The 144,179-nt window shown below is 47.4% G+C and overlaps 1 protein-coding gene across 6 annotated transcripts; it reads left to right on the top strand.

The window, feature by feature from the left end:
* Positions 1-40,532: 40,532 nt before the first annotated feature.
* znf608 (zinc finger protein 608) lies at positions 40,533-130,746 on the top strand. 6 transcript variants are annotated; one of them, XM_078214577.1, is made up of 10 exons: positions 40,533-40,778; positions 43,173-44,286; positions 67,748-68,000; positions 113,350-113,437; positions 116,173-118,669; positions 123,509-123,926; positions 125,349-125,521; positions 126,262-126,421; positions 128,193-128,274; positions 129,815-130,746. In XM_078214577.1, exons 2-10 carry the CDS (start codon positions 43,363-43,365, stop codon positions 129,819-129,821), a joined length of 4,602 nt encoding a protein of 1,533 aa, XP_078070703.1. In that variant the 5' UTR covers positions 40,533-40,778; positions 43,173-43,362; the 3' UTR covers positions 129,822-130,746. The 6 variants fall into 6 exon arrangements, with proteins under 6 accessions (XP_078070703.1, XP_078070704.1, XP_078070702.1 ...); XM_078214578.1 differs by having other exon boundaries at positions 40,533-40,855; XM_078214576.1 differs by lacking the exon at positions 40,533-40,778 and adding an exon at positions 41,169-41,609.
* Positions 130,747-144,179: the final 13,433 nt, after the last annotated feature.

Raw genomic sequence — 144,179 nt, 5'->3', positions numbered from 1 at the left:
CACCCACCCACAGTAATCAGACCCTCGCCCACACACAGTAATCAGCCTCTCCCCCCACACACAGGAATCCTCCCCGCCCCCACACAGAGTAATCAGCCACTCCCTCACACACAGTAATCAGCCCATCCCCCACACACAGTAATCAGCCCCTCCCCCACACACAGTAATCAGCCCCTTCCCCACACACAGTAATCAGCCCCTCCCCCACACACAGTAATTAACCCCTCCCCCACAGACAGTAATCAGCCCCTCCCCCACACACAGTAATCAGACCCTCCCCCACACACAGTAATCAGCCCCTCCCCCACACACAGTAATCAGCCCCTCCCCCACACATAGTAATCAGCCCCTCCCCCACACACAGTAATCAACCCCTCCCCCACAGACAGTAATCAGCCCCTCCCCCACACACAGTAATCAGCCCCTCCCCCACACACAGTAATCAACCCCTCCCCCACAGACAGTAATCAGCCCCTCCCCGACACACAGTAATCAGCCCCTCCCCCTCACACAGAAATCAGCCCCCCCACACACACAGTAATCAGCCTCTCTCCCACACACAGTAATCAGCCCCTCCCCCACACACAGAAATCAGATCCCCCCCCTCACACAGTAATCAGCCCCTCTCCGACACACAGTAATCAGCCCCTCCCCCACACACAGAATTAATCCCCTCCCCCACACACAGTAATCAGCCCCTCTCCGACACACAGTAATCAGCCCCTCCCCCACACACAGTTATCAGCCCCTCCCCCACACACAGTAATCAGCCCCTCCCCCACATACAGTAATCAGCCTCTCCCCCACACACAGTAATCAGCCCCTCCCCCACACACAATAATCAGCCCCTCCCCCACACACAATAATCAGCCCCTCCCCCACACACAGTAATCAGTCCCTCCCCCACACACAGTAATCAGCCCCTCCCCCACACACAGAAATCAGCCCCTCCCCCACACACAGAAATCAGCCCCCCCACACACAGTAATCAGCCCCTCCCCGACACACAGTAATCAGCCCCTCCCCCACACACAGTAATCAGCCCCTCCACCACACACAGTAATCAGCCCCTCCCCCACACACAGTAATCATCCCCTCCCCCGCACACACTAATCAGCCCCTCCCCCACACACAGTAATCAGCCTCTCCCCCGCACACAGTATTCAGCCCCTCCCGACACACACAGTAATCATCCCCTCCCCCACTCACAGAAATCACCCACTCCCCCGCACACAGTAACCCGCCCCTCCCCCACACACAGTAACCAGCCCCTCCCCCCCCACACACAGTAATCAGCCCCTCCCCACACACAGTAATCAGCCCCTCCCACACACACAGTAAGCAGCCCCTCCCCCACACAGTGAGTAGCCCCTCCCCCACACACAGTAATCAGCCCCTCCCCCACACACAGTAATCAGCCCCTCCCCCACACACAGTAATCAGCCCCTCCCCCACACACAGTAATCATCCCCTCCCCCACACACAGTAATCAGGCCCTCCCCCACAGACAGTAAACAGCCCCTCCCCCACACACAGTAATCAGCCCCTTCCCCACACACAGTAATCAGCCCCCTCCCCCACACACAGTAATCAGCCCCTCTCCCACACACATTGATCAACCCCTCCCCCACACACAGTAATCATCCCCTCCCCCACACACAGTAATCAGGCCCTCCCCCACAGACAGTAAACAGCCCCTCCCCCACACACAGTAATCAGCCCCTTCCCCACACACAGTAATCAGCCCCTCCCCCACACACAGTAATCATCCCCTCCCCCACACACAGTAATCAGGCCCTCCCCCACAGACAGTAAACAGCCCCTCCCCCACACACAGTAATCAGCCCCTTCCCCACACACAGTAATCAGCCCCTTCCTCACACACAGTAATCAGCCCCTCTCCCACACACATTGATCAACCCCTCCCCCACAAACAGTGATCAACCCCTCCCCCACACACAGTAATCTGCCCCTCCCCCACACACAGTAATCTGCCCCCTCCCCCACACACAGTAATCAGCCCCTCCCCCACACACAGTAATCATCCCCTCCCCCACACACAGTGATCAACCCCTCCCCCACACACAGTGATCATCCCCTCTCCGACACACAGTAATCAGCTCCTCTCCCACACACAGTAATCAGCCCCTCCCCCACACACAGTAATCAGCCCCTCCCCCACACACAGTAATCAGCCCCTCCCCCACACACAGTGATCAGCCCCTCCCCCACACACACACACACTTCAGCCCCTCCCCCACACACAGTAATCAGCCTCTCCCCCACACACAGAAATGAGCGCCTCCCCCACACACAGTAATCAACCCCTCCCCCACACACAGTAATCATCCCCTCCCCCACACACAGAAATCAGCCCCTCCCGCACACACAGTAATCAGCCCCTCCCCCACACACAATAATCAGCCCCTCCCCCACACACAATAATCAGCCCCTCCCCCACACACAGTAATCAGCCCCTCCCCCACACACAGTAATCAGCCCCTACCTCACACACAGTAATCATCCCCTCCCCTGCACACACTAATCAGCCCCTCCCCCACACACAGTAATCATCCCCTCCCCCACACACAGTAATCAGTCCCTCCCCCACACACAGTCATCATCCCCTCCCCCACACACATTGATCATCCACTCCCCCACACACAGTGATCATCCCCTCCCCCACACACAGTAATCTGCCCTCTCCCCCACACACAGTCATCAGCCCCTCCCCGATACACAGTAATCAGCCCCTCCCCCACACACAGTAATCAGCCCTCCCCCACACACAGTAATCAGCCCCTCCCCCACACACAGTAATCAGACCCTCCCCCACACACAGTAATCAGCCCCTCCCACAAACACTTTAATCAGCCCTTCCCCCACAGACAGGAATCATCCCCTCCCCCACACACAGTAATCAGCCCCTCCCCCACACACAGTAATCAGCCCCTCCCCCACACACAGTAATCATCCCCTCCCCCACACACAGTAATCAGCCCCTCCCCCACACACAGTAATCAGACCCTCCCCACACACAGCAATCAGCCCCTCCCCTGCACACAGTAATCAGCCACTCCCCCGCACACAGTAATCAGCCCCTCCCCCACAAACAGTAATCAGCCCTTACCCATTCAGTAATCAGCCCCTCCCCACACACAGTAATCAGCCCCTCCCTCACACACAGTAATCAGCCCCTCCCCCATACACAGTAATCAGCCCCTCCCCCACACACAGTAATCAGCCCTTCTCCCACACACAGTAATAAGCCCCTCCCCAACACAAAGTATTCAGCCCCTCCCCCACAGACAGTAATCATCCCCTCACCCACACACAGTGATCATCCCCTCCCCCCACACACAGTGATCAACCCCTCCCCCACACACAGTGATCATCCCCTCCCCCACAAACAGTAATCTGCCCCCTCCCCCACACACAGTAATCTGCCCCCTCCCCCACACACGGTAATCAGCCCCTCCCCCACACACAGTAATCAGCCCCTCCCCGACACACAGTAATCAGCCCCTCCCCCACACACAGTAATCAGCCCCTCCCCGACACACAGTAATCAGCCCCTCCCCCACACACAGTAATCAGTCCCTCCCCAACACACAGTAATCAGCCCCTCCCCCACACACAGTAATCAGCCCCTCCCCCACACACAGTAATCAGCCCCTCCCCCACACACAGTAATCAGACACTCCCCCACACACAGTAATCAGCCCCTCCCCCCACAGACAGGAGTCATCCCCTCCCCCACACACAGTAATCAGACACTCCCCCACACACAGTAATCAGCCCCTCCCCCCACAGACAGGAGTCATCCCCTCCCCCACACACAGTAATCAGCCCCTCCCCCACACACAGTAATCAGCCCCTCCCCCACACACAGTAATCAGACACTCCCCCACACACAGCAGTCAGCCCCTCCCCCACACACAGTTATAATCCCCCCCAACACACAGTAATCAGCCCCTCCCCCACACACAGTAATCAGCCCCTCCCCCACACACAGTAATCAGCCCCTCCCCCACACACAGTAATCAACCCCTCCGCCACAGACAGTAATTAGCCCCTCCCCCACACACAGTAATCAGACCCTCCCCCACACACAGTAATCAGCCCCTCCCCCGCACGCAGAAATCAGCCCCCCCCCACACACAGTAATCAGCCTCTCTCCCACACACAGTAATCAGCCCCTCCCCCACACACAGTAATCAGCCCCTCTCCGACACACAGTAATCAGCCCCTCCCCCACACACAGTAATCAGCCCCCCCCCCACACACAGTAATCAGCCCCCCCCCCACACACAGTAATCAGCCCCTCTCCGACACACAGTAATCAGCCCCTCCCCCACACACAGAATTCATCCCCTCCCCCACACACTGTAATCAGCCCCTCTCCCACACACAGTAATCAGCCCCTCCCCCACACACAGTAATCAGCCCCTCCCCCACACACAGTAATCAGCCCCTCCCCCGCACAGTAATCAGCCTCTCCCCCACACACAGAAATGAGCCCCTCCCCCACACACAGTAATCAAACCCTCCCCCACACACAGGAATCAACCCCTCCCCCACACACCGTAATCAACCCCTCCCCCACACACAGTAATCAGCCCCTCCCCAACACACAGTATTCAGCCCCTCCCCCACACACAGTAATCAGCCCCTCCCCCACACACAGACTTCAGCCCCTCCCCCAAACAAAGTAATCAGCCTCTCCCCCACACACAGTATTCAACCCCTCCCCCACACACAGAAATCAGCCCCTCCCGCACACACAGTAATCAGCACCTCCCCCACACACAATAATCAGCCCCTCCCCCACACACAATAATCAGCCCCACCCCCACACACACTAATCAGCCCCTCCCCCACACACAGTAATCAGCCCCTCCCCCGCACACAGTAATCATCCCCTCCCCTGCACACAGTAATCAGCCCCTCCCCCACAAACAGTAATCAGCCCATCCCCCGCACACAGTATTCAGCCCCTCCCCCACACACAGTAATCAGCCCCTCCCCCACACACAGTAATCAGCCCCTCCCCCACACACAATAATCAGCCCCTCCCCCACACACAATAATCAGCCCCTCCCCCACACACAGTAATCAGCCCCTCCCCGACACACAGTAATCAGCCCCTCCCCCACACACAGTAATCAGCCCCTCCACCACACACAGTAATCAGCCCCTCCCCCACACACACTAATCAGCCTCTCCCCCACACACAGTAATCATCCCCTCCCCCACTCACAGAAATCACCCACTCCCCCGCACACAGTAACCCGCCCCTCCCCCACACACAGTAACCAGCCCCTCCCCCCCCACACACAGTAATCAGCCCCTCCCCCACACACAGTAATCAGCCCCTCCCCCACACACAGTAAGCAGCCCCTCCCCCACACACAGTGAGTAGCCCCTCCCCCACACACAGTAATCAGCCCCTCCCCCACACACAGTAATCAGCCCCTCCCCCACACACAGTAATCAGCCCCTCCCCCACACACAGTAATCATCCCCTCCCCCACACACAGTAATCAGGCCCTCCCCCACAGACAGTAAACAGCCCCTCCCCCACACACAGTAATCAGCCCCTCTCCCACACACATTGATCAACCCCTCCCCCACAAACAGTGATCAACCCCTCCCCCACACACAGTAATCTGCCCCTCCCCCACACACAGTAATCTGCCCCCTCCCCCACACACAGTAATCAGCCCCTCCCCCACACACAGTAATCATCCCCTCCCCCACACACAGTGATCATCCCCTCTCCGACACACAGTAATCAGCTCCTCTCCCACACACAGTAATCAGCCCCTCCCCCACACACAGTAATCAGCCCCTCCCCCACACACACACTTCAGCCCCTCCCCCACACACAGTAATCAGCCTCTCCCCCACACACAGAAATGAGCGCCTCCCCCACACACAGTAATCAACCCCTCCCCCACACACAGTAATCAGCCCCTCCCGCACACACAGTAATCAGCCCCTCCCCCACACACAATAATCAGCCCCTCCCCCACACACAATAATCAGCCCCTCCCCCACACACAGTAATCAGCCCCTCCCCCACACACAGTAATCAGCCCCTCCCGCACACACAGTAATCAGCCCCTCCCCCACACACAATAATCAGCCCCTCCCCCACACACAATAATCAGCCCCTCCCCCACACACAGTAATCAGCCCCTCCCCCACACCCAGTAATCAGGTCCCTCCCCCACACACAGTAATCAGCCCCTCCCCGACACACAGTAATCAGCCCTTCCCCCACAGACAGGAATCATCCCCTCCCCCACACACAGTAATCAGACACTCCCCCACACACAGTAATCAGCCCCTCCCCCCACAGAGAGGAATCAGCCCCTCCCTCACACACAGTAATCAGCCCATCCCCCACACACAGTAGTCAGCCCCTCCCCCACACACAGTAATAATCCCCCCAACACACAGTAATCAGCCCCTCCCCCACACACAGTAATCAGCCGCTCCCCCACACACAGTAATCAGCCCCTCCCCCACACACAGTAATCAACCCTTCCCCCACAGACAGTAATCAGCCCCTCCCCCACACACAGTAATCAGACCCTCCCCACACACAGTGATCAACCCCTCCCCCACACACAGTGATCATCCCCTCCCCCACACACAGTAATCTACCCCCTCCCCCACACACAGTAATCTGCCCCCTCCCCCACACACAATAATCAGCCCCTCCCCCACACACAGTAATCAGCCCCTCCCCCACACACAGTAATCAGCCCCTCCCCCACACACAGTAATCAGCCCCTCCCCCACACACAGTAATCAGCCCCTCCCACAAACACTTTAAACAGCCCCTCCCCCACACACAGTAATCAGACCCTCCCCCACACACAGTGATCATCCCCTCCCCCACACACAGTAATCTGCCCCCTCCCCCACACACAGTGATCTGCCCCCTCCCCCACACACAGTAATCAGCCCCTCCCCCACACACAGTAATCAGCCCTTCCCCCACACACAGTAATCAGCCCCTCCCCCACACACAGTAATCAGCCCCTCCCCCACACACAGTAATCAGCCCCTCCCACAAACACTTTAATCAGCCCCTCCCCCACACACAGTAATCAGACCCTCCCCCACACACAGAAATCAGCCTCTCCCCCCACACACAGGAATCCTCCCCGCCCCCACACAGAGTAATCAGCCACTCCCTCACACACAGTAATCAGCCCCTCCCCCACACACAGTAATCAGCCCCTCCCCCACACACAGTAATCAGCCCCTCCCCCACACACAGTAATCAACCCCTCCCCCACAGACAGTAATCAGCCCCTCCCCCACACACAGTAATCAGATCCTCCCCCACACACAGTAATCAGCCCCTCCCCCACACACAGTAATCAGCCCCTCCCCCACACACAGTAATCAGCCCCTCCCCCTCACACAGAAATCAGCCCCTCCCCCACACACAGTAATCAGCCCCTCCCCACACACACAGTAATCAGCCCCTCCCCACACACACAGTAATCAGCCTCTCTCCCACACACAGTAATCAGCCCCTCCCCCACACACAGAAATCAGACCCCCCCACCCCACACACAGTAATCAGCCCCTCCCCCACACACAGTAATCAGCCCCTCCCCCACACACAGTAATCAGCCCCTCCCCCACACACAGTAATCAGCCCCTCCACCACACACAGTAATCAGCCCCTCCCCCACACACAGTAATCATCCCCTCCCCCGCACACAGTAATCAGCCTCTCCCCCACACAGTAATCAGCCCCTCCCCCACACACAGTAATCATCCCCTCCCCCGCACACACTAATCAGCCCCTCCCCCACACACAGTAATCAGCCCCTCCCCCGCACACAGTATTCAGCCCCTCCCGACACACACAGTAATCATCCCCTCCCCCACTCACAGTAATCACCCACTTCCCCGCACACAGTAATCCGCCCCTCCCCCACACACACTAACCAGCCCCTCCACCCCACACACAGTAATCAGCCCCTCCCCCACACACAGTAATCAGCCCCTCCCCCACACACAGTAATCAGCCCCTCCCCCACAAACAGTAAGCAGCCCCTCCCCCACACACAGTGAGTAGCCCCTCCCCCACACACAGTTATCAGCCCCTCCCCCACACACAGTAATCAGCCCCTCCCCCACACACAGTAATCAGCCCCTCCCCCACACACAGTAATCATCCCCTCCCCCACACACAGTAATCAGCCCCTCCCCCACACACAGTGATCATCCCCTAACCCACACACAGTAATCTGCCCCTCCCCCACACACAGTAATCTGCCCCCTCCCCCACACACAGTAATCTGCCCCCTCCCCGACACACAGTAATCTGCCCCCTCCCCCACACACAGTAATCTGCCCCCTCCCCGACACACAGTAATCAGCCCCTCCCCCACACACAGTAATCATCCCCTCCCCCACACACAGTGATCAACCCCTCCCCCACACACATTGATCATCCCCTCCCCCACACACAGTGATCATCCCCTCTCCGACACATAGTAATCAGCTCCTCTCCCACACACAGTAATCAGCCCCTCCCCCACACACAGAAATCAGACCCCCCCCACACACAGTAATCAGCCCCTCCCCCACACACAGAAATCAGACCCCCCCACACACAGTAATCAGCCCCTCTCCGACACACAGTAATCAGCCCCTCCCCCACACACAGAATTTATCCCCTCCCCCACACAGTAATCAGCCCCTCTCCGACACACAGTAATCAGACCCTCCCCCACACACAGTGATCATCCCCTCCCCCACACACAGTAATCTGCCCCCTCCCCCACACACAGTAATCAGCCCCCCCCCACACACAGTAATCAGCCCCACCCCCACACACGTTAATCATCCCCTCCCCCACACACAGGAATCAGCCCCTCCCCCACACACAGTGATCATCCCCTCCCCCACACACAGTAATCAGCCCCTCCCCACACACAGTAATCAGCCCCTCCCCCACACACAGTAATCAGCCCCTCCCCACACACAGTAATCAGCCCCTCCCCCACACACAGTAATCAGCCCCCCCCCGACACACAGTAATCAGCCCCTCCCCCACACACAGTAACCAGACCCTCCCCACACACAATATTCAGCCCCTCCCCCACGCAGTTTAATCAGCCCCTCCCCCACACACAGTAATCAGCCCCTCCCCCACACACAGTAATCAGCCCCTCCCCCACACACAGTAATCAGCCTCACCCCCACACACAGTTATCAACCCCTCCCCATACGCAGTAATCAGCCCCTCCCCCACACACAGTAATCTGCACCATCCCCCACACACATTAATCAGCCCCTCTCCCACACACAGCAATCAGCCCAACCGCCACACACAGTAATCTGCACCCTCCCCCACACACAGTAATCAGCCCCTCCCCCGCACACAGTAATCAGCCCCGCCCCCACACACAGTAATCAGCCCCACCCCCACACACAGTAATCAGCCCCTCCCCCACACACAGTAATCAGCCCCTCCCCCACACACAGTAATCAGCCCCTCCCCCACACACAGTAATCAGCCCCTCCCCCGCACACAGTAATCAGACCCGCCCCCACACACAGTAATCAGCCCCACCCCCACACACAGTAATCAGCCCCTCCCCCACACACAGTAATCAGCCCCTCCCCCACACACAGTAATCAGCCTCTCCCCCACACACATTATTCAGCCCCTCCCTCACACACAGTAATCAACCCCTCCCCCACGCACAGTAATCAGCCGCTCCCCCACTCACAGTGATCAACCCCTCCCCCACACACAGTAATCAGCCCCACCCCCACACACGTTAATCATCCCCTCCCCCACACACAGTAATCAGCCCCTCCCCCACACACAGTGATCATCCCCTCCCCCACACACAGTAATCAGCCCCCTCCCCCACACACAGTAACCAGACCCTCCCCACACCCAGTAATCAGCCCCTCCCCCATACACGGAAATCAGCCCCTCCCCCACACACAGTAATCAGTCCCTCCCCCCACACAATATTCAGCCGCTCCCCCACGCATATTAATCAGCCCCTCCCCCACACACAGTAATCAGCCCCTCCCCCACACACAGTAATCAGCCACTCCCCCACACACAGTAATCAGCCTCACCCCCACACACAGTTATCAACCCCTCCCCATACGCAGTAATCAGCCCCTCGCCCACACACAGTAATCAGCCACTCCCCCACACACAGTAATCAGCCCCTCCCCCACACACAGTAATCAGCCCCTCCCCCGCACACAGTAATCAGCCATTCCCCCACACACAGAAATAAGCCATTCCCCCACACACAGTAATCAACCCCTCCCCCACACACAGTAATCAGCCCCTCCCCCACACACAGTAATCAGCCACTCCCCCACACACAGTAATCAGCCCCTCCCCCACACACAGTAGTCAGCCCTTCCCCCACAGACAGTAATCAGCCCCTCCCCCACACACAGTAATCAGCCATTCCCCCACACACAGAAATAAGCCATTCCCCCACACACAGTAATCAACCCCTCCCCCACACACAGTAATCAGCCCCTCCCCCACACACAGTAATCAGCCACTCCCCCACACACAGTAATCAGTCCCTCCCCCACACACAGTAGTCAGCCCTTCCCCCACAGACAGTAATCAGCCCCTCCCCCACACACAGTAATGAGCCCCACCCCCACACACAGTAATCAGCCACTACCCCACACACAGTAATCAGCCCCTCCCCACACACAGTAATCAGCCCCTCCCCCACACACAGTGATCATCCCCTACCCCCACACACGGTAATCATCCCCTCCCCCCACACACAGTGATCATCCCCTCCCCCCACACACAGTAATCAGCCCCTCCCCCACACACAGTGATCATCCCCTCCCCCACACACATAATCAGCCCCTCCCCCACACACAGTAATCTGCCCCCTCCCCCACACACAGTAATCATCCCCTCCCCCACACACAGTAATCAGCCCCACCCCGACACAGAGTAATCAGCCACTCCACCGCACACAGTAATCAGCCCCTCCCCCACACACAGTAATCAGACCGTCCCCCACACACAGTAATCAGCCCCTCTCCCACACACAGTAATGAGCCCCTCCCCCACACACAGTAATCAGCCCCTCTCCCAAACACAGTAATCAGCCATTCCCCCACGCACAGAAATCAGCCCCTCCCCCACACACAGTAATCAGCTCCTCCCCCACACACAGTAATCAGCCCCTCCCACACACACAGTAATCAGCCCCTCCCCCATATGCAGTAATCAGCCCCTCCCGCACACACAGTAATCAGCCCCTCCCCCACACGTAGAAATCAGCCCCTCCCCCACAATCAGAAATCAGCCCCTCCCCCCCACACGGTAATCAGCCCCTCCCCCACACACGGTAATCAGCCACTCCCCCACACACAGTAATCAGCCCCTCCCCCACACACAGTAATCAGCCACTCCCCCACACACAGTAATCAGCCTCACGCCCACACACAGTTATCAACCCCTCCCCATACGCGGTAATCAGCCCCTCCCCCACACACAGTAATCAGCCCCTCCCCCACACACAGTAATCAGCCCCTCCCCCACACACAGTAATCAGCCCCTTCCCCGCACACAGTAATCAGGCCCTCCCCCACACACAGAAATCAGCCCCTCCCCCACACACATAAATCAGCCCTTCCCCCACACACAGTAATTAGCCCCTCCCCCACACACAGTAATCAGTCCCCTCCCCGACACACAGTAATCAGCCCCTCCCTCACACACAGTGATCATCCCCTCCCCCCACACACAGTAATCAGCCCCTCTCCCACACACAGTGATCATCCCCTCCCCCACACACAGTAATCTGCCCCCTCCCCCACACACAGTAATCATCCCCTCCCCCACACACAGTAATCAGCCCCTCCCCCACACACAGCAATCAGCCCATCCCCCACACACAGTAATCTGCACCCTCCCCCACACACAGTAATCAGCCCCTCCGCCACACACAGTAATCAGCACTTCCCCCACACACAGTAATCAGCCCCTCCCCCACACACAGTAATCAGCCCCTCCCCCACACACAGTAATCAGCCCCTCCCACACACACAGTAATCAGCCCCTCGCCCACACACGGTAATCAGCCCCTCTCCCACACACAGTAATCAGCCCCTCCCCCACACACAGTAATCAACCCCTCCCCCACACACAGTAATCAGCCCCTCCCCCACACACATTAATCAGCCCCTCCCCCACACACAGTAATCAGCCTCACCCCCACACACAGTAATCAAACCCTCGCCCATACGCAGTAATCAGCCCCTCCCTCACACACAGTAATCAGCCCCTCCCCCACACACAGTAATCAGCCTCACACCCACACACAGTAATCAAACCCTCGCCCATACGCAGTAATCAGCCACTCCCTCACATACAGTAATCAGCCCCTCCCCCACACACAGTAATCAGCCCCTCCCCCACACACAGTAATCAGCCCCTCCCACACACACAGTAATCAGCCCCTCGCCCACACACAGTAATCAGCCCCTCTCCCACACACAGTAATCAGCCCCTCCCCCACACACAGTAATCAACCCCTCCCCCACACACAGTAATCAGCCCCTCCCCCACACACATTAATCAGCCCCTCCCCCACACACAGTAATCAGCCTCACCCCCACACACAGTAATCAAACCCTCGCCCATACGCAGTAATCAGCCCCTCCCTCACACACAGTAATCAGCCCCTCCCCCACACACAGTAATCAGCCTCACACCCACACACAGTAATCAAACCCTCGCCCATACGCAGTAATCAGCCACTCCCTCACATACAGTAATCAGCCCCTCCTCCGCACACAGTAATCAGCCCCTCCCCCACACACAGTAAACAGCCCCTCCCCCACACACAGTAATCAGCCCCTCCCCCACACACAGTAAACAGCCCCTCCCCCACACACAGTAAACAGCCCCTCCCCCACACTCAGAAATCAGCCCCTCCCCCACACACAGTAATCAGCCCCTCCCCCACACACAGTAATCAGCCCCTCCCCCACACACAGTAATCAGCCCCTCCCCCACACATAGAAATCAGCCCCTCCCCCACACTCAGAAATAAGCCCCTCCCCCCACACGGTAATCAGCCCCTCCCCCACACACAGTAATCAGCCCCTCCCTCACACACAGTAATCAGCCCCTCCCCCACACACAGTAATCAGCCCCTCCCCCACAAACAGTGATCATCCCCTACCCCCACACACGGTAATCATCCCCTCCCCCCACACACACTGATCATCCCCTCCCCTACACACAGTAATCAGCCCCTCCCCCACACAGTGATCATCCCCTCCCCCACACACAGTAATCTGCCCCCTCCCCCACACACAGTAATCATCCCCTCCCCCACACACAGTAATCAGCCCCTCCCCCACACACAGCAATCAGCCCCTCCCCCACACACAGCAATCAGCCCCTCCCCCACACACAGTAATCTGCACCCTCCCCCACACACAGTAATCAGCCCCTCCCCCACACACAGTAATCAGCCCTTCCCCCACTCACAGTGATCAGCCCCACCCCCACACACAGCAATCAGCCCATCCCCCACACACAGTAATCTGCACCCTCCCCCACACACAGTAATCAGCCCATCCCCCACACACAGTAATCAGCCCTTCCCCCACAGACAGTAATCAGCCCCTCCCCCACACACAGGAATCAGCCGCACCCCCACACAAAGTAATCAGCCACTCCACCGCACACAGTAATCAGCCCCTCCCCCACACACAGTAATCAGACCCTCCCCCACACACAGTAATCAGCCCCTCTCCCACACACAGTAATCAGCCCCTCCCCCACACACAGTAATCAGCCCCTCACCCACACACACAGTAATCAGCCCCTCTCCCAAACACAGTAATCAGCCATTCCCCCACACACAGTAATCAGCCCCTCCCCCACACACAGTAATCAACCCCTCCCCCACACACAGTAATCAGCCCCTCCCCCACACACAGTAATCAGCCCCTCCCCCACACACAGTAATCAACCCCTCCCCCACACACAGTAATCAACCCCTCCCCCACACACAGTAATCAGCCCCTCCCACACACACAGTAATCAACCCCTCCCCCATATGCAGTAATCAGCCCCTCCCCCACACACAGTAATCAGCCCCTCCCCCACACACAGTAATCAGCCCCTCCCCCACACACAGTAATCAACCCCTCCCCCACACACAGTAATCAGCCCCTCCCCCACACACAGTAATCAGCCCCTCCCACACACACAGTAATCAACCCCTCCCCCATATGCAGTAATCAGCCCCTCCCCCACACACAGTAATCAGCCCCTCCCCCACACATAGAAATCAGCCCCTCCCCCACAATCAGAAATCAGCCCCTCCCCCCACACGGTAATCAGCCCCTCCCCCACACACAGTAATCAGCCCCTCCCCCACACACAGTAATCAGCCACTCCCCCACACACATTAATCAGCCTCACCCCCACACACAGTTATCAACCCCTCCTCATACGCAGTAATCAGCCCCTCCCCCACACACAGTGATCAGCCCCTCCCCCACACACAGAAGTCAGCCCCTCCCCCACACACATAAATCAGCCCTTCCCCCACACACAGTAATTAGCCCCTCCCCCACACACAATAATCAGCCCCTCCCCCACACACAGTGATCATCCCCTCCCCCCACACACAGTAATCAGCCCCTCTCCCACACACAGTGATCATCCCCTCCCCCACACACAGTAATCTGCCCCCTCCCCCACACACAGTAATCATCCCCTCCCCCACACACAGTAATCAGCCCCTCCCCCACACACAGCAATCAGCCCATCCCCCACACAGAGTAATCTGCACCCTCCCCCACACACAGTAATCAGCCCCTCCGCCACACACAGTAATCAGCACTTCCCCCACACACAGTAATCAGCCCCTCCCCCACACACAGTAATCAGCCCCTCCCCCACACACAGTAATCAGCCCCTCCCCCACACACAGTAATCAGCCCCTCGCCCACACACAGTAATCAGCCCCTCTCCCACACACAGTAATCAGCCCCTCCCCCACACACAGTAATCAACCCCTCCCCCACACACAGTAATCAGCCCCTCCCCCACACACATTAATCAGCCCCTCCCCCACACACAGTAATCAGCCTCACCCCCACACACAGTAATCAAACCCTCGCCCATACGCAGTAATCAGCCCCTCCCTCACACACAGTAATCAGCCCCTCCCCCACACACAGTAATCAGCCTCACCCCCACACACTGTAATCAAACCCTCGCCCATACGCGGTAATCAGCCCCTCCCTCACATACAGTAATCAGCCCCTCCTCCGCACACAGTAATCAGCCCCTCCCCCACACACAGTGATCATCCCCTCCCCCACACACAGTAATCAGCCCCTCCCCCACACAGTGATCATCCCCTCCCCCACACACAGTAATCTGCCCCCTCCCCCAAACACAGTAATCATCCCCTCCCCCACACACAGTAATCAGCCCCTCCCCCACACACAGCAATCAGCCCATCCCCCACACACAGTAATCTGCACCCTCCCCCACACACAGTAATCAGCCCCTCCCCCACACACAGTAATCAGCCCTTCCCCCACAGACAGTAATCAGCCCCTCCCCCACACACAGTAATCAGCCCCACCCACACACACAGTAATCAGCCACTCCCCCACACACAGTAATCAGCCCCTCCCCACACACAGTAATCAGCCCCTCCCCCACACACAGTGATCATCCCCTACCCCCACACACGGTAATCATCCCCTCCCCCCACACACAGTAATCAGCCCCTCCCCCACACACAGTGATCATCCCCTCCCCCACACACAGTAATCAGCCCCTCCCCCACACACAGTAATCTGCCCCCTCCCCCACACACACTAATCATCCCCTCCCCCACACACAGTAATCAGCCCCTCCCCCACACACAGCAATCTGCCCATCCCCCACACACAGTAATCTGCACCCTCCCCCACACACAGTAATCAGCCCCTCCCCCACACACAGTAATCAGCCCTTCCCCCACAGACAGTAATCAGCCCCTCCCCCACACACAGTAATCAGCCCCACCCCCACACACAGTAATCAGCCACTCCACCGCACACAGTAATCAGCCCCTCCCCCACACACAGTAATCAGACCCTCCCCCACACACAGTAATCAGCCCCTCTCCCACACACAGTAATCAGCCCCTCCCCCACACACAGCAATCAGCCCCTCTCCCAAACACAGTAATCAGCCATTCCCCACACACAGTAATTAGCCCCTCCCCCACACACAGTAATCAACACCTCCCCCACACACAGTAATCAGCCCCTCCCTCACACACAGTAATCAACCCCTCCCCCACACACAGTAATCAACCCCTCCCCCACACACAGTAATCAGCACCTCCCACACACACAGTAATCAACCCCTCCCCCATATGCAGTAATCAGCCCCTCCCCCACACACAGTAATCAGCCCCTCCCCCACACACAGTAATCAGCCCCCCCCACACACAGTAATCAGCCCCTCCCTCACACACAGTAATCAGCCCCTCCCCCACACACAGTAATCAACCCCTCCCCCACACACAGTAATCAGCCCCTCCCCCACACACAGTAATCAGCCCCTCCCACACACACAGTAATCAACCCCTCCCCCATATGCAGTAATCAGCCCCTCCCCCACACACAGTAATCAGCCCCTCCCCCACACGTAGAAATCAGCCCCTCCCCCACAATCAGAAATCAGCCCCTCCCCCCACACGGTAATCAGCCCCTCCCGCACACACAGTAATCAGCCCCTCCCCCACACACAGTAATCAGCCACTCCCCCACACACAGTAATCAGCCCCTCCCCCACACACAGTAATCAGCCCCAAACCCACACACAGTAATCAGCCCCTCACCCGCACACAGTAATCAGGCCCTCCCCCACACACAGTAATCAGGCCCTCCCCCACACACAGTAATCAGCCCCTCCCCCACACACAGTAATCAGCCCCTCCCCCACACACAGTAATCAGCCCCTCCCCCACACACAGTAATCAGCCCCTCCCCACACACAGTAATCAGCCCCTCCCCCGCACACAGTAATCAGCCCCTCTCCCACACACAGTAATCAGCCCCTCCCCCACACACAGTAATCAACCTCTCCCCCACACACAGTAATCAGCCCCTCCCCCACACACATTAATCAGCCCCTCCCCCACACACAGTAATCAGCCCCTCCCCCACACACAGTAATCAGCCCCTCCCCACACACAGTAATCAGCCCCTCGCCCACACACAGTAATCAGCCCCTCTCCCACACACAGTAATCAGCCCCTCCCCCACACACAGTAATCAACCTCTCCCCCACACACAGTAATCAGCCCCTCCCCCACACACATTAATCAGCCCCTCCCCCACACACAGTAATCAGCCTCACCCCCACACACAGTAATCAAACCCTCGCCCATACGCAGTAATCAGCCCCTCCCTCACACACAGCAATCAGCCCCTCCCCCACACACAGTAATCAGCCTCACCCCCACACACAGTAATCAAACCCTCGCCCATACGCAGTAATCAGCCCCTCCCTCACATACAGTAATCAGCCCCTCCCCCACACACAGTAAACAGCCCCTCCCCCACACACAGTAATCAGCCCCTCCCCCACACACAGTAAACAGCCCCTCCCCCACACACAGTAAACAGCCCCTCCCCCACACTCAGAAATCAGCCCCTCCCCCACATACAGTAATCAGCCCCTCCCCCACACACAGTAATCAGCCCCTTCCCCACACACAGTAATCAGCCCCTCCCCCACACATAGAAATCAGCCCCTCCCCCACACTCAGAAATAAGCCCCTCCCCCCCACACGGTAATCAGCCCCTCCCCCACACACAGTAATCAGCCCCTCCCTCACACACAGTAATCAGCCCCTCCCCCACACACAGTAATCAGCCCCTCCCCCACACATAGAAATCAGCCCCTCCCCCACACTCAGAAATAAGCCCCTCCCCCCCACACGGTAATCAGCCCCTCCCCCACACACAGTAATCAGCCCCTCCCTCACACACAGTAATCAGCCCCTCCCCCCCACACAGTAATCAGCCCCTCCCCCACACACAGTGATCATCCCCTACCCCCACACACGGTAATCATCCCCTCCCCCCACACACAGTGATCATCCCCTCCCCCCACACACAGTAATCAGCCCCTCCCCCACACACAGTGATCATCCCCTCCCCCACACACAGTAATCTGCCCCCTCCCCCACACACAGTAATCATCCCCTCCCCCACACACAGTAATCAGCCCCTCCCCCACACACAGCAATCAGCCCCTCCCCCACACACAGTAATCTGCACCCTCCCCCACACACAGTAATCAGCCCCTCCCCCACACACAGCAATCAGCCCCTCCCCCACACACAGTAATCTGCACCCTCCCCCACACACAGTAATCAGCCCCACCCCCACACACAGTAATCAGCCACTCCACCGCACACAGTAATCAGCCCCTCCCCCACACACAGTAATCAGACCCTCCCCCACACACAGTAATCAGCCACTCCACCGCACACAGTAATCAGCCCCTCCCCCACACACAGTAATCAGCCCCTCCCCCACACACAGTAATCTGCCCCTCCCCCACACACAGTAATCAGCCCCTCTCCCAAACACAGTAATCAGCCATTCCCCACACACAGTAATTAGCCCCTCCCCCACACACAGTAATCAACACCTCCCCCACACACAGTAATCAGCCCCTCCCTCACACACAGTAATCAACCCCTCCCCCACACACAGTAATCAGCACCTCCCACACACACAGTAATCAACCCCTCCCCCATATGCAGTAATCAGCCCCTCCCCCACACACAGTAATCAGCCCCTCCCCCACACACAGTAATCAGCCCCCCCCCACACACAGTATTCAGCCCCTCCCTCACACACAGTAATCAGCCCCTCCCCCACACACAGTAATCAACCCCTCCCCCACACACAGTAATCAGCCCCTCCCCCACACACAGTAATCAGCCCCTCCCACACACACAGTAATCAACCCCTCCCCCATATGCAGTAATCAGCCCCTCCCCCACACACAGTAATCAGCCCCTCCCCCACACGTAGAAATCAGCCCCTCCCCCACAATCAGAAATCAGCCCCTCCCCCCACACGGTAATCAGCCCCTCCCGCACACACAGTAATCAGCCCCTCCCCCACACACAGTAATCAGCCACTCCCCCACACACAGTAATCAGCCCCTCCCCCACACACAGTAATCAGCCCCAAACCCACACACAGTAATCAGCCCCTCCCCCGCACACAGTAATCAGGCCCTCCCCCACACACAGTAATCAGGCCCTCCCCCACACACAGTAATCAGCCCCTCCCCCACACACAGTAATCAGCCCCTCCCCCACACACAGTAATCAGACCCTCCCCCACACACAGTAATCAGCCCCTCCCCACACACAGTAATCAGCCCCTCCCCCGCACACAGTAATCAGCCCCTCTCCCACACACAGTAATCAGCCCCTCCCCCACACACAGTAATCAACCTCTCCCCCACACACAGTAATCAACCCCTCCCCCACACACATTAATCAGCCCCTCCCCCACACACAGTAATCAGCCCCTCCCCCACACACAGTAATCAGCCCCTCCCCACACACAGTAATCAGCCCCTCGCCCACACACAGTAATCAGCCCCTCTCCCACACACAGTAATCAGCCCCTCCCCCACACACAGTAATCAACCTCTCCCCCACACACAGTAATCAGCCCCTCCCCCACACACATTAATCAGCCCCTCCCCCACACACAGTAATCAAACCCTCGCCCATACGCAGTAATCAGCCCCTCCCTCACACACAGCAATCAGCCCCTCCCCCACACACAGTAATCAGCCTCACCCCCACACACACAGTAATCAAACCCTCGCCCATACGCAGTAATCAGCCCCTCCCTCACATACAGTAATCAGCCCCTCCCCCACACACAGTAAACAGCCCCTCCCCCACACACAGTAATCAGCCCCTCCCCCACACTCAGTAAACAGCCCCTCCCCCACACACAGTAAACAGCCCCTCCCCCACACTCAGAAATCAGCCCCTCCCCCACATACAGTAATCAGCCCCTCCCCCACACACAGTAATCAGCCCCTTCCCCACACACAGTAATCAGCCCCTCCCCCACACTCAGAAATAAGCCCCTCCCCCCCACACGGTAATCAGCCCCTCCCCCACACACAGTAATCAGCCCCTCCCTCACACACAGTAATCAGCCCCTCCCCCACACACAGTAATCAGCCCCTCCCCCACACACAGTGATCATCCCCTACCCCCACACACGGTAATCATCCCCTCCCCCCACACACAGTGATCATCCCCTCCCCCCACACACAGTAATCAGCCCCTCCCCCACACACAGTGATCATCCCCTCCCCCACACACAGTAATCTGCCCCCTCCCCCACACACAGTAATCATCCCCTCCCCCACACACAGTAATCAGCCCCTCCCCCACACACAGCAATCAGCCCCTCCCCCACACACAGTAATCTGCACCCTCCCCCACACACAGTAATCAGCCCCTCCCCCACACACAGTAATCAGCCCTTCCCCCACAGACAGTAATCAGCCCCTCCCCCACACACAGTAATCAGCCCCACCCCCACACACAGTAATCAGTCCCCTCCCCCACACACAGTAATCAGCCACTTCACCGCACACAGTAATCAGCCCCTCCCCCACACACAGTAATCAGCCCCTCTCCCACACACAGAAATCAGCCCCTCCCCCACACACAGTAATCAACCCCTCCCCCACACACAGTAATCAGCCCCTCCCCCACACACAGTAATCAGCCCCTCCCACACACACAGTAATCAACCCCTCCCCCTATGCAGTAATCAGCCCCTCCCCCACACACAGTAATCAGCCCCTCCCCCACACGTAGAAATCAGCCCCTCCCCCACACTCAGAAATCAGCCCCTCCCCTCCGCACGGTAATCTGCCCCTCCCCCACACACAGTAATCAGCCCCTCCCCCACACACAGTAATCAGCCCCTCCCACACACACAGTAATCAGCCCCTCCCCCACACATTGAAATCAGCCCCTCCCCCACACACAGTAATCAGCCCCTCCCCCCCACACAGTAATCATCCTCTCCCCAACACACAGTAATCAGCGCCTCCCCCACACACAGTAATCAGCCCCTCCCCCACACACAGTAATCATCCTCTCCCCAACACACAGTAATCAGCCCCTCCCCCACACACAGTAATCAGCCCCTCCCCCACACACAGTAATCAGCCCCTCCCCCACACACAGTAATCAACCTCTCCCCCACACATAGTAATCAGACCCTCCCCCACACACAGTAATCAGCCCCTCCCCCACACACAGCAATCAGCCCCTCCCCCACACACAGTAATCTGCACCCTCCCCCACACACAGTAATCAGCCCCTCCCCCACACACAGTAATCAGCCCCACCCCCACACACAGTAATCAGTCCCCTCCCCCACACACAGTAATCAGCCACTTCACCGCACACAGTAATCAGCCCCTCCCCCACACACAGTAATCAGCCCCTCTCCCACACACAGAAATCAGCCCCTCCCCCACACACAGTAATCAACCCCTCCCCCACACACAGTAATCAGCCCCTCCCCCACACACAGTAATCAGCCCCTCCCACACACACAGTAATCAACCCCTCCCCCTATGCAGTAATCAGCCCCTCCCCCACACACAGTAATCAGCCCCTCCCCCACACGTAGAAATCAGCCCCTCCCCCACACTCAGAAATCAGCCCCTCCCCTCCGCACGGTAATCTGCCCCTCCCCCACACACAGTAATCAGCCCCTCCCCCACACACAGTAATCAGCCCCTCCCCCACACACAGTAATCAACCTCTCCCCCACACATAGTAATCAGACCCTCCCCCACACACAGTAATCAGCCCCTCCCCCGCACACAGTAATCAGCCCCTCCCCCGCACACAGTAATCAGCCCCTCCCCCGCACACAGTAATCAGCCCCTCCCCCGCACACAGTAATCAGCCCCTCCCCCGCACACAGTAATCAGCCCCTCCCCCACACACAGTAATCAGCCCCTCCCCCACACACAGTAATCATCCTCTCCCCAACACACAGTAATCAGCCCCTCCCCCACACACAGTAATCAGCCCCTCCCCCACACACAGTAATCAGCCCCTCCCCCACACACAGTATTTAGCCCCTCCCCCACACACAGTAATCAGCCCTTCCCCCACAGACAGTAATCAGCCCCTCCCCCACACACAGTAATCAGCCCCTCCCCCACACACAGTAATCAGCCCCTCCCACACACACAGTAATCAACCCCTCCCCCTATGCAGTAATCAGCCCCTCCCCCACACACAGTAATCAGCCCCTCCCCCACACGTAGAAATCAGCCCCTCCCCCACACTCAGAAATCAGCCCCTCCCCTCCGCACGGTAATCTGCCCCTCCCCCACACACAGTAATCAGCCCCTCCCCCACACACAGTAATCAGCCCCTCCCACACACACAGTAATCAGCCCCTCCCACACACACAGTAATCAACCCCTCCCCCTATGCAGTAATCAGCCCCTCCCCCACACACAGTAATCAGCCCCTCCCCCACACGTAGAAATCAGCCCCTCCCCCACACTCAGAAATCAGCCCCTCCCCTCCGCACGGTAATCTGCCCCTCCCCCACACACAGTAATCAGCCCCTCCCCCACACACAGTAATCAGCCCCTCCCACACACACAGTAATCAGCCCCTCCCCCATACATTGAAATCAGCCCCTCCCCCACACACAGTAATCAGCCCCTCCCCCACACACAGTAATCAGCCCCAAACCCACACACAGTAATCAGCCCCTCCCCCGCACACAGTAATCAGGCCCTCCCCCACACACAGTAATCAGGCCCTCCCCCACACACAGTAATCAGCCCCTCCCCCACACACAGTAATCAGCCCCTCCCCCACACACAGTAATCAGACCCTCCCCCACACACAGTAATCAGCCCCTCCCCACACACAGTAATCAGCCCCTCCCCCGCACACAGTAATCAGCCCCTCTCCCACACACAGTAATCAGCCCCTCCCCCACACACAGTAATCAACCTCTCCCCCACACACAGTAATCAACCCCTCCCCCACACACATTAATCAGCCCCTCCCCCACACACAGTAATCAGCCCCTCCCCCACACACAGTAATCAGCCCCTCCCCACACACAGTAATCAGCCCCTCGCCCACACACAGTAATCAGCCCCTCTCCCACACACAGTAATCAGCCCCTCCCCCACACACAGTAATCAACCTCTCCCCCACACACAGTAATCAGCCCCTCCCCCACACACATTAATCAGCCCCTCCCCCACACACAGTAATCAGCCCCTCCCCCACACACAGTAATCAAACCCTCGCCCATACGCAGTAATCAGCCCCTCCCTCACACACAGCAATCAGCCCCTCCCCCACACACAGTAATCAGCCTCACCCCCACACACACAGTAATCAAACCCTCGCCCATACGCAGTAATCAGCCCCTCCCTCACATACAGTAATCAGCCCCTCCCCCACACACAGTAAACAGCCCCTCCCCCACACACAGTAATCAGCCCCTCCCCCACACTCAGTAAACAGCCCCTCCCCCACACACAGTAAACAGCCCCTCCCCCACACTCAGAAATCAGCCCCTCCCCCACATACAGTAATCAGCCCCTCCCCCACACACAGTAATCAGCCCCTTCCCCACACACAGTAATCAGCCCCTCCCCCACACTCAGAAATAAGCCCCTCCCCCCCACACGGTAATCAGCCCCTCCCCCACACACAGTAATCAGCCCCTCCCTCACACACAGTAATCAGCCCCTCCCCCACACACAGTAATCAGCCCCTCCCCCACACACAGTGATCATCCCCTACCCCCACACACGGTAATCATCCCCTCCCCCCACACACAGTGATCATCCCCTCCCCCCACACACAGTAATCAGCCCCTCCCCCACACACAGTGATCATCCCCTCCCCCACACACAGTAATCTGCCCCCTCCCCCACACACAGTAATCATCCCCTCCCCCACACACAGTAATCAGCCCCTCCCCCACACACAGCAATCAGCCCCTCCCCCACACACAGTAATCTGCACCCTCCCCCACACACAGTAATCAGCCCCTCCCCCACACACAGTAATCAGCCCTTCCCCCACAGACAGTAATCAGCCCCTCCCCCACACACAGTAATCAGCCCCACCCCCACACACAGTAATCAGTCCCCTCCCCCACACACAGTAATCAGCCACTTCACCGCACACAGTAATCAGCCCCTCCCCCACACACAGTAATCAGCCCCTCTCCCACACACAGAAATCAGCCCCTCCCCCACACACAGTAATCAACCCCTCCCCCACACACAGTAATCAGCCCCTCCCCCACACACAGTAATCAGCCCCTCCCACACACACAGTAATCAACCCCTCCCCCTATGCAGTAATCAGCCCCTCCCCCACACACAGTAATCAGCCCCTCCCCCACACGTAGAAATCAGCCCCTCCCCCACACTCAGAAATCAGCCCCTCCCCTCCGCACGGTAATCTGCCCCTCCCCCACACACAGTAATCAGCCCCTCCCCCACACACAGTAATCAGCCCCTCCCACACACACAGTAATCAGCCCCTCCCCCACACATTGAAATCAGCCCCTCCCCCACACACAGTAATCAGCCCCTCCCCCCCACACAGTAATCATCCTCTCCCCAACACACAGTAATCAGCGCCTCCCCCACACACAGTAATCAGCCCCTCCCCCACACACAGTAATCATCCTCTCCCCAACACACAGTAATCAGCCCCTCCCCCACACACAGTAATCAGCCCCTCCCCCACACACAGTAATCAGCCCCTCCCCCACACACAGTAATCAACCTCTCCCCCACACATAGTAATCAGACCCTCCCCCACACACAGTAATCAGCCCCTCCCCCACACACAGCAATCAGCCCCTCCCCCACACACAGTAATCTGCACCCTCCCCCACACACAGTAATCAGCCCCTCCCCCACACACAGTAATCAGCCCCACCCCCACACACAGTAATCAGTCCCCTCCCCCACACACAGTAATCAGCCACTTCACCGCACACAGTAATCAGCCCCTCCCCCACACACAGTAATCAGCCCCTCTCCCACACACAGAAATCAGCCCCTCCCCCACACACAGTAATCAACCCCTCCCCCACACACAGTAATCAGCCCCTCCCCCACACACAGTAATCAGCCCCTCCCACACACACAGTAATCAACCCCTCCCCCTATGCAGTAATCAGCCCCTCCCCCACACACAGTAATCAGCCCCTCCCCCACACGTAGAAATCAGCCCCTCCCCCACACTCAGAAATCAGCCCCTCCCCTCCGCACGGTAATCTGCCCCTCCCCCACACACAGTAATCAGCCCCTCCCCCACACACAGTAATCAGCCCCTCCCCCACACACAGTAATCAACCTCTCCCCCACACATAGTAATCAGACCCTCCCCCACACACAGTAATCAGCCCCTCCCCCGCACACAGTAATCAGCCCCTCCCCCGCACACAGTAATCAGCCCCTCCCCCGCACACAGTAATCAGCCCCTCCCCCGCACACAGTAATCAGCCCCTCCCCCGCACACAGTAATCAGCCCCTCCCCCACACACAGTAATCAGCCCCTCCCCCACACACAGTAATCATCCTCTCCCCAACACACAGTAATCAGCCCCTCCCCCACACACAGTAATCAGCCCCTCCCCCACACACAGTAATCAGCCCCTCCCCCACACACAGTATTTAGCCCCTCCCCCACACACAGTAATCAGCCCTTCCCCCACAGACAGTAATCAGCCCCTCCCCCACACACAGTAATCAGCCCCTCCCCCACACACAGTAATCAGCCCCTCCCACACACACAGTAATCAACCCCTCCCCCTATGCAGTAATCAGCCCCTCCCCCACACACAGTAATCAGCCCCTCCCCCACACGTAGAAATCAGCCCCTCCCCCACACTCAGAAATCAGCCCCTCCCCTCCGCACGGTAATCTGCCCCTCCCCCACACACAGTAATCAGCCCCTCCCCCACACACAGTAATCAGCCCCTCCCACACACACAGTAATCAGCCCCTCCCCCACACATTGAAATCAGCCCCTCCCCCACACACAGTAATCAGCCCCTCCCCCCCACACAGTAATCATCCTCTCCCCAACACACAGTAATCAGCGCCTCCCCCACACACAGTAATCAGCCCCTCCCCCACACACAGTAATCATCCTCTCCCCAACACACAGTAATCAGCCCCTCCCCCACACACAGTAATCAGCCCCTCCCCCACACACAATAATCAGCCCCACCCCCACACACAGTAATCAACCTCTCCCCCACACATAGTAATCAGACCCTCCCCCACACACAGTAATCATCCCCTCCCCCACACACAGTAATCAGCCCCTCCCCCACACACAGCAATCAGCCCCTCCCCCACACACAGTAATCTGCACCCTCCCCCACACACAGTAATCAGCCCCTCCCCCACACACAGTAATCAGCCCCACCCCCACACACAGTAATCAGTCCCCTCCCCCACACACAGTAATCAGCCACTTCACCGCACACAGTAATCAGCCCCTCCCCCACACACAGTAATCAGCCCCTCTCCCACACACAGAAATCAGCCCCTCCCCCACACACAGTAATCAACCCCTCCCCCACACACAGTAATCAGCCCCTCCCCCACACACAGTAATCAGCCCCTCCCACACACACAGTAATCAACCCCTCCCCCTATGCAGTAATCAGCCCCTCCCCCACACACAGTAATCAGCCCCTCCCCCACACGTAGAAATCAGCCCCTCCCCCACACTCAGAAATCAGCCCCTCCCCTCCGCACGGTAATCTGCCCCTCCCCCACACACAGTAATCAGCCCCTCCCCCACACACAGTAATCAGCCCCTCCCACACACACAGTAATCAGCCCCTCCCCCACACATTGAAATCAGCCCCTCCCCCACACACAGTAATCAGCCCCTCCCCCCCACACAGTAATCATCCTCTCCCCAACACACAGTAATCAGCGCCTCCCCCACACACAGTAATCAGCCCCTCCCCCACACACAGTAATCATCCTCTCCCCAACACACAGTAATCAGCCCCTCCCCCACACACAGTAATCAGCCCCTCCCCCACACACAGTAATCAGCCCCTCCCCCACACACAGTAATCAACCTCTCCCCCACACATAGTAATCAGACCCTCCCCCACACACAGTAATCAGCCCCTCCCCCGCACACAGTAATCAGCCCCTCCCCCGCGCACAGTAATCAGCCCCTCCCCCGCACACAGTAATCAGCCCCTCCCCCGCACACAGTAATCAGCCCCTCCCCCGCACACAGTAATCAGCCCCTCCCCCACACACAGTAATCAGCCCCTCCCCCACACACAGTAATCATCCTCTCCCCAACACACAGTAATCAGCCCCTCCCCCACACACAGTAATCAGCCCCTCCCCCACACACAGTAATCAGCCCCTCCCCCACACACAGTAATCAGACCCTCCCCCGCACACAGTAATCAGCCCCTCCCCCGCACACAGTAATCAGCCCCTCCCCCGCACACAGTAATCAGCCCCTCCCCCGCACACAGTAATCAGCCCCTCCCCCGCACACAGTAATCAGCCCCTCCCCCACACACAGTAATCAACCCGTCACCCAAACAGGCTGGAGACTGCCCCTTCCCACAGTCACACACATAATGTTCTCCACCCCCACACAGCAATCAGCGTCTCCAATCCCGGTCAACTTGAGTTCTCATTTTCAGGCATCCTCATATCACATGTGTGGGTGATATTTTGTCCTCTTGCTCAGAGCCCGCTGATCATTGGACGTGTCTTTGGGGATGTTGCCGTCATCCATTCAGCGCATATAACCTATCCAACTGAGTTGCCAATCACTCAAGAGGGCAATCATGCCAGGCCATCCCCGCACGTTCGTGTACATTCATAATCGGCACTCTGTCCTTCAGGAAATACCCAGTATTCATAGAATCATAGAATACTACAGTGCAGAAAGAGAACATTCGGCCCATTGAGCCTGCAGCAACAACAATCCCACTCAGACCCTCGCCCCGTAACCCAACATACTTACCCTGCTAATCTCCCTGACACGAAGGGGCAATTGAGCATGGCTAATCAACCTAACCTGCACATCTTTGGACTGTGGGAGGAAACCAAACCACCCGGAGGAAACTCACGCAGACATGGGGAGAGTGTGCAAAGTCCACACAGCTATCCAAGGTCAGAATTGAACCTGGGTCCCTGGCGCTGTGAGCATCAGTGCTAACTACTGTGCCACTATACCACCCAAATTCATTAGAGCTATCGGAGGTGGCAGCTGCTCAGCTGCTTTTCTGGCTTGCCTAAGTAGTCATGATGTGTGGCTTGTGTGGCTTTTGCTACCAAATAAACCTGTTGGACTTTAACCTGGTGTTGTACAACCTCTTATTGCCTAAGTAGTCCATGCCTCGCTACTGTAAAGAACGGTGCTGAAAACACAAACCTGGTACACACAGAACTTTGCATTTTCAGCACTCAAATTTGGCATGTCAGCTATGACTCTCATCAACTTTTACAGATGCACCATAGAAAGCATTCTTTCTGGTTGTATCACAGCTTGGAATGGCTCCTGCTCTGCCCAACACTGTAGGGAACTACAAAAGGTCGTGAATGTAGCCCAATCCACCACGCAAACCAGCCTCCCATCCATTGACTCTGTCTACACTTCCCGCTGCCTCGGCAAAGCAGCCAGCATAATTAAGGACCCCACACACCCCAGTCATTCTCTCTTCCACCTTCTTCCTTTGGGAAAAAGATACAAAAGTCTGAGGTCACGTAGCAACCGACTCAAGAACAGCTTCTTCCCTGCTGCTGTCAGACTTTTGAATGGACTTACCTTGCATTAAGTTGATCTTTCTCTACACCCTAGCTATGACTGTAACACTACATTCTGCACTCTCTCATTTCCTTCTCTATGAACGGTATGTTTTGTCTGTATAGCGCGCAAGAAGCAATACTTTTCACTGTATGTTAATACACGTGACAATAATAGATCAAATCAACCTCTCAACTTTGACATGACAGTTGCAGCCATTGTAATCCTGGTGCTGATTTCAGCATCAGGGGACAGGTTGCTGGTAATTGTTGATTCAAGAGATGAGAAGTTGTCACTGACCTTCAGAAGAAGGAACAATTCATGCTTCAGCTTAAAAGAAGTATTGAATAGTTGCAAAAAAGGGGTGCATTACTGATTCACTTGCAGCAGGGGCATGTCAGGACTCTCATTCAGTTTCCTAATGCACTGTTAATGTCACTTTTGAAAGAAATCAAGCACAAGACTGTTACCTTATTTAACGCTCAGGGAATCTATTCAAAAGAGAAAAGCCCACAATGCCTTGGAGAATGTGGCATGACAATGCTGCGCCTTTGCCTGGATTCATAGGGGAATACCTGTGCAGACTTGACAAGATATATATTTTAAGGCTTTTCTTCTTCCTCTTTGGCGATCACTCGCTAACGAGTATGATTGTCCACCCAAGGAACTCTGTGTTACTGGTCCTGACTTCTGTGGGTCCCTGTGTAGCTGATGAGGCCGAACTGAGAGCCGCATCTTCGATCCATACATTTGGCAGGTGTTCCCAGGAGGTGGGTTCAATCCTTGGTCTCCAGATCGCTGGTATTCTTTTCTCAGGCTCTTTTCCCGGTCCTCCTCTTCCCATCAGGTGTCCTCGAAGAATTGTGTCGCTTCAGCCAGGAGGTTCTTCCAAGTAGGTCCCTTCTGAGCAAGGATCTCCCAGGCGTTGATGCCTGTGTTGCCTTTCTTGAGATCAGCCTTCAGGGTGTCCTTGAAACGCTTCCTTTGTCTTCCTCTTAGATGGTCAAAAATATTTGTGATACAAAGTCTTTCCTCAATGGCTTGCCAAGCCATTTCAGATGGCATTTAAGAGACAACCACATTGCTGCGGATCCGGAGTCACATGTAGGCCAGACCAGGTAAGGATGGCAGATTTCCTTCTCTAAAGGACATTAGAGTTCCTAATACTTCCAGTAATTCAGTATTGCTTCTCTGTTTTGTGTTGAAAATGGCATAGGACAGAAAAGAACAGATTTGTATGTCGAAGGCTTCTGTGACCTCAAGATAGTGTTTAACACGCTCGACTCAAACTAATTGTCTCAGAGTACATAGAAGTGGGGAAAAGTGAAACTGAAAGCTTTATGTAAGGTCAGATTTAAAACCATTTTGTCCTGTTTTTCTTCTCCTTCTATTCAACATACGTACATCAACATCCAAACACCACACCATTTAATGCTATACCCTCTCTTGATTCTTTTCCCGTGCCCCATGGCGCATGAGGCAGATGAAGGACATGTTTACATCTGTTTCCGATGCCTATCTTTTCCTGAAGTGGGAAGCTACAACTTGAGGGGTGCCACTCCATATCAAACATGGCTTACCAGGAATCTCTCCCACTTTTGCCGTTTGCCATCTGCATATTGGAAGGTTTGTTATTTTCAACCTCTTTGATTGTTCTACAAGCGCACTTTCCATGGCCATGGAACTTCCGGCTCAGAGGCTACCCACGGTGCTACAGGATCTCCCATTATGCTATATTGCTGTGTAAATAATATTTGAAAGCTGTGATGCATGTCCAGTAAAAACTGGCTGCCTGCCTATGGGCTGGGGATATGTTCTCCTATTTGGACACTCCTTTGGCCTACAGAGCACCATGCTGGAGGCAAGGTCCTGCCTCTTGCCTGTGGGAAGACCTCCTTGCTCTCCACACTGACCCCCCCCCCCCCCCCCCACACCCTTCACCACCCCACTCACCTCTCCTCGGGTGTAGCCATCACTATTTGTCAACCTATGCCTACAGCAATGGCATCAAAGGCCATCTTTTCCAATGACGCTGATGTGTCTGAAGAGCTGCCATTCTCTCATTGGTTAGCGGTTCTTGGGAGGGGGAATTCTCATTCAGAAGGCCCCCAGGAACTCTAAAGGCAGGCAGTTAAGTGTTTGATTGAGATTGAACCATCAAGGCTCCTGGAAAAGGCCTCATGGGGTAGCCATGGGCTCTCTGGTCGGCGGTGGATGGGGCCACCACCACAGCCATTAAGTTCAGCCTATCATTTGTATTAACCCCATGTATTGTACAGGTTAGAAAAAATACTTCCAGTCAAAGGAGAAGTAATTTTCAAATTCTGTTCTCACCAGTCAACATCGAAGTAATACTTTTACTTAACTGCTGACATTTGTGCTGTGTTCTCACGTAAGTAATTCTTTCTAGGTGGGGCAGTTCTATTTACTGCTGATATTGCTATTCAAAGGTGAGATGGGTGAGAGTTACTATAGCTCCACATATTTTAGAGAATGTTATGATCAAGGTCTGTAGTGCTCTACAATTCAACCGCAATAAAGTTTCTGTGGAGTTTAGCACACACTGCAGAAGGTTTCCCTGGCTATATTTTCTTTCCCCAATTCAGTTTCCTATTGTAATTGTACTTGAGCCAATAACTGGCTTATTAGTACATGGCATTCTAAATCCAAATGATATTATGTGACATCAATCTTCTTATCGAGACTGATGTGCAGCTGCTTAATCCCCATGCATTTCACATCTTGTACAATTCCCCTGTGCATAGCATTTTTTACTTTAAAGGCGCTAAATAAAACAACAAGTGTTTATATTGTGCTTTTAATGTGATAAAACACCCCTAAGCACTTCACAGGACCATTATAAGACAAAACCTGACCCCAAGCCACATAAGGCAATAATAGGGCAGATAGCCAAAACATCAGTAAAGGTAACAGGTTTTAAGGAGTGTCTTAAAGTAGGAAAGAGAGGTAGAGAAGCACAGAGATTTATAGAGGAAATTCCAGAGTTTAGGGCCAAGGTAGCTGAAGGCACGGCCACCAGTGGTGTAGTGATTAAAATTGGGGATGCTCAAGAAGTCAGCGTTAGAGGAGCGCAGATATCATTTACGGCTGTAGGCTAGAAGAGGTAAGAGGGATTTGAAACAGGGATGAGAATTTTAAAATCGAGGCACTGCTTAACCAGGAGCCAATGTAGGTCAGCAAGCACATGGGCGATGACTAAACGGGGCTTGGTATGAGTAAAGATGTGGTCAACAGAGTTTTGGATGACCTCATGTTTATAGAGGATTGAGTGTGAGTGGCCTGCCAGGAATGTATTAGAGTAGTCAAGTCTTGATGTAGCAAAAGGATGGATGAGGGTATCATGAGCTGAATCATAGAATCATAGAATCTATGGCATGGAGACAGGCCCTTCAGCCCAAACTGGTCCATGCCGACCAAAATGCCCATCTAAGCTAATCCCATTTGCGTGCATTTGGCCCATATTCCTCATAAACCTTTCCTATCCATGTATCTGTCCAGATGCCTTTTAAATGTTGTCAATATCCCTGCCTCAACCACTTCCTCCGGCAACTCATTCACACGTACGTACCACCCTCTGTGTAAAAACGTTGCTCCTCAGGTTCCCATTAATTCTTTCCGCTCTTAACTTAAACCTATGCCCTCTAGTTCTCAATTCCCCAATGCTGGGAAAAATACTGAGTGCATTCACCCTATCCATGCCTCTCACGATCTTATATCTTATATAGTGGGGGACGGCCTCACCAACATCCTGTACAGCTGCAACATAACTTTCCAACTTCTATACTCAATGCCCTGACTGATGAAGGCCAGCATGCCAAAAGCTTTGTTCACTGCCCTATCTACCTGTGACTCCATCTTTAGAGAACTATGCATCTGAACTCCAAGGTCCCTCTGTTCCACGATACTCCCTAAGGTCCTACCATTCACCGTGAAGGTCCTACCTTGATTTGACCTTCCAAAATGCAACACCACACACTTTTCTGTATTGAACTCCATTTGCCATTTCTCGGCCCACTTCCCCAGCTGATCAAGATCCTGCTGCAATTTTTGATAACCTTCCTCACTGTCTACAATACCACCTATTTTAATGTCATCTGCAAACTTACTGATCATGCCTTGTACATTCTCATCCAAATTGTTGATATAGAGAACAAACAGCAATGGGCCCAGCACTGACCCCCGAGGCACACCACTAGTCACAGACCTCCAATCCTATAATCATCCTTCCACCATTACCCTCTGCTTCCTACCATCAAGTCAATTGTATATCCAATTTGCCAGCTCTCCTTGGATTCCATGTGATCTAACCTTCCAGAGCAGGAACTTTATCAAAGCTGAAACAGGAACAGAATTGGGTAAGTTACAAAGGTGGAAATAAGTGATCATGATGGTACGAATATGTGATCCGTAACCAAATATGGCATTATGGTTGCAAATATATAGATGTGCAGAGTATGAAAAGAATGGAGGTTATCACACTCCATAGTTTCCGGCTCCTCAAATGGATTTGAGGGGGAAATTTTAATATGGGTCTGATTGGGGTCAAATGACCGGAAAATGGCTCCAACCAGCCAACTTCCAACTTTTATTCCGGCAGGCGACAAGCAATCAACCTGCTCCCAGGAGGAGACATTTTAATTACGTAAATTAGGCCAGTAGCCTTGAATTTAATCAGCTTTTCAGTTTTAACTGTGGCCAGTTGGGATTCCCAGGCTTTGGAAGCAATGCAAGGACAGCATCCAGAAACTTCCTCCTGTCCCCAGGAACCCACAACCATTAAACCTCTCCTCATTATAATCAGGCTTAACCTGGGTCTAGGATCAGACTCCACGTCACCTGAGGGTCTGAAACCCTCCCTGGGGTGAGGAAGTGGACTGCCCCTCTCCGGGGTCAGGGATCTGAACTCCCTCTTTGGAGGGATCAGGAATCAGACAATTGGGGAATGCGTGGCCAGGAATTTGACCCATCTGGGATTGGGCTTTCCTCCCCTCCGCCCTCCACTGGGCTGGGGATCATCCCCATTTTGTATTGTATCCCCTGTCCACCAATCCTTGCCTATCATTAGATCAGGCATTGCAGTTATCTGGTCCTGCTGTCTCTTCTCCAATGTCACCCCACTTGACCGGGAGCAAAGCCTGTCAACTGGGTTGACTTCTGGTGGGGGCAGGGCTTGTAAGTAGTGTACAGCACAAGTTGTGGAGTTAAAACTCCAAGTTTGTCATGGCTCCCTAGTGAGTCAAGTTCAGCAAGTATAAAGTGCAAGATGTGCAATGCATGGAGATGGAAAAGCTTGAAATAAATCTGATTGGAAGATTCATGTCAGATGACATTGTTTGGTATTGGATACTTACTGCTTAACATTTAGTTACCGCATGGCAACTAGCTATCTCACCCATCAAGTCAAAAAGTAAAGTAAAATAATTAGGACAATAATGGGAGAAAAATGATAATTTTCTCCAGTTTAACATTGACTAAGTAGAAGCAACCATGTTTGGCTCTGTCATTCATCCCCTTTCTCTTTTCTGATCGCTTTGCAGGCTGAACGTGTTGATGAATAACCTTGATTCCTCGGTTTGATCATAAGCAGAGCTTAAAACTACACATCTGGATACCATTAAGACAGTAGTATTGTATCTGCAAAGTACCATCTGCCTTCATTCTCTTTGCATACTCATCTCTAAATGTTCATTCATGTTTTCATCATTCCAAAACTTAATTTCCCTCACTGGCTTTCCAAATTCTGCCGTAGTTAATCTTCAACTCATCCAGAACACTGATGCCCATTTTGTCCTCCACCAAATCCAGCTCACCTACCCTTGAATTCCCTCTCCCAATGATATTGTTTTTAAAAGCCCTGTCATAATTGCAAATCTTATAGCAATCTAGATCCAACCAATGTTTGCATTCCTCTTTGTCTCTGTTCTGCTCTTTTCTCACTCTTCGCTTGGCACCACCCCTCTGCATATTGGAACTCTTCTTCCAAAACTTCCCCAGCTCAAAGCCGCCTCAAAACCTACCTCGGCATCCGTATGAATTATAGAATCCCTACAGTGCAGAAGAGGCCATTCGGCCCATCAAGTCTGCACCGACTCTCTGACAGACTATCTTTACCAGGCAGACCTCTGCCTTGCCCTATCCCCGTAACTCCACACGTTTAGCATTTAACCTACACATCTTGGGACAGTAAGGGACAATTTAGCATGGCCAATTCGCCTAACCTGCACATCTTTGGATTGTGGGAATATAGGCTGTCATCTCTCAATGTTCTCTCCCATTTCCTACTTTGTGTCCCGTGGTCTCCTGCAAAATGCCTTGGAATGTTTGTTAAATGAAAGGTTCTATATCAGTGTGTAAATTATTGTTCTTCCTCTAGCTTTACAAAGGAATAGAGATTAAGTGATAGATGGGGTTAGCATGATGTCTTTCCATCTCTGCAATCTATATTTAAATAAAGCTCAGATTAATGGGATAACAATCTCTGTTATCCAGGAGCAAAAGTACTATGGGCAAAGAGCTTGGTCACTCTCAAGTTGGTTTCTCACGAGTACAATGCTACAATACAAGCTGGTCACAATTCAAGACAAGTTGTTATTGAAGTGCCAATCTTACCCAGAGAAATCATAAAATATGAGTGATATGAAAAATCAAGAAATTCACAGGGGTAAAACAGAGGATGATTTTCTATGATTGGGCCAAAGCATTATTGGGACAAAGTAAAGTCAGCTCTATTGTGTAATCATTTGCATTAGAGTGTAAGTGGACTTGTTGAATGCTGATCCTTGGAACAAAAATAATCAAAATGGAAAATTTAGGTAAAACAATATCTGGTTTATTGCGTCATGTGACATCTCACTGGGTTCAGACAGCACTTGTGGACAATATGCATTTTCAATTTAATATGTGGTTGGAGTTGTACAGATGCAGAATTCAAATAGCATTTACAATGCATTGCTTCAAATCAAACTGCATTAGCGCCAGTAAGAGCAGCTTTGAGTTGTGCAAGACCTTCCTCAAAACTGAATTTTGAATAAGCCTACTGCCACTTCTTCCAGTATCCATTGTGATCCAAAAAAGGATGACTATAAAATAAAACATTAATTTTTAAAAGAATTAAAAGATACACTAACCAATAGATAGAAAATGCACCAAGAACCAAGATAACAAAAACCTCAAAGGGAAATAATATTTCTCTCATATTTTCTGAATGATTACACTATTCTAGAATGATGCATTTAAAGCTAATATGAAAAATAGTATTCTTGAAAATAAACAAGTTATATTTTTACTCACAGGTTCAGAAGACAGTGCTGTGTAATCAATATCTCTGGTAATGTTAGTCAACAGTAGTTTATGAGTACTGAGTGGAATTTTTATTTCAATTACATTGAACCAATTGACTAAGCTGGCAAGAAATTAATTGTTTCCCAAGGTGCATTCAATTGAATGTTACTGGGGACATTAGATTACTGAGTCACCCCTCTGGTGCATAAACCTGGTTGTTGAACTCGATCCAGTGCATTAACTTAGAAATTCAACCATAGTAAGAAGAAAAGGACAGATGTGCAATTCAGTATTTGGGCATGAATCAGAAAATAAATAACATTTGGGCCTAAAGCCAGTTTGTGTTAGTTTGGACACTTTGGTTCATAGGCTAAAGCCCCAGAGCAACTTTGCTAGTACAATGAATTCACCCTCATAGGAAGGGGCAGGGAGCCAGAATCTTAGGGCTTGTTTCTGTAGGTGTTATGGAGCTCACTCAACTCCAAAAGACAGTCAAATGGGAGTTGATAATGTGATGAACTACAGGGAAGATTAGAAACTAAATTCTTTGCACAGTGGGTGGTTAGAATGTGGAATTGTCTGGCACAAACTATTGTGGAAACAATATTCACAAATTAAGCTGCTTGAGAAAGGAAATAATATTAAATTAAGTAGGGAATAAGCAAATCAGAATTGAGATTAGACTTGGTGACTCAGAGTAAAATACTGGTGTGAATTTGATGGATGGAATGGTTCTATGATTCTATCATTTCATAATATTGGAATACAGCATATTTCATATATATACATACAGTTACAGAAGGAAAACCTCAAAAAACATTTATGCTGCATAAATTACCCTGCAAAGACATTAAGTAAAGGTCAAATGGGAAACGACTATATTTCAAGAATACAATTAAGACCGTGAAGTTAAACAAAAAAACAGTCATATGTTTCTAATAGTGTACTTTGTTGTATAAAATTGAATTATTTTTAAAGATATATATAGACATATTTGAAAATTATTGTAATGGTTGTTAGGCAAATATCAGAGTAATAAAATAACACATAAACCACATCTGTTTTTATTTCGGAAAGAAAATGAAACTGTGCTGATAAGAATGTTACAAATTCTGATTTATTGTTTTATTTTTGTATTGCAAAGCAGTTCAAAGAAAGGGATTTGTGTCTAATTAAACCATGAACCCTAGCCTCTCCCTGACATTGTTTTTGTCTGTTTATGATCTGATACAAAAGAAAGATTTACTACGTGTGATAACGTGCCTCCTCAGCTTGCTCACGATGTACATCATAGATTGCTATTCATTGGCTAGGCAAATATTAAACTTTCATTTTTATTATTTTTAAAGGGCGAAACCTCCTGAACGGATTTTGTTGTGGCAAGCAGGACACATAAATGAATCAATGCAAACAACAGTGATTCATTAACAGAAGGCCGCAGTGGCCCAGTGTTAAAACATATTTTGGATGTGGCTTTTCCAGATGCCTGTGAGGAGGTTATTGTGAGAGCTACCCCCTCCCCCACGCACAGTCGCCTTTGTAGAAACACTCAGTGGAAGGATGGGGAAATGATCGCTGCTTAATGCATTGCCACGGGCTCAAAATAAAACACGCTCAACATGTCCAAACAGAAACATTGTTATCAACCACACACACACAACGAAAAGAAGCTATTGCGAAACAACGACTACGACCTCTGCAGAATGTGTTTATAGTACAATGTGAGTGAAGCATGGAAGTTGCACATCAGCTAAACTGGCGTTCGGCTGCAAACATTCAGGGTGATCGCTTGGAATACATCATATTTTAACATGCTGCCTGTATAGGGGGAGAGGGGGCATTGATTGTCGGGCATTCGCATTGAGCTTACTGCATGTTCTGTACTCAAGCAAACGTTTGCTCTGCAAATATTGTCTCTGATGTGTTATCTAACAAATCGAGTGGGGGGAGGGCGCGCTAAGGGCAAGGGCAAATAGCAAAGAGGAATGAATACACAAGCCGTCCTCAGAGAAACACCATTCGCCATATGGTTCACTTGCCACACAAACATGCACATAGCACACCGGCGATTGCTACACTGCAGAGCAGGCACACCTAGAATGGCTCGGCGGATCAGGGATGTGAGTTGTCCAGCCTTACAAACCAGGATCATTCCAGATTTGATCCCCACTTTTTGGCGGAATTCAGTCAGATTTGGCCTTTGGAGCAAAAAAAAAACGCTTAGGCGTGATATTGAAAGGCGACGGCGGGTGAACGTGGATGGCAGAGATAAAGGGCAAAAAATATATTTTAAAAAGAAAACGTGAAACAGATTCACATGCATCAATGGACGTATTCACAACACATACGCATGTGGAGACGCGCGCAAACACCACAGAGCAATGCAAACGCGTCTCAGTCACATTGCAGAGAAAACGCACATAAACCATGCAAGTTACCCACCGCAGAGCAACAGCAGATATTTTACACTCAAGCCACACACCACAGAGCAGACATGCACCAAGACAGTAATAAGACATAATAATAAAATACATATACACAACAGACTCGCATATAAACGCTGCAAGCACAAGAATAAGCACGTAGCTCGTATACAGAATTCTGAGACAGTCATTCTCTGGAATATACAAATGGAAAAGGGACATATACACCACCAATGTAAACAGGCTGTCTATACATACTTTGGTCACATTATAAATACTGGCATACAAGAAGAGATGGGACATTACAAAGTGATGGGGAAAACTTTATTTTAAGAAGTGCGATGAATCGTTTCTAACATTTTTTCCCACTCAACACTGCAGAATATCCATCTCGCTTGGCCTGAGGTAATGAACCCCGCCAGTCCGTGTACCTTAAACATGGCAATGCTTTTAACCTTAGTTTTTAATTCAATGTCACTGCACTCTGGAAGTGTTAGCTAAAAGGGCACAGATCAAGAAGCATACGCCCTCCCCCGAGTTCCCTTGTAATTGTTACCACCTCCTATTGGAACAATGAATATACATGGGAAGAGTAAACATTCTTGCATATCTAATTTAGGGACCAACGCATGCATATAGGACCATATGACATCAGAGCAGAATGAGGCCACTCGGCCCATCGAGTCTGCTCCGCCATTCAATCATGGCTGGTACATTTCTCATCATGTGGAGATGCCGGCGTTGGACTGGGGTAAACACAGTAAGAAGTTTAACAACACCAGGTTAAAGTCCAACAGGTTTATTTGGTAGCAAAAGCCACACAAGCTTTCGAGGCTCTGAGCCCCTTCTTCAGGTGAGTGTTCACTCACCTGAAGAAGGGGCTCAGAGCCTCGAAAGCTTGTGTGGCTTTTGCTACCAAATAAACCTGTTGGACTTTAACCTGGTGTTGTTACATTTCTCATCCCCATTCTCCTGCCTTTTCCCCATAACCCCTTATTAATCAAGAGGGAAATTACAGGATAAAATGAATGTTTCTGGCTATCATGCATTCAAAAACGTTCTGGATAACGACATATTTTCCAAATGTGTTCAGTTATTTACATGGAATAGTAACGCCCACCCCCCTCCGATTTTAACGTGCATCGTTTAAAATCACAATCAGCTTCAGTATGTGGGGTATATTGGCTGAGGTGTTAAACAGAAGGACAAGCTAAATCTAAATATTGCCTGCAATCTGTATTTTCTGGATGCACAGGGAAGTAATTGCTGGGGGAAGAACAGGTTGCCTTCACTGTAAACAGGCGCGATATAAATGATCTGGATGGTGGATGCACTTTATTATAAATCCAAGTCCCGTGACCTAAGCGTTCTGGATGAGGGTCTGAACAAAATCTAAATGTGTGCGCTTCCCGGAGTCAAATGTTCTGGATGAGTAGAAAGTCAATGTAACCATTTGTTTTAAGGCGCCCGGGAGCGAAATGCTTGGAGCTGGCTCAGATAGCTGGGTGCTTGTTTTGGACTGTGACGGAACAAGGGGGTGAAAGTAGCTGAATTCGCTGGCTAGGCTCGCTAAACGCTCCACTGCTGGGAGTTGAATGCTCCAGTGCTGGCTCTGCTGGAAGCTCCTTTGACACACAGGGACTGACTTGACTCTTGGGCTGGAAAACTCAGCTCCTCTCTCTCTCTCTCACACACACACACAGATGGGAAAACGTGCAGCCAATGGCTGGGCTGAGTTTCATAAAAGCTGTGTTCTGAGTGGCTGCAGGGCGAATGGTTGTGAAACAAAGGACAGGGAGCTGGGTCTGGGAGCAGGGAATCAGAGAGAGAGAGGCACACACACACACACACAGAAATGTGCACCCAGCAAAACACACACACAGCCAAGACAAGCCAACACAACCACTAAAACACATCGACACTCAGGACAAACCAATGCACACCCAGCAAGACACACAGGCAGAGAGGTAAAGGACAGGTAGCCACGCTAGCACATTTGATTTGAAAACAAAACAAACCAAAAAAAAAAATGCCTTTCATATCACACGAAGACCAGGGCAAAACCGAGCCAGTACTGATCGTAAGTATATTGTGAAATAATCTGAGTGTAAACTTTTTATCAATCACACCAGAGATCGTATCTTTTTGGCAAGAGAAGTGAGTTCTTTTCAAAGTTCCTTTTTTAAAAAAAATTAAAAAAAACTTTACTCCCCGATCCGAGTTTGGGATAAAATCGGGCTATAATTAAATGTGATATAGTTTTGACCCTTCTTGTTGATTTGACAATTGTATCCGGTGCCGCTTCCTTATTTATTTTACCTTCCACGATTTTGTTCTTAAAGGAGGAAACACATTTGGCTATTAGTCCCTCGTGACACTTACCGTGCTAACTTGAGCTTGTAAATAGCTACAAGTTTTTTTTTGTTGAAGTTGACTTTAATAAGCATTTACAACTGTCGATCTGGAATGCTGCTCTCCCCACTCCCCTCCCCTCCCCTGCTTTTATTGCTGATATGAAAGGAACATGCAGTGTGTTCCAAAGATTTGTGCTTAATCTCAACCAAGCGACAGAGAGCTGCTCCCGATGAGATTCCCCACACCACCACCAACACCCCCCACATTAAAATTGCAAGATTTCAAGTTTTCCCCTTATTTTTTTTTGTTTAAACCACTGAGGCAGGATCAGTTTTCTGCCACGCTTGTCACCGATTTTTGTTCTCACGTCAAGCTACAGGGGATCTTGGATTCACGTGATTGAAGCTCGAACTGTAACAAAATAGCTGCTTTTAGGTGGTTGGTTGTTGCAACCTCCCCCTTCAAATCCATCAACAATTCATTACAGCTTTTAGCTCTAAACGCCAGCTAATTAAACTGTGTAGCTCCTAATCCGAGTACAAGATGACAGAAAATGGTAAGCAGACAATCGTCAACGTTTGCAACAAATCGCTCCTGCTTGTATAAGATATTTTCTTTTCGCTCTCCACATTCCCCCCCCCCCCACCCCTTCCTTCCAACCTTCCTTCTCCCCTCCCCACCCCAGCCCCACCTCCTCCCCCCATGTCCTTGTCTTGTTGTATTTGAAACTGTCGATTATGAAATTACCACATGATTGACTGGCGTCGTTTCCTCGCTTAATTTGTATGTTTGACACTGTTTTGAGAGACGATGGTGCCACGTCCGGACAGAATGTGTAATCCAGTCCAGGTTTCTGCTGCTATTTTTCCACCACCACCACCTCCCCTCCACCCTTCACTAATTTATCCCAGGGTTAGCACATTCTGTCTTCGTTCAACCGGACGCTTGTAGTTTATCTTTCTTCTTCTCTGTCCCCCCCCCCCCCACCCCCAAACCACCACCAACCCCCCCCCCCCCCCCCCCGCCATTCCACCCCCTTTCTCTCTCTCTTCGGTGGCATAATCATTTACTGATCATTATGATGTTTCTTAAAGTGTGCGTTTTAAGGCAGAATGTGAAGTTTGAAAACTTTAAATGATTTTTAAAATTCTGGACCCGTTGGTGAACCCCCCCCCCACCCCCTCGCCAATGTAGATATATCCCCATGTATGTTTACTGATGGTGGACTTTTACATTATCTTTCGTTTTACTGTGAAGAGAGAAATGATCCTGTGTGTGTGTGTGTGCCAGGAGAAGGAGGAGAGAGAGAGAGAGAGGAGTGAAACATTGACTTGAGGTTTAGAATGTTTCTTCCATTATGTATTACATTGAGATTAGCACAAGTTGTGCGGAGGGTGGGTGATTGGGATGTATGGGGGCAAGTGTTGCAGATTGTGATGATGTTTTATTTTGGGGTTGTGGGGAAGAGGGGGTGGGTGGGGGGGGGGGGGTGGGCAGTGGGTGGGTGGGTGTGATGCCGGGGAGGAGATGTTTGAATGATTTCAAGGTAAGAGTTGCTGAAGCTACCCATGATGCATGCTTTTCAGACTTTGAATGGTTACACTGATCTTTGTCAAACAACCTCATTTGCGGTCAGTGGGGCCACCTTGGTGCAGAGCTCATGGAGCGCGAACGTGCGCTGATCCGGTCCCAGCAATGCGTGCTGCTTTTTACCAAAGGCGCCTCTCTCTCGCACGATGATAACTTTTTCAGATGTTAAACGTTTGGCAAAAAGAAAGAAAAGGAAAAGGGGTGGGAGAGAGAGAGAGAGAGAGAGAAACAATCAAGTCCGACTTTAGTGTGTTTCTAAATTCCTTTCTGCTCTGTGGCTGTTGCAGTCATCTCGTCTCTCATTCGGTGTGAAATTACAAAGGTCATCAATGGAAAGGGCGACTCCAAAGACCTATTTTTACAAAACCATGTAATCGGATTGTATTTTTAATATTGGGAAGTTTTCGTCTGCACGCAAAAAAAAATTAAAAGGGGGGGAGGAGGAGGCAAAGGGAAGGGAGGGGGGGGAAGGAAGAAAAAATGTTGGTCTTACCCAACAGCCGATTTATTAAGTTTTATCTTTTTGCAGGAAGTAATTTATTCGGGTGTGTGGATCGTGTGATTCGAATATAAGGGCAATCTCTCTCTCTCTCTCTGTCTCTATCTATATAAAATAAACATATGAGAGGATTGAAACACGTGGCGGAGAAGCGAATGTCCTCCCAGATCCAAAGCAGTGAAGTTCATCCAATTTTTATCCAAGAGCTCCTATCTTCAGGATGTCAGTGAACAGTTCCATTGCTAGTAGTAAAGGTGTTGATTCAAACGCGGTTGATACTTACGACAGTGGCGATGACTGGGAAATTGGAGTGGGGAATCTGATCATCGATTTAGACGCGGATTTGGAGAAAGACAGGCAGAAGTTGGAAATGAATAACTCGAGTGGCAGCAGCGGCAGTAGCAGCATTACAGCCAGTGGTAGCAGCAGCAGCAGCAACAAGGAGTGCGGGGCCAGTGTAGCAGCAGCGTCAACCCTTCCTGATAGCCTCAAATTCACCTCCTCCTCGGTCCAGCCGCCTCCCCCAGGCAATTCCCACAAGGAGACTGGCAAATCCAAAGTGAAAAGAAGCAAAACTTCCAAGGATGCTAATAAATCTCTGTCCTCTGCCTCACTGTATGGGATTCCTGAAATTAGCAGTGCTGGCAAGAGGCAGGAAGTTCAAGGGCGCCCTGGAGAGGTTTCTGGCATGCATTCAGCCCTGGGTCAAACACTGAGCAGCAGCGGCGGCGGCGGCGGCGGCTGCAATAATAACAACAATAACATTATTAATAACCCCGCCATTGGCAATTGCACTAAAGGCAAGGAGGAGCGAGCGGCCAAGGGCTCGGGCAGGGGAGGCTCGAAGCGGGACAAGGAGGCTGGCAGGTCCCGCAAGGATGGCAATAAGCAGGAGGTGGGAGGGCAGCAGCACCCTGGCCAGCCCCCGGTGCCGGTGACCGCCGCCGCCTCGCACCTCTTTAACTTCGCCCCCAAAGGCGGCGGCAGCTCCTTGCAGTGCTGCGGGGAGCCCGCAACCCGCATCCAGGACATCAAGAGCACGCTGGAGTCAGGAATATTAACCCACCCCATTGTGCTGAAAAAAGATGATGAAGAGCGTGACGAGGAGAGTGCCCGACCTATCAAGAAATTGAAAACTGAAAAGGTAACAACACACTGATTTTGTGTTTATTTAGTTTTTTTGGTGAGTGTGTGTGTGTATTGTTTTGCTGCCTTTGTATTCTTCTTGAATGTTTTATTCCATGCAGGCTGGTGGGTAGGTGCAGAGCAGGAATGATGATGCCTTGCTAAGAGTGACTTTTACACTCCAGGGCAATATTTTTGTTGCTTTAATTCAAGTACCCGGGAATGGGGGTGGTGGGGTGTGGGGGGGGGGGGGGGGGGAAATAAAATCATTTTGTGCTTACATTTCTTTAAACTGCTGACAACTGTCACCAACAACCCCAAAATTATAGTCGTTCGTTTGTGCAATAATATCTGATGTGTTTGGTTCTGTTAGAGGGCTTGAGTCAGTGAGAAAAGTCAACATTTTCACTGATTTTTCTCTGCCAAGTAACAGGCTGGTGTTATGCTCACACACACAAACAATGGAACCAACTCCACAGCTGGAGAGAAATTAGGTTATTGTAATCACTGCTGTTTGCCTGAAGGGTGGAGGGGGGGTGGGGGATGGGGGGGGGAGAGGAGGGGTGGGGAGGAGGTGCTTTGTAATCAAATACAACACTAAACGCCTTCATAAAAGCTGCACTGGCCTTGCCTTCTTGGAATGCAGAGATGGTTGATATGGTGCCTGGCATTTTATTAACATCAGTATGGGCACCATGATCTCTGTTCTGTGGATCCAATTTGAAAGGAAGTTTGCCCTTGCCTTCCATTGTTAGTGTGCAACCGGGCTTTTGGTATGTTGGTAATTATCCAAAGGCTGTGGAGTTTCTCAGGAGGCTCTGATCCATTGTTGGTTGGGTAATAATGGGGTCAGTGGAATTGTGCCATTTTAAGAAGCTTGCCGATTACTGCGAGTGATAGTTTCACAATCGATGCCCTTAACATCCTGGAAAAAAAATCCTGCAGGTTTCTTATTTCAGATAAGAATGTCTAGACCAGTGCCCAGTGTTTAAAATTGCCGTGTGTTGATATGAACGGTGACATTTTTGTGATGTACATGATGTGAAGTGTAGAAAACTTAAATAAAATTAGACCTTTCAGAGTAATTACATCCTTTTCATAATAGTTTGTCGGGCACCTTGTGATTTACTTTCCAACCTTTCCCTTCCCATTCAACTGAATAAATTTATTCCCTGCAATGGAATTGGTCAGTCCAGTCAGAGAGGATTTTGTTCCAGTGCATAATAAAGTGAATTCCCAGCGTGTTGAGGTGGTGACCTTTGCATTTCTGCTGATACTACTGTTGGAAACTTCAGACAGCAGCAAGATTGGCTGACTAGGAAAACGATATTTTATTTGATTAATTTTATTGCTGGAGAAACAGTTTGAAGGAGACATTGAGATGTTAATAAAGATTTAAACAGTAAAGTGCAGAGGCTAATGTTCCATAGTCTATTAGTCATGAGAAGGATATCTAAACAGATTTGGGATGCTGAGGAGATTGGCAAACTGTTTGACATGCTTGACAATTCCCCAATCAAATCATTTTACTTTGGTCTCCAGCAGACTGCAAATTGGGAGCCGTTTTAATCTGCTTTAAATATCAAGATAACTTGCTCTAATCTGTTCTTCACAATGGCTGTGGTTAAAGTTTCAAGACCATTTGATTGAATTTGCTGGCTGTGCAGAATGCAGAAAGCATCGGTCCCTGCACCCCTGAGCTTTTTTAATCTTTCAGCCAAATGTTCAGATTCAACAGTTTTGTTTAGCAGGCAATCTGTACATTTTCAAATCCTAGAGGCAGGTGTCATGGCAACAGAGATTAGAGTGGTGTGGTTTCACTACTCCAATTTCTTCCTTATTTATACCTCAAATAGTCTCCTGGGGAAAATGTTTTAGTGTGTCTATTTCTCAAAACAATCAAGACTGTGTGTACAAAACCAGCGCTTGCTGATGTTCAGTCAGTGAGTCATAGGGAAAAATGTCCAGTATCGGACTGCTGCTTGCTTGTCTTGATTCTTCCCAGATATAATTGACAAGCACATTCTATTCATTCTCGCACAGCCTGTTTTCCTTTTGACTGCTCCAGAGATCATTCAGATTTAAACCTGCAGCATTCACTGGATATGGCTTGAAGGGAATGACATGGTATTGATATGGAACCCATGGTCTTAATGTACACACTTGTGCCTTGTACTTGTTATTTATTTGAAAGGGAAAGGCACGTTTTGTTAAACCACGTTGTAACAAGCTGTGAAATATTTATACAGTTGCCTGGTTTAAATGAGGTTGAAGACAAATATGTCTAACTATACTTGTTTGATTAGCAGGTTGCTAAAGGTACAAGGTAAATCCTTGGGAGTTGTAGTCATTGTTTAATCTCGGCAGTGTGTTTGCAGGTCTATTCTTGGCCTGTTTATTCCATTTGTTTGCTGCAGTTAGTCATGTAAAACATGATAAATTGGAGCCTATTAAAGCTAATTATTTTTGTGACTCTGTTTCTGACTGCCTTTTATGCCAAAAACCACAAATATGTTGTAAAACCTGCCACTCCCTACACGTATTGCTCAAGTAAAAAGCAGCCTATAATTTGAGTTGTTTGAGCTATTTCTATGTCGCTCATTTTTGTGGTTTAGCTGTTGCTAACATGTCTGACTTAAGTAGACTTGGCAAGACTAGTAACCACTCCTAGGAGTTTGCAAAATCCTTCCAATATAGGGTTACCTAATAAAGGCTTGTCAGCACCCAATCCTTCACCAATTCCATGTACCCAATCCACAAAATAGAATTGTGCATTTCATTGGCTTGAGCTAAGGCAATAATGAAGTGAACAATCATCAACTGGATTAATTGATTGAATTGATAAAGTACAGTACAGGAATATAAAGCACAGCTGGAAAGCCAATCCAGTTTCATGCACCACACTGGAGTCTTCTAAGTAGCACTGATATTGACTGTAGAAAACACGCTGCAAGTGCAGGCTTGAGAGTCCTCATAAGGCTAATATCAGGGAGGAATTTGTCACCTTTTGAAAATGATGCAGTGATACATTTCACAGCTGAGAATTGCGTTCACAAATGACTTGACGTACCATTAATGCGAGCAACTATTTTTTCTGTCACATTAGACCAATAAATAGAAAGGAATGGTACTGAAAATAAGTTGCGGCCAGAAACACATTTTCTATTGGGTCTTTTATGCTTGTTTTTGTTCCCGCTGATTAATTGAATGGAAACATACATATACCTTCCTGTTCTTTGTATGCTGCTATCAATTGTCTGTTACAGTCTGTGGCAAAGGACTGTAAGTGGTAAGCAGTCATTAATGAAGAAAGGACAGATTTGTTTGAATGTGAGCGGTTTAAAAAGCTGACTCAAAACTCTGCAAGAAGAGGTTTGGCTGGTGAATGGTACCACAAACTAGCACGAGTCCCTGCAGAACAAAAAACTCTTCAGTCTACTTAATGCTTTGTAACTTTGAATAGTGTGACCAGAGCTCTTTCAGAGAGGGTGAATGAGCTGGTGGCCTTTGACTGCTGAGAACTTTTTGGACGAACTTATAGTGACCTCCCAAGATCTGTGAGACCAGAGTTGCTATCGATTTTTTTTCCTACTAATGAGTTGCATTTCTAATTTCATTTGAAAAATGGTATGTTTGTAAAAACCACTAAAATGTCATCTTAATGGATGTGGCTTTAAAAGGAGACCAGACTAGAACGTGTTATTATCAAAATTTATTGTAAAGTTCAATGTTAAGTGTTTAATATTTGCACCCTAATATTTATTTTCCTACATCACGGTAGCGTCTACACTTCAAATGTATTTAATTGGCTGTGAAATGCTTTTGGATCTCCTGAGGTCATGAAAAGCCCTGTGTAAATGCAAACTCTTTCATTCACCAAAATTGGAGCTACAAATTTTAACTAACAAATTTAAGAGGACTGTTATGAGGAAGCAAATCACATGAGCCTCCTAGGAGAGGAATTATTATGTGTGTTCTTTAACTGCTGTGGACTTCCTGAAGTATTACAGCACCACCATTCAAACACCATGAATATGGAATCGGAAATGTGCATCAGGTCTCGAGAAAGAAGAGGTTTCTTGTATAAAGTTGAAACGAGGAAAGGGAGGATTATTCTGAAAGCTAGCCAGCACTTAGCAGATTGCTTTGATGTGTGTGTGTTCTGAACGGGCCTTCTCACTGATTTCTAGGTACCAAAAACACATGACCACAATTAAAGTTGCAGAAGCCACTGAGTTTCTCAGAGGGGGTTGTGGAAGGGGGTTTTGCACAGCACAGGCCGATTTTTACTATGACAAACATTCATTTATATAAGATCTGAAGTGCCGTTCAGTCATTGCAAAAAATATTCTTAGATTTGTTAAAATATAGGAACAGGAGTGGGGTCTCTGAGCCCCTCCTGCCTGCTCCATCATTCAGTTACATCATGCCAAATCTGTAGCACAGCTTCATAACTCCATCTTTTGTTCCACGTCCCTGATTACCTACAAGAGTCTATTGATCTCTATCACGAGAATTCAGCTGAATCAAAAATCCACGAAAATTAAACTCAAAATAAAAAGCAACCAAGTGGCAGATGCTGGAAATCCAAAACAGAAGCAGGAACAATGCTGGAAAAAACTTAGCATCCGTGGAGAGAACAGGCAAATTAATGTTTCAGGTCTGGACCCTTCACAGAAAGCTGACTGGTCTGTTTCACTGACCTGCTGGGTGTTTCCTGCTTTTACCATTCCTGTTTAAAATTAAATTCTATTGACTTGTTAAAGTATTTAAAGCCGGTGCTTTATGTGGTTACCTAAATCATCTACAATAGTTAAGAGAGACTCGCTTCTGGTTGGTGTGCGCGCAAGTAGTACTTCAGAGCAATGTCTCCATGCCCCCTTCCCCCAAAGAAATTAGTTTTTTGGCCGCAGACTCTGAGCAATGGATAACAATCACTGTTCTTTGTTCGAGGTCTTTTTATTGAGGCTAATGACTGGTCTTGTGCCGCTCCAAGATAAATGACATTATCTCTGAGAGGGCTGACAGGAAACAGACATGTTAATAGTGAAGCTGCAGGGAGGATCTTCCCTGTTCCTTGCAAAAGAAAAGGCAGGACCTCTAGTTGTGATCATTAGAGCATAATGCATTCCTGCTTTTCCCATGTGGGTCAAGGTAATTAGAAGCATAATGGTGTGTTTTCATATGGATGTCAAACCACAGCAATGACATTCTTAATTTCAATTTATGGTCGATCATTTTAGGAAAGATTTTCTTGTGGTGGGTTGGAAAAAGAGATTGCAGGTCAGTTTTGTCATCCGCGCCCTTGTGTGTTTTTCACAAAGCAAAAAATAATTCTGTTAAGCCGACATCAGTACAATGGCTACAGTCTACTTTGTCTGTTAGATCTGGAAAGATTTGAAGTTTCCTGTGTTTTGTCTTGTGTAATGATTTTTCAGAGTAACCAACATTTGTAGAAATATTTGGGTAAACAATGGGAAGCGATTAGGAGTTTCACATTTGTTTCTTTTTCATTTTGTGTGTGTTTTCACTCTCAGTGGAATCTGTTACTTGTCAGCAGCAGAAGATGACCCTGATTGCAGAGCTTTTGTTCAGCACAGGATCCAAAATGAAGTAGCGTGGAAGTGAGATAGGAAATCCATCTGTGTAATCAAATCTTGCAGCCAGCTAAGCATAAAGCTCGTCCTTGAGTTCAGATAAACCCTGTCAAACACAGGCTCTCCAATCCCTATAGAAAGCCAAAAGGCTGAGAGTACCTGTATGTACAGTGCTCGTCTCCGTAAGTAAAATAAAAGCTGTCAAGTTTTCAAGCACAAGGATAATAATCTAATAAAATGTCAAAGCCAACTTTCACTACCACACCACTGAAGTGTACATTTTCCCTGATTTACAGCATTTCAGTTTATATCAAATGGACAAGTTCTGTTTTCCCCTAAAAATAAAGGATGAAATTGCTGGGGGTCTTTAGAAATGTGTGCTGTGGTAGGTTGCACATTTTCCTTCTGCTCCTTTCTCCCACACTGAGACTTTTTGTATGGGGAATGAAAACACTGGAGTGAAGCACTGTGCGTGTGTGCTTTTGACCAGCTGAAATTCACAAATCCTATTTTTAAAGGAAACTCAATTTAAGCATTGTGGAAAATGTGCGCAAACCGCGTATTCAGCAGGTTAAATAGATGCTTGAACCAGCATTTTAATTCAGCAGCTTGGAACATTAACTGGGGCGAGATCTTCAAATTGGATAACCTTTGTTAGTGAAGAACAGAAGATCAGGCCAAGCGATAATTTGCCACTAAAGGGTATTAAAGGAGAAGGACAGCAGTAATACCAAAGACTGCTTTGTGTCTGTGATGGTTTTTAGTACAGTGTGTCTGTTGCTTTTTTCCCTTTAATCCAAACTAAATGGTCTTGGCAAGTTGAACAAAGCCTTTGCATTTGAATGAAAGGTTGTAAAACTATTCAGACATTAATGCATGGATTAAATGTGGATTGGCTGACAATAGGGCTGTTTGTATCATTTTTTGAGAGCTGAAAGCAAATTCGTGAGGGGAGGGGTGATGTATTTCTCTGGGGTCACATGTCAGGATTGCTGTTCCATTAGTAGGTTTAGCAGGGGATGTGAATTGTATCAGTCCTAGCTTTTGACTAAATTGTTCCAATTTTTTTCCTGGCACTTTACAATTGTAAAATGCTGGTTTAGAAATGAAACCTTTATTTCATCATGCATAAAAAACGTGCATAAAAACAATAAAAATGTATTTAAAAAAAACTTTAGTTACTGGAAAACAGGATGTAGGCTGCACTCTTGATTTTGCCATTGTTGTACGGTTGTCTACATTTTTAAGTTGCTTTGTTCTGAAGGGGGGACAGAATGTTTACTGGCCCCTTGGTAACTGGGTAGATTGGAATTGCATTATTACTTCTCGTCTTGCTGCCATTGCAAAGTCTATTTAATTTGGTTGTAAGTATGGTGAACTTTGTTACGTGTAGAGGTAAAGCTAAGAACTCAGCAATTGTTTGTGTTACCTTCTGAAAGATATTCCATGCAAAATAACAGATCCAGGTCTCTACCGTTCAATTTCTCACATTTCTGGTTCATGGTTTATTCTTTATTAAATAAACCAAAGACAATTAAACCCTTTGAAGTGAAACAACTTTTTAAATGTTGAGATAAGCTGACTTTGAACAATGAGTGTATATTTTCAGCGAACAAAAGGCTGCAAAATCCTTTTCTTGACTGTGGGAGGTGTTTCCTCGAAGAGAACAGGTTTGTCTTGGAAACATCTTGATGACTTTTTTTTTCCCTAATCTGAGTCCTCTAATTGAAGCAGATGGCCATGTACTGGTTTAGCTTTATCAAGGAGTGTATTTATTTTTTTCTCAACTTTCTCCTGAAGTTTTCACATATGGTGCATTTAGCGCTGAATATTGACTAAGTAGATTTGCATTGACAGGTGAAGCATTTAATCAAATCCTTATTCAGGCCTGTACAGTCAGTATAAAGGCAGAGAAGTAATGCACCACAGATGCAGTAGTAAAGTCTCTGGGCACTCTGCTGTATATTTAATAGTGATAATTATTGCCTGTTAATGCCCAGATACAAACCCAGACCAAACGGGGCGTTCCATTGAAATCCACAGCCTGCCAGTTGCTTTTCCCAGCACTGCATCAAGCACTGCTGGAATTTGTTTCCTCGTTCTTCCACAGTGTTTCTAAAGAGTTTGTCCTACTCTTTGTGCACATTCTGCATCCTGCTGTTTGGCTAGTTGTCTGAATTTACATTTGCTGTCGAAATCCTGAACCAACCTTTCCCATGATGCTGTAGCAGATGCCAGACACGGGAGTATAAAGCAAGCAGCTGTTTCCATTACACCATCGCTATATTATCCTACACAATCTGTTTCCTCTGTAAGAACTCTCCTTGCATTCTCTGCTGCCTCTTTCGGCCTTTGTATCTTGGGGATTGCCTGTGTACTTTTAATCCTGACGGTAACTCTTGTTAGATTAATCGTCTTCATACATTCATTTTGAATAAACAAATCCAGCCTCCTCTCCTGACTTGGAAAGTAGATTCCTTCTTTGTCCTGCACTCGTCAGTTTTGGACAATCTTGCCTTTGTAAGGCAATGTCAGAAAGTGCTTAGAAAGACCCATCCCTCTCTCCCATTTTTACCCTCGCAGCCTTGATCTTTCACTAGCCAATCTCCTGTTTTAAAATAATATATGACTAATGCACAAAGGAACCTGTTCTACTTCCCAGTGAATAAAGTAACGGCACACTATTGTAGCACAAGATTCGCACAAAGACAGCCAGCGCCAGTGGAGAATTTTAATGTTAGCACGGAAGCCCTTTATCGAGGAAATTAGTAATATTCTGGTTTCAAAAGGACTGCATCCAGTTTTGTTTTAAAATAAAAGCGCAGTTCGGCAAAGTGAATGTGGCAAATGTAGTAACAGAAATAATTGGTGTCTTGAATACCAGGCCCTTATGTTACAGCGGTATAGAGATGTTTGATTAACTGGGAAACTGGGACAGCTATTTGAGTGTTAACACTGTTGGACAAACTTTTTTTGTAGTTAGTGGTTCTGTTTGCGACTGGAAAATCAGCAGATGGGTATCTACGGAGCAGTGTTCTAACGTGCTTTTCAGGCACTGCAGAATCTCTGCTTCATTCCGAATTTTATAGAAATTAAAGTAGAGAGCGGAATCCGAAACAATGAATAAAATGTTGTCAGATTAATTGTGCAGTCGGTGCGCCGGAACTCTGGCAACTTGAGCACAGGTGAACGTTACAACTATACAGTTTCAGCAGTAAAATGTTTGTGGTGGTGAAAAGCCAGGGGAGGCCTGTATTGGTGAAGTTGATGCCAGCAGCCTTCCAAAAATGAGATTGTGTTTTTAAAATTGGAGCTTGGGCGGTGAAAGCTCACTTGGTTTCATCAGGAGATAAATGGACGACATATTTCATTTGACTAAAAATACCCAAAGCAAAAGAAACGGAGTTATTATTATTCTGTAATGGGAGAAGTCATGTGTGATTAGTGTAACATTTTTAATTCCAATCCCAGGGCACTCGAATCGCCTCTGGCTCTTCAAGGTTGTCAGTTTTTTGCTTCCCGATGCCATCTCCTTTACCATCATTGACTTTGCTGTTTACAGCTCCTGCAGAATGCATTCATAAAATATGAGTAGTGTAAACATTCAAGGGTCCAGGGCAGCAGAATGCACAATGTGCCTCAGGAGTGTTGCCTGGGATTGAGAAATGTTTTGTGCAAGATTACCGCAGCACTGCAGCTTATTTATGTTTCTGGGCTGAACGTAATGTTTGCAGCAAGGAGACATTGACTACATCAATGCATTGTGCTGTGTAACAGGTAAGGGAGGGAAATCCTGAGCATGCAGTGGGTTGAAGGTATGGTTCCCAATAGAGGGGTAAATGGGGGTAGGTGGTGACAGGGGTTTGCATGGACAGATTATCGACGAAGGGAGACTTTGGAGGAAGGCTGTGCTGAAGGAGGGTGCCACTATGGGTGGTAGACACAAGCGGCAAAGTCTTGGATTATTTTACATTTATGGAGGGTGGTGTGGGTGAGGGGAGGGGGTGGGAATCAGAGACCCAATCAAAAGAAATCTTGGAACAATTGAGTTTGGAGGTCACAAAGATAGAAATGAAGGTTTCACTGGCACATGGGCTGAGATTGGGACAGAGGTGGGACATGACCTGCGGGTGGGATGGAGCAACCTTGGTGATGGGGAGGTGAAGGGTTGGAAGCTCGGCTCAAATTCAGTTGATCCCATGTCTGCAGAGGAAGTCATCAAGGGCCAACATAGAATCATAGAATAGAATCATAGAATCCCTACAGTGCAGAAGGAGGCCTTTTGGCCCTGCACCGACAACAATCCCACCCAGGCCCTATCCCCGTGACCTCCATGTATTTACCCTGCTAATTCGCTTGACACTAAGGGGCAATTTAGCATGGCCAATCAACCTAACCCGCACATCTTTGGGGTGTGGGAAAAAACCGGAGCACCCGGAGGAAACCCACGCAGACACGGGGAGAATGTGCAAACTCCACTCAGACAGTGACCCAAGCCGGGAATTGAACCCAGGTCCCAGGTGCTGTGAGGCAGCCGTGCTAACCACTGTGCCACCATGCCGCCTGGTAATATATTTTTCAAGGAACGCATCAACTCTTTTTTAAAAAATCAGTAAGAACAAACTAGACAGAAGTTGAACCTGGAATCTTTTGATCCCTAGTCAGACACGTTATCCATTTTGCCACTGGCCCACATGTGGGGAAAAGGGTGGAGTATGCAAGGATTGATTCTTGATGTAATCCCTGGGTTTTGTCAGTCATAAATAAACGTAGAATTTTGAAGTTCAAACTCATTAAACTGGATACTTACCAAAATATATTGCTGCCAATATTATCCCAGCGTTTTAGATGCATGCACATATTTAAAGCGTAAAATTCTATTTTAAATATGCAGCAATGTCAGGTTGTTATTTTGCTTACAGATATTCAAGAGCAAACTTGTAAAACCTGCTGTGGATAATGTACGTTACTCCTGCGTATTCACTAACTGATGGGCTAGAATAATATGCTCATAACCATGTGGATATTTAGAAAGGTGGTGACTTGGAATTTTATTCCGTCCGTCCGTCCGTCCGTCCATCTATCTATCTATCTATCTCTCTATCTCTCTATCTCTCTCTCTCGAGTTGATATTTCTTAAGAAGTGGGAGTCTTGGTCAAAAAGGTGGTCGGAGGGCAAAAGGTTAAGTAATCAACACAATTGCGGTCATTACCCTGTCAGCTTGATTCTGATGCTGCTGCTCTTATCACATTGTAGTCATATGAAGCTGAAATGTGTTTTATTGCCTTTTTAACCACACTCAATCATAATAGAGCCTGTGAGCTTGCAGTTGGCGGATGGCCAATGGAAGAAAAGCACATGAATGGTTTAATTGTAGAGCAAAGCATTTGTTTATGGAGAGAAGGTCCGATTTGTTAGCCAAATGTTGTCCGAAATGGGGGTGAGAAGGAGAGAGAGTTTGAGCTGTGGTTGGGCTTGCAATGCGATGGCAGTTTCGTATTTCTGTTCACGTTGCCTGTGATCTGTGCCTCTTCCTCCCCCGCACCCCAGTCAGGGCAGGAGGGCAAAACGCATTCTGAATGGGTGAAGGCAGTTTGCCGCTGACCACAGTGAATGCTTTCGGGAGAACAAAGGGTGGGGGGTGGGCAATGCCAGAGTACCTTGGGGGGGGGGGGGGGGGGGTGACAGAAACTGGACTGCTTCTAGCTATTGGGCACCAGTTGTTGGGCAGGGGTAGGTTTACATCCACTGTGGGGCAGAGTGGGGGTAGGGGGAGGGGGGGGGGGGGGGGGGGGGGCGAGAGAAACACTCCAGTAAATCAAAGTAAGTCCTTGAGTTGTGATTTGAACTTTTTTTTGAGTGGGGGAAAAACATTATCTGCTGTAAATCTGCCATTGTTTCAGCACCCTAATTAATTAGTGACCCGTGGTAATGGGTAGTTAGGATCTGAGGCGATGAGTTTGCCATGCTTGACGTTTAGTGAATAGCTTGTTGGACCAGGCTGTGATGTATGCCATGTGATCATTTTGTTCCGTCAGGTGGACAGTTCCTGAGATTGGCGATGATATGTGAGGTCATTAAAAATGAACTGTAAATTCTGAAACCGTACAAACGTGCATCAAAATCTAAACTGTGCAGTCACGTTGAATACTTGAGCCTTACATCTATGTAATTCCTTTTTATTTACTGGTTTGGGGGAGCGGGGGGGTGGGGGGGGGGGGTGGTGGGGGAGGAGCTTGAATTTGAAGACACTTCAGAGGCTGGAATGCATTTCCTGCGAGGGATTGCTAACATCATTCCTTGCTGTACGCTTTCTCCTGTATTATTAGCACTGCTGAAGCTTTGCATTTTGTAATTGGTTGCACTAAGCATACACAGCCATAAATCAGTGCCTTAATTACCATATGCAAGCATTAATTTGTATTGTGAATCACTGCTGAGCATTTTGCAACACTCAAACTACTGCTGCATTGCCCTCCCTTTGATGGTTTTACGGTTAATTGGAATGAAATGTATTTTTCCAGAGGTAAAGCCTCATCAATATTACACTGTAGTATTGTTGATGTTACAAATCAATGTGGTGTCTATCGAAGCTGCATTATACAATTTGAATGCTACATGTGTAAACAATGCTTCTTTTGACATGACCTTCAATATTGCGCGGAGTTTTATTTGTGGTTGCGTTTTGTTTGCACCAAGACCCGTTGTCAATTGAGTGGAATGACATCGAATTAAACTGTGCAGATGACACTTGATTGGTAGTCCTGTTGCTACCATTAGAGAGAAAGGAGGAGGTGAATATACAATGAAGCTCTGCGTTTCGCATTGAGAAATCCAAGCTTATCCACCTTCCATCCAGACTCCAGTGCCCACCCATAGACCTGGGCCCAGAAAGTGCCAGGTTAGAGGGCAAAAATATCCCATGGCCTCACGACAGGTTCAATGGCAGGTGTGTGGGAGGGTGGAGGGGTGGGGGGGGGAGGGGGTGGAGGGGAGAATCCAGCAGGAGTTCCAAAAATCGGTTTTATTCCGGCATGAATTTCACATGGGATCTTCCTGTGGTGTCCGCTGTAATGGATCATGAAACCTTCTGGAGGCTTGAATGAAAATAATTTGTATCCCGTTAATGATGAAGGCCCAACTGGAATCTTCCACCCATACCCAATTCTTCACCACACCAGAAGGAAAACACGTGTGTTCAGAACACATTGATTTGATTTATTATTGTCACATGTATTAGTATACAGTGAAAAGTATTGCTTCTTGCACGCTATACAGAAAGATCATACTGTTCATAGAGAAGGAAAGGAGTGAGTGCAGAATGTAGTGTTACAGTCATAGCTAGGGTGAAGAGAAAGATCAACTTAGTGTGAGGTAAGTCCATTCAAAAGTCTGACAGCAGCAGGGAAGAAGCTGCTCTTGAGTCGGTTGGTACGTGACCTCAGACTTTTGTATCTTTTTCCCGAAGGAAGAAGGTGGAAGAGAGAATGTCCGGGGTGCGTGGGGGCCTTGATTATGCTGGCTGCTTTGCCGAGGCAGCGGGAAGTGTAGACAGAGTCAATGGATGGGAGGCTGGTTTTAGTGATGGATTGGGCTTCATTCATGACCCTTTGTAGTTTCTTGTGGTCTTGGGCAGAGCAGGAGCCATACCAAGCTGTGATACAACCAGAAAGAATACTTCCTATGGTGCATCTGTAAAAGTAGGCGAGAGTCATAGCTGACATACCAAATTTCCTTAGCCTCCTGAGAAAGTTGAGGCGTTGGTGGGCTTTCCTAACTATAGTGTCGGCGAACAACATGGAACAACATGACGTGCAGAAGACAGGAACTCAAACAATGCCTGGGGCTGCCTCCTGAGTTCGAGAGGGAAGCTGTAAGCAAACTTGGACCACAGTCCGCACAGTGGGAAACACCAACCCTCCCGCCCCCGTTCATGCCCTCGCCACCAGACCTAGGCTGGAATTTCCCCAGACAGGTGAGCCTGGTGCTCAGCCAAACCTCCATTCATTGTCATGGAACCAGAGAATCCCAGCTGTGGGTGGGGTCGGACAGTCTGGTCCTTCATCCCATATGGGCGAATTCCGACGCAGGGAGGATAGAAGACCTGATTTTCATTTGGGAGGGGTCCAAGAATATGGGGTAGAACCTGACTATGGTGGGATTCCGCCCCGTTTGATGTGGCTTTTGAATTTTAGTAAAGGGGATGTGGGCAGATTTCCCAACCACATGTTAAGGGTGCAGGAGGGCGAGTTCTCAAGCTTCCTCTGTTTTTTTGCATCCTTGGTATGACACAGCAGAGAGCAGATGTGTACCCCACTGAGGTCTTTAAATTGGCCCCAATTCTTTGCTAAAATAAGGTGATTGATCCCAGAGATGATTGATTATCTCATTCTGAAGAGTCAAAGACCTCACTGAGAACAAAACTGTTTCCTTTCTCAGGTGTTGAATTTTATTTGGCTCAGAAGGGTTTGGGGGACATTTCATGCGGTGCAGCTGCAGGGCACATCACCCTTTGGCAGCCATTTTACTTCTGAAAATGACCACATGCTAGGGAGGTGAATGGAACCTTCAGTCTTGGGCTGGGGGGGATAAGGGGATTTTCGTCACCAGAATTCTAATCTCTGGTGTCACCCTCAAGAATTGTGAGGCCTCGTTTCTCTTCACTTCTGCAAAATAAACCTGCCACCCTACATTTTAGGCGACCAAGCGAATTGTGCATTTTATGTCCTTGCCCATGGGATAAGGAAGTTGACACCTGTCATTTACTGAAGCAGCTCAGACGACGCTTTGTTCTGTGATGATTATTTTAGTTTTATTGGTTATGTCATCTATGCCAATCTGCAAACATGTAAGTTGGCTCTTAAAAAACGGAACAGTTACTTTGTGGGACCTATCATTCGTATCTGCAAACCTTCATTTTGGACACTTTCAGATGAGTTAAATTGCTGTTGTGATGAATGCAAAAAAATTATGAACCTTTCACTCCTTTTTATAAGCTGTTATGTTCCTCCTGCACCCCCACCAGAAATACCCGGGAGGCTGGAATCACACAGGATGAGGGTGAAGCTAACAACTATATCAAAAGTCACTTCTATTTTGTGCTTTTGGTGAATGTAGATCTTCATTGCTGCCTGCAGTAAAAGAACCAGAAAATTATTATAAGGTCAAGAAGAGAGGGTTTGATCGTTTCCCCAACCCTTGAAGCTGAAACAGGATAGCAGCATTATCTAAAATTCCATTGTAGCAGTGTGATTCAATTCTAAACAATACCAATCGTACAACCACCATCCAGTCAATCATAGAATCCCTACAGTGCAGAAGGAGGCCATTCAGCCCATCGAGTATGCACCAACCACAATCCCACTCAGGCCCTATCCCCGTAAACCCACATATTTACCCTGCTAGCCCCCTGACACTAGGGGCAATTTGGCACGGCCAATCCACCTAACCCCCACATCTTTGGAGTGTGGGGGAGACCGGAGCACCCGGAGGAAACCCACGCAGACACGGGGAGAATGTGCAAACTCCACACAGACAGTGACCCGAGGCCGGAATTGAACCTGGGTCCCTGGCGCTGTGAGGCAGCAATGCTAACCACTGTGCCAGGGACCGTATTGACTCAGCACAACCATTAAGAACAGTATTAAGCACTATTAGTCACAACATGGGCTGTGTGATATGTTGCAAGACCTGTTCTGGCAGTCTGCCATGATCAAATATTGGACATTACACTGCACTTAAAACTTCCTCAAGCTACATCAATAATTGCTGTTCAGGAATATTTAGTCAAAATTGGGAACAAAAGGAAGACATTTTGTTGTTCAGAAGGCAGTGGTGTCATAAGAGGCCTTGTAACCAGTGATTGGATTGCATTATATCAGTTATAGCTTTTCCACATTATTGAGCTCTGGGCCTCTTGCTGTACTTTATTTTTTAAATAAGTGTTAATATTTTAAAAAGCTTTGGCTGGTTACAGGCAAGCATACGTGTAGAACCAGGGAAAAAAATGCAGATATGATTAAGAGGAACTCCCTTTAGCCTCAGTGGGTTAATAGGAGCCATGTTCTACTCAGCTGTACAGATCAGGGAGTCTCAGGTTCCATCTCTGGTCCATGCTGAATTAACTGATTTAAGCTGGGATGGTGGTTCAAAGGACAGGGGTATTGTCACAGTTCCCTTCAATGTTCCCTGGCGAAGGGAGCAGGGAAATCACCCACGGCTTCTACCTCTGACAGCAATAAATTGATGCTCTATCAACCCCACTCCCACTCCCTCAGCCCACCAATGAGTGTAGATTCGTGGACATCATATGTTGACCAGGTTCAACAGTGGTGCCCTCTTGTTGAAATAGGCTGCTGTTGCTAAGTATCTGGAATCGCAAACGAAGAATGAGTACTTGAGAAGTGTAGAATTGTAATCCTGCATGAGTTAGCAGGTTCCGTGGAGGAGGGGAGAAAATTGGTGTGGGCTAGAGGAACTCCCTTTCTCTGTGAACCATCTTTCAGAACAATCACTTTTGGAATAAGCTAGGTTTACAGTGGGTGTTGGTTTTTTAAATGTGCACTTTCACCTCTTACTGCCGTGTTGGGTGACATTTAGTTCCTTTCTGTGGCATGAGTGTATCATTTGCTTTGCTGCACCTCCACAGCTTAAAGGAAACATAAAACTGGTCGGACTAATTGTGCTGAGTACAGTTGCCATGAAAGGCATTATTGTTCTGGATTCATTCCTTTCTCTGACAGTGAGCATTGCTTAAAGGTTTTATGCAGAACCCGTGCTCATTTAGGAGATGGAGGGAGAAAAAAATTGGTTTGCACTTACTGGCTGTGCATGTATAATAGGAAGAATTGAGCTTATTGTGCGCTGCTGCCTGTGGTTGTAAATCCTGGTGACGAGCTGTATTTGCTTTCTCAGCTTACCCACAACGTCTGTGACTAATTGAGTGAATGTGAAGATTGCATCCATATGTTAATTACAGATACCAGAACCATCTACTAGACGGGGACTAAACAACACTGTCGGCCACAGTTTTACCCCTATTTGAATATTGGTTTGCAGTGAGCTTGGTGTAAATGCTTGCTGGTGTTGAGCAGACTGGATCGGGGGATCATCATCTGCCTCCACAGAGGGGGTGGGGAGGAGATGGCATTTATCTTTCAATAAAAAAAACAGGAGATTGCCTATTTTTTTTCTCTACAATTAGTGACCTGCTAATGAAAATTGAGGCTTCACTACTTTGAGACGTGTAATTTTTTGCGAATGTGATTGTTAATTACAGAGAAAAATTTGCATTGTTTTTCTGTTGAAACACACCCTTATACGTAAAATGCTAGGGTTTGATTTTGAAAATGTCTCTTTAACTCTATGCCTTGAAAAATAATGCGCTTCATTTTTTTTATTGTTCCTTCCTTTAATCCTCAGCCTTTGGTTACAGTTTATTCTTTTTCTATGCACAACATTCCAGGCCTCTTAAAATCTCTGCATGTCTAATGCTGACTGATGCCATTGACCTTGTAAGTCTCCTACAATGAATTAAAATCAGGAGGTAACTGTGCAGAGCAAGTGTTGCAGTGCAGGTCATTAGAGCTGTATTAGCATTCGGATTTAAGGGGCAGGGAAAAACTCACAATAGTGTAGTGTCCTGCTGGGTACACTCGGCGACGGTAATAGATTTCCAGAGGTTTTGGTAATACTGTATTCATAGCTTACATTGGGCCACTCCAACGGTCTGAATCATAGAATCCGTTCGGTGCAGAAGGAGGCCATGGGGCCCATCGAGCCTGTACCGACAGCAATCCCACCCAGGCCCTATCCCCTGTAATCCCAGGCATTTACCTTGCTGATCCCCCTGAGACTAAGGGACAATTTATACTGTGGCCAATCAACCTAACCCGCACATCTTTGGACTGGAAAAGCATTAGTAGATTTGGAGGCTATAAATGAAAGAAAAACCATCTGCATTTGAAATTATTGTTGGCAGTATGAAGATGGGGCAAACATGTAACAAGCCGCACTGCCTTTAGACCTGTTTGTTGTGTTCTTGGGACCAATAATACTCATGCATATGATATTATGAATACACAGCTGAGATAAAATTATCCCAAGTGTATTAAATAATAATGTTAGTTCAGTCGGGCAGCATGGTCGGTGCAGGCTTGGAGGGCCGAAGGGCCTGTTCCTGTGCTGTAATTTTCTTTGTTCTCTTTGTAAGGCATCTGAATTTCAGAATGCTCATTGCAGATTCTGCTGTAATGTGAAAGATTGAACCCCGCTGTGACTCGAGTTGTTTGTAATGTTTTGGGTCAAACAACCTTAACTATTATTGGCTGAAATGAGTACGCGAAGGATTTTAAATGTTGTTAAAACTGGATGTTCTCATGAAGGAGGCGTGAAAACGGGAAGACGTAGGAAGACGTAGGGGCGGCACGGTAGCACAGTGGTTAGCACTGCTGCTTCACAGCTCCAGGGACCTGGGTTCGATTCCCGGCTTGGGTCACTGTCTGTGTGGAGTTTGCACATTCTCCTCGTGTCTGCGTGGGTTTCCTCCGGGTGCTCCGGTTTCCTCCCACAGTCCAAAGATGTGCGGGTTAGGTTGATTGGCCAGGTTAAAAATTGCCCCTTAGAGTCCTGAGATGTGTAGGTTAGAGGGATTAGCGGGTAAATATGTGGGGGTAGGGCCTGGGTGGGATTGTGGTCGGTGCAGACTCGATGGGCCGAATGGCCTCCTTCTGCACTGTAGGGTTTCTATGATTTCTATGATTTCTATGACTGGTGTTTTTAAAAGCCCTTAAATGCTTGTCAGAACGGCAGGGCAAAATTAACTCCAGAGTTCTTACTTTCCTAAATGTTACAGTGATCGCAACAGTGCTTTTGAAAAGGTGGAGGCTATAGACTTTGTAGTTGGTGCCAATTTCTTTCATGGAATAGTTTCATGGAAAAGGCTGGAGGAAATGCTTTACATCCATGGCTGAATCAGCCTGACAAGCTCTCACACCGCCCCCTCCTCTTATTAATATTCCGTTTGATGTGCGCTTGTAAAACAGAGGATTGCCTGTTAATCTGCTGGATCTCTGGAGCTTTTGGCACTTGCCCATAATTGATGTGTTCACATGACTGCTGTTGGAGTACTAATGATCGGATGGGTGGTGGTACCGCAATATCTTTTAGTTAAATTAGTGTTGGCTTTTAAAAAATATATATTTTTTGCCAATAGACAGATGTAATTACACAATGCCCATAGACTTTTCTAACACTTGGGACAAAAGGAAGAATGCAAATTCAGCGATCAGGAAAGGTATTGGAGAATGCTGTCAATTTTTACTGATCAGGATCTCTAAGAGTGTACAAAAGGATTTGGTTGTAAATAGGTGGCATAATAATTTTTGGAATGTCTTTGCAGTTGGTTTCGAAAGCCTTGCATCTTTTAAAACTCCTGTCATGCGACACAGGTTGCTGATTATCGAAATATTTTATAACCGTGTAATTTGAAAAATATCAAACATTTCGCATTACGAGCATTAATGAGCAAAGGCTCAGAACCTTTGACAAGACTTGGACTCCCTGTAACATTTGGGTGCAATTCCAGTTAAGTGTGTGAATCTCTGCGGAGTGGATAACCTAATATGTTGGCTCTCTCTGCTCTGGTTTCTGTAATGAATTGCCAGAATTTTGATCAGTACACAGCAACACGTGGGAATAATCACTTTAGAGTAACACAGTGGAAAGCAGAAAGTTTGATTCTGACATTCTCTCTGCTGCTTTAACAGACTGCCAGGTCCAGCTGTTAAGGTTTGTGCACCCAGTGTTTTGGAGGTGGTTCTTCCCTGCTTTCAGTGTGTCCCTGTGCCTTTAATTGTCTTCACAATAGGATGGATGTGAGAGCGGCGTATAAGACTGGGGGAAAGGGAACCCCAGATCGATCCTCTCGAAAATACATTTTAAAATAAGATTGGGATTTTCTTGCGTTGAGCGAAGGATGTTATTTTGTGTGGGAATTTTAACGGGCCGAGTTGCGGAGTGAAACAGATGGTATCAGAGTGTCGCCGAATGGAAATTGCCTCATCAGTGGAACATTGTTAGTCTTCTTACACTGAATAGGTTTTGTGTCTCTTGTTTCTGTTCTCATTTAGTTTGAATTTTGCCTATGCGTAAAGGGGGCACAAATATCCTGCAAGAAGCTGTGCGGGGGGGCTACATTTGATTACAGTCTTCTGCTTGTGGTAAAATTTGAAATGGACTCTCAATAAACAACGAGGAAGCTTTCATCAAAGAACGTGTCTTTCAGTATTAAAACGATCACTGTCTTTCCCTGGAGCTTCATGTGTTCCAGCAGATCTTGCTTTGTTGGGGAAGAAGAGATTCTCTCCTGATATCAGAGCTTTTTAGCAGTGTTAACTTACAAAGCACAGGGTTGGTATAGTGAGAATGTGATACCTTTGCCTATCAGCAGTCTTATTACTGTGATCCACATGAATTGCACTGTAAGGACATGCCTGTGCTTTCACTGAGCGGGTACCTACTGCAGTCCTGACTCTGAGAAGCTTCTTTTTAAAAATTTTGGACGCAGGATGTGGGGGTTGCTGGCTAGGCCAGTGTTTATTACTCATCCCTAATTACCCATGAGAAGGTGGCAATGAGCTGCCTTCCTGAACCGCTGCAGTCCATGTGTTACAGGTACAGTAAGTACTCTCACAACACCAGGTTAAAGTCCATGGAATCATGAGCTTTCGGAGCGCTGCTCCTTCATCAGGTGAGTCACTGCTCCCAGTGTGCACAGGCGGTGGAGGCAGAGTGTACAACTGTTCTGGATTTTACAGCACTGCCCCGTATTTGAGGCCTGTGATACGGGTTTTTTTGCACAGCAGTTGCTGCTGTCCCATATTTCTGATGTTTGGTTTTTCTAGGTGTGCAGCAAACACCTGTATGTGTGCACACTGCACTCTCCTCACGGGTAGCCCAGTTTCACAGGTTCACCAGCAACTCCTCACCCCAGGGTCCCCCGCCTCGCCAAAGCGAATGTTTAAAATGGTGGATAGGGTACCAATCAGCCGGGTTGTTTTGTCCTGGACGGTGTGGAGCTTCTTGAGTGTTGTTGGCGCTGCACACACCCAGGCAAGTGGAGAGTTTTCCATCACACTCCTGACTTGTGCCTCGTAGATGCTGGACAGGCTTTGGGGAGTCAGGAGGTGAGTTACTCGCCGCAGGATTCCCAGCCTTTGACCAGCTCTTGTAGCCGAAGTTTTTAAACGGCAAGTCCAATTCAGCTTCTGGTCAATGGTAACCCCCAGTGGGGGTTATGCCACTTATCAGCCCAAGCCTTGCTGCTTGTCCTTGCTCAATATAGGCATGGATTGCTTCAGAACCTGAGGAGATGTGAATGTTACTGAACATTGTGCAGTCATTAGTGGACATCCCATGATGTTATGATGGAGAGAAGGTTATTAATGAAGCAGCTGAAGGTGGTTGGATCTCAGATGCTCGTCTAAGGAACTCCTGCATCAAGGTCCTGGAACTGAGGTGATTGACTTCCAACAACCACAACCATCTTCCTTTGTGTTCGGTGTGACTTCAACCAGCGGAGAGTTTTCCTCCTGCCTCCCATTCAGATCAGTTTTTCTAGGACTCCTTGATGCCACATTTGATCAAATGCCTGGATTTCAAGGGCAGTCGTTCTCACCTCACTTCTTGAGTTTGGTTCCTTTGTCCACAGTTGGATCAAGGCTGTAATGTGGTCAAGAGCTGAATGGCCCTTGTGGAACCCAAACTGAGCATCAGTGAGCAGGTTCTTGCTGAGTCAGTGCCATTTGCTAGCACTGTCCATCACGTTGCTGATGATCGAGAGTAAACTGATGAAGAGCTAACTGGCTGGGATTCGTCCTGCTTCTTGTGGACAAGACGCAGCTGGGTAATTTTCCACATCGTCAGATAGATGCCAGTGTTTAGCTGTACTGGAACAGCTTGGCTAGAGTCACAGCTTGTACTCGAGTACATGTTCAGTACTACTGCCCGAATGTTGCAAGGCCCATAACAGTATCCAGTGCCTTCAACAATCTCTTGATATCATGTGGAGTGAATTGAATTAGCTGAAGACTGATATCTGTGGTTCTGGGATTCTCAGGATGCTAAAATGAATCATCCACTTGGCATCTCCGGCTGAAGATGGTGGCAAATACTTAAGCCTTCTCTTTTGCACTGATGCACTGGGCTCCTCCATCATTGACGGTGGGATATTTGTGGAGCTTGTGCCTCTGGTTAGTTGCATAACTGTCCACCACCATTCCTGGCAGGTGATAATCAGCAGGAAGCCATCTGGTTCACAAAGTTAAAGTTTAAAGTTTATTTATTAGTGTCACAAGTAGGCTTACATTCACACCGCAATGAAGTTACTGTGAAAATCCCCGAGTCGCCACACTCTGGCGCCTGTTTGGGTACACTGAGGGAGAATTTAGCATGGCCAATGCACCTAACCAGCGCGTCTTTTGGACTGTGGGAGGAAACCGGAGCACCCGGAGAAAACCTACGCAGACACGGAGAGAATGTGCAGAAGCGGGGCCCGCTGAGAGACACCCCCTGCCCTTGTTTCTGCCCCCCCCCCAACCCTCCTGGCATCCAGTGATGATCGTAGACCTTGGTTGGGCATTGTACCAGCAACATCCACTGCTACCCCGCCCACTTCAATAGACCTGCCTGCCTCTGACTGGCTCTCACTGAGTCTGGGCTCCTTGATCCCAGAAAAAGCCCACCACTATACATTTGAACCTGAGTGGCACTTAATTTAGTGGACCTTCCCTGAAAGTGGTGATGCAGAGCTCTCGGTGGCTTTCCAGCTGGTGGGCAACTCCCCTGTCTCTCCAACTTGCCTAGATGAGTGCAGCTCCAACAACACTCAAGAAGCTTGACACCATCCAGGACAAAGCAGCCCGCTTGATTGGCACCGCGTCTACAAACATCCACCCCATCCACCACCAACGCTCAGTAGCAGCAGTGTGTACTATCTACAAGATGCACTGCAGCAATTCACCAAAGATCCTTAGACAGCACCTTCCAAACCCATGACCACTTCCATCTAGAAGGACAAGGACAGCAGATAAATGGGAACACCACCACCTGAAGTTCCTCTCCAAATCATTCACCATCCTGATTTGGAAATATATCGCCATTCCTTCGCAACCACTGGGTCAAAGCCCTGGAATTCCCTCCCTAACGGCATTGTGGGTCAACCCACAGCACATGGACTGCAGCGATTCAAGAAGGCAGCTCACCACCACCTTCTCAAAGGCAACTAGGGATGGGCAATAAATGCTGGCCAGCCAGCGACGCCCATGTCCCACAAATGAATTTTAAAAAGCTGGTGGGTGACCCCCCCCCTCTCCAGCTGGTGGGTGAGACCCCCTGTCTCTCCAGCTGGTGGGTGACTCCCCCCCTCTCTCCAGCTGGTGGGTGAGACCACCTGTCGCCACCGTTAAATACTGCCCAATATTCATTTTCACAAGTGCAACTTTCTCTGGGGTGATCATTGCTTTGCACTTGCTCATTAGAGTGTGGCTTTTTTGTTTAGCATCATTTCCCTTTGGAGGAATAATGAGGTAAGATTGATTATTTCTTATGTTTCATTCTTCAATATTGCACACTGACATTTGCTGTATTTATTTGTGATGACATTAATGAGGGTTTAAAACCACACAATGATTGTACAGGAATCTTCGCTGGCAATGTGACACTTTCCATTTTGTGTGTGCACTGTAAATTATTTTGACTGTGGCAACAATGTTAAGATGCAGTTTACTTACAGCAAAAATACCCCTGATGCAGCAGCCCTAGACTAGGTCTATTCAATTGTCATTTTGCAGATACATATGGTAATATTTTTCTGTCTTTTCCAGGTTGACCCCTTGTTCACTGTGCCTGCGCCTCCACCACCAATCTCTGTGAGCATGCCGCCTCAGATTCTGCCTTCCTACTTTCCTTCTTCGTCCAGCATTGCTGCACCAGTTGAGCAACTTTTAGTAAGGACTCGTTCAATGGGTATAAACACATGTGAGGTTGGGGTAGTGACTGAGCCGGAATGCCTTGGACCTTGTGAACCAGGAACCAGCGTAAACCTGGAAGGGATTGTGTGGCATGAAACCGAGGAAGGTAAGTGGTTTTAAATCGCTTGCATGTTTTGTTTGTGATAAAATCTGAGTTACTTTGTTTGATTAACGAGGCTGGGCTCATGATCGTTCATAAGGTTTCAATTTAAGAGAAAGCTAGACAAACATAGATAAGGATAGAAGGTTATGCAGAGAGAGTTCGAGCTTGTCCAATATCTCGGACTGGATGCGTGGAAATTTCCTTCCAGCTACATATTATGAAGACTAAAGCCATTGGTCCCTGCTGCAAACAACATTCCCCAGCCACTGACTCCATCACTCTCCCTGTAACACTCTGAGGCTGAACCAGACTCTCCACCACCTCTGTGTCGTATTTGACCCTGAAATGAACCACACAAAATGTCATCACAAAGACTGCCTATTTCCAACTCTTAGGCTATCAGCCAGTTCCGCCCCTGCCTCAGCTCATACCTAACTTTTTATTTGCTCCCTCTACAGCTGATTATTCGGGAGCATTCTGGTCTGGTGCCCCATCATCCAACCGCCACAAGCGTATGGTAATCTAAAACTCTGCTGCCCATGTCCTAACTCGCAGCAAATCCTGTTCAACCACCACTCCTGTGCTCACCGACCTACATTGGTTCCCAGTTAAACAACATCGTGATTTTAAAATCCTCATCCTTGTTTTCAAATCCCTTCACAATCTCATCCCTCCCTATCCCGATAACGTTCTGTGGCCCAGAATCCTCTGAGATATCTGTATTCTTCCAATCCTGGCCCCTTGAGCATCCCTGATTTTAGTCACTGCACCATCTGGACCGTGCCTTCAATTTCCTCCCTAAACGTCTCCTCTTCTCCTTTAAGACACTCCTTATTTTGCCGAATGTCCGGTTACCTGACCTGACACCTCCTTATCTGCTTTGGTGTCAAATTCTGTTTGATAATGTTGTGAAGTGCTTTGGGGTGTTTAACCATGTTATGGGTGCTATATAAATGCCAGTTGTTGCTGAAGAGGGTTGGGAGGATGCTGGTATAGAATGTGAACTAGTCGTCCAAATGGACTGTTGCTGTGTGGCGAATGCTTTGTAATAGTTCAAGGGATTCCTTTGAGGTAAAATGTAGTAATTGGGTAACCAGGAATAGAACACATCTTGCTAGTTTTCTCCCTCATTCCCTCACAGTGTTTAAAGGCATTGATTTTTACTGGGGTACAATTCATACTGATTAGATGCAGAGGCAGATCAGACGTTCCATGTGTGCAAGTAACCTTCTCATATCTGAGGATTGTGTGATCCTAGGCAGTGAGTATTGGGAAGCTCTTTTGACCTTTGACCGTATCTATCTAAGCCCAGTTCTGTTTTACCTTGATGTCCACCAGTGTACTTTCTGACTGGACATTAATTAGGTTCTGGAACCTGAAGGTGATTATTTCTCTTCACTGCCCTGATGTCAATTGCTGCAACTGCTACCTCAGCTGAGAGCAGCGAACCCAGTGCAGGTTGTGAGCAAACATGATTATAAACCCAAACCCTATTCCAGTGCATTTCTCAAGCTGCTTTCACATTGTGTGAGAGACCATCAGAGTGGCAGCAGCACCACCAATGTCTTGCTGACTATTGCCCTTCCGTTAAGTCTAGAAAGTTTACATCCAGTTTGCTGGCTCTGCCACTAGATAAGGTCTGAGCACAATGTGAAAGCAGATTTTGCACTCAAAACTTACAGCAAGTGAAGACCTGTTTAAAAGCAGTAACCAGGCAAGGCCGTCAACCCGATTCAACTTGTATTTTTGATAGTTTTAAGTTGCTGTAGATTTCCCCACCTGCGGGGGGGGGGGGGTCACACAGAAAGTTAAAAGTTCAATTTGTTTGAAGAACCTCGTAGTCCCCCTTCTTGTGGGTTTGTGACCAGCCAGCGTTGTTCCGCTTCCATTGTGGCATTGGACGCGATGGAGGACAGCACTGGGCAGCGGCTTTCCTTCCTGTTCTACCTGAAGTACCTGTAAAACATTTTTTATCGTGTGCTACCCTCAATTGGAGGAATGAATGGTTAAGGTTTGCACCACCAGTGAATGTGATATGATGGGAAAAGAAGCCGTCGGTAGGACAGATATGTAATGACGTGTGTGTCATGTGTTCATAATGAGGAAGGAAATTGGGACTTCGCACCAGAACAGTTAAAATTAAAAGTTGGAACATACATGTGGTCAATCGCTCTGGTTTAGTGTTTGCCTTTTTTTTTACAACATTCATTCTTCGGGTTAACTAATAAAAGGAGACTTTCTTTTTAAATGGTCAATGACTATAACGCTAAAAATAGCTGGGGGCTTTTCTAAATTCAATACAAAATGTGATGTAGTGTGCTGAGAATAACTAGATTGCTTGAAATGCTTGCCTTCCAGCGCCAGAATGTGTGGCTGTTTGTGGTGCAGTTAGAGAGCCTGTGGTGACCTTAATAGAGTTATTCATGGTGAATCAAATACCCTTCTGACCCACTGAATATTTTATGCTTGATCAGAATTAACAGTTGAGGAGAATGAGATTACTGTTTACTACTACAGACATCATTTCCCTTCACATTCTTCTCCAGTTTCTGAAGGTTTTCTTCCCCTTCACATGGCGTTGAGGTAATAATCCTCTTGTTTAAATCTGCAAGATTACGCGGAGAAGCTGAATTCCCCACCCTCGCTGACCAAGTGGTAACGAACGCGAGATATAATTGAATCATGTAAATTAGTAGCTCAGTGGACGAACAGTAATAATCAGGAATATGCTCCCCGTGTTTATCAAAGGATTAAATTGCATACTGGGCTAATTAAACATCGCAAGAGTGAGGTCTTCTCTGCTGTCCTTCAGATAGGAATAGCGGAGGGAATGTGTAAAAAGAAATGCTTTGGATTCGGATGCAAAACAAGCTTTGTTTTCACAGTGGAAAATGGATCAGAGGCCGGTGGTTAAAAAACTATTTCATGTGTAAGAGTTGTTGAGAAATTTCTGCAGTGTTGCTGTGAGTTTTCTCTTTCCATCTTTTGAGTTGGAATGGAGTGCTTTGGTGTGATTGGTTGAGAAAGTGCTCACCACCTTGATTGTTTGCCAGTGGCCATTCTGTCTCTTTTGTGTTACTAGATTTTGGGTATTTTTCTAGCAAATAAAAAAAGTGTAGTGCAGGGAAATGGGAAGGATGCCAAGTCTTCGTAGCCTGTTAGCAGTAGAAAACAAATGAGTCCTACATTCTCAGTGAAAAGATGATCAGTTCTTTACTAATACGGACGAAACAGAGCTTATTATTATGTGAAAGTTGCAATCATTAGGAGTGGTAATTTGAAGGTTGGATGGGGCTATTGCCTAAGGCTTGAATTGCTAAGAGAACCAGTACAATGGACATGTAGAAACAGCTCGGATGTCAAACTGAATGAAAGGCAATTCTTTCCCCAGCTCTCTGTTAAACCATTTGCACACAGCAGAAAGGAAACAAATGGGCTACTAAGCTCCAGAAGATGGCTAATACTTGGCATGACAAATTGCCTCAGGAGACCATTACATAAACTGTCAGACCTTCTCCTGGCTGTGATTATCTAGTGTGAATGGAGAGGAGAGGCAAGATTTTCAAAAGCATCTTTCTTAAATAAAGAAGAAAGGTCAGGCTTTAATAATGTTTGTGTACTGTAGCAGTGATATGAATTTTTGTGTAGCTATCTGCAGCCCCACTAACCACGGCAAAGAATCTCCCATACTGAGCTTAGATTTGCAACAGACATTAATGGATTTAATTCGGCTGAAGCAGGGAGTTTCAATGTATTCATGAAGCTGGGAGCTAATGTATGCTTTATTATCTGTGCAGCCATTTTAAGCTGTAATAAAATAATAGTGCTTTTTAATATATATAATTTTGCTAATGACATTTAAGCTGTTTGCTAAAGACAAATGTAAAACATTAGAGAAAGATTTAAATTGTTAATTCAGGGGGAGAGAAGAAGGTTGAATTTTCCCTACAGTGTCAGGGATGTCACAGTGCTTCCCGCACTGAATTAACATATTCAATTTTCCTAACTCGAAACTCAAATCGACTAAAAATGCCTCAGTGTTCAGCAGCGCCCAGGATACTCTGCAATGTTTTAACTGTAGCCTATAAAGAGCTTGGTGCCGACTCCCAGGCAGCACAGCTTGGGTGGATTCTGAACAGTATTATGTGGATGTGTATGAAATATGTAACCGGCTCGCATTAGTCGCCTCCTGCCAGACCACAGAGCCTCGACGCAAGGTCCCCTGTGCTTCTTGTACATACACAACAAAATTATTTCATCCTTAAACAAACATTAAAGGAACAAAGGCGGGGGTGGGGTGGGTGGGGGGGGGGGGGCAGAGAGAGACGGAGCAGTGTGAGCATCACAAGCTGCAAGCCCATGGGTGTGCTGTAGAGTGGGATAATGAGGCTCTGTCATGGGGGTGAGGGGGGTTGGGGGGGGGGGGGGGGGGTAGAATCTAATGGGAGGCTTGGAGTAGGTTAGCCTGTAATAAAACAGGCTTGATTCAAAATCGCAAAGCTAAAAAATTAAATGGTGAAATGGAAGGTGTTAAATGATGGAAGATGAAACTGTTAGTCTGTTGTGAAGAACGGTGTGGGTATCGGATAGGTTAGTAGTTAGAGGGGAGAATTGTGCGGCTGAAATTACAGCTTAGGATTTCTCACTGCTAGTTGAACAAACAGAACCTGCCTTGAATAATTTATGGCTGATATATGAATTGCTTCGCAAATGCTGCGATATTATTATAGCCTCAAACCCCGGCAGCGGTGGAAACTCTTTGGCTGTGCTGATGGCACAGGAAGTGAAGATGCCGAAAGGTGCGGGGGTCAAAAGCGGGAGTGCCGGTGACTTTATAACACAACAACAACAACAACAAAAGTCATCTTGCAGCCTGCGTCTTTACAGATGCAAGAAACCCTCCTGGGAAGCCCGGCTAAATTTGCTTTGAAATGTAGATAAAATAACAGGCCGTTAATGGTCTCTGCCTGGGGAAGGCCAGTTAGAAAGCACCAACTGAAGGTCACTGAAACTCCAGTGCCATTTACCAGCTTTCCTTCAGAAGGAAAATGTTGATTTTGCCACAAGGCAAGTTGGTATTCCTATTACAGGTTAAGAACAGAACGTTTCAATGTCACGTTGTGGTGTTTTCAATTGCTGCTGCCTAATTATATTTAAAAATTTGAAGTATGAATTATGGCGGTCAGTTTGAAAATTGAAATGGTGCGATTGCTCGCTGGTGTTCCTAGTTTTTTTTAATGGCAGCGAGGCCACAACCAGCAGCTGGTTGTTAATGTATAAAGGTGTAAGGGCCAAGGTCATTGGCTGGGATTTTCCTGCCCCACCCGCCACCGGGATTGTCCAATCCCACGGAAAGTCAATGGACTTTTGGCTGGGCCACTGTATCCCCCACCCAGGGGGTCTCACCATGGCAGAGCCAGAAAATCCCAGCCATTGGTTCAAGACTTGTTGGTAATGGTTAATGATGAAATGTATGCTGGGTGATTATATAAGCAATGCACAGTTACCTTGTTTGTACAATAATGTTGCTTTAACATTTCTTCACCCGGTGTAAAAATATTTTGAGACTTTAACTGAGTCACTTTTTAAAAATTCGTTCACAAGATGTGGGTGTGAGTAGCAAAGCTCATCCTTAGCGTTAACGTTTCGAATCCGTATGACCCTTCTTCAGAAGAGCCACATGGACTTGGAACATTGGGCGGGATTTTCCAGCCGCGTGTGCCCCAAGACTGGAAATTCCTCCCCGGGGTCAGCGGGCCTGTAAATGATCTGCTGAACTTCCTGTCCTGCCCGCTGTGATTCCCACAGTGTGCGGAACTAGAAAATCTCACCCATTAACTCTTGTTGCAGAGGTGCTGCCAGACCTGCTGAGTTTATCCAGCTTTTTCTGTATTTATTTCAGATTTCCAGCATCCGCTGTGTATTTTGCCTTTATTCCAGACCTGTTCTGTTGGTTGTGGATTGCTGAGCTTTGTCTGTAGCATTTCATTGTTTAACATGCACTTAGTCCTGTGTTGTAACTTCACCAGGTGGACACCACGTTTTCTGGTGTGCGAACCACTGTCGCTCCTGGCATACCCTCCTGCACTCTTCATTGAACCAGGGTTGGCCCCCTGTCCGGGTGGTCATGGTGAAGTGTAGGGTATACTGGGCCATCTGCTTACTCATTATGATGGGATACAGTTTTGCTGCTGATGATGGCCCACAGTGCCTCATGCAATGCCAGTTTTGAGTTGTTGCATCTGCTAGATCTGTTCTGAACCCATCCCATTTAGCACAGTGAAGGAGAACCTCAGTGTGAAGACAGGGCTTCTGCTGCATAAGGACTGCGCGGTGGTCACTCCTACCCGTACTGTCTGGACAGATACATCTGCAATGGGTAGATTGGTCAGGATGAGGTCAAGCAGGTTTTTCCCTCTTGGTTCTCTCTCACCGGCCGCAAGCCCACAGTCCTCCAGAGCAGGGTCGGCTAAGTAAGTCGTAGTGCTACTCTGCCACTCTTGGTCATGGTTTATGAAGTCCCCCGCCCAGAGTACATTTTGTGTCCTTGCTAATTGAAGCAGTATTTCCGACTGAATGGGATTCCGGGAGTGGCGTGCCATAGTGGGCTCCACATTCCTGTGTTCAGTCTAGTCCTTGGCTTATTTTATATGAGCTTCAGTGGGAAGCTCGGGCTGTGGCTCCCAAGTGCAGGTCTTGCAGCCATGTGCATCTGATAACCCCAAAGTGAAACGCGCTGAATTGGTAACACAAGCCAGTGGAAAGATCCGATGTAAAAAAAAATTGGTCTTTCTGGCAGCTGGCCACAGCAAAGCCATGGGAGACAGGAATTAAAGGTTGATTTTATCTTCCTGTTGAGATCGCTGAAGGTTTAAATGCACACACTTGAAAGTTGTGCTGCTGGAATGTAGCTGGTACGCTGTCCAGATTACAAATCATGGCTCTATTCTTGACAGCGGCTTGTGTGAAAAGTGGAAGTAACTGAGTCTTACTGAAACTGTGAGGCACTATTTGCTTTGGCTTGTGCCTTGCATGAACCAGTTTAGTCAGGAAGAGAACTGAGTGGTGCTGTTTGGATTAGCCAAGATGTCTAAACTTTGGAGGGGATCTGGCAGTTTTTCACAGCTTGTTCAGTTGGTCTACAGGTATTGTGAATTATAGATGAAATATATATTAAAATTTAGGTTCAGCACTTACACAAACTCGTACCTTGTGTACCATCCAGCTGATACTGTTGTACAGAGAGAGGCAATCCTCCAAAAAGTCATAAATTAAGAAACAATCATCTGTTGCCCTGTATTGATCACAAACTAAAGTTTACACGGGGGCTTTGGATTTTAAGAGGCGGCAGAATGTTTAAATGTAATTCATCCGTTGTGCTTTGTCATCAAATAAATCCTGTAGCAAGGAATCAGTTAACATTTCTTACAAACCTTTCCTTTGCGCTGTATTTATTTTCGTGTCAAGACCTTTTATTCATTGATTTTGGAACCTCCAAATGGGGCTCCGTTCTACCTCGCTTTGCTGCCTTGAAGCCTAGAGGATGGAATTTTCTCTTATTAAAAAAGATTTCTAATGGCTAGACTAATTGTAACGTTGCATTTCCTGTCAACTGCCTCATTACGTTGATGTCCAAATCGCTGAAGCTTGTTTGTAAAACAATTTATGAGCAGGGCGGTGCTTTGTGAACTGTGGGCTTCTTTCGAACCTCAGAATGGGAACTGAAAATGCTGGAAAGCCTCAGTGGGTTCATACAGCGTCTGTGGAGATCGAAACAATGGCTCGGATTTTGAAGGAGTGTGGGATGGCAAGGGGCAGTGACAGTCTCTCTGAAACTGGCTGTAATTTCAGGGTATTGGGCATGCGTGCACTCTGTCACTTGGGGTTCGAACACAAGCTGTTCTGTGAGTCAGAAACCAGTGGAATCACTGAGAGTTGTTAGAATCTCCAAAAAAAAAGGTTACAGTGTTCAATCAGATGTAAATGGGCTTTTAACAGCAATGTGATTAATAAAATATGATGAACAACAGAACTGGCCCTGAAAGAGTAAATTTATACACTATTCATAAAGTGCTGCTTAAATAATTAATTAGTAGATTTTTAGAAGTGATTTTATATTATTGCTTTGTTTCCGGTTTGCGTTTTATGAAAGTCCTTTAATGTGATTGGCTGCTTGGACAGCCAGGTCCCCAGAACATTAGCGGAGTTTCTGGATTAATAGTTTAATGATATTACCACTAAACCATCGCCACCCTTGTTCACTGCCGGTCTCAGGCAGGAGTGGAGTTGACATCAGCTTTTGGGCCTACCGATCACACACACACACCGAGGGACAAATAAGGCCAGGGTTTCTTTAGCCTTTGACACAGTTGATCATGCCATTTTTCATGGTGGCACAGTGGTTAGCACTGCTGCCTCACAGCGCCAGGATTGGGTTCAATTCTGGCCTCGGGTGACTGTCTGTGTGAGGTTTGCATGTTCTCCCCGTGTCTGCATGGGTTTCCTCCCACAGTCCAAAGATGTGCCGGTTAGGTGGATTGAACATGGCAAATTGCCCCTGAGTATCTCTAAATTGTCCCTTGGATAAACTGTCAGCACATAAAGTTGACAAGGCATTGGGACTGGATGAGATGCATCCAAGGATATTGAAGGAAGTGAGAATGGAAATTGTAGAGGCGCTGGCCATAATCTTCCAGCCTTCTCTCGACTCAGGGGTGGTGCGGGAGGACTGGAGAATTTCACAGGTTACAGCCTTGTTCAAAAAAGATTGTAAGAATAGACCCAGAAATTACAGACCAGGCGCTGGGGAAGCTTCTAGAAATGATTGTTCAGGATAGAATTAATTGTCACATGGAAAATTGTGGGTTGATTATAAGAGCCAGAATGTATTTCTTGATGGGAAAATCATGTTTAAGTAAGTTGTTGGAATCTTTTTGAAGAGGTAACAGAGAGGGTTGATGCAGGTAATGCTGCTGATGTGGTGTACATTGACTTTCAAAAGACATTCGATACAGTGCCACACAGCAGACTTGTGAAAAAAGGTACAGCTCATGGAATAAATGGGAGAGTAGCAATGTGGATACAAAATTGGCTAAATAATAGGAAGCAGAGAGCGATGATCAATGGATGGAGGTAGGTTTCGGGTTGGAGGTAGGTTTGTAGTGGAGTTCCTCAGGGTTCTGTATTGGAACTCTTGCTTTTCCTAATATATATTAATGATCTCGGTCTTGGCGTGTAGCGGACAGTTTCAAAGTTTATGGACAGTTCTGGGTGCCACACTATCGGAAGGATGTGAATGCATTGGAGAGAGTGCAGAAGAGTTTTATAATGATGGTTCTAGGTCTGAGAAGCTTTAGTTATGAGGATTGATTGGAGAGGAGAAGGCTAAGAGGAGATTCGATAGAGATGTTCTAAATAATGAGGAGGCTAAACAGCGGAGATAGGGAGAAACTTCCTGCTTGTAAAAGGATCGAGTAGAGAAGGCACAGATTTCAGATAATTTGCGAAAGAAGCAAATGCGATGTGAGAAAAGCCCTTTTCACACAGCGAGCATTTCGGGTCTGGAATGCACTGCCTGGAAGCGTGATGGATGCAGGTTCAATTGAGGCATTCAAGAGGCCGTTGGATGTTATTTGAATAAAACCAATGCAGAGGAGTACAGGGAAAAGGTAGGAGAATGGCACTAAGTCATCGCGCTCTTCAGAGAGCTGGTGCAGGTACGATGGGCAGAATGGCCTCCTTCTGCACCATTACAATTGTGTAGTTCTGTGACTTGAGCATCAGCCCTAATATCTCCCTGTGTGATGGTTTTCTAATGCCTCTGCAAAGGGGCTAAAAACGAGTTGCTGTGTCACCTTTGTTCTGTAACTTTGCATGTGGGGCATCTTCCCAATGTTATAAAATAAGCACTGATAAACCAGTGCAAGCCTGACTTCAGCTGTTACAGCTGTGACCTTAAATGGTTTGTGGAATGGCATGAACCACTCCCCCCACCCCCCCACCACCACCTCCTCCTCCCCCCCCCCCCCACCCCCCCACCACCACCACCTCCTCCCCCCCCCCCACCCCCCCACCACCACCACCTCCTCCCCCCCCCCCACCCCCCCACCACCACCACCTCCTCCCCCCCCCCCCCCCCCACCCCCCCACCACCACCACCTCCTCCCCCCCCCACCCCGCCAGCAAAAATCCACATGCTTTCTGTCCAGTAAACTGTGTCGTATACTGGGGTATGATTGGACAGGGGCTAACAGGTATAATTCAGCCAAATATCCATCTTCATTTGCGAGTAGCCATTGATGACAGCAGCTGACTCATCAATGGGGGAAACACAACCGGATCCTCTCTACAGATATCCAGTTTCCAGTCATAGTCACTCGATAATGATCAGGAGCAGAAACTGTGGCTCATTCCCTCTGCAGCCCAGGATTACTGTTTCCAGCTGAGCTCAGCAAGGTCAGTGTTGACTCGGAGTCGGACCCTGGGTCACCCTATGTGGCATGTTTTAGAAAACCCTTTCTAATGATCCCACTTCAGGCTAAAGGAAAAATTGTAGGCCGTAAACAGCTATTAAATACACGAAACATTTCAATATTCAATCAACATCCTGGTCGCGCGGGAGCCAGTTTCAAATCCTGTTGGGCAGTGAAGGTGCAAAAGGCGTCGGATTGCCGAGGAAAGGATATATCCTGAGGGACGTGAGAAGATAGTGCATGATCCTTTGCCTTTTGAGTCATCGAGGTTTGCCGGGGACGAACACATCTATTAAAAGAGAGCATGGTATGCGTGGCTGAGCTTATTGGACTTGATCCTGTATTAAATGATCTCAGTGGGGCAGGAGAGCATTTAGTTGCTGTGGGGGAGGATAACAATAAGGTTTTGAGGCTGCTGTACCAGTCTAGACAAGAAAGTGACAGGAAATGAGCTACAGAAAATGTTTTGGTATCCCTGAGGCAGATTCTTTGAGAACTGCTGTCTTCTTGCAGTGCGAGTGAAGTCTTTTGTGAAAGCAGCCTCCATCTGCACGAACAGTTTGAAGGCAGCAAAGCTGATAATTTGTTTTCAGTTTTACAGAGGGCTTTAAAAGGCTTTGCATGATTGGGCTTGGTTATCCTAGTGACCATTTTGGAACCCCTTGATCTTGATTCAGTGTGTGGAATATTTCCAACTGCATGTGGGAGCTGGATGCAGATTTCCGTATGTCCCTTGTAGTCAGACTCCTTATTGTCTGGATGAGCGTCAAACAGAACTCGTTTACCTTCACAGGGATTTCACTCTGGCTGGGGAAATGATGTGGAGATGCCGGCGTTGGACTGGGGTAAACACAGTAAGAGTTTTAACAACACCAGGTTAAAGTCCAACAGGTTTATTTTGGTGGCAAATGCCATTAGCTTTCGGAGCGCTGCTCCTTCGTGCAGGAAGGAGCAGGGCTCCGAAAGCTAATGGTATTTGCTACCAAATAAACCTGTGGGACTTTGACCTGGTGTTGTTAAAACTCTTACTGGGGAAAGAGGGCCATCTGATTGACGGAGGTGTACTTCTTCATAATTAAAAGGGGTATTACAATCTTTGAAGTTTACACTGAAACCACAAACTAAATTGCCCCCCCCCCCTCCCGCTCTAGAAGGCACATCACCTTTCACAATGCCTATCTGACCTGTCTGACATTTTACAGGGTGGGATGGGGGGAGAGGCAGGGCTGCCCATCTGTCCTTGGGTCTGGCCACTTTATGGCCTCATCCTACTGCCACCAGTATTAACCTACAGTGAGTACCGACAGGGCCAATAGGATCATCTCATGGTCCTATTGGAGACACCCCCCCCCCCCCCCCCAAATGTAATTCTCCCCCCAACACCCGTCTCTCCCCTCGCCAAGACCCCCAACCCTGGGCTCCTTGGTGTGGTGGAACTGCCTGTAGTTCCAGCAGTGGCCACTGGTACTGAAAGGACGACAGAGCCAGTGGCCACCTGATAGGCGGGCAGCTCTCTTTAGGTGGGACTTCCTCCAGAGATAGGGGTGAAGTCTTGCCTGAAAGTAATTAACGGCTTCTCCCCATGTTAAATTATAATGGAGCAGGTTCCACCCAACCTTTCGGCTGACGGGGGCCAGGGCAACATGGAGTGGTGTCCTGGAAAGTCCAGCTCCAGTTATCCTTTCAGCTTAAGCTAGCTAGAAAAAGGACATGCGTGGGTGAGAGGCCTACAGATAAAAATGGTGAAAAGTGCAAAGAGTTGTTAATATAAAAACCAAAATCTGTGTTCACAGCAGGGCTGTTGTGAAGAATAATTCACTGAAAACTGAGATTGGTTTCTTTCTTCTACGGATAAAAAGGGCAATTATTTGACTATTAATGAAATGAGCTCATACAAAGGAAGAGCGGGCCTTTTGAGCAACTTGAGTTCTTGCAGTTGTGGCGGGTTACCCTGAGTGACAGTGACTCCTGTGCTAGATGGTGCCTTTGTCGATTTTTACTGCCTCCCGGAGCCAGAGAGAGATGTGTGTGAATAATGCGTTCCGGGGAGTTGTATGCCGACCATCTTGATCTTTAGTCCAGTACCAGTGTGTAATTCCTGGTTTGCATTTTGCAATTGCTGCATTGGCAAAGCTTTCTTCCCAGAAGCAAACAACGCACGGTGATTATACTGGCAGTTTCTGGCAGAATGGAAGACAAGGCTTTACTCCCTTGCAATTTCACTTAAGAAACCACAATGACAGATTTTGGCAACTCCGAAAGATTACACTGGCAGTGCACATTCAAACTTGTGCCTTTGAGAATCTACATTTACACACAGGACACCATAAAGACAATTTGAATCATCTTATCGACAGGTATATTTCAACAACTCAGTGAAGACACAGGGGGACACTAGTTTCCGCTCTGTTGTCAGTTACAATTCAGGAAGAGTTCACTAATCATTCCAGACATAAGGAGCTGGTTCGTCGATGTTTTTGAAGCCATGGTTTTTCCCTATCTGTCGGATAACCGGGATGTGAATGGGTTAGGGTCCGGAGCATCATTCCCTTTCTTAGAATTGTGGAAACTCTCCGTTGCCGTTAACGTCAAGAGAGTGAACGTGGGCCGGAGCTGACCTGTGTGAACCAAGTCTTTTAGAACGTGCTCAAGTGTACTTGGTCCCAGTGCATGCTTATTGTCTGCAGCAGCAGCAGCACCAAGTGAATGCTGCCACCGTTGTCCTGAGTTTAATTGACGTTGTTTTGAGGCTGGGGGGGGGGGGGGCACAAAGGGGACGGTTTTTGGCTTTGTGTGGGCCGCCGCCTGTCCAACAGTACCAGCAGAGACCCAAACCAATTCTTCTGACCGAGCCTTATTATGATACCTTTGACAAACTGCCACTGGTCTCGAAGGGGTTTCGGGCATATTGCTGATTGGAGAATGTGGGGGGAGGGGGTGGATCAGACAGCCATGCCCTAAAATACACACTTTAAAGGAGGTGGTGGGTGGGGGGGGGGGGAGGGGGTGGGGGGGAATGAGTGGCTGTGGCCGGGGGAGGGGTAGGTTTCTGTGAAGTGGGGAGGAGCTTTTGGAACAATCTGGAGTGGTTTCCTTTACGGATGCACTCTTTCGCCCATCGGTTGTACAAACCAGCTGTGAGATGCAGCAGGACCCCAGGTTAAATATTACAGTAAGGCCCATTGCCTCTTTCAGTTGATAAAGCTCAGGCAGCCCAATGTTTGAAAAACAAGTCAGCCAGACCTTGGGCACCCACGGAGTGCTGGGTTCTTTAACAAATTCTCTGTCCACCTATTGTAACATTTTTGCACTAAGCCCGGGGTGGTGGGCATACAGAAATCTCCCTCACCAGTGCCTGACACAATACTGCTCACGGGATCAGTTTCAGTCTACACCTTTTATCAGCTAGAGAAAGGAATGCACCATCTCGCTTGCCAATTAAGTTGTTAGTTAAACTCTCCTCATGAATAGTGCAGCGGCTGCCAACTTTCAGAGCGGCACCTGCGATTGGCAGTAATGTAATTTCCAATTGCGTTACTTGAGTGACTGTTTCTAAAACAAAAATCAAGCTAAAACACCCAACACGTGTTTCAACATGGAACTAGTAAATGTTTGTCAGCTTGAGGACAGATAAAAACATGCTCTGAATATAAAACACCATCTTTGACCAGTTCAGTAATATTAACAACAGTTACGGTCCGTAACCTGAAAACCTGGACTCTATTGGCTGCTGGCAGACCAGTTGCTCATGAATCAGGAGATTCACTGTCTTATTACACTAGGCAAAATAGCAGGGTCACCTAGCAACTGGGTGCATCAACTTCCTTTCCTATTAATGCAATGGGATCAAATTCCACAACTCACATTCTGTCAATGACCTTTATTTTCTGTACATTTCTTTCCCAATGTCTTTCATCATTGCCACCATATGGGCAGGGCACGGTGGCACAGTGGTTAGCACTGCTGCCTCACAGTGCCAGGGGCCCGGGTTCAATTCCAGCCTTGGGTCACTGTCTGTGCAGACTCTGCACGTTCTCCCCGTGTCTGCGTGGGTCTCCTCCGGGTGCTCTGGTTTCCGAAAGACGTGCTGGCTAGGCGCATTGGCCATGCTAAATTCTCCCTCAGTGTACCCAAACAGGCGCCGGAGTGTGGCGACTAGGAGAACTTCACAGTAACTTCATTGCAGTGCTAATGTAAGCCTGCTTGTGACTAATAAGTAAACTTTAACCTTTAATTAAGCTGAAAATATATAGTGAGCTGGTACACAAATGCAGGTTGGAGTTAGAAAACTCATATTTAGCGTAGGGTAAGTGGTGTTTGGTAACACCAGCGGGTGGTCCTGGAGTTTGCCAGCGCTAAACTGGGTTGCTGTGGTTCAGTGACGGGATCAGGCTCAGTGGAAAGCAGGAGGAACTTGAGGTTGGAATGAAGAGGGTTGCAGGTGGATGCCTGACAATTCCACTGGGAAGGCTCTTGTGGAGTTTCAGTGGCAGATTGGTGGAAGCCCCATGGCATTTCAGGGCCCCAGCGTCTTGTTATCAATGAGGAGAGGGACAATGTATGACTGCACTGCTCAGCACCATCTTCAGAAGGGCAGTTCAGGATGGACAATAAACACTGGCTTTGGCAGTGTTATGCATAACCAAAAATGAATATAAAGAGTAGGGGTGAGAATGACTCAAGCCTGGTACCAGTGTTCAATTTTCTAAGAAGCCTCTGTGAACAGAATAGTTGATGTTTTGTACTTAGTACTTGGAACTATGTCTCTGTTTCCGTCTCGATCACTCATTCTTAACAGGTGCCAGTAATTAGAACACATATTTTCCAACAATTAACAAAATACAGATGATAACTTGGTGATAATTCAAAACTTTATTCATTTTTTGAATTTGAATGACACTGATAGGGCTAGCACCTATCCAAGTGTACCTTGAGGAAGTTGTACCTTGAACAGCTATAGCCCGTGTGGTGAAGGTAATCGTACTGTAAAGGGACCGAGAATTTGGACCCAAAGACGGATGGCCAAAAGGTCCAAATCAGAATGGGATGTGAATTGTTTCCTTTACTTCAGCTGCTTTGTGTCTTCAAAAAATATTTCAAATAAGGATGAGGAAAGATCCTCTGTATGTTTGTCTTGTTCATTCTTTGCCTCACCTCACTTTCTGACCCTTTTGTCCTTACTGCAATTCAGCTTATACCTTCTCCAACTATAAACAAAATAGTCCTAGGTTTTCTGTTTTCTCTTACAGTTTGTGATTTTTTTTTGAAAAAGAGGATCTTAGGTAAAGACGAGACAAGATATTGACAGGATTTTCAATGGTCGAGGACAGGAGTGGGAGGGTTTTAAAGATAGGATTCGATACATGGCCATTTGACCCAACCAGTGCTGGTGTTTCTGGGGCATGTTGGAATGTTCAAAGTGAGGATTTTGTCAATGAGCCAGGGAGGGCAGGAAGATGATTCTCAAATTACAAGTGGTTGAATTTGAGCAGCCTGATGCACACTCGTGCCCAGCTATCAGGCCCAATCCAGGGAACAATTCAGTAATTTCCTTCCAATGGGAAATTTTTGTCAAGATGGATTCTTGTTCCAGATCAGCCTTTCATTTGGCTGTTTGACCCCTGTCTGGTGAAGATGCTGGCCCTCCTATTTACTGCATTCTCTTTTCCGCGACAGTGTTGACCCCATCATGGCTGCCAACTGCCTTCGTCATTTGTGCTCTGAAAGCAGCTCCTGGTGATGCCCCGTGCCGTTACTGAGGTGCCAACCTCATCGCCAGCCCAATTAGGACATCTACATTTGACGATTGCGTTGAATGAGTGACACAGACATAGCGCCGGGTCGGAACCACTAAATCATCTGGGCGATGGGGGGTTAAAAATCTAGCCCATTGTTTGTCTTTTTCAGCTTAATATGCTTTCTGAAAATTCATAGTTTTTATAATTAACAAAAGCCCAGTACAGTCCTTCACCTTGTCCTTCGGCACGGTAGCACAGTGGTTAGCACTGCTGCTTCACAGCTCCAGGGATCTGGGTTCGATTCCCAGCTTGGGTCACTGTCTGTGTGGAGTTTGCACATTCTCCTCGTGTCTGCGTGGGTTTCCTCCGGGTGCTCCGGTTTCCTCCCACAGTCCAAAGATGTGCGGGTTAGGTTAATTGGCCATGTTAAAAATTGCCCTTAGTGTCCTGAGATGCATAGGTTAGAGGGATTAGTTGGGTTAATATGTAGGGATATGGGAGTAGGGCCTGGGTGGGATTGTGGTCGGTGCAGACTCGATGGGCCGAATGGCCTCTTTCTGTGCTGTAGGGTTTCTATGATTCTAGACACCACGCATAGGTCCGTTGACCGTGGGCGGGATTCTCCGGTTTTGGGGCGAGCGCGGCCAGAGAATCCCACCCAAAGTCTCCCATTGATTTTGGAATGATGGCTGGAATTTTACCGCCCACCCTGCCACGGGAATCGGAGCGGGCGAGGGGGCGGACAATCGGAAGGTCTGTTGACCTTCGCTGGGATTTTATGGTTCCGGGATGAGCCAGGCTGTAAAATCCCACCTGATGCTTTTGAAATTTTGCACGATGACCTTTTAATAATTGTGAAAACAACCAAACAGAGATTGGTGGAGAGACTGAGAGCAAAGCATTTTGTCATCGGGAAAGCTGGATTGTTTCCGGGGAATCTTTGGAAAGGTCGTGGACTCTTCATGCTCAGACTACAGTTATCACTCTTTAGTTCACCATTCTGAGCAAAAGCTGTCAAAGCTCGGGTTTTGGAAGAGGATAATGCCGACAATTAGAGGATTTAATGAGGTTATTGGAAAGCAAAAAATTGATGCATTTAATCATCTGATTGTGAAATAAATATTTTAAATTTCTGAGCAAATGTTTCCAAGAAGCGTTGTCAGTGATTTGCTTGGCCAACAACAGTGTGATTTTGAAATGTTTACATAGGATTTTTCTTTTATTAAATGTGTTCAGAGGGAAAACATGGGATTATAATAGGTTAATATTCTCAATGTTTTTGTACAGAATCCCTAATATAAATGTGTAAAGAGTTACCATCATAAATGTTGCTATGGAAAGTGTTACACAAAGTCACATTTGTGGACAGGAAATTCACGTCACATGAATGTATTTTAATAATTTATCGATATTTATGGGCTATACTAAAGTATCGAGTGTGTGACGGTCAATTTAATTGAGTGTGACCTTATTGGTTAAGTGACAAAATATCACTGTAGTACGTATCATCTTTGCTCAAATTAACAAATTAATGTGCACTTTCCCACTGCATTTCTTTTTTATAAACAAGGGCCTGATGTTGGTCAGATGGCAGGGGAGTTAGTGCGGAATGCATCCCTGCTGACTCTGACACACCCATGACTATTTTACACTCATGTGAGCATTGATTGGCAGCGGGGATGTGGGGGAGGCCGGGGTGGGCGGGGGGATTGGTTTCCATCCACACTAGGAAGGGAGTCCTGTCTTGAAGAGCTGACACCCAATCAGATTGGCTGACAGCCCATCCAAGAACAGCGCTGCAGTGGCTGGAAGAGGCGCTGCAGCGCCGTGCCTGGGACTAAGTGACGGCAGTCAGTATGAAGGGAAGTGGTACAGGTCCCCAGGGAGGGTAGGGGATGCTGTGGGAGATTAGCATGGGGAGGGGGGGGAGGACATTGAGTAGTAGGAGAATAGAGCAGGCAAGAGAGATCTGGATGCATCAGGTCCATGAGGAGAGGCCATCCCCCCAGTCAGAAGGTGACCTCCGATGCTCTGAACAACCCCCCCCCCTCCTTTCCCGCCCAAGATCGAGGATAGGGGCAAGGGCGAGCTTCCGGTCTGAGGCCCTGCCCACCCAACCGTGCTCGGGGAGGATGGAATATCCGAAGGAATCCCATCCCATCCCATTTCATGCTCCCCCTCTGCCCCAAAGTTTGAGAGGGGGGAGTGTAAAATTCAGGCCTAGAATGTCTAAAGATCAAGTTGCTTTGAAGATTATTGTTCGTCAGTCACATGTTTTTCGGAAGGCTGTTCTATTTTTGTTGAATATCTTGGATTGCACTTTTCTGACAGTGAATGATTATCCTTTTATTTAAAAGTAATTCATATCCTGCTTTAGGCCTGAGGTCAATCATGAAAATAAACATTTTAATTGTTCATGCCTCAGTGACTTGCTGTTCACTGTTTACATCGCTGTCCACTGATGTTGGCACCAACAGTCATGTGAATTGCTGTACAGACAAACATGCTTTGTCAGAACTTTTAAGAACAGGATGTTCAGTATCTCAGCTTCCCTGTTTATAAAAGATGTTTAAGAAACTTTATTTTTATTTTACATGTGTAAGTAATTAAAACTGAAGTGCACCGTGAGCCTGCACATTAATTCCGCTTGATCAAACCCCCAATCCAGAGGACTTTTCTGAATATCCTGTTCCTTGGTGATAATTCAATTATTGTTTTGTAAAATAATCCCTTTCCAAACGCCTCCCGTTCCACAGAGCTGAGGAACCCCGGCTCAGGGGTGTTTGATGCTGCAAGGTTGTTCCTTGGCAAAGCCAAGCTTGCTGATAAAAGGTGTCAGACCGTGGAGTGGGGTCTGGGGTTGGCTTTTCCGCTTCTCCGCAGCCGTTTGGAAGGTATGAGGGAGGGGGCGGATTATTCTGATTTGATTTGATTTATTATTGTCACATGTATTAGTCTGCAGTGAAAAGTATTGTTTCTTGCGCGCTGTACAGACAAAGCATACCGTTCATAGAGAAGGAAAGGAGAGAGTGCAGAATGCAGTGTTACAGTGAAAGAGTTAGAATGAAGTTTCAGGAGCATAGAACGAGAGTAAAAGATAGAATTAGAAGGTATGCTGGGCACCGCTTGCAAGAAGTCGCCTCGGTCCGGTGCCATCTTGGATAAAGATTCAAAAGATTATAGTGAGTGACCTTTCTGCTGCCTTCCTGCCCGACTCCAACCTGTCTGAAACTTTACAGGTGGTGATGGAGGCGCAGAAGGCCCATCCGCCTTTGGGCCCATTGAGGCTCTTAAGTGGCCAATTAATGACCACTTTCGGGTTTCATTCTGCCTCCACCAGTATTTTACCGTGGCAGGGGGGAGGTCCATGCCATATGGGAAGTCCAACGGCATGAGCTGGTGTCGGGCAAGGGGATGGGGGTTGGTTCCTTTGCAGGTCCCCAATGCCCATCGAAGGTGCCCCCCCCCCCCACCCCCTGCCCCCCAGATCACACTTCCCCCTTCCCCAACTTCTGAGACCTGTTTCTGCTCCCTCACCCCCTCCCCACCACCCCTCCTTCACCACCCTCGCTGTGGCCTGGTATCCTGATGCCGCTCCAGCAACAATCTCCACTGGGGACTGCCTGTATTCCCAGAAGTGGCCACCGCTCCGACGTGGCACTGCTGGGACCACAGAGCTGCCCAGCCAGCTCATTGAGCAGGGCCTTCTGACCCTAGGGGTGAAAGTCCAGCCTGCAGCAGCCAATTGACCATCAAGTGACCGCTGTACTTCCCCTGGGAGGACTCCCCACCGCCATTTTAGTCTGGGGGCATGGGACTGCGGCGTCCCATAAAATCCAGCCCCAGCTTTCCTGGCAGTCTGTCATGCTGCTGATAATTTAGTAAAATAGACATCTTTTTTTTGGAAGAGTTTGCTTGTTTGTAAACCTTCAACAATGGACCGCACCACATTGGCTATCAGGATAAGAGTTTTAAAATATCCTTGTCTCCCTCGCGAAAGCGAGTGACTTTCTGAGTGAGTTTTTTTTTCCAGTTTACGGTGTGCCTTGAATTCAGCGGTTGCTCTTTCCTGTGTAGACAAGAGCATTCAAAGTATTTGAAATCATCCTTACCACCAGACTTGCCCTCGTACGCGGCTTTGTATTCTGGGAGGAATGTCGAGTGGCGTTGACAGCATTTTTGCCGGAATTTATGGGTTTGTCACTTAAAAGTCGCTCGTATAAATGGCTTTTTTTTCCCTCGCTGCAGCCTGCTGTAAGTGACAGGGGGATCCGTAAAACACACATTTCACCGTGTTTACGCAAAGAAAGCTGAACAAGAGCAAACATCGTGGAGTGGGTGGTCCGCTGGTTAAAAGGGTCCCTTAACGGGAAATTTCAAGCTGGGAAAGCAACACATAATAACGAATGCAGTCGGATCCTGATTAGATTAACTGAAGCGTGAGCTTTCCTGATGTCTCGGCAAGTTTATCCAGTCCAGAACTGAACCATAGCAGGTCCCATGCAGAATTGGAAGATCTTCGCTTTGAACTGCCAGGGTGGCAGCAGGAACACTGTCCAAGAAAACCTCACTGCCCTTGATTTTTGAAAGTCATCTAGATTCCCTGCTCTAGATAATCACACAACAACAAATGCTGATAGCAAGGCTGTATTGATGTCAGTAAGCACACGATCAAAGGGTAAATCCTGACAGCTTGGACCACTGTTTCACTGAATGGATTACCTGCCCGCTTTTCATTCATTTTATTTCAACGGGGTGAAAATCAGATGGACTCCACAACGAGTGGGAAATCAGCTCTGCCGGCCCACCGCCAAGTCCATGAAGATAAATGTAACCGCCGCTCTCTGAGTTAAAATGCTCGCCAACATTCTCTGTTGGGACTCAGATATCGAATCATGTCCACTTGGGCAAGGAGCGGAGAATTTTAAAAAGAAATTTGCATTCATAGAATCGTAGAATCCGTACAGTGCAGAAGGAGGCCATTCGGCCCATTGAGTCTGCATCGACCACAATCCCACCCAGGCCCTATTCCCGTAACCCCACATATTCACCCTGCTAATCCTCCTGACACTAGGGTCAATTTTAGCATGGCCAATCAACCTAACCCGCACATCTTTGGACTGCGGGAGGAAACCGGAGCACCCGGAGGAAACCCACGCAGACACGAGGAGAATGTGCAAACTCCACATAGACAGTGACCCGAGGCCAGAACTGAACCCAAGGTCCCTGGTGCTGTGAAAGAGTAGGCATGGACATACATTTGGGGTTTGTTTGGCACCGAGACTGACTACAGCAGAAAATGACTTCAAGTATGAGCCTGCTGGCTCATACTTGAACAAGTTGAATAATAAAGTGGCTGTTTTACTCCTTAGCACCTTGTGTAACAATAATGTTCTGTTCTATTGATATTTGAGTCCATTACAATTGCTGCTTCCAGTGTTGCTATTGCCGGTGTTGTCATGGCAGCACCATGAGCAATATTGTCAAATTGTCATACAGTATTTACTTGCATATTCAGATACTGCTTTTCCATTGATGGAGGGCAATAACATTGAATAGCTGAGCCTGCAACTAGGGACACAATAACCCAACGCTGTGAGGATATATGTAGGCATTGTTCTGAAAATTGTAAGCCATCATAATCATTGCTTTTGTGTTAAATCAGCAGGAAAGCCGCTTATAGATATTTTCTGACTGGAGCTCTTATTAGATCACCGGCTAAATCGAAAAGCGGGAAGTGAGATTCACTGCCCTTTTACCAATGGGAGTCTTGGGCTCCTGGATGTCCCTGGGAACAACCCAGGGAGCGAACGAATGGGAGAGAGAGGTTTGAGTATTGCTCCCTTGGGAACATTGTCTGTAGTTAAATGTAAGAAAGAGCGGGTGGATACTGTGTAAAAAGAAAAGTATTGCAGATGTTGGAAATTGAAACATAAGTGGAGAATGTTGGCAGCAGATGCAGCACGTCAGCAGCTGTGGGAGAGCGGGCAACCTTCTGGTGAACTGGAAAAGGAGAGGTGGACGGGCAGGCATTGTGGTAATCGGAAAAGAGAGAGTCAACAGTGGATACAGTGCGGTGATTAGTGCAACACGCTGAACATACTAAATCTTACATTCTGTAACAGAAAAATGCCTCTTTCCTGTTTATATTATAATATTCCAAACCATTTTGCGACATTAACAAAGCAATGGTCCTTTTATTGAAACGTAAAAGACTCCGAGGGGACTTTGCAGGGTAAATGTTGATCCCTTGGGGGAGAAACTAGAACTAAGGGACACTGTTTAAAAATAAGGGGTCTCCCATTTAAGATGGAGATGAGGGGGAGTTTTGTCCCTCTGAGGGTTGTTAGTCTGTGGAATCCTCTCTCCTCAGAGGACAATGGATGCAGGATCATTGAATGCTTTTCAGGCTTGAGTTGGATGGATTCTTGACTGGCACGGGGGGTCAAATGATAAAGTGGGCAGACAGGAAAGTAGAGGCCGCAATCGGATCATAGAATCCCTGCAGTGTAGAAGGAGGCCATTCAGCCCATCGAGCCTGCATTGACAACGATCCCACCCAGGGCTTTATCCCCGTAGCTCCATGCATTTACCCTGCTAATCCTCCTGATACTAAGGGCCAATCAACCTAACCTAACCTGCACATCTTTGGATTGTGGGAGGAAACCGGGGGAAACCCACGCAGACACGGGGAGAAGGTGCAAACTCCACACAGACAGTCACCCGAGGCCGGAATCGAACCCGGGTCCCTGGCACTGTGGGGCAGCAGCGCGTGCCACCGTGCTGCCCTACCACGATCTTATCAAACGGCAGAGCAAACTCGAGGGGCCGAATAGCCGACTCACGCTCCATATGTCCCGAATGGTGTAAGTGGTAAATTGGTGGAATATCTGTTGGGTAATTTGTGCCAAATAGGAATTATGTGCTTCTTTTTGACTGCAAATTTGTAAAGTCTAATTGTCCACAATTTTAGTTTGTTTAAAACCGAAACGCAAAGAATAATTTGGCAGAAGGCCAGTTTCAGGGACACCTCAAGATCTGTTGCCATGGTTGCCCTGGGTCAGGGTACTATTACTATTACCTTGTCCCCTCCACTTCTTTGCTGAATGAAAGCAGACTGGCAACCAATGGGGTTAGTAACTAATTGTTTTTTTTTAAATCCTGCAGCCTGAATTACTGGCTAATAAACAGAACAATACAAATGGAGTTTTTCAGGTTGAGCTGAAGTGATTTTAATTAGTACGGTATAAAGTCCATGAGATCCGCTTGTCTCTAAACAGCTTGTGTCGGAGCTGACTTTACCCACACACCACTTGCTGATGGCGTCAAATAAACGCTTAGCAGTTCATTAATCCTGAGAGACTACAACACGTGAACAAAGACACACTATTTATATCATACTTTATTAACTGTACATTTGCCTCAAGAATTTCTGACGGAAGATTTGGTTTTTTTTTCTTTCAAATCTACCCTTTTTTACATTGCTGAGTTGGGAGTGAATTGGGAGCAAAACATGGCCCGGTCAGTGCAGATGGCAAAGGGAGGCTGTACTCGGTTCATCTTAGGTGCTTGAGAGTAATTTTATTGTTCAGTACGTACTGTTATTTGTGACCTTTTATTGTAACAAATGATGTTGCTACGTCTTGTTGCTTTCACTAGAAGGGCGCATGCACTTAATATTGCACATCGATTTTGTGAATAGAATTGGGTTTTTCTTTTGTTTATAGCTCGCGGTTCTGATAAATTACAGTTCATCTTTTATAGAATCGCAGAATCATAGACGTTCACCACATCAGATTGGTTCACAGTGAACAGAATCACACATATTGGACGGTAATGGAGGTGATGAGGGGCTATCACCTGTTTTTGGGGGAAGTCCCTTCAGATTAAGTGCCCCCAATCAGGCATTTAACTGGGCAGCTGTGGGAGGGGTCCTCCTTGGGGGTCATGGACATGGGGTGGAAGGCCCGCTGACCAAGAGATGCCCCTGCTGACCAATCAGAGGCTAGCAGCTCATCGATTGGCAGTGCCACTGGGGGGGGGGGGGGGGGGGGGGGGAGTGGTGGCTGCTGCCAGCACTCTTACCCATCCCGAGGATTGCCAGTCACAGCTGAGAGGTGGCGGGGAGGAGGGAGCATCGGTCAGCCATGGGCCCTCTCCTGCCACAGACCTAATTGGACCAGTGGCGGTAAGGGGGTGGGATTCCCACCTGCCACCTTCCCACTTGATTAAATTCCCCCATGCCACCAAATTCACCAAAGGGGTGGGCATTTAATTCCACCCATAATTCCCCCTCTCATGGACTCTATTTTAACGTTCTAAATTTTCCTCCTAAACCGCCTGTCCTTCTGGCCAAAAACACAAAATGCTGGGACAGACTCAGTGGGTGGGATTTTCCGGCCCTTCCCACTGGTGGAATCTGCCAGTCCCTCCGGAGGTGACCCCCCCCCACAGCGGGATCCCTGGTGGCGTGACAGGCAAGCCACCCTGTTGACATGGGAGGGACTAGAGGATCTTGCCGATGGCCAATGACGAGCTACTTCTGCCACCAGAAAACTCATCACACGGGGGTGGGGGAGGTCATAAAATCCCACCCAGCAGGTCTGGCAGCATCTGTAGAGAGAGAAAATAGAGTGGATGGCCGGAATTCCCTGGCTGTTCATGGGGTTGCCCATAGGCACTGCCAGGGACAGTAGTACCAGGGCACTTTCTAGCTGTGTCCCTCACCACCCGCAGGCTATATTCACCTCTGAGCCCCTGCGTGGTCAGCACGACTGGTTTCCGTTTTTGGAAACTGGCAATGATTCATGCTGGTGTGCTGACCCGCTGGTGGCGGGAACCGCAGAGGGGGGTGGGGGTGTTGTCAGATGGCAAGGCGTTATGCTGTTTAGGAATATTTAAACTCACGGTCACCAGACTCACACCCTCACTGGGCGTGAATCTCACTCCGTCGCCGGATCTCATTCTGAGACCTCCCCAGTGCAGATCCCGGAATGGCCCTCTCGCTATAACAGGATTCGTGTCCGCATCAGACAGGAATGGAAAATCGCCCGTCCGTTTTCCCTCTCCACCGATACTGCCAGACCCGCTGAGTTCTTCCAGGATAGATAGATTTTTGAACAGTAAAGGAATTAAGGGTTATGGTGAGCGGGTGGGTAAGTGGAGCTGAGTCCACGTAAAGATCAGCCATGATCTTATTGAATGGCGGAGCAGGCTCGAGGGGCCGGATGGCCGACTCCTGCTCCTAGTTCTTATGTTCTTATGTTTTTGGTTTCTGTTTCAGATTTTCAGCATGGGCAGTAATTTTGCTTTCATTTTAGTGTCTTTCTGTCCAGCTGTACATAAAAGCTCCCGTGACATTATCCAGAGAATTACAGGGCAGTTCTCTTGGGCACCATTTACCATTCAGTAAACACCATCAACACATTACTTATTCATCTACTTCATCGCTATTTATGGTACCTTGCTGTGTGTAAATTGGCTGCTATGTTTGCCTAGGTAACCGTAACTACCCTGGAAAAGTAATTTATCGGCTATAAAACATTCTGGGATGTTATAAAAACTTCCAGGCTGGGGAGCCACATTCCTCATGGAATCAATGCAACAGATTGGCAGCACAGTTTAACATTATGGACCGCCCTCAGGCTTCTGCTGAGAAACAACATTGATCCAAAAGTTAATGCGGCCTTCCACATCTCCTGGATTTTCTTTCCTTTGTCCCATTTTTATTCAGGCTTCCTTCTACTGAAATACGTGTAATTTATAAACATATTTGATCCATTGGCTCACTTTGGATCCAAATGTGGATGGCAGATTAGATGTTGTGGTACCAGGGTGAGTATGAAGCTGCAGACAGAGTGTTTGGAGGACGTATCCTTAACCCAACAAGACCATTTCATAAAATCATGGAATCCCTACAGAGCAGAAGGAGGCCATTCGGCCCATCGAGCCTGCACCGATAACAACACTCCCACCCAGGCCCTATACCTGTAACCCCACTAATCCCCCCGACACTAAGGGGCAATTTATCATGGCCAATCAACCTAACCCACACATCTTTGGATTGTGGGGGGAAACCGGAGCACTCGGAGGAAACCCACGCAGACACGGGGAGGATGTGCAGACTCCGCACTGACTGTGACCCGAGGCCGGGAATTGAGCCGGGGTTCCTGGCGCTGTGAGGCAGCAGTGCCACCGTGCCACCGTGAGTTGATTCAGATTGACAGAGAAACTATTGGTTTTCTTTCTCACTTGATTTGGTACGAACTGTATCTCATCAGCAAACATGAAAAGCTTTGGACCTCAGAATGGTTTTTGTTTTGAAAAGCTGCTCGTTCCAGCGAAGATGTGGAGTTGTGGAGCTGCTCCTTCCAGCGAACGCAGTGTTGCAAACATTCAGATGGAAAACATTCTATCCTGGAGATGTCTTCGTTGTATTGAAATGCATTGAAAGCAGTTACTTTGATGTAGGGAGGAATCTTGTGCCTTCCATGTGGTGTCTTTGGTGGCTGGGGGCATTTAATTGCACCTTGTGACTCCTCTCCTGCCATTACTCACCTCTGCACAATCGTTCACACACAATCCCGGTGTGTAAAGCAGACCTGAGTGTGGTATTCTCTGCCATGTGTTAGAAAAATCATCTCTTGCAACTCTCTCACGCTCACTCGATTTCAATGAGCGACAGTAACCTTTGCAAAATCTCTTTACCCATGCCCACAACTAGAATCTGCAGTCGGATTTTATCCTTGTGGACAAAACTGCGAAAACAAACCAGCTCGACTCCCCAACCCGAACTTCAATAAATAATATGCTGCCACTTCTGTCAAAAAAAATAAACATCTCGAAGTAACAGCCCACAAATAACGCTGCCTCAAAATTCTCCGCAGGATTTTGTTCTACGGGATGAGGCCCGTAGGTGGGCATTAATTGAACACTTAAATGCCTGAATTGACTGTGGGGCAGGTGGGCTATCCACAGGCCTTCCTGCCATAGACTTAACTGTGGTAGAGGTGGGAAGGTGGTGCAGACACTCGGGGCTTTGAACACCCCATGTCCAGCGCTCATGCTTACGGTGCTGATAATCTCTGGCGAATCTCACTAGGACTCAGAGTAGGCCTCTGAGTAGTAGCCTGAGTAGGCCTCAGGTGGACTTTAACCTGGTGTCGTGAGACTTCTTACTGTGTTCACCCCAGTCCAACACTGGAATCTCCACATCATGAATCTCAGTAGACCAGCCTTCATTGCATAGTCGCAGCAACTTTTTGCTTGAGCACTCACTCATCATTTTGCCCCTCTCCCTGTCATTTTGGGGCCACGTGCCACACCACAATGTGCCTTGTTGGCAATCTGCCCCTGCTCCCGGACCTCTTGATCCAGGGGGAAGGCCCATCGCCAGTCTGTTAAATGCCTAAGTGGTGCACAATGCTGTGGGCTATCTCGAAAAGCGGCGATCCCGGGGAGGGGATGGGTGGGGGTCGGCGGGGGGCGGGGTGGGGGGGATTCACCGGCTCTGCAGCTGGCAGCCGAGACCTCCGTCCCCTCCACACGATTTCGCAGTCTGTTGTCTGAAGCATTTTGATGAGTTCAGGGCTCGGTAACAACTTAAACCGACATTAGTCACTGATATTGTCCAAATAAAGGATGTTCACAATCGAAGGGTTGCCACAACTCATTCTTGTTCCTAATTGGAGGTACCTTGTGTGGTATTGAACTGAAATGAATTCAGTTTATGTTGGCGTTGAAGGTGCAGTATGGAAATGTACAATCAAAGTGGGATTGCTTCAGGGCTGCTCCAGTTTTACACCCGTTCTGGTATAATCGCTTTCTGCTCTGTTGGTTTTGTTTTAAGAAGATCCTTCTTGCAACTGCTCCTGGAGAACATCTGCAAATTTGTTTAAGAAGAAGTGACAACGTCTGTACGAAAGCGCAGCGTCTGAGTGCAGCTCATTGTGCTGCCGATGTCAGCCTCCACTTGCTAACAGTGCTGAACCGAGCTGTTCATTAAATTCACAACATCCGCAGAAAAGATCAACTGTCTGAAACTTGCTGAGTTTCACTCAGTGTGGATCAGTTTGGGGTTTTTCTGTGACTACTCATTGCAGCTCGATGCTCATCATTTCTCTCAGCCTCATTGGCACTTGGAGCATGTTCAGTAGTAGCTCATCATACATCCCCATAACCCCCCCACTCCCCCCCCCCCCATCCTTCCCCCACCCCCCCTCCCTTTCAAGCGATGGCTTGAATGTGAGTGACGGTTCAAAACACAAGCTGCTCTGTCTAGGGGATTTAACAGATGGAAGCTCTGGTTCTGTGGACCAGCTGAATTCCACTAATCTGTTTAAATACCCCATCAACCTTGTCCATTCTTCAAGGAGGATAATACAGGGTACTGCAAAAGCCACAAATCAAATTGTATTTTTAAAACAGAAATACATAAATCCGCTAAGTGCTTGAAAATGAACTGAAACCATGAAGTTTGGATGGCTGGAACCATTCAGCCTTTCTGATGGCAGGCAGGAATGGAGAAACTCGACTATTCCACTGAAGCAGAAAGACTTTGGATTCATTTCAACCTCAGTACTTGATGGCAATTGAAATTGCGTCCGCTCAGTTTTTGAAATAAAACCGTACACGGGATGTGACGGTCGCTGGCTCGCCCGGCATTTATTGCCCATCCCTAATTGCCCTTGAGGAGGCCGTGCTGAGCTGCCTCGTGGAACTGTGCCATGTGGTGTAGGCAAACCCACGCTGCTGTTAGGGAAGCATTCTAGGGGGTTTAACCCAACAACAGTGAAGGAACGGCGATAGAGAGCCTTAGAGCAATATAGCACGGAAACAGGCCCTTCAGCCCAACCAGTCCATGCTGACCATGGTGCCCTCCCAGCTCGTCCCAATTGCCCGCGTTTGGCCCAGCTACATTTCCAAGTCAGGATGGTACGTGACTTGGAGGGGAACTTGCAGATAACAAATGGTGTCCCCGTGCATCTGTGCCCTTGTCCGACTAGCTGGTGGTGTTTGCAAAGTCTTGGAAATGGTGTTGTGTAAATGGCGCCAGTGATCATACAGCACTGAGTGTAATGGCGGTTTATTTTTTGTCCTGATATTTGAGACATTGTACACACACGCTATAGCACTCACCACAGGGTACGCCGGCTTTTTTGACTTGTGTGCCAAGATAAACAAAAGTTTGCTTCAGTTGAGCAGGAATTGGTCCACCATTCTTTACGGGCGGCTGTAGCACAGTCAGTTAATGTTTAACAGACAGTCTGGAAGCTGGGATCAAATTGGCATGCAGATTCCCTCTTTTGCCTCCCAGTGATTGCATGGATTCAGTGGCTGACAGGTTTGCTGAAATGAGCTGTCATGTCTTATCGGAGGACTTGGTCATAACAAATGGAGCAGGTGTGACAGGCAGTGAAATAAGGCTGGATGTGAATCATCAGCTGCCTTCAGTTTATTGCAGGCAGCATCTGTGCCCTGTTCAAATACTGATTACTGCTTCAGAACGGGATATTCAAATATTTTACATTTAGTTTTGCTTTATTGTTTCTTCATTGATTTTTGTTTTAGTGAGGCTGGAGTAAAATAAATATTAAATTTTTTTTTGATGCATTCGAGAGTTGTTCATTGGCTCCTCCCCACCGGCCTTCCCTCAACTTTTTGCTCTTTCTTACTTCTCCAAAGACATGTGCCGAAAACCTCCGTCCTCATTCGCGGGTTGGGACTCTCCGGTGTCCCTCTGGTGTGAATGGAGTTCTGGCTGGAATGCCAAATTCCCTCTTCTCACCTGCAGCAGGGTGGCCACGGACGAGATCGGAGAATGCCGCCCATCTCCACTGGGTTACGGTTCCACAGGTGCCCATGGCCTGTCTGGTCAGGACAACCATTATCCGTGTATGAGCTTTGAGAGTGAATGCTGGGAGGCTATCTGACAATTGACCATGATCCTGTCCTTGTACGCTTGCTGGATAGGGTAGCAATCAGGGGCAGAAGCACTGGTCAATGTTTCCTTCAAATGCTGGGGTGCTGTGACCAATTGTACTGCCTCAAGTCAGCTAATTCAACACAGGCTTGAGTTTGAACACAAAACACTCCTAATATTTTGCTCTGATCTATTGTGACAGCCACATCCAGTAATACTTTAATTTCTGCTCCTCTACAAACAAATATGTTTTATTATCAGAAACTGAACCCATCAGTTGACCTCTCAATCTGTTTTCTCTACTTTATGGCAGTCCCATTATGGCACCCCCTTTGTGTCCATGGGGGTGTAAACTGGATTAAATTTCCCATTGCTTTTGAAAGCAATTTATTGCTGAGCTTTTTAGCTTACCTTGTTAATTAGTGTTGCTGGGGAGTGACGCACACTTGTCTCTCAGCGCTATTGTTCAAGTGTTCTTCTCACTCTCAAACTGCTAATCCACCTGTCTTAGGTTTGGAAGTGAACATATTGCATTGCAAGCTTTTTTGTTAATTACTGATGTTTCAGTCTGGTCTTGCTTCTTTGTTTATGCAAAAAGAAGCTGGAGAGAAGAATCTAAAATGAAATGTTTCACGGTGATGTTTACTACTTCAAGATGATATCAATTTTACCACAATATTGTCCAATTAACAGTTTGTGCTACATGGCAATAACTATCATTTTGGGCCTGGTCTTTATTTAAATGCTGAAACCTATAGAATGTAAAGATTCCTTCCCTTTTCAAGAATGCCGTGTCTTTGAAAATCGAAGGTTAATCAGCGTGAGGAAGAATAGAGAGGGGGAAAAAAAACGAACAAAAGAAGCTTACTGGCCAAATTGGCCTGCGTAAAGAGGCTGTAAAAGCTGTCACAAGCCTGATTGATCTGCTCTCACACTGCAGTCCCTAGTGCAAGGCAATAATGTTCTTGCCTCTTCTGTAAGGGCTTGATGTGCCATCAGGGTTTAGCTTATCAACTGTAGGGCCAACGTTTGAGATGAGGGCAAAGTGTAATCAATAATTTATACAGAAATCTTGCTTTACTCTTGGATGCTCTTCACATGGTTGAGTTTTATATATAAATTACTGTTGCCAGTAGCAAAGCAACCTGTCTAGCAGTTAAGTGTCTTTATGCAGATACTGTTATTAGGTGATGGGATTACCTGTATTGGCTAGGTGTTCACCTAAACAAAAATATGAATTCTGTGACAGCCTGATAAGACGACTTTTCCTTCTAGTTGCCAGCATTGGGAAACACCAGAGAAATTGAAAATACATGAACTGTGTGATCCTATAGTACACATAATGCACAGGGAATGATTCCTGTGTCAGTTTATTATTCCATCCATTGGCTCTGTCACATTTCCCGCTGCCTCGGCAAAGCAGCCAGCATAATCAAGGACCCCACGCACTCCGGTCATTCTCTCTTCCACCTTCTTCGATCGGGAAAAAGATATGAAAGTCGGAGATCACGTACCAACCGACTGAAGAACAGCTTCTTCCCTGCTGCCATCAGACTTTTGAATGGACTTACCCCACATTAAGTTGATCTTTCTCTACACCCTAGCTATGACTGTAACACTACATTCTGCACTGTCTCCTTTCCGTCTCTAATATGGTATGCCTTGTCTATATAGCGCGCAAGAAACAACACTTTTCACTGTGTACTAATACATGTGACAATAATAAATCAAATCATTGTCATGACCATTTTGTTTGGTGCCACCCAACTCCTCAGTTTCACCATGGCGAGTTTCCACTAAATGGTGCCCATTTGCAGCCTTTCATGGAAAGTCTTTAAGCTTCATAAAAGGTGCAAGCAGCTAAATGGGAACTTTTAAAAAATGTTTTAAATATTTAAAAAAATAGTCAGAAAATTACTTCCTTACACCAATGAAGCTAGTAACTGGTTCTGTCAGACATTTTCCATTATTTAAAATTGGGTTTTTTTTGCGATAAACTCAGTTTCAACTCTCTTAATAAAACTTCACCAGGGTTCCCACTCCAAAGTATATCAATTTAAAAATGAAATTATATTGTAAATTGCCACCCACTTACATTGGTTCATGGAAGATCTTACACTCAACAGAATGTAAATGAGTTTGAAGGTTAAGTTAAGCAAAAAGGATCACTTTGAAAACTAGCGCAACATTGAGTTTAACTTGCATCTGGACTCCATCTATGAATGGTGGCAATGAGGAACCACAATGTCTATCTGCTTGTGATTTCAGTAGCGGTACTCTTGGAGAGGCAGAAAGTGTTACTGGGCTTAATGGAAATTTATTCAGTATCAATGAACTTCTGGAGCCAATCCAGAAATAGGGGACAAGAGTAAATGTACCTTTCCAAGAACTGCAGAGCCTATGGAATCAAAGGGAATATGGATTTAATACTTTGACTACACAGAAATCCCAAGTTGTTCCACCAAGACACCAAATAAGGCTGAGAATCTTTGGTTCTTAATGCAGGGTCCAGAGACCCTCCATTGTCTGTGCTGTTTCAAGAATTTGATGGAAAATTCAAATTGAACATTAAGAAATACACTGCTTCTGAGAGATTCAGCATGACCTGGAGACGTGAACTGATGATAAAAGCTTATTCTAAGAAATTGCTGCAGTGGACAGAAAGAGAAACCAGGAGATGACCTTACCGGCAATGGATAGTCCTCATTGACCAAGAATTGTCCAAGTGGTAGGACGTGTGCCAATGTAGTTAGGGACACAGGAAGAAAACAGGAAAGATCTGATTGCATCCCGATACAGTGAGACGTATGATATTGATCAATCTTACTTTTCCAAGAGTCTCCGGCCCTTGTTTGATTCAGAGCTTTTTGTTACAGTTAGGATTGGGTTTAAATGGCTGGTTGTTGTAGCTTTGCAAAAAAATAATTTTGCCCAATTGCATTGTAAAGAGAGAAGAGGGTCAATTAACACTATAGAATTGTATTGTGCTGCCTGTGAGCTCGGGGGAGGCTGCAGTAAATAGAGCTAGGCTTTTGAATTGTACATGCGCTCTATGAGGAAGATAAGGTGTTGATTTTGTAATGCTGACACATATTCAGGCAAGTCAATCTGTAACCAGCAAACTGAAGGCTTTTCTGGGAATGGTGCTTTTTCTACTATCCAAGCAAAAGGCGACTTTGCTTCAGTGACTGCTGACAAAGACCCTGTTAACTAACCATGCTCCTGGAGAAGTCTATTAGTTGCACTCCATTAGTCTTGTTTACAGAAAAGCTCTGGTCTCTAAGCACATGATTGAAGCACTTGTAGTTTAATTTTATGCTGAGGATAGAGAACTTTGGAATGTAAGGCAGGAGAGACCGAGGGACGGAAAAGCAATACATAATTTAGATCTATATTCATTTAAAGAAACACAATCAGGAAAAAGCACCACATACCATTTCGAGTAACTTTGTGACTTTGCTGTGCGTTGTTGTGAGCAAAATAAGGCATGTACAGTCGCCATTTTCACATTAAACCCTTGCAGAAATAGTAAACACAGCTGTTCGTGGCTTTCATCTAATAGTATAATTATGATTTAAAACTGTGGATTAAGGAGAGATTAATGAACAAAATGTACATGGCAATCTCCTTTCCTTACCATTTAAAACATGCCTATAACCTTTCAAAGTAAGCCTACTGTGTTTATGTGTGTGTGCGTGTGTTCTGCACATTTTCCACAAATTGTCGAAAAGATTAAGCTAATTAATACACTGGAAAGCAGAGACTTTGTAAGGAACTGTCTCTGTAGCGCTCAAGAAACAATACTTTTCACTGCATACTAATACAGTAATAAATCAAATCCAAATCCAAACATATACTAAAACATGGAGGTGATAGAAAGAAAGGGGTTGAATACCAGCCTTTCACATCCCCATGGTGTCTCAAAACACCTCACAACCAATGAAGTACTGTTGAAGTGCCGTCTCTGTCGTTAACGTGGACGGGTGCGGCTGACAATTTCTACACCAGTTCATCTGCATTTTTCTCCCCTGGTTGTGTTGGGGCAGTGGGAGAATGAATTCTCCTGCTGGGACCTTTTACACCCACCTGGACAGCCAGAAAGGGCCTTGGTTTAAACATCTCAATATAGTGGGCTTTGCAGTACAAATAGCGTGTACAAATAGGTCCTCTGAAATATAAAAAGGCTTTTATTATTTTTTTCTGTTTGGTTTTCACGACATTAAAGGTAAATATGACTTAAAGCCTGTGGTCGGCGAGGCATTGCGTTTTAAAAGGAGTTGTTTCTTTGGGCGTGTTAATAAAGAGCTGGTTAAGAGAGTGCTGATTTAGGGAGACAGAGCTGGGTGCCAAGAGGGCTTATGAATGCTTTTTGTTTTACTTGGAACTGATTGAAAAAGAGCCTGGGGCTGGCACAAATTGTACAGCATTTTTAAAAAGACATTAATGGGCTTTCAGGCATGTTGGAAGCTATGAACCCTTGTAGCTTTGGAACTATAAACAGTTTAGTGTTCCAGAATTTATTTTTGTTAAATAAGGCTTTCAAAGGAAGTTTTATTTTAAAAAAAACAAGTGTCAAAATATTAAGATTGTTGAAGCAATTTGCCTGACTTGTTGGTTTTTGTAAGGTTCTTGTGAAGATGCATAATGGGAAGGGATGTATACAGGTCGCTGAAGAGCGAGATATCTCGTTATGTTTTGATAAATGACTTAACATTACAGAGAAAACAAATAAATTTGCCACACAGTGTCATGCAGGATGTAAAATATCAATGTGTTCAGAGCTCTGGAATAAACAAAGTCAAATTGACTAATTACAAAATAGTTAAGGCAAACAATTAGTTAATATTACTTGTTTCCGTCATTTGGAACGATAATACTTTAATCACTGGGTAAAAACATTTTTAAAAATGATTTTAAATAAATGACTCCTCCCCCACATTGTAAATGGTTTTTTAAGGCGCGATATGTGTTTGTGCATGTGTGTATTTGAGTATTTGGAAGCCGTTAAGGTTACAGGAGACTGAATTTGGTATGAGGGAGAAAAGGGAGGGATTCAGTTCTTAGAGGCCGTGGTTTGGCGGATAATGGCACAGAATCTTTTGCAGTAAACAGTTGCAGTGATCCTATAATTAATGAAGCTGCAGGAAGCAACCGTGACAGAGGAGATGAAAGCCCTGCATGTGAGTGTTCATGATAATTGATGTGCAGCTGTGTAGAAGGATAGCAGTAAGGGAAGGCTGTACGAAAGGGCAGTTGTGGCTTTTATAGTGCAGTGGGAATGGAGGAGGGGGAAAGTTCCAGCCATGCTACCAGTTCCCACTCATCCATGGAGCACAATGAAGCTTATTAATATGGATAGGATATTGATATTTAATTGTGTGTGTGATTTACAGAGAGTGGAAGTCCTTGAAGGAAAGTTTAAAGGTCAGCTCCTGGGATTAATCAAAAGGCTTTTTGAGTTTGAAATGAAAGAAAGCGGCTGTGGGTAAAAGGCCTTGAACTGTATATAGGGGACGGACCCAAACTCCTCTTAACAGGCAGAAGTTTCGTTTCAGTGACATTTCGCAAAACGTTTTCAGAATACCATTGTGTTTTACTGTTGCGGTGAAATTGTTTTTTTAAGAACCATTTTTCCATTTTATCTTATCTTTCAATTTACAAGGCACCCGTAATGTATTATTTATTTACTGAAGCAGTTCCTAGTCCAAAGTCTTGTTCCAGATCTCCATGGTTTGAGCGTCCATGTTCATGTCCTTTTCAAGGACGTACCCGTTTCTGGACAATCTGTAATTTCAACAACAGTTTCTGGTTTTGTTTGTCACAAGAGGAGTTAGTATGCAATGTAAAATTCAGTTTCCGTCGTTACCTTTATTTTTCATTTGGTCTTTTACGCTCTATTAAAATTGAACACATTTGGCAAGTTAAGAATCTGACAAGCTGAGTGAATGGGCAAATGCATGTATAGGTTCAGTATAATGCGGATAAAAGTGAGGCTATCCACTTTGGTAGCAAAAACAGGAAGGCAGATTATTGTCTGAATGGCTATTAATTAAGAGAGGGGAATATGCAGCGAGACCTGGGTGTCCTCATACCAGTCACATCTAGGTGAAGCAGGCAGTAAAGTAGCCAAATGATATGTAGGCCTTCATCATGAGAGGATTCGAGTACAGGAGCAGAGATGTCTTGCTGCCATTATACAGGGACTTGGTGAGATCACACCTGGAATATTGTGTGCAGTTTTGGTCTCCTTATCTGAGGTTCCTGCTCTAAAGAGAGTGTGGTGAATGTTTACCAGATTTATTCTTTGGAAGGCGGGGCTGGCGTATGAGGATAGTTTGAATCTGTTAGGATTATATTCACTGGAGTTTAGAAGAGGGGGAACTCATAGAAACAACTAAAATTCTAACAGAGCTGGAAAGATAGATGCAGGAAGGATGTTCCTGATGGCAAGGGAGTCCAAAACCAGCGGTCACAGATTGAGGATACCATTTAAACAATTCAGGACTGAGATGAGCCTGTGGAATTCACCACAGAAAGCAGTTGAGGCCAAAACATTGTATATTTTTAAGAAGAAGTTAGATATAGCTTTTGGGGTGAAGGGGATCAAAGGATATAGGGGAAGGCAGGATCAGGCTATTGAGTTGGATAATTGGCCATGAAGGGCCAAATGACCTATTTTCTATGTAAGAATCAGATATGTTTGCAGCCTATGACAGGAGTGGCCAAATGCATGTCTTAATGGGCTTTATAATTGAGCACCACGGAGCTACAGTGGAGATATGAAGCTCAAATCCGTGCACCTATTAACTTGCATATTTCTCACGTGTCTGGCACTAGCAGTTTTTGATTTAGGCATTATTTAGCCGCTTAACTGCTCGTTAGTGTCATTTCGTGTTTGTGCGTTCTTGCAGTGTGGGATGACTATGCTAATCAAAAAAAAAACTGATTGCATTACAAAAAATGTAATCCTTTGGTCGTGAAGTACTTTCAGAGTGTCTTGAAGACAGGAAAAACAGTGTATAAATGTAATTGTCGTGTTTATTAATGCAAATCCCTTTGTAAGATATAGTGATGATTTTTAACCATAGAGCTTTTCACCAATTTTTATAGAGCATCTCCCAAAGACTATTGTATTATACTTGTCAGGGATCTGAATTTAGTTTGGAGTGAGGAGGCACAAGTCTTATTTTCTACCGTGAGGTAAATTGGAGCTGAGATTGTGGGCTTGTCTGGATAAGTCAACCAAGTGATGAGGGAATACTGATCGTGTGGCTAAAGGAATAATTTAACTTGAAGCTTACTTGTTTAGGGTTCTCAGTCCCTTCCCACAGAAGAAGTGGCTGCACGTGGACATGTGTGGGTGGGGAAAGTGCTAGCGGGTTACCTGTTTCTGGGGGGGAGGGGTTTTCGAATTGTAAAGCCAGATGTTAGCTAACCACTCAGAATCTGGTCTGTGCTTAAGCGGTGAATGAGCTTGAACGTGGTTTTCTTAGAGCAGCAATGATTTTTTTTGGGATCAATATTACACATCAGGCGGCAGAACAAAGGCTGCTGAGATATGACAGTGATGAAAATCTCATAGCATTGGAACACACAGTCCCCAATGGCAAACATTCTTCCGTTTTGTGCTGGAGTTTTATTTCAGCGGAAACACTGTGCAGCTGAGAACAAGTTTCACTCGAAAATTGCAGATAAAGCTGGTGGAGAGTTGACATTTAACAAACATCGCCTTGGTGGCTGGTGGCAATTTTTCAGTTGTTCACACCCTATAATTATGCGAGCGGAGGTGGGTGAATTTCCAAACAGATTGCCTCAGTTTCCTGGAGGGCTGTAAATATAGTCCACTTTCAGAGCTTAAGGATAACAGGAAATATTGGTGAAAGAAATACCCTGCACGAGGTGACGTTACTTTGACTTTCTGAGTATTCATCAAGATTTGACCCATTTTATCCTTGCTGCTGTTCCCTGATGTGGGCTCTTTTCAGGGATAAAATTTGCATCTAGTTTTGAGCCCACATAAACACTATTCAGCTGTGCACACGCACACTATTTGACAGCAGCTGACGCCACACTTCCTGTCCACGTTTCTGTGCTTCTAGGCAAGGCCAGTGGATATCCAGGAGGACGGGAAAACCTGGCCAATTAATCCCCCCCCCCCCCCCCCCCCTCTCTAACGCAAAAGTGCCGAGACTAATTGTAGGTAGCCTAAGGATTTGCCCGGAGATTTTGCTGGTTGTAGGTCTCAGCTACTGGGGGAACGGTCTAGTTGATACTGTGAAGCCGTGGCCCTATTATGTTTAGTGGCTGTTGTGTGCCTCTCATTGTTGGTTCTGTAACAACCACAGGAGTTTTCCAACCAAGTGCACTGATCCCCTGAATGTCAATGTGTTACCCAGTTCTGAAGCTTTAACTCGGAGGAACTTATATCGCCAGACAAGTTTATTTTAAAGCATACACTCATGCTTTATGGCTTTCATAGCCTGAAAAACAGTGACAGCAAATATAACTTGTATTTCTGTTAAACCTTGGCGTGTTTTCCAATTATAACGAAAATGTTTACGGTATTAGATTATTCTCAAACCTTCTTCTTCCATTTTTGGTACATGAGCAGGTGTAGTCCGGGGACGATCAGTAATAATCTAGGAGCGCTCATCCATCCTTTTACAGAAGACACATGACACAGTCAGCCCTACAATTTATGGCATAATGTGCTCCAGAGCATAAAGTGTTTCATTCTATTTCTCCTTGTGCTGTTGCCCTCCACTGTACTGCAGCACATTATTTGTTCAGATAAGCCTGGTCCTTAGCATTACAAGGGGTTACTAATCACCACTTTGTACTCAAGATAGTTTGACGCTGAGCAATAATTGACATTTCCCTGACCTAAAGGTTTGAAACTGTGCAGCACAATTATATCTAGGAATGTTGTACTTTTATACGGAACTCCTGCAGTTCTTACAGAACCATTAGTTGCATAGGACATAAGGCAGCCATATGTACCAGTGGCTAGCCTTTTACCATCTCTGATTCGCTGTACGGGGACAGATTTTCCTCTTGTACACTGGGACAGGTGTGCTGCATTCCAGACTTGCAATTCTCCCAGTTGATGTTCCTTTATGCGCTCTGCCCAGATAATTACTAAACACAACACCCAAGTGCAGAAAAGCAATATCGGCAGTGTTGGCAGTAAGCTATTTAGTGCATTGGAAGCAATATGAAATAATAGGAAATTACACTTCAGGTAATGTGTTGGAGTATCACACTGTGCTTCTTGTGTGATGTTCTCAATTTGTCATTTCAAATGACTCTTATTACTCCCATGACCATGACAGACCTGTAGCCACCAATATAACATCTTGAGTCAGCTACAGTACAAAATGCAGGCCCCAGAAATCCGCAGCAATTATACTATTTTGCTGTAACTGGAACAGTCAAAAACTAGCTCGGCTGGCAGCTGGATACAATAGGTCCTGGCCTTGCAATTAAGTTGTTTCTAATGTCCTGTTAAGAGTAGATTGATGTGGAAATGCCGGTGTTGAACTGGGGTAAACTAGCTTTCGAAGCGCTGCTCCTTCGTCAGTTGGAGTGGAAATCTGATGAAGGAGCAGCGCTCCGAAAGCTAGTGGCTTTTGTTACCAAATAAACCTGTTGGACTTTAACCTGGTGTTGTTAGACTCCTTACTAAGAGTAGATTGGGCAGGAAGGAGATTCCCTACATTAGTGGTTCCCATGCCCAGGCCTTCAGTGGAACCTAGGGGGCAATTCTCCTGTCCTGTGCACCCCCCCCCCCCTCGCCCCCCACCCGCCAGCGTGAATTGCATGAGTGAAGAATTGTGCGAGGGGGCCAAATGTGATTTGCACCACGGAACCCCTTTGTTGATTTGATTTATTATTGTCACATGTATTAACATACAGTGAAAAGTATTGTTGCGCGCTATGCAGACAAAACATACCGTTCATAGAGAAGGAAACGAGAGAGTGCAGAATGTAGTGTTACAGTCATAGCTAGGATGTGGAGAAAGAACAACTTAATGCAAAGTAAGTCCATTCAAAAGTCTGGCAGCAGCCGGGAAGAAGCTGTCCTTGAGTTGGTTGGTACGTGGGATTCCCGTGACGGGAACCGTAGTGATCCTCGTCGGTGAGGACCTCGCCCGGTGAGCCGGTAAGTTCAAGTGAGCCCGGACGATCGCATCTGAGACTCACTAATAATAACCTCATAAATATCGAAATTAGCCCAGCGCCCTTCCTGGGCACGAAGCCAATTTCACCGGTAAAGCAGGGCCATTCATGTTGCAAGAGGCGAGAAACTGGACGCAACCCCGATTTCCCACCTCTCACCCAATCTTACCGGCTCACTATGCTGGTCAACCAGCAGGATGAGCCGACAAGATCACCCCACCCCCCCGCCCCCCACCCCCCGACTGGCTGTCTCAAACTCTCATGGTGCGAAAGTCACCAAGCAGGATGTATAATTGACCTCGGCACCCACCTTATTTGGAAAAGGTGTTTGGACTCTGATGATAAGACAGCCCCCCACCAACCCACCCGCTTCCTCCAACTCTGCACTGCTCCTGCCCACCCTCTGAAGGACACCGGGAAGAGGAGGGAGCAGCAAAGAGAGCCGGAGGCGGACACGGGGGGGGAGCGAACACACAACAGTGGCAACATGGTGGGAGAAACCCACACACGCTGGCTGACGGAATGTGTACCGAGTTCCTGTTGGCGGCACGAATTGCAGTCATCAAATTAACACGTGCGAAACTTCACACACTTGTCTCTTCTCCCAGACAGGGCAGTTTCTCTGCAGCCTGGGATTCAGTCTGGGGTCAGCACAAATTGAAATGCCTGATTAACCTGAATCTCCTGAAGCAGGGGTTTACTTTAATATGCACTAAGTGGTAGGAAATCTGTACTTCATTTGCGCTCGAGTACAGTTTTTCCCAGTCCTGCTGTAGTCCTTGTGGTTATCAGGCTAATATAAGATGTTGCTCCTTATTAGTTCGCCTTTACCTGCACCACTTAAATAAAAAGCTACAGGCTATTCAATAAAAAAGAAAAAAATGGAGTAGGATCCTGCAAGCTCTTAATTCCCTTCCTTTCACACAGCAGTTAACTGGGAGTATCTGGTATGCCCACCCACTACCGGTTTACATGTAGAAATGTAGTCCTGTGCAATTGGACGCGGAGCCCCATTGTTCACCCAGCTCAGAGATCCCTCAGACAAAAACACTTTCATCTATAAATAGCTTTAATGCAAGTGAAATTGGTGCTTCTTTCCACGGATGCAAAACATGGTAAATTCTCATCACCTGGTGCAGCCTGTCACCAAAGAAAAACATGTTTTTGCAGTTGGTCTTTATTTGCCTTTTTCTGAAAGCTGAACAGACTTGCCAGTCTGCGTTTCGCCACAAAGCTTTATTTGTCTTGACGTTATCTAAATACTGTGAGAAGCATTTAGGAGTCTGTGAGGCTGCGGAGGGATTTCTCACTGAGCTCCACTGCTAAAATGTGCTGCAAGTGTTGGGCGGGAGCTCTGACAGGGCCCTCAGTGTACCTATGGTGTTCATGGGTGTAATTTAACAGTGTAATTTTTTATGAGTCCTGTGGTTAAAAGGGCATGGCGGCATGCAGCATGCTTCAGTGAACCCCCTAGCAGCTAAAAAAGAAGAAGGTCAGAGGCTGTTTACGTGAAGATGTTTGGAATTCCAGAGCTGGCATGACTCCTCCAACAATAAGCTGCGGGTCTGCCGGCTCCTGTGGAAAATCTTCCATTTGGCTAAGGCGCTGGGGGGTTTTTTTTTTGAGCTGGATGTTGATTTATCATTAGCCGCGTCCGTGAGAGAAAAGGTTAATTTGATGCATGGGTTTTGGCAGCAAGCTCCAATTGATCAAGCCTCCTTTTTCTTTTTTGCCTTCCCTGGTCGATTGAACTATCAGCCATGAGATTCAGGTTTGATGTGATTCTGAAAGGGACAGGGGCGGTCTTTAGGCCAGGGGATGAACATTGCCAGGTTTTTTTTAAAAAAAAAATTGATTTCTTTGCAGACTCACTCACATTTGGATTCTTTCGAGCCACTGGAAACAGTATTTTGTTTTGGTTATGGTTCTGCAGTGTTTTCTCTCACGCACCCATCTCTTTGCTGAAGCTCCTTTCCTTTGTGCTTTGGTGCTGCAGAGCTGAGGAGGGACCAATCAACTTGCAGTGCTCACAGCAGGAGTGAGCCAATAAAGTGGCTCCTTTGGTTTGGCATAGCAAAACCCCGAAGGGAAATGCTTAAACAAAGGCTTTCACTGCAGACAAATGTTAAGTGTCTTCACTGGTCTCTCGTCTTCCATAGTTTTATTGCAGCAGCCCCTGAAAGGACTGGCTTGTCCCTTTCTCTTCAAAATTCTGAAGCTCTCTCTCTCTCTCTTTTTTTTTTGTAAGGCATTTTTAATTATACATTTGCGTTTCATCTTTTTTTTTGTTCTCTCTCTGTTGTCACAGCTGCACTGCTGCAGTCAGTTGTGACTGGAACTAGTCGTCTCTGGGATGGGTCTGAGGGAGGGAGGGAAAGAGAGAGACAGAAAAAAACCCTCTGGCGATACAAATGCATTAGTGTTGTAAATATTGTTGACATGTTCAAGAATTTAACACAGCTGAGAGGTCCACGATACCATTGTGAAAGGAGGAGAACGGCCAAATCGTTTAATGAGCCACCCTTATTTCATAGATTTTCCAGATTGGTTGGGGAGGGGGGGGGGGGATTTTTTTTTACTGTGGGAGGGACAGTTGGAGAAAAGTTTGAGTACGGACACATTACCAACGTACTGTGGCATCGCCTGTTTTAGGCCTCTCTTGCTTTCTCACCTCATAAAATGCGGCAGTGTGACCTGGAGATAGGAACACCGGCATGTTTAGGTTCTTCCCCACAGTAGCATTTTGACAGTTCTTCAGGGAATTAAATTGTGGGACTGTTCAGTTTACAGGCCCTCGGGGACCTGAGCTGGAGAAGGTTGCTCCCTTTCTCTGTGACTGCAGTGTCGGTCGGCGAGGGGTTTTGTAGTTTTATTCAGTTCGGATGAAACTCTTGATAATTGAAGGTTAGGAAGGTAAACAGTCCAGCTCTGACAGCCTTGCCCTGATAAGATACAGACTTTCCACAGAAGATCAAGTTCAAAGCATCTCTGCTTTGACAATGAATAGGGGGGAAAAAAAGGAAAACCTTCCGTTAAGAGTAAAATATATATTACTTCATATTCCTTACTGTATGAGGGAAATGAAGTACTTGGGGTTGTCAGTATTTATTTATTTAATGTATTTCCAACCCTGCCTGTGTGAAGATAGGAAAACACTGATGAGAATTCAGTTGGTCCTTGAAATGGATATTTTCTTCTTTGAAGAGATCCATCTTCCTGCCTTAGTTCCTCAGAGAAGAAACCCACCGAGTGATGAACGAAACGTGAGAAGTAAACCATATTAAATGAGGATATGTAATTCTAATTGAATGGACAAAAAAAAAACCAGTCGCTGTTATTACTTGATGACAATTGTACATGTAGTGTACCACAATTAAAAACACCAGGTAGAAAGTAAGGGGGTTTAATCACCAGCAAACCAACATTGTGTATCATTCCGACGATGAAGGGAAGCTAGTTCATAGGGAAATATTTCCCGTGATGGAGGTTACGTTGGGTGCCATTTAATCACTCTGTCAGAATTGTGCATAATGGCGCTCACCACAATCAGCTTTAACCTTAGTTTGAAAAGGAAGTTATTTTGTGTTGACGAATGGACAGTCATAATTTGTGTACAAGAGAAAAATCAAATCATTTTGCAATCGAGGTGATTGCATTGATTTCACTCGGGTAGAAAAGAGAACCTTTGTCTGACAAGAATTCAGACGGCGAGGCAAATAGACGTGAATGAGAGCTTTGAGGAGGAATTTGATTGACTGGTGTAAATCATTCTGCTCGGGAAAGGTTATGTTGTTGATTTTCCCTCGCCTGCCTCCCCCCGCCCCGCCCAGCCCCCCCCGCCGCCCGCCAGCCCCCACCTCCCAATTCAGTAGAAAGGAAGCGTTCACAGATTGTTCCTGGTCAGCGCAGAGAGAGCTTTCCAGTCCTGCAGACGGGCTCAGTGTGCGCTGGCAGCTTGCCAAGCAAAAGCAATTACGTGTAATAATAGCAAAAATTAAGAGGTGAGTGTTGCCGTTTTACAGCAGGACGTGGCGAGAACCATTTCCTTCTGCCAGCCGTATCTCGATTACACACCAGAAAGAAAACAGTTTCCTGTTGGTCTTGACTTGAGGGTCAGTGAAGCCAGAAAGAGGAAGAATGCAAAGCCTCAGTCATAGAAAACAAATGTGTATTAAGTGCATGTCAGAAAAATAAAAAAGGAACCCTCAAGGCCAGAATTTTAGCGACACCTCCCCCCCTCCCTCCCCCCCCCCGGTGGGGGGGGGGGGGGGGGGGGGGGGCAGGGAAGCGTGAAATTACACAGACAGGATTCCCCCTGGGGTCCCACCTGCCTCCAACTGGAAGCAATTTTACGGTGGGACGGGCAGGGATCGCAGGGCGGGGGAAGCTGCCCTTGCCCCAGTTAAGGCCCTTAAGTGATCAATTAACAGCCACTTAAGGGTCTTTTCCCACCCAGCCTCAATTTTTAGGCTGGCGGGCTCGTGACGTATCGGAGGAGGGGGCACCAAAAAATCACCAAAGCCATACCTCTGGCAGAAAGGGGAGGGGGCACCTTACCCTCAAAACCCAGAAAATTCCGGTCCTCTCTACCCCCCCCCCCCCGCCCCCCCGATCTATTCCCCCCACCCCTCCCCACCCCCAACCTATTCCCCTCCTCCCCCCCCCCAACCTATTCCCCTCCTCCCCCCCCCAACCTATTCCCCTCCTCCCCCCCCAACCTATTCCCCTCCTCCCCCCCCAACCTATTCCCCTCACCCTTCCCCACCCCTCCCGGCCTATTCCCCCTCCTCCCCTCCCCTCCCAACCTATTCCCCTCACCCTTCCCCTCACCCTTCCCCTCCCGGTCTGTTCCCCCCACCCTTCCGTTCCTCTACCGGCCTATTGCCCCCCTCAAGGCATTGCCTACCGTGGTGGGGGGGTGGGGGGCAGGGGAAGGAATGTGTTCTCCGCTGGCTCTCTGGAGCCCCTACCATCCTAAAATTCAGGCCCAAATGTAAAGATCATTTATTTATTATCTTTTATCTTTTTCTTCTCTCCTGCAGGTGTTCTGGTGGTAAATGTGACCTGGCGAAATAAAACCTACGTTGGGACACTTTTGGACTGCACAAAACATGACTGGGCACCTCCACGGTAAGGCAACTTTGGGTCCACTTGAAATCCTCTGGATAATTGCAGAAAAACTTTAGAATTCTACATGTAGAATCTGAAATTGCGCCTACTTGGAGGAGTTATATCATGGAAAATACACGGAATTGAGAAACATGCTCCTTGTACCTAGCTGGTATTAGTTTCTGTGGCTTCAGTGGAGTGAGATAAAGGTAAATACAGACCAGAAAGTCTGTTCAGCCCATCTAGCTCATTCTTCCTTAGGAACGTGTTGTCAGAACAGCCGGGTGGTGAACAATAGGATACTGGTGCCTGGTCTTCAAATGAAATCTTATAATTGAATACAGTGACACACACTGCATAACTGAACACCTCCAAACCGAAAGAGAAAATGCTGGAAAATCTCAGCAGGTCTGGCAGCATCTGTAAGGCGAGAAAAGAGCTGACGTTTCAAGTCCAGACGACCCTGTGTCAAAGCTAGAAGGCATAGAAAGTGGGAGATATTTATACTGCAGGGTGAGGGAATGAAAGATGAGTCACTGCCACAGAAACCAGGGGAAAGGCTGCTAATGGCAGTCCATAGAGAGAGTAAAGGGTGTGAATGGCCAAATGGCAGAGAAGCTGAAATCAGGGGATAGGCTGTGACATGAAGATGTGGGGGGAGATGGGTGGGAGAGGGGTAAAATTGAGAAAAGGGGAAGCAAAGGGGGAGAAAAGATAAGAAAGGGGGGATAAAATAAGGGGAAAGAGTGGGGAGGGGGAAGAAAAATAAAGAAATAAAAGGTAGAGAACAGTTAAAAATAAAAACAAAAGGGTCGCGGTGGGATAGAGTGAATCATCTAAAGTTGCACTTCCAAAACTGTCTCTCTTTCATCTATAAAAAATTGATGAGTTGCCAATTAATGCCTCCCACCTGAATACAATTAACACCCAATTGATATACAGTTCACACTAAAAATCACCCCAACACATGATTTTAACTGCCTTTTCAGCAATGCCTACAGTTTTGACTTCACATCCCTCCTGGAAGATCTTTTACTAACAAGTGCTTCTTGACATCAGTTTTGAACTTGCCTTTTCCTAGTTTGTACCTTTGTCTCATCGAGTCATCGAGATATATACAGCACGGAAACAGGTCCTTCCGCCCAACCCGTCCATGCTAACCAGGTTTCCTAAACTGAACTGCGATTGGCCCATATTCCCCTAATCCTTTGCCTTCCTGCTTGGTGATCCTTCAATCCCTTCAGATTGTGCTCAGGATTCACCTTCTCTGATCCATTTAGAAAAAGGATTGAAAAGTACCAATGGTCCTCTCTCATTCTGTTTCCATTGGAGGTTGATGAATTCAAGCTTTTCTTGGTTGATCACATAGCTTATCCCCCTGGGATTGTAGTTTAGCTTTGTGACTCTTTAGGTGCAGTACTCAGGGTGTGGCCTGACCAGAGTACAGTACCATTCAGTGTGATAGCCTTTGTCTCTGATTTATTCTCTAAAACTTTTGGCCACGTGGCTGAATATTCTACTGGCATTGCTGTTGGTCTATGGCTCAATCCAAGGTTTATTTCAGTCCCTCCCTTGGCTAGTTCTACACCATTAATTAATCATGTATGGCTGCCACTTTCACAGCAGCTACAAAAGTATATCACAGGCCCAAAGCACGGCACCGTGGTTAGCACTGCTGCCTCACACGGACCCGGGTTCAATTCCGGACTTGGGTGACTGTGTGGAGTTTGCACATTCTCTGTGTGAGTTTCCTCCGGATGCTCCGGTTTCCTCCCAAATCCGAAAATGTGTAAGTTAGATGGATTAGCCATATGTGAGCTTTCAGGGATGGGGCTGGGGATAGGGCCTGGGTGAGATACTCTGTCAGAGAGTCGGTGCCAACTCGATGGGCCGAATGGCCTCCTTCTGCACTGCAGGGATTCTAAGACAGTCCCAATGTTGAAATTAACCAGACTGATTTGATATAAGAACTCAACAGACACGAGGGATCAGTGTGTTAGCACTGTGGTTAGTGGTTAGCACTGCCGCCTCACAGCACCAGGGACCCAGGTTCAATTCCATAGCCTTGGGTCTGTGTGGAGTCTGCACATTCTCCCAGTATCTGCTTGGGTTTCCTCCGGGTGCTCCAGTTTCCTCCCACAGTCCAAAGATTTGCAGGTTGGGTGGATTGGCCATGGTAAAATGCATGGGGTTACGGGGATACAGCGGAGGGGAGAACCTGAGTGGGATGCTCTTTCAGAGAGTCGGTGCAGACTTGATGGGCCAAATGGCCTCTTCTGCACTGCATGGATTCTGTAAGATAAGCCTAGTTCCCAGATTTAAAGAGCTATTCCCAGATTTAAAATGCTACTGCATTTCCTTACCCGGGTCTGATAGAAATCGGTGGCACCAACATATTTAAAAATGATGGGAGGGATTTTATGGCCTCATTCGAGCGAGATTGGAAATTTCTGCCTGAGGTCAACGGACATTTCTGTTGTCCGCCCCTCCGTGGCGGGCAGGACGGTAGAATTCCGGCGATCGCATCATTGCAGCTCAGCAGTCACAAGAAGTATTTTACAATCTATTATGCAAGTTCATCTCAAAAATATATGGCATATTGCCCGCATTTCACTTGATACTTCTGAGCTCCTGGATTTAAAATACCGTCAAAAGTAATTTTTCTGTTTCTTAATGGTATTCATTTTTACTGTGACTGAGTTTCAACGTGTACAATTCGGGCCAATACTAACTGAGATGTTCTTTATGTTCCACAGATTTTGTGAATCGCCCACAAGTGACGTTGAAATGCGAGCAAGCCGAGGTCGAGGCAAAAGGGCACGGTCTGTCGCTAACACTCCAATGAATGAAGCCGCGTTTACCGAGTCCAGGGGCTTGCAAAGCAAGAACAGAGGTGGCGCCAATGGAAAAGGACGCCGGGGAAGTCTTAACTCGAGTGGGCGTAGGACACCCCCCAACTGCACCATAGAGGATGTGAAAACCAGCCCCTCGCCCAGCAACAAAAGGAAAAACAAGCCCTCCATGGAGTTGGACCTAAACTCCAGCTCTGAGGACACCAAGTCTGGGAAGAGGGTCCGCACCAATTCGAGAAGCACTCCAACCATGCCTCAGGGGAAGCCTGAGGCTACTTTTGTGGATCAGGGCTGCTCTTCCCCAGTGTTAATCGACTGCCCTCATCCAAACTGCAGTAAGAAGTACAAGCACATCAATGGTTTGCGTTACCACCAGGCCCACGCGCACTTAGACCCTGAGAATAAACTGGAATTTGAACCGGACATTGAAGACAAAATGTCAGACTGCGAGGAGGCATTGAGTAACGTGGCAATTGGCGTTGACCCCGCTGAACCAGGAAGTGGCACGTTGCTTTCCGGTGGTGGATTAGGTTACGATCAGATAAAAGCACCTCCGTCACCCCTTGCCAGCACCCCGGGCACCCCAAAGGGCCGCAAAGACTTGCTTAACAGTGCTCAAAGCCCACTGGTCAATTCTAAATCTGGGAAGAGTGCTAGTAAAAGGAAAGGTCTGAATAATGACCTGAATAACCTTCCCGTGATTTCCAATATGACTGCTGCTTTAGAAGGTTGTTCAGTTCCTGACGGCAGCTCTGCTTCAGAAATGCCCAAACTGGAGGTGGAAGGGGTCATAGATAAGAAAAACCTGGGTGACAAAGAAAAGGGGAAAAAGAACAGCAATGGAAAAGTGGATAAGACGTTATCAAAGCCTAAGACAACAAGGCCAATTGCCCCAGCCCCGCCCCCACCACAACTGATCGCCATTCCCACAGCAACATTCACAACCACTACTGCAGGAACAATACCAGGGCTACCCTCTCTTACGACAACCGTCGTCCAGGCAACACCAAAGAGTCCACCACTGAAACCTATTCAACCAAAGCCGACCATTATGGGAGAGCCGAGTGCGGTAAACCCAGCCCTGTCCTCGCTCAAAGATAAAAAGAAGAAAGAGAAGCGAAAGCTAAAAGACAAAGAGGGCAAAGAGACGGTAAGCCCAAAGATGGACTCGAAACTCGGGAAACCTGAGGACTTAAAAGCTTCCGCAAAAGAGCTGACTTCACATTTTTTAAAAGAGCATCTCAGCAAGAATGAAGTGCTTGTGAATGGCTTGTGCGACTCTCAGGAGAGCAGAATGGCTAGCATAAAAGCCGAGGCTGATAAGGTTTACACATTCACAGACAATGCACCCAGCCCTTCCATCGGGAGTGCCTGTAGGTTGGAGTGCAGCAATCTGGTGAATGGACAATCTCCCATGACGCCATTGCACGTTTTAACACAAAATGGTGGCGACGGGACGGCCACCAAAACAAACAGCCCAGCTTACTCGGACATTTCTGACGCTGCGGACGACGGGGGTTCTGACAGCAGGTCAGAAGGCGCAAGGTCAAAGACTAATTCTCCCGCAGATACGATTTCCTCCAAGGAGACTATTGTAAAAGCTCACTCCTCAGCCTCTTCTCAGCCAGCACAAAGCAAAGAGACCCATTCACCTTTTTACCATGGTTACGAGCCTTACTATTCCCCTAATTACATGCACCCGAGTCAGGTCGGCTGCGCCACAGCTGGGAACACTTCTTCGTCGCAGAGTATCAAAGTGAAAAAGGAGATGGAGGAAGAGACCGAGAAAAAGGACAAGGTGGAGATTTTGGACGTTAAAAAAAGTGACACAAACACAGTAAATGCTCAAGCTCAGCACCAGTCCGTCATCACACAACGGCACCCGGCTCTCGCCCAGTCACTCTACTACGGACAGTACGCATATGGCCTCTGCTACGTTGACCAGAAGTCAATAATGACAAATCCTTCTTACAGGCAACAGTACGAGAAATTCTACGAGGAGCAGCGGTTTGCAGAGCAGAAGCTGCAGCAGATGGGGAGAGACAGTGAAAGGAAGGTCGAAGGGCAGCAGAAGGAACTGGGCAAAGATGAACTGAAACAGAAAAATATTCCGACTGCGACCATTTCAAAAGCCCCGTCTACCCCTGAGCCCCACAAAAGTAGCTCCAAAGCTAAGGACTCGTTCTTGCTGTCAGAGTCGTCAAAGTCCGGGCTTGTGAGCAAACCAGAGGAGCTTGTGAAATCCCACATTCAACCGGTACAGCAGCAGCACCTAACCATGGACGGGTTTAAAGCCAAGCAAATGGAAAATCACCAGCTCATCAAGGAGGCAGTGGAGATGAAGTCTGTTATGGACTCGATGAAACAGACAGGAGTCGATCCCACCATTCGCTTTAAACAGGTTAGATGGGCGTTCAACAAAAACAGCAAAATACTGCGGAGGCTGGAACCTGAAACAGAAACAAAATACCGGAAAACCTCACCGGGTCTGACAGCACCTGTGGAGAGAGAATAGAGCCAACGTTTCGGATCTGGATGACCCTTTGTCAGAGCTCTGACCAGACCCGAAACGTTGGCTCTATTCTCTCTCCACAGGTGCTGTCAGACCCGGTGAGGTTTTCCAGGACTTTCTGTTGGGTGGATGTTTGTTGCTTCTGGGTGGCCGATGATATTGGGGTTAGCGTGAACTCTCAATGCAAATTTTATCTCATTTTTATGTTTTTATATAAAATATGTATTGCTCTCCCAGTGGTTAGTGGGTAAGTGCACCTTAAGTTTGAGGTTCTGAGCCCAGTAACAACATTTTGTGTCAGAATTTGTTATGTTTATAGAGGAAATGTCCCCATGACTCTCCACGGTGCGATAAGACAAAATAGATGGAGGAATGGTTGCCAAACCATGACACGAGGGTTAGAAAAGTCGGCAGGAGGTTTGATAAGGCTTTTTTAAAAGTTAAGTGGCGAACAGAAGGATTTAATGAGAAAGTTCTGCAACATGGGATCAAGGAATCTGTTTAAAATTTATTTATTAGTGTCACAAGTAGGCTCACATCAATACTGCAGTGAAGTTACAGTGAAAATCCCCTAATTGCCACATTCTGGTGCCTGTTTGGGTACACTGAGGGAGAATTTAGTATGGCCAATGCATGTCTTTCGGACTGTGGGAGGAAACCGGAGCACCCGGAGGAAACTCAGGCAGACACGGGGAGAATGTGCAAACTCCACACAGAGAGTGACCCGAGCCTGGAATTGAACCCGGGTCTCTGGCGCTGTGAGGCAGCAGTGCTAACCGCTGTGCCACCACCTTTGACCCTAACGGTGGGACAAAGAGCGGGATGGGATTTCAGAAGGGACAGGAGGTTACAGTTTTGAACCATGTTCTGTGCTGTTAACTGAGTTTAACTTTGATAAAGCCATAACAAGTAATACCAACACATCTGGAGAAGGACATGGAGAATCATTCTTTCCTGTCCCAATGGCTGTGCTGAAACCTCTGCAGAAAAGCATGTGTGTGACTGATGGGTGAGGAGAAGTTTGGACTTGTCTTCAACAGCTCCACACTATGGAGTCAACTACCAACAGCTGTCTAATGTTTCATACAGCTGTGGGCTGACAATTCCACCATCTAAATAAGGGAACCAGTTTCAGCAAAGTTAATACAGAGCGCTTGCAAATGAAGGTTGGTAAGTCTCCTGCAACCCAAACTACAAATGTACTGAGTGAGATATTCAAATTTGCCAATGGCACAAATAGCAGCAGCACTATAGCCAGTGTTGATAGAAGCATAAAGTAATAAAGAGCTGTTAATACATTAAATGAGTAAGAGGTCTCACAACAACAGGTTAAAGTCCAACAGGTTTATTTGGAATCATGAGCTTTCGGAGCGCTGCTCCTTCCTCAGGTGATTCCAAATAAACCGTTTGGACTTTAACCTGGTGTTGTGAAACTTCTTACTGTGCCCACCCCAGTCCAACGCCGGCATCTCCACATCATAGATTAAATGAATGGGCAAATAGATTTAAGTATAAGCAACTGTGAGGTCATTCACTTTGGATGTAGATAGGATAGAATCTATCAGTTCCCAAATGGTGAAAAGCTACAAAGGGTAGAGATCCAAAGAAACTTTGGGGTCCATGTTATATCCAGAGACTAGAAAACCAGAGGGTGAAAGTCATGCCACAGCTGTACACTACCCGGGTTATACCAAACCTGGGGATGGAGAGTGGATCTGGCACCGCACCCTCAGGGTGGAGTTTATTGTAGGTGACTCTCATCCATCACCTGGAGAACTAATGAGAGCCCCACTTCACCTCTTTTCAGGAAGACCCATTGCAATAAGTGCCAATCAGACACTTGAGAGACAGGCCTTCCCTGGGCTCAAGGACCTCAGGGGCAGAAGTCCCAGCCATTGAGAGCTGCTCGCCAGTCAGAGGCCAGCAGCTCTTCATTGTTCGACAGTTCCATCGTGGAGGCGGTGGTTGCTGATTTTGTTGGTACTGTGGCTGCTGACTCAAGGCCGAGGATCACCCAGGTCCCTGAACCAGGCACTTTGAATGAGGGGCCCCCGTGAAGCCTACGAGGAACTCAACAGGGTTTGCTTTGTGGGCCCTCCGCATGGTGAGTTCCGTCACCTGCTGATGGGTGAACGGGCAGGGCGGGAAGGCAGTCCATGAGCCTTCCTGTCACTTAATCGGGACTGAGGTGGGAAAGCAGCATGGCCTCCACCCAGCACCCTCCCATCCAATTAAATTCTACCCTGGGATTTATTGGCCTTGGAGGGAACATGGCGTAGATTTCTCAGAATGGCCTCCAAAGGTCTAATTCCACAGAGTGAATACTCAAATTCAAGTTGCAACCCCTGACATTTACACGGTTAAGTCGTGATTTGGTAATTATTTTCAAGATATTAAGGGGAACAAATAGGACAGACTGAGAGAAACTATTTTCAGCTGGCAAGAAGTCTAGGTGTGGAGATGCCGGCGTTGGACTGGGGTAAGCACAGTAAGAAGTCTCACAACACCAGGTTAACACCAGAAGTCTAGGACCATAGGACATGGTGCAAAGGTTGCAGTGAAATTAGGAAACACATCTACGTACAATAGGCGATGAAGTTTGGAACTCTCTTCTGCAAATAACAATTGATTCTGGATCAGCTGCTGTTTTTAAAATATGCAATTACTAGATTGTTTTGTTAACCAAAGGTATTAAGGGATGTGGGTAAGGGATGGTGTACAGAGTTGGATGAGCCACGGTCTCACTGAGTGATGGAACAGGCTCAGTGGGATAAATGGCTGACTTTGCTCTATTCCTGGTAGACTACAAGCAGCAGCTGTATTCTAGAATGAATCAGAAAGTTGAGGATATTCTTTGGTGATATTTTTTGGAATGATTGAAAATTGAAATGTGTAAAGTTAACGATAAACAAGTGACAATGTACGAAAGCTTTATTGAAGTTATCATTTTAAACAATAGGTCAGCCCACTTTCCAGTGAAAGTACAATCATAGAATCCCTACAGTGCAGAGGAGGCCATTCAGCCCCTCGAGTCTGCACTGACCACAATCCCACCTGGGCCCTATCCCCTTAGCATCATGCATTTACCCCAGCTAGTCCCCCCTGACACTAAGGGGCAATTTAGCCTGGCCAATACACCTAACCCGCACATCTTCGAACTGTGGAAGGAAACCGGAGCACCCGGAGGAAACCCGCGCAGACACGGGGAGAACGTGCAGACTCCGCATAGACAGTGACCCAAGCTAGGAATCGAGCCTGGGTCCCTGGCGCTGTGAGGCAGCAGTGCTAACCACTGTGCCAGCATGCCACCCTAGATCCTAGCTTTTGAGTTGCTGATGATTGGGTCATCCTTTAGGCATAAAAGAACATATAAATCAAACCTCTTAGTTCTGCTTTCTGTAGTTTGCAGTTTCAAGATTCTTGCAGAAAGTTTATAGTTCTTAATATAAAATTATGCCCATGGCACCTTTAAGGTATATGTTGAGCAGAGGAGTTTGTTGGTAAGAGTTAATTAGATACCCCTTGGTTCTATTCTACAGAGAAGAAAAAAATTATAATTGGGGGGACAAAACGTCAGGTTCAGTTTTTCATACAAATCCTTGCAAGATTATTTGAGGTGTAACCCCTGAAAATTCCTTTGTGGTCCAAAGTCCTTGGATATAATTTTGTTAAGGCGTTAGGATTTCTTGCCCACTGGCTGGAGAGCTGACGAGATCTGCCCTGCCCCTTTTCCGGGGGGGGCGAGTCAGGCAGCGGAGAAGCCAGCTACAGGCCTTCGCCTGGGAACTAAAGCCCCAGAGGCAGAGATTCCGCCTACCGAGAGCTGTCAGCCAATCAGAGGTTGGCAGTTCTCATGCTCACTGGGGAAGCCATGTCTACCGTGGGAAGGACAGGCGCCGGAGTCCCTGGATGGTGGAATGACCCAGGCCACAGTACATCTGGTCCCTCGATCAGCACTGAGTGCCTTTGATTGAAGGATAAGCCCTAGGAGGGGACAAGTTGGTTGTACAGTTTTAGTTATTGTGCGTGCCTGGTGGTAACAGGCCTGCCTGCGGCTGGGTTAACCAGATGAGGCCCTTCAGTGGCAATTATTTGGCTACTTAAGAGCCTCAATTGGCAGCGGTCGACCCTCCGCCCAGAACGTAATTCTACCCGAGACAGGAAGGTGGCCAGGTTCAGGTACACCACTGATTCATCTAATTAAATGTCCTCCCCACCTCCACGCTCACCACCAGAGAGAGCAGAAGATTCCACCCCTTTTATGCATAGTGGATAAAGGTTGATTGCAATACATTTAGAAATCAATGTAAATTACAAAACAATTGTATCAAAAAGTCTGTTTGATCTATAAATGAATGTGTGTGTTTGTGTGAGTGTGTGTGTTTGTGTGAGTGTGTGTGTTTGTGTGAGTGTGTGAGTTTGTGTGAGTGTGTGAGTTTGTGTGTGTGAGTTTGTGTGTGTGAGTTTGTGTGTGTGAGTTTGTGTGTGTGAGTTTGTGTGTGTGAGTTTGTGTGTGTGAGTTTGTGTGTGTGAGTTTGTGTGTGTGAGTTTGTGTGTGTGAGTGTGTTTGTGTGAGTTTGTGTGTGAGAGTGTGTGTGTGTGTGTGTTATAGAATCACATCATAGAACCATAGACTAGATTATAGTTGTAGATTAGAATTTTACTGCACAGTTTTTATAAGATGTCGGAATTTGAAATCTAAGTAACCTGCTCTCTGTCTGTTCACAGGAGCCAGATACCCGGGCATGGCATCATTATGTTTACCAGCCAAAGTATATGGAACAGCAAAAAATGGATGATTTTGAACAAGAGAGGAAACAGAAAGAAGACAGTCCAATTAAGGCATCCAGCAAAGAGGGGAATGTTTCTAATATTGCCATGACAGTGACTAATATCAAAGAGGAGCCCAAAGATAGCAAGCGGGCTGAATCCCAGTCTCTGTCAGTGGAGGAGCATAAAAGCAAAACTGATGATCGGAAGACTCCTGTCATTGCGAAGGAATCTCGAGGTGCTCGCGTTGCTGTCTCGTCACCAATGAATCAGCATCAATCTTATATTCAGTATCTGCACGCTTATAATCCTTATTCACAAATGTATGACCCAGCCTACCGAGCAGTGTCTCCAGTGTTAATGCATAGCTACCCAGGTAGGTCTTTCTGATCTGTGCGTGCGTGTGTTTGTGTGTAGGTAGATTGGAGGGGAATTAAAAATAATAAAATAGGTTTTGTTTGATAACAGCAGAGGTGATGAGGCATATTTGTGGAAAGACAGGTATGGAGGGATACAAGAGAAAAGAAAACTCCGTATCCCTTTTGCTCTCTGATGTAATCATAGAATCTATAGTGCAGAAGGAGGCCTTTCGGCCCATCAAGCCTGCACCGACAACTATCCCACCCAGACCCTATCCCCGTAACCCCATGTATTTACCCTTCTAATCCCCCTGACACCAAGGGGCAATTGAGCATGGCCAATCCACCTAACCCGCACATCTTTGGACTGTGGGAGGAAACTGGAGCACCCGGAGGAAACCCACGCAGACACGGGGAGAACGTGCAGACTCCGCACAGACAGTGACCCAAGCCAGGAATTGAACCGGGGTCCCTGGTGCTGTGAGGCAGCCATGCTAACCACTGTGCCACCGTGCCGCTCACATGTACAGATTAAATAGAGAAATATGGGTGACTGAAATGGTACAATTGTTATCTGTCCTGACTTTAAGGAAAAGCCCAAAGCATTCTGCCAGTTCAGATGAGAAACGTCCTTTACAGTGTGTAACTGAGAAATACAAACCAGAAAGATCCTGTGTCATCGGTTCCCAGTCAGGACTCAGCTAGGCAGATCTCAGCAGGGTAAGAATGCTACAATGAGCTTTACTTGTCCTGGGCTGGGGAGAGGGACTCTTAGTGATGATTAATACTACCAGGCACTATCCATTGGCTCCTACTGAAGTGTACAGATTTGGCTTTTCAGTGTTGCACTGTACTTTGCTTGGAGCCCCTCACTCTTAACAGCCACCCCATGCTTCCTGCTGACGCTCATTTGATGGCCGTTTGGCCTAGGCACTGGTGGGTTGCCAGATCCTGGGGTCATATTTTTTTTTGAGAATTTAGCATGGCCAGTGCACCTAACCAGCACGTCTTTCGGACTGTGGGAGGAGCACCCGGAGGAAACCCATGCAGACACGGGGAGAACGTGCAGACTCCACACAGACAGTGACCCAAGCCGGGAATTGAACCCGGGTCCCTGGCGCTGTGAGGCTGCAGTGCTAACCATTGTGCCACCGTGCCGCCCATGCCACCTTGCTGCCCATGTATATATGTCAAGATGAGCCAGTGGCTTCAAGCAGAGATCAGGTGAAGAAGAAACAATATCGAAATGAGAGAGTGTTGCACGCAAAATATAGTCCTGGATCTTATGAAGAAAGACCCAGTGAAACCTTTCAACAATACATTGATTTATATGCTTGTCCTGTGACATGAAATCTTGACGCTGGTAGCATCCAAAAACAGGAGCTCGGTGGAAGTTGAAGAAGGAGTTCAATCATGTTTTTTTTTTAATCAATCCACAGGGGCCTATCTGTCTCCGGGGTTTCACTACCCTGTCTATGGGAAAATGTCCAGCCGAGAGGAAACAGAGAAATCAAGCACAAGTCCCAATGTAAACACAAAACCAGCAGCTGAATCCAAGGCACTCGACCTGCTACAGCAGCATGCCAGCCAGTACCACAGCAAGTCTCCTGGGGTGAGTAGGGTGACCGGAGCTCTGCCAAGACTGTGGGGGGATGGAGGGGGGGGGGGGAGCAGCACAGGCCAAAAGCTTGCTGCATCATAAAAATCAGCAGAGCAATAAACCTGGATATAAATCCAGTCATTTATGATTTGCTTTGACAGTGTATCCTGCGTGATGTAACACATTTGTAAAAACTTACAGACAAATACGTCCATCGTGAGCATGTGAAATAAAATCTGAACGTGCCACTATAAATTATCAGCACGTGGCTTTTCTGTTTGTCCCTCATTTGTGTTTTCCCCCACTCCTGGGCAGTGGTCGTTGATGAATATAGTTTCAAGTGTTGAAGAAATGTCCACAATGGAATATTACTGAGCCTCAGATTTCCGTGGTGTCATTTCCTGCTTCAGGTTTTAGTATTGTTAAGGGATTTTGAAATATCGGGGTCTCCTTCTGGGAACATCAACCTTTGCGCAGTAAATCACAGCCCCGTGCTCCATAAACAGATGCCTCTTTCAGTCCTGTTATGGTTTTGTTCAGAGAATAAAAAATACACGGCTTTCTGGTTCCTTTTCCAGTCCGTTCCTGCTGTAGTGGCACGTGAGCAGAATACTAAGTTGTGCATCTTAATTAACGCGTATGAGCTAAATATTTGGTGCAATGAGTCGGAGATGGTAATTTATATTGTAATTAGTCTAATTCTGCACAACCACACTTTTTCCTGAAACGTTGCAATTTCTTTTTATCCGTAGCCTGCTGAAAAGGCGCCACCTGAACGTGAGAGAGAAGCTGAGCGAGAGCGAGACAGAGAACGCCATTCGCCCTTTGCACAGCGGCATGTTCACACCCATCACCACACGCATGTTGGAATGGGCTATCCACTAATACCAGGCCAATATGACCCATATCAAGGTACTAACCCGGCTGAGCCGTTGATTTTTCATTTAGTTAGGGATTAGTATTACATAGTAAAGGCTGAAACATACTGTGAATAAATGTACTTTCAATTCAACCTCCATTTTGTACTAAATTCAGAAAATGAAGGGTCATCCTGACTCGAAACGTTGGGCGGAAGTTTCCCGTCCCGCCCACCACGGGGAGTGGGGGTGGGATCAGTCGGAGCTGAAACAATCTGTTTCACCACAGGAATCATAGTGGGTGGGACAGGACCGTGCAATGGTTCGTTGCCCTCGGGGTGGGATTTTCCAGTCTAGGGGTGAGCGTGGCTGGAAAATCCCGCCCCTTGGCTCTAATCTCTCTCCACAGACGCTGTCAGACCTGCTGAGATTTTGCAGCATTTTCTGTTTTCGTTTCCAATTTCAGCATCCGCAGTATTTTGCTTTAATCCCCATTTTGTACTGATTTCCAGATAGCTGTTCCATTCGGAATAAGAAATAATTACCGTCTATTCCTCTCAACAAATTTTTAATGCAACATGTGGTGTGTGTTGTATTTTTGGGACAGAGGGGAAAGATGGGGGCTTTGCTCCCTAACTGCACCAAGTGTCCGATCTCAGTTGTCCTATTTTCTGAGGCACCAAGGGAGAAGAGGAGGGAAATCTCACTCCCAAGCACTTAGAAAAGATCCACATCTGGCAGTTTAAACTTCACGTGAGCCAAACTGGGGAGTAAAAATACTTGCTTTACTTTCAGTTTGACTTGGCCTTCAAAATAATGAAAAGGTGCTGTGCTTCTTGAGTATCTCTTAACTGAGCCGTATGAGCATGGGCCTGGGTTTGGTTCCTGATCTATGCTGAGTGAGCAGCACTTAGCCAACCTAGCACTTGGGATTCGACAGTTGGTCTCAAGTAGCCTGTTTTGTAGAGAGTAAAAACCAACCCTGATCTCTACAATACAAACCATGCTGGAATGCTAGCTGTCTGATGAATGGAGGCTTGGAACGTGACGACTTGCCACACGGTTAAATGAGCTGTTGGCTTTCACTGCCCAGGCTAATATATGAATGAGTGACAATATACTGGGGAATGACCAGCTGCAATGATTAAGTACTCCAGAAAGGAGTCGTCCTCTCTGGGAGATGAAGAATAGGGGAAAAATTGATGAGATAAAGTATGAAAGATGAGCAACAATATAACTTGGAACTGGTGTAACATGGCGACCACAGCAGTGAACTTAAAACCTGGAGCATGCCACTTAAAGACACACTTTCTCAATACACACATTGAAATCACATACCATGAAATCGTGCGCACAAACTGTCCTTTTCTGTCCATGGATAACCACTCATGGTGAATCTATATTGGAACCACAAAAATGGAAAAGGTATCTTTAACTATCTCAAATAATAAGATGTCCAAAGATGTGCGTGTTAGGTGGATTGGCCATGCTAAATTGCCCCTTAGTGTCAGGGGGACTAGCTAGGGTAAATGCATGGGGTTATGGGGATAGGGCCTGGGTGGGATTGTGAACAGTGCAATCTCAATGGGCCGAATGGCCTCCTTCTGCACTGTAGGATTCTATGATCCTACAATGAAATCTCAGTGCTGCCACACTCCTCTTATTCCGAAGGTGCAGTTAAACACAGTGGTTTCAGTCCAGCCGATCCTCGATCAGCCTCCGGTTTTATGCTTTCAGTGTTTTTCGAGCGATACTCCTCGGTATATGTTGGCTGCGTGTTGTACGAATTCTAAACCGTGACCTCTACTTGTATTAAATCCTTTTAGGGCTAGCATCCGCTGCCATTGTTGCTGGTCAGCAGGTGGCTGCACAGGCTTCTGCATCCGCCATTTTCCCTGCGCAGAGAAGGTGAGCCGCATATTTTCAAACGAAACATCTTTGCGCGTGGGAGGATGAGAAGTACCGGTTTGGAAATGTGCTGATGCCGTGGATATTTGTGGCAGCCTCCACGTTCTGCACCCCCTGCCTCATTGCTAACTGCTGAAGTTTGTGCGTTTGGAGCCTGTGCACGTGAGGCCGTTTGCGTATTCAATTAGGTGACCCAACAGCTATTTCAGACCTCCTGTCATTGCGAAGGAACCAAATCAACCTGTGACCTAGCCGGCACTCCTTAAGCGGACCAGCTGGAGGCAGCCAGCGAAAAGATCCATTTTTTAAAAAATGCCCACCTGAATGTATAATTTTCTACGGTTCAGTGGATGTGGTGCTGGGAAGTTCAGCAGTCCCAAAAACCGCCACTGGCTCCTGTTTAGTTTCTTCCCGGTTGCCCCTTTCATCGTGACTTATCACGATTGTTTCATCTCCTACTGATCCCACCCCCACTGTCAATCATTTCTCAGCCCCAGAACTGGTCCACAATTTACATCAGACTCAGCAGTCTAACACAGATTTAAGTAAGATCTCAGTGTGCCTCCAGGATATGTGTTTCAGTGCTGTTCCTTGCACCCAGTTCGTGTTGGTAGGCTGGCACGATTTGATTTTGCTATAACTGAGTCAGAGGTCAGCGGAAAACTGAAAATATGAGAAATAATCTTCCTCAAATGCACACATGTGGCTGTGCGCCACTTTAAAAAAATCCAGGTCATAGTAGGTTAAGTAGGAAGCCAGAGAGGGACTAGTTCCTGTGATCAGGTCATTTGTTTCATAGAATCCCTGCAGTGCAGAAGAGGCCATTGGCCCATTGAGTCTGCACCGACTCTCTGACAGAGTGTCCTAAACAGGCCTCCTCCTATCCCACCCTATCCCCATTACCCCACACATTTCACCATGGCTGATCCACCTTGGGACACTCACGGGGTAATTTAGCATGGTCAATCCACCTACCCTTCACATCTTTGGTGCTTGCGAAAGCTTGCTGAGCCGAACAGGAATTTGATACAAAAAATACTTTGTAAAATAGTTTTTGCAATCTTTTTAAAAGGAAAGTAACTCTTTTACCCCCAAATTTCACTCACTCCCCACACATCTCCTTTTTCCTGAAGACACCAGCTCCCTCATGGCCTCTGATGGCCTCCCAGTTCCTTGACTACAGGGGATCCTCCATCCGTGTGGGCCAGTAACCATTCTTCCCGTATGAAGGTGAAGAGCTATTTGGTCACACCTGAAGCTCAGCCTGTCCTCGCGCGACCTCTACAGGTGTGTTATTTTGGCAGGTTTCACTAGGTAATGATCAGGGTCAGCAATCCTGGCTGGCTCTTCTCCCCTTAACCCAGGGGTAGGGAGGCTAACTGTAGCACCTCTGTGGCTACTTCTGCCAAGAACATCAATTGGCACAGACTGGAATTCAAACCTGGGACTTGTGTAGCTTTGTTAGTTGCTGGATAGACATGCTGGCACATCCCCAGAAGCCGTGTAAACTTTTCTAACATCTTGTCTTGTTTTATTGCAGGGAATGATGGCATCATGAGTGTATATTGAATCATAGTCATGTGACTGGATCACATGAAGAAGAGGTTTATACAGACATCAGTTCCATGGTGTTGATTTCAAATGCCTTGATGTCAGGCAAAACCAGTCATTTCATATTTGTAAATTGCAAATTTTATAACTGAGTTACAAATGTTGCTGTAATTAAACTTTTGTTGAAATATATTCTTTTTGTTTATTGGGTTTTTTTTGTATCGGTAACCAGGCTCACAAAAGCAGGGTCAATAATTGTTGGCAGTTGTCACAGTAATTTGCCATTGCCTGAAAGTGTTAGCAACGAAAGATGAGAATTGCTTGGTATTGTAGAGCACACTGTTCCGGGTAGCTGTTCCCTTGAACTTAGTGTGGCATTTAGATCCTCGGAGAGGCTAACTGTGACGGTGACAGTTTGATACAGTGTTTACGTGTACTTGGTGGCTCCTTGAAAACACTTAGACACTATTTAAAATGCATCTGTGTGCTAACTGTATTCACCTGTCCACTGCATTGTTGTTTATTGTGAAGATTATACATGCAGAGGACTGTCTGAGGGTTGTAGGAACGCCCATTGTGATTGTGTGTATGTATATAATGTACAGGTTTGAAACGGAAAATAATGAGCATCTGTGAATATAAAATGTCTTTATGATATTGAATGGCTGATTACCCCATAGCCTACATAACCCCTTCCACCCACCCATACAAAAAGACATCTGTGATTGTTTATTACTTGAACTAGTTCAGCAGTTTTAAATGTTTACAATTATCCAGATTTAGGAAGAACTTGCGCAGTTGCCTGGTTACTTGTTTTATGCTGTAATCTAGTTTATTTTATGTAAAGTGTATATTGAATGCTTTCATTTTTTATACTTGCCTTAAATAATTCGGCAATCAGAATAAAAAAAATGTTTTTGTATTTGGTGTTGAGTGTGTTATTGTTCTGTACTTTGACTCTATAGTCCTTTTCCCCTGCTCGACAGGAGTTGTTCATTTGTTGTGTTGCGCTGCCTGATCTGGGTGTGTGCTTGCAGCTGGAGTGACCCCCGCTAGTTGGTGCTCTGTTTCACGTCCAGTATTTCCAACGATTCCTTAGCACTGTTGTGGGCCAACACTCTGTCGACGTTCCAGTGCAGCCGGCATGTCGCCCAGGGTGGTCAGCAGCACCATGAGGCTGCCCTGTCACGTCACTTGTCCCCCTTGTTGCCTGGAGGTAAATTGTGTGAGGCATCAAAGGTGGAATCCAGTGTCGTCCTGGGTCGTGTTTGCGCAGCAGTGATGTTAGTATCATAGCCACGAGTGAAGGTGATGAGAATTGTATCAAGGCAAGAGGGGGTGGTTGCCAATGCCGATACCATGGAAACAGGCACTGTAGACCAGGCCAGTCCCATCTCTGGTATTACTGCACACAATTAGTTGGAGTCTTCGTTCAATCTGTGCTCTCAAAGAATTTTAAACTAATTATATTTACAGCATGACAATATTATGCTATAAAGCCTGCATGTGTTCAAATGTGCAGTGCCATTCCTTCTGATGTATCATGTAGATTGGAAAAAAACTGTGACAAGAGCCCTCAGTATTGATTTTTGTTAATTATCTTTGCTGGGTTAAATCTTGGAGTTGTTGTGTTACTTATATATGCAGAACTGATACCACAGTTAAATACATCATCAGTTATCCTTGTCTGGAACTGCTGACAATAACAGTACTGTTCATTTTAAATTAAGACTTTGGTGAAGCTTTCAGCATTCCATCAAGTCGACACCTACTTCTTCATGTAAGATGTACTGACAGATTAAATTAACTGAACAATGGCCACAGCCTCATTGATGCTCATGTACCATAAAAGCCATCTCGTTTTCTTTATGGTCTAACATTTCTGAATATTTTTTTAAAAACAACCCAATTGTTCATCGTTGTAGCAGATTTGAACACTTTGCGCCATTGATGTAGACTGTGTATGTAACCCATTCCTGTCACACATCATGTGCAGTTTAACCATAGTAGAAGTCAAACCGGAAGCACGTTTACCAGCTGGCTGGCTGATAACTGTAACATGGAGTGGAATTTAATCCAGCTCATCGCAGCAGCAAAATTGCCAGCTGGGGCCCTTTTAATCACAGGAGAAGACAACGTGTCCATCTGCTAGCAGGGACAAAACATCCCGCAATTAGTCGGAAGCATGGAAGGGTCGGATTGGAGAAACTCGTCCGCTGGTGCTGGGATGTCAATTAGGCTCATTATTGAGCCAATTGATATCATTTATTCCTGAGCGGACTGGAACTCAGCAGTGGCTGAGGGATTAAATAGAGTCACACAGCGGGCGGGCGGGCATCGCCATAGGTGGAAACGGCCAGAAAATTTTGGACAGCTTTCCCGCGCCTCCTAATGGCGGCTCAGCAAACTCTGTAGGGTTTGCCAGCAGCCTACCTGGGGATGGGGGGGGGGGGGGGGGGGGAGGGGGTGTGCTCTGGTTGACAACCAGATCCGGTGCTGGATTGAGGAAGGAGACACCCGCTGAAAGTCACACGCCCCACTCTTGCTTCCAACACCACTGCTGGCGCTGGCCAGTTAAGTGATGGGCACTTAATTCAGGCAGGTCTTCCCCCTCTGAAGTGACACACATTTCCCACTAGTTTTTAAGCTTAAATTTATTTATTAGTCACAAGTAAGGTTTACATTAACACTGCAATGAAGTCACTGTGAAAATCCCCTAGTCGCCACACTCCGGCTCTTGTTCGGGTACACTGAGGTAGAAATTAGCATGGCCAACGCACCTAAACCCATGCAGACACGGGGAGAACGTGCAGACTCCACACAGGGACCCAAGCCAGGATTCAAACCCGGGTCCCTGGTACTGTGAGGCAGTAGTGCTAACTACGGTGCCACCCTGCCGGTCTCCAACCCAGTGGGTAAAACCCACATCGGGAACCTTTAAATCCTGTTTACAGGTCAGATTGAGCATTATTAATGGACATTTATTTAATTGTCCTATGAAAACCTACTCTGCTGGCTAAGCTGGTAAAGCAGTCAGTGGGTGAGTCAGAGACTGAAATTTATATAACACCTTTCATTACATCAGGACACCTCGTGGTCAGTGAAGCACACCCAAAGTGTAGTCCCAATTGTAAAATAGAAATTGCAGCAGGAAATTTGCACACAATACTATTCTAAAAACAGACATTTGATAATGACCAGATAATCAGTTTCCCTTTAGTTATTGACCAGGACATTCCTGGTCTTTTTCTAAACCATGCCATTGAATTACTTACATTCATCTTAGGGCCTTGGTTTAACATTTTATCCATTCCTACATGCTAAGGACAGCAGCAGTAACAGTTCAGTGTGGCACTAGGCTGTTAGCCGAGGGTTTGTGCTCAAGACGGGCTAGTGGGATTTGAACCCACAACAGTTTCTGACTGAAAACAGGAATGCGACAGACTGAGCCACAGCAGGCACTGACACTGTACGGCTACTGATGGCCTTCAGTGCTCCTGATATCCAGTGACTGCTGCTAAAGTACGGGGTGGGCGGGGGGAGTTTTTCCATCCCTCCTGCCACGGGAATTGCAGTGGGCGGGACACGGACTATGCACAGGTCTGTTGACCTCAGGTGGGATTTTCCGGTCTTGGGGCGAGCGCGGCTGGAAAATCCGGCCCCTTGGCTCTATTCTCTCTTTGCAAATGCTGTCAGATCTGCTGAGATGTTCCAGCATGTACAGTTTTTGTTTCAGATTCCAGCATCTGCAGTATTTTGCATTAATCTCCATATCCTATCAGACTTTCTGTTACAAAGCGTGGCCGGAAAATACCGCCCCACATGGTGCGGATGCGAGTCACCTGTGATATCCTTCCCCATGGTAGTCATGATGTGGAGATGCCGGCGTTGGACTGGGGTGAACACAGTAAGAAGTCTCACAACACCAGGTATTTCCTACCAAATAAACCTGTTGGACTTTAACCTGGTGTTGTGAGACTTCTTACTACATCCTTCCCCTCCAGGTGAAATCTGGGCAATACTTGCAGTTTCGATACAAGGGAGGAACACTGGTCACAAAGGGATGGGTAGCTGGTTATCTATGGAATCATACCTTTGTAAGGGGTAAATGCTTCCAGGAAGGCAGAAAAAAGGGAAAAGTAAAGATGAACGGTTCCCTAATAGCTCAGTTGATGATTGCTTGGTTTGCCACAAAGGGCGAGGAAGGTACAAGATTGATCCCAAGTCTGTGCTAAATTAACTAGCCTAATCCCGGAACAATACGAATGCTACAATCGGTCTTTGTAATTCTGGGTGGGAAATCGACCAGAATTCACTGGCCAGTGACCTTGGAAAAGCCTGTTTTTTGACATTGAATGAAGAAAGAACTGGCTGGGCTGCGATGAGTGCCAGTTCCCACTCATTAGGCTTTAATATGAAAATGATGCAGGGCAGATTGCCACCAGTTGTCAGATTGTATCCCAACATGGGTCACCAGCTTCAGGACTAACACCGAAAATCAACTTTCCAAGTCGCCATCCAGTTGTGTACTTTAACTGGACAAAAGCGCATGTCACTAATCTCCATGGCTGTTCCCCCAATGGCCTGTTGTAACTACATGGAACATTGTAAAACAAAATAGTGTAAATGACCTTTTCACCAATATGAATTCATGAAGCTTCTGGTCACTGAATTAAAGAGCTTTACACAAAGGCTTTTCTGGTCTAATTGTGTTGAATGCTGGGATAAACAAAAACTGTTCCACTGCATTGAGTAAATTGAGTAAATTAAGTACGGCGGAGGGTGACAGTTGTTACAATTAGCTACACCCTACAACTGTTACCATTAGTTATTAATAAACTAAAGGTTTAACACGCTGCGATTATTTTATTTCCCCCAAAGTTAATTTGTTTTGTAGTTTTGGTGAAACATATAAAATATTATATCCCATTTTGACGCATTGCTCAGGAGTGTGTCGGTTTTCGTTAACCCACCGCACTAGGCTTCCTCCAGTCGCTCTGAATTTTCCCTCTAATTTCCCCGCAGAGAGAAGCCAGATCTTTCCTCTGCACTTGCCTCCCTCAACACCTCCCACAGAAGCATGACTGATGTGAGCCAGTCAGTACAGGGAGGGAGAGGTTGGGGGTGAAGGTGTTGCGTTCCTCTGGTGCCATGACCCCCTGCATTACTAGCCTCAAATATGAGTATACAGTATCTCCGAGCCAAGCTGTTGACTGTCCAAACCTTGCAGCTTTTTATATCACATGGAATCTAGAAAGCGTGGCATAAATAGAATTTGTAGTGGTCAGTGCATAAATATCTTCACTTGTGAGGCTGGCGGTGACTCACTCACAAATTATCCGGTCAGGTTCACTTCTAAAGATACTTTGAACTCTCTGGTGGTCATGACACAATATCTATAAATTATGCACTTCATGGTGTTTTCCTTGGTGTCCAGTGCTACAGATGTTGATTTTTGTTTAATCCTCACGGAGCTGTTTCAGGCAATCACTAGAGGAGAGTGAAATCATGCCAGTGAATGTCTTCTTCCATGTAATTAATGGCCCACTAACTAAATCACGCTATCACAAATCACACGCTCCCATAATTTCCTTACAGGATCAGTAATTAGGGGGAGGAAAGAGGCATTCTGCTCATTATTAGGAGGATTTTCAAACGTAGAATCGGTTCAGAGATTTTGAAACGTGCTGCAGGAATTAAGGTTGCATACTTTCATGTTCAGAGAGACATGCCTCAAGACACGAACATCTGTATAATAAATTATCTCCTTCATGAAGATATAACAGATGTGGATAAGTTAATATTGGTCATCTGCACAGAATATTTTGTCATGATGAAAGCAATACGACTGGTGTATCAACTGCTGGCTCCAAGGATAAATATGCATATGGTGTAATACTACACCATCAGCTAAAGTAAATTGGCCGAGATCAGCCTGTTCACTCCACATAAGATAGGATGTCAAATCTGAAACCTTCCTGGTCTTAACAGCTCAGTAACAAGTGCTGCACTTATCTATGAAGCCCTCAATGTTGAACTGTAATTGTTTAATTTTCATGCCCATAACATGCTTTATAAGCACTCCAAAAAAAAATACTGTTAGTGGTAATATATGTACGAAACGTAAAGACAGAAAGTCCTAATAATGGATTTTGAAACTTGAAGACTGTTGTTTGGCTGTGAGATTTCATGGTTTCTCTAATGAAATGCTATCAGGAAAGCTGAACTATATTGCTATGTTATAACTGGCATTAACAAATTTCCCCAATTACAGAGTCCATTCTGTAAGCAATGAATGTGTAGCTACCAATTAATCTAGTGCACCTCCAGGCAAAGGTCTAAATCAGCTGGATGCAGCTAAAGCAATTTGTGCGCAACTAAAAGCAAATTGGCGAATAAGTGTTCCGTGCCACTGCCTAGGTTTCTGAAGCTAGTCTGCAATCGGTATTCCAGCGGTGGATTCAAGCCCCGTTATTTGCAACTATCAATTTTAATTATTCCAATTATTGATTACTTTAAAAAGTGAATAATCTAATGTTCACACTTGCCTAATCAACTTCCAGAATGAAGTTACTTGTTAGCCCATTCTCAGGATATGAGTTCTGAGATCAGGTTTCATGTCGTTGGCTATGCTTTTGCTTTCTTATAAAAAAAACTTAAAATGTGTGATTGTTTAGTTTTTCTGTTCGTTCACCTGTCTCAAACATGTCAATTTTTTGACGCAGTTGAGCAGATTCTGAGTGAGGGCTCAGTGTGTTGTGTGGACAGCAATACATATCAGGTATTCAATATATTTTTATCCACAGCATATATATCTGTAGTCACTGTTACTCTCATTAAGTTGCTGCCAGAGACATGATGAATACCCCAGCCTAATGTTTAACACTGACTTGCAGTATATCATTTGTTTATCGATTAATTTTTAGAGAAGAATACTATAATATAGTTACAGGGGAACTCCTTAAATCGAAAAGCAAAAATGAAAGATGTCAAGATCTAGGAAAGGATATTTCTTGCCTTTGTCCGATAGAAAATTACATTTGCCAAGTTGGTTGCAAGTGTAAACGTAATACAGTAATAACAAACTTTTCACATAAATGTCATCAATTGGTTCATAATGACTTTCACTGATGCATTACACCACAATGATTAATTATAGTGTGAGTGTAATGACATCCGACGTGATTGTGATAACGGTAAAGTTTCCCTCCTCATCCTTCTTGACCTATCTGTAGCCTTGGATACAGTTGACTGCACAAATCTCCTCCAACACCTCGCCACTGTCATCTAACTGTGTGGTACTGCAGTCACCTGGTTCTATTCTTATCTACGTAATCTCCCTATCCACCCTATCTAATTCTCTGATCATCTTGTATGCCTCGATTAAGTCACCTCTTAACATTCTTCTCTCTAATGAAAACAACCTCAAGTCCCTCAGCCTTTCCTCATAAGACCTTCCCACCATACCAGGCAACATCCTGGTAAATCTCTTCTGCACCCTTTCCAATGCATCCACATCCTGGTTCTATTCTTATCTACGTAATCTTATCAAGCCTACTTGCAATGGTTTTTCTTCCATACCATTTCTTCTGGTGTCCCTCAATAGATAGATAGAACATTACAGCGCAGTACAGGCCTTTTGGCCCTCGATGTTGCACCGACCAGTGAAACCAATCTAAAGCCCATCTAACCTACACTATTCCAATATCATCCATATGTTTATCCAATGACCATTTAAATGCCCTTAATGTTGGCGAGTCCACTACTGCTGCAGGCAGGGCATTCCACGCCCTTACCACTCTCTGAGTGAAGAACCTACTTCTGACATCTGTCCTATATCTATCACCCCTCAATTTAAAGCGATGTCCCCTTGTGCTAGCCATCACCATCCGAGGAAAAAGGCTCTCCCTATCCACCCTATCTAATCCTCTGATCATCTTGTATGCCTCGATTAAGTCACCTCTTAACCTTCTTCTCTCTAATGAAAACAACCTCAAGTCCCTCAGCCTTTCCTCATAGGACCTTCCCACCATACCGGGCAACATCCTGGTAAATCTCTTCTGCACCCTTTCTAATGCATCCACATCCTTCCTATAATGCGGTGACCAGAACTGTACACAATACTCCAAGTGCGGCCGCACCAGAGTTTTGTACAGCTGCAACATGACCTCTTGGCTCCGAAACTCAATTCCTCTACCAATAAAAGCTAACACTCCGTACGCCTTCTTAACAACCCTATCAACCTGGGTGCCAACTTTCAGGAATCTATGCACATGGACACCAAGATTTCTCTGTTCATCCACACTACCAAGTATCTTACCATTAGCCCAGTACTCTGTAATCCTGTTACTCCTTCCAAAGTGAATCACCTCACACTTTTCCGCATTGAACTCCATTTGCCACCTCTCAGCCCAGCACTGCAGCTTATCTATGTCCCTCTGTAACCTGCAACAACCTTCCGCACTGTCCACAATTCCACTGACTTTAGTGTCATCCACAAATTCACTAACCCATCCTTCTACGCCCTCATCCAGGTCATTTATAAGAATGACAAACAGCAGTGGCCCCAAAACAGATCCTTGCGGTACACCACTAGTAACTGAACTCCAGGATGAACATTTCCCATCAACCACCACCCTCTGTCTTCTTACAGCTAGCCAATTCCTGATCCAAACCGCTAAATCACCCTCAATCCCATGCCTCCGTATCTTCTGCAATAGCTTACCGTGGGGAACCTTATCAAACACTTTACTGAAATCCATATACACCACATCAACTGCTTTACCCTCATCCGCCTCTTTGTTCACCTTCTCAAAGAACTCAATAAGGTTTGTGAGGCACGACCTACCCTTCACAAAACCGTGTTGACTATCCCTAATCAAATTATTCCTTTCTAGATGATTATAAATCCTATCTCTTATAATCCTTTCCAAAACTTTGCCCACAACAGAAGTAAGGTTCACTGGTCTATAATTACCAGGGTTGTCTCTACTTCCTTTCATGAACAAGGGGACAACATTTGCTATCCTCCAGTCTTCTGGCACTATTCCTGTAGACAATGACGACATAAAGATCAAAGCCAAAGGCTCTGCAATCTCCTCCCTAGCCTCCCAGACAATCCTGGGATAAATCCCATCCGGCCCAGGGGACTTATCTATTTTCACACTTTCCAGAATTGCTAACACCTCCTCCTTATTAACCTCAATCCCGTCTAGTCTTATAGCCTGTATCTCAGTATTCTCCTCGACAATGTTGTCTTTTTCCTGCGTGAATACTGACGAAAAATATTCATTTAGCGCCTCTCCTATCTCTTCAGGCTCCACGCACAACTTCCCACTACTGTCCTTGACTGGCCCTAATCTTACCCTAGTCATTCTTTTATTCCTGACATACCTATAGAAAGCTTTAGGGTTTTTCTTGATCCTACCTGCCAAAGACTTCTCATGTCCCCTCCTGGTTCTTCTGAACTCTCTCTTTAGGTCCTTCCTGGCTAACTTGTAACTCTCAAGCGCCCTAACTGAGCCTTCACGTCTCATCTTTACATAAGTCTCCTTCTTCCTCTTCATAAGGGATTCAACTTCTTTAGTAAACCACAGTTCCCTCACTCGACCACTTCCTCCCTGCCTGACAGGTACATACTTATCAAGGACACCGAGTAGCTGTTCCTTGAGCAAGCTCCACATTTCAATTGTGTCCATCCCCTGCAGTTTCCTTCCCCAACCTATGCATCCTAAATCTCTCCTAATCGCATCATAATTTCCTTTCCCCCAGCTATAACTCTTGCCTTTCGGTATATACCTATTCCTTTCCATTGCTAAAGTAAACGTAACTGAATTGTGGTCACTATCACCAAAGTGCTCCCCTACCTCCAAATCTAAGACCTGGTCTGGTTCATTACCCAGTACCAAATCCAATGTGGCCTCGCCTCTTGTTGGCCTATCTACATATTGTGTCAGGAAACCCTCCTGCACACATTGGACAAAAACTGACCCATCTGAAGTACTTGAACTATAGCTTTTCCAGTCAATATTTACAAAGTTAAAGTCCCCCATAACAACGACCCTGTTACTTTCGCTCCTATCCAGAATCATCTTTGCAATCCTTTCCTCTACATCTCTGGAACTTTTCGGAGGCCTATAGAAAACTCCCAACAGGGTGACCTCTCCTTTCCTGTTTCTAACCTCAGCCCAAACTACCTCAGTAGACGAGTCCTCATCAAATGTCCTTTCTGCCACCGTAATACTGTCCTTGACTAACAATGCCACACCTCCACCTCTTTTACCACCTTCCCTGCTCTTACTGAAACATCTAAACCCCGGAACCTGCAACAACCATTCCTGTCCCTGCTCTATCCATGTCTCCGAGATGGCCACAACATCGAAGTCCCAGGTACCAACCCATGCTGCAAGTTCACCCACCTTATTCCGGATGCTTCTGGCATTGAAGTAGACACACTTCAAACCACCTTCCTGCCTGCCAGTACACTCCTGTGACCTTGAAACCTTATTCATGACCTCACTACTCTCAACCTCCTGTACACGGGATCTACAATTTAGGTTCCCATCCCCCTGCTGAATTAGTTTAAACCCTCCCGAAGAGCATTAGCAAATTTCCCCCCAGGATATTGGTACCCCTCTGGTTCAGGTGTAGACCATCCCGTTTGTAGAGGTCCCACCTACCCCAGAAAGAGCCCCAATCATCCAGGTATCTGAAACCCTCCCTCCTGCACCATCCCTGTAACCACGTGTTCAACTGCTCTCTCTCCCTGTTCCTCTCCTCACTATCACGTGGCATGGGTAACAAACCAGAGATAACAACTCTGTTTGTTCCAGCCCTAAGCTTCCACCCTCACTCCCTGAATTTCTGCCTTACATCCCCATCCCTTTTCCTACCTATGTCATTGGTGCCTGTGTGAACCACGACTTGGGGCTGGTCCCCCTCCCCCTTAAGGATCCCGAAAACACGATCCGAGACATCACCTGGGAGGCAACACACCAACTGCGAGTCTCTCTCGTTCCCACAGAATCTCCTATCTATCCCCCTAACTATGGAGTCCCCAATGACTAATGCTCTACTCCTCTCCCCCCATCCCTTCTCAGCAACAAGGACAGACTCGGTGCCAGAGACCTGTACCCCATGGCTTACCCCTGTTAAGTCGTCCCCCCCAACAGTATCCAAAATGGAATACTTGTTGTACAAAGGAACAGGGGATCCAGGGGATCGCTGCTCTGACTGCTTCTTACCCCTTCTAGCCGTCACCCACGTATCATCATTTCTAGGACTAGCTACCTCCCTGTAGCTTCTATCTATAGCTGCCTCTGCCTCCCGAATGATCCTGAGTTCATCCAGTTCCAGCTCCAGATCCCTAACACGGTCTTCAAGGAGCTGGAATTGGGTGCACTTCCTGCAGGTGTACTCAGCTGGGACACTGGTGTCCCTCACCTCAAACATCCCACAGGAGGAACATTGCACTGCCTGCACTGACATCCCTGCTACTTCCCTTACTAAGAAACGAAAGAGAGAGGAAAAAAAAGCTTACCTGCTCTCACTCCGAGTCTTTTTTTTTAGGTTAGAGGAGGGGGGAGGGTGGGAGACTCTACACGTGTAGAGTCTCGGGTTACCTCCCCGTTCAAATTTATTGGGCAAAAAAAAACAACCTTCCCAGGCCTCCCCGCGGCCTACTTCCGGTTTCCTGTTAAACTGAAACAAAAACTCCGCTAAAAAGTAAGGTAAAAAAAATCACTCTTACCCTCGGCCACTACTGACACGAATCGCTCCCTCTCTACTTTGCTCCGGTGGAACAAGGATCTATCCTTGGCCCCCTCCCATTTCTCATTGACATACTGCCTGTTGGCAACATCCTCTGAATATACAACATTAACTGTCACATATATGCTGACAATACAGCACAGTGGTTTAACACTGCTGCCTCACAGCGCCAGGAACCCGGGGCCAATTCCCAGCTTGGGTCACTGTCTGTGTGGAGTTTGCACATTCTCCCCGTGTCTGTGTGTGTTTCCTCCGGGTGCTCTGGTTTCCTCCCACAGTCAGAAAGATGTGCTGGTTAGGTGAATTGTCCATGCTAAATTTTCCCTCAGTGTACCCGAACAGGTGCCAGAGTGTGGCGACTAAGGGATTTTCACAGTAACTTCATTGCAGTATTAATATAAGCCTACTTGTGACACTAATAAATGAACTTTAAAATACCCAGCTCACCCTCACCATCACGTCTCTCAACACCTCTACTATTGCTACATTTTCAGATTACTTATCTGATAATCAATACAGGAGGAGCAAAATTTTCCTCCAAATAAAATGATATGAAGACATTGTTTTTGGCAGCCTCTCCTTCAAATTCTCTTTCCCAGCTACTGACTCCATCCCTATACGTGGCAATACTCTGAGACTAAACCAATCTGTTCATTCGCACTATGACTAAGACCACCTATTTCTACCTCCATAACATTGCCCCAACTTTGCTCCTGTCTCAGCTCATTTGCTGTTGAAACCCTCATTCAAACCTTCATTACTCCTCTAGACTTGTTTATTCCATTGAACGCCAAGTTGGTTTTCCACATTCTGCCCAAAATTTGAAGTCATCGTAAGTTCTGCTGCCCATGTCTTAACTTGAACCAGGTCTTGTTCATCGATCACTTGGTGCTCACTATCCTACATGGACTCCCAATCATTTTGATTTTAAAATTCTCATTCTTGTTTTCAAATCCCTCCATGCTCTTGGCCAACCTTATCTCTGTAATCTCCTCACATTCCGCAACCCTCTCAGACATCTGTGCTCAGCTCATTTTGGCCTCTTGAGCATGTCCAGTTTTAATTGCTCTATATTTGTGGCCATGCCTTCTGTTGCCTAAGCTGTAAACTCTGAAATTCCTCCCCAGCACCTCTCTGTTTCTCTACCCTGTTTTCCTCCTTTAAGACTTTGCTTAAAACCTCCCTGTTTGACTAAGCTTTTAATCATCTGACCCAATATCTCCTTATGTGGTTCAGTGCCGTACCTTGCTTCATAATGCTCCTTCGAAGCATCATCAGGTATTTTACTACATTAAAGGCACTTGGTTTTGTGCATTACAAAACTGAACCCGTTTTCAAAACTTATTATAATTCAATTGTGTTACAAACAATAGGTAAAAAGTTGCTCCATAGAGCCATAGTGGTTTACAGCGTGGAAACAGGCCCTTCAGCCCAACTTGTCTATGCCGCCCAGTTTTTACCATTAAGCTAGTCCCAATTGCCTGTGTTTGGCCCATATCCCTCTATACCCATCTTACCCATGTAACTATCTAAATGCTTTCTAAAAGACAAAATTGTACCCGCCTCTACTACTACCTCTGGCAGCTTGTTCTAGACACTCACCATCCTCTGTGTGAAAGAATTGCCACTCTGGATCCTTTTGCATCTCTCTCCTCTCACTTTAAATCCATGCCCTCTAGTTTTAGACTCCCCTACGTTTGGAAAAAGATGTTGACTATTTAGCTGAACCTGCACATTAACCTTAAGAGAATCTTGAACAAGGATACCCAAGTCCCTTTGTGTTTCTGATTTCCTAAGCATTTTCCCATTTAGAAAATAGTCTATGCCTCCATTCCTCCTTCCAAAGTGCATAACCTCACATTTTTCCACATTGTATTCCATCTGCCACTTCTTTTCCCACTCTCCTAGCCTGCCCAAGTCCTTCTGCAGCCTCCCCTGCTTCCTCAATACTATCTGTCCCTCTACATATCTTTGTATTATCTGTAAACTTAGCAATAGTGCCTTCAGTTCCTTCCTCCAAATTGTTAATGTATATTGTGAAAAGTTGTGGTCCCAGCACCGACCCCTGAGACACACCACTAGTCACCGGCTGCCATCCTGAAAAAGACCCCTTTATCCCCACTCTCTGCTTTCTGCCAGTCAGCCAATCCTCTATCCATGCCAGGATCTTACCCTTAACACCATGGGCATTTAACTTATTTAACAGTCTCCAATGCGTCACCTTGTCAAAGGCCTTCTGGATATCTAAATAAATCAAGTCCACTGGTTCTCCTTTATCTAACTTCCTGTTACCTCCTCAAAGAACAAAGATATTAACACTGCAATGAAGTTACTGTGAAAATCCCCTAGTCGCCACACTCCGGCCCTGTTCGGGTACACTGAGGGAGAATTTCGCATGGCCAATCCACCTAACCAGCACATCTTTCGGATTGTGGGAGGAAACTGGAGCACCTGGAGGAAACCCACGCAGACACTGGGAGAACGTGCAAACTCAACACACACAGTGACCCAAGCCTGGAATCGAACCCAGCTCTGGGGCGGTGTGAGGCAGCAGTGCTAACCACTGTGCCACTATGTCGCCCGCT

The sequence above is a fragment of the Mustelus asterias genome, chromosome 6, assembly GCF_964213995.1.
Source record: "Mustelus asterias chromosome 6, sMusAst1.hap1.1, whole genome shotgun sequence".
NCBI classification, from domain to species: domain Eukaryota; kingdom Metazoa; phylum Chordata; class Chondrichthyes; order Carcharhiniformes; family Triakidae; genus Mustelus; species Mustelus asterias.
The sequence above is the reverse complement of the archived record's forward strand: the minus strand, read 5'-3'. Positions and strand labels throughout refer to the sequence as shown.

What these genes read in the sequence shown, in the direction of transcription:
- znf608 (XM_078214577.1), top strand. Translation starts at nt 43,363, where the DNA reads ATGTCAGTGAACAGTTCCATTGCTAGTAGTAAAGGTGTTGATTCAAAC. An exon ending in AGAAATTGAAAACTGAAAAG is followed by an intron (nt 44,287 to 67,747) that starts GTAACAACACAC and finishes TGTCTTTTCCAG; the next exon opens with GTTGACCCCTTGTTCACTGT. An exon ending in GTTAATGCATAGCTACCCAG is followed by an intron (nt 123,927 to 125,348) that starts GTAGGTCTTTCT and finishes ATCAATCCACAG; the next exon opens with GGGCCTATCTGTCTCCGGGG.